Raw genomic sequence first — 144,179 nt, forward strand, 5'->3', positions numbered from 1 at the left:
TGGTTTTATCTTTTGGAAAGCATATGCTAAATAACTTGATTTAGCACTATTCCTTGGTCTTAATCTCTCTTGTAAAAGGGTAGACACTGCCTCAATCATCAGAGGCAAGACCCCCTTCATTCCATATCATAATGGCTACCAAGGATTCTCCATCAATGCGCTTTAAAGGTCATGGTTTTCACACATGGCAAACCCGCATCAAGTTAATGCTCATGAAGAAGGGGCTCTTCAACATAGTAAATGGGAATGAGAAGAAGCCAAGGACTCTTGCTGATGTTCCTTGTTGGGAAGTAAGAGATGAAAAAGCTCGTTCCATCATCACATTGGAGCTTGATGACACTTACATTCATCATGTGGATGGATGCGAAACTTCCAAGGAAGTTTGGGACCAACTCACAACTCTATTTGGGGCTCGATCTAAAAGTTCAAAGTTTGGTTTGCTCATTGAATTTTTTAAGCTAGAAATGAAGTCTGGCACATCCCTAGCCTCACATTTGAACTACATGAAAGGCCTATTAACACAACTTGCAGGAATAGGTCTTAAGATGGATGAAGATGTCTCCATTGGTGTATTACTTAAATCTTTACCTGAAGAATATGACCATGTGGTCACAACCTTGACCAATATGCCAATATCAAAGCTTGTGGACATTGAAGCATCTCTTCTTGAGGAGGAGAGAAAACTAAAGACCAAGCAAATGGAGTCTCCATCATCATCAACCTTGTCTACTGAAAATGCTTATTATGCAGGATCTAGTAGGTATGGCAAGAACAAAGGCAACTACAACAAGGGCTACAACAACAACAATCTCATTTGTGACTTTTGTCACAAACCTGGTCATGTAGAGAAGAATTGTTTTGCCAAGAAGAAGATGCAACGAGTCTACATCATGGAAGAAGTGCAGCAGGAAGAAGACCAAGAAGAAGAAAAAGATGAAGACAAGGGCCACCATCATGAGGCCCTATCTATGATTAGATCAAATCATTTATTCTAAAGTGCTAAAAGCAAGGGCATGCCCTATACACATGGGTGTCCTCTTCACTCATACATGTAGCCACGTCTTGTCACACTCTTCTAAAGTCGTCCCATACCTCTTTTGTACGCATGACTAAAGCCTCTGAGTTCACATTGGCATAACCTATGTATGGCATTGCTAGTCAGACCACGCTCATGCATGCTATCACTAAGCATTGGGTGGTTAATTAGGCTCATGAGAGTCAGCATGGCCAACTGCATCATTGAGTGGATTCAGTGTTTGAGGAGGGGTGTTAAAAATATGGCAAACACCTTCACTAAAATGATGTGTAGGGCACATACCTTGTAACTAGCACTATGCACTAAAGTCATAGATTATGGGCAAATGGATACAAAGGTTATTATGCAACCTTACCATGATGTAAAAGAGTCATTTAGAAGCTCAACATCAGCCAAAGGGGTCGTGATCTCTTGATTAGGTAGCATTGGTGTGATTAGCAAGATTCTAGGGTTGGTGGTCACTTTTAGGTGCTTGAATCTAGGAGGGAAGGTGGAGATGATTTAGATGATGATTAACACCTAATCTTGAGCTTAATCCTCATGTACTTCAGCCTATATAAAGAGGCTCTCATCTATTGAAATCAACACATATTTGCCCCTCACTTATGTTGTCATTATGCTAATTACTTCTTGATTAGTAGCTTAACTTCATCTTCTTCATTTCTATTCAACTATGCAATGGAGCTAGTGTTTGATCCTCCTTAGGATGGTTTTTTTAACAGCGCTTTCATGAACTACCACGTTACTTTTTATGTGGAGAATGTCTTTGTTTGATTTCATGTGCATGTGAATAATGGAATTATTATAGAAAGAAACAAAATTACATGCTAGGGTAAACATTGATTTCCTCAACACTTAATATATATTTATAGTTATTTAGTCACTCATATTTGTGTCAATAATACTTAAAAAATGTTTATGATTACATATGAACAAGAAAATTTGAATGAATACTTTATTTGAAGCTATTAGGACACCCCTCTTATCAAGGTAGACAAGTCATCACAGATCTTAGCCAGTTGCAAACACACAAGATAGATAGACAAAAAGTATGTGCATGTGCCAACTATCAAGAGTATACAAAAAGCACTAGGGTGTGTAAAGAGACATAAGATGTACTTTAATTTGTTGCAGAGCCCCCAAGTTCCAAAGCTAGAATATCACAAAGGCTAAAGATGAAAGCAAGTGACAACTTTCTCTAAAAGTGATTAAGATTAGGAGAATATATAGACTCGATTTTCCCCCTTAAGGGCTTTCTCTCTCATCCAAGAATCTAGGATAAGTGATTAAAAATGTTAAAATAGTCCCATTCTCTCTCCTCTTTTAGAATCAAGAAGATCCCTTTATATTGTTTTATAAGAAATTCACCTATTAATTTATTGTAATATTGTCCCATGTCCAAAGTTAGGACTACCTGTCGTCAAAATTCTCAAATTTGAAATAATAATATTCTATTTAATCTAAAAATGTGACGCATGAAAGATGTGACTCTCTTAAATACTCACATGTAAGATGTGACACTCTTAAATACCCACATGACTTTTTAACTTCTCACATGTAAGATGTGACTCTCTTAAATACTCACATGTAAGATGTGACACTCTTAAATACCCACATGACTTTTTAACTTCTAAATCGATTAAATTAGGATACATTTACGTTTTTCAAGATGGGAGAAGTTAAAAAATGGGATAACTTGATGTAGACCAGATTTTTTATTTTTTTAAACCCATGCCTACCTCAACGCTCTAAGAGTGTGGCTTTTTATTTTTTACATTTTTCGTTGAGTTTACATGGGTTTATGATTTTTTTCTTCATTTAGAGTCTTCTCTATATTTTTAGAATAAGAGAAATAGGGTTTTTAGTTTAGGGCAATGCTAGTATGCTCTGATGAGGTATTGCTTTAGTTTTATCACTTCCCTCCTTTATACCGAGAAAATTGAAATCTTTTTTTTGTTTTCTTTAGTATCTATGCTCATGTCGATGTCTAGTCAATACAGGGCACTTACATGGTTCGAGACCACCTAATCAGCTCTAGAGACGACGTGAGACTAATATAGCTGCACCCAATGTGATAAGCCAACGTGCAATTGTTGTTGAGCTACCGTCTACCTAAGCATGGTGAGATTGAGCATGAGCAAGAAGGCTAGATCCTCTAGCATCTAGATTCCAGACAACCTATCACATCTAGATAGGAATAACTTAACCACAACAGAGATAGAGATGAATAGATGAAAGCAACAATCAAATGAGACCCAATCCATTCCTAAATATCACAATACAATGCCTTTGAAGAACTTTTCCCATGAACTGCCCTCTCAAGTCTCTTGTGACCCTATTCAGTACTCTTCCTCTCCTTAGAGCGTGAGTAGACTTAACAGTATATCTAGGTAGTGATGCACCCTCTTCTATAGTCTCAACCGGGTAGTGATGCACCCTCTTCTATAGTCTCAACCGGGTAGACTCGACTCACTCTCAATCCTTTGTCCCCTAATTAGGACTAATGCCCCTCTTTCCATTACAACCACGGGTACTAGAGGGGTACTATCCGTTCATCAAGAAGGTGATACAAGTTTGTTACAAAACAAGAAGACGCAGTTTGTTGCACAACAGTTAGTCCAACAGCAATTTGGGTGGCCAACGAGATGGTTGGCAGCCAACACTTGGCGATCATAGTGGACAATGTGCCAGCAGAGCGAAGCTTGCATTTGACATTTGAAACAAATTGTTCCTAAATTATAACTTGGTCTGGATTCCTTATGGCTTATTCCAGGCATCTTGTTTTGGTAACTCCTCCATGGTAATGCCCCCTGAGATGAACTTGATAGGGCAATTGGTGGCATACCGAGGCTCATAGGTTCTCTTCCTGCTGTTGCTTACCCACGCATGCCCAATTCCAATCCTTTCATCAGCTTTTTAGAATTGCACCTCGATGGGTCTTATGTTCGGATGCCTCGCCCTTGCCCTGTGCATTACTTTCATTGCCATTCATGCGGTGAAGGCAGGAGGCTCTTCCTGTTCGGGGGTGATGAGGTATTCTTGGAAGACTATCTATTTTGGTTCCTTGGGCCTTCTCTTCCCACCCGAAACCCACACCCATAAGGTGGTGTTCCTATAGGTTCATGCTTTAGTGTCTCCCTTTGCTTGTCTGGTATTGCTTGTCTGGTAGTTGACTCCATTTTGCAAGGGGATTTAGTAGGGTTGCTATTTGAATGAGCTATTGCCACCTCACCCAGATCCGTGAGTCATAAGAGATCACTACTTCTGTGTACCGCTCTAGATTTGAGGGACGGGCTTCTTCCTTGTGTCTTGATGCACTCACATGTGAGCTACATGCCCTTGCCTTTCGGCCTTTGACTCTTCCAACTGGTTCATGAATTTCATAATCTCCTCCTAGTTGGAAGGCCTCACGGCACTTGTTTGTCAGGCTGTCTGGATTAAAGTCTTCATACAATTTAGGGAAGTGTCCTTCTAGATGCCCATGCTATGTTGTCCTAGCTCTTCTTGGACCCTTTTTTGCCCTTGTTCCTTATCCCTTTTTTCCCCTTTGGCCTAGCCTTAGAAGTCTTATCTCATCTTCTCCTTGGTCTTGATTTCCTTGGCATACCCATTCCTCATGGCATCAAGTTGATCTTGTCTCTTCGAGAGGTCCGCATGTGCTGTCTCGTCAAGGCAATGTTTAGCTTGTTGACGGTAATTTTTCCTCCTTTTTCTCTTGTATTCTTGGCAAGGGTTGTAGATTCTATCTCCTTCTTGAGGGTGTTTATAGTCAACCCATCCTCCCTCTATTGTTCTTTAAGCTCCTCCATTAGGGGTTTTAGTTCTTTAAGCTCCTCCATTAGGGGTTTTAGTTCTTCAATTTGCACTTTAAGTATAGCCTCATGATTCTCCTTCTCCTCCAACTTCTTTGTTGCAGCCCACACATGCTTCTTTAAATCATTGTTGGGGATTAGTTCCATTGATGACCCCTTGTATATAACAAGCTCCCTCCCCTTCTCGTTTGGTGGCACGCAGCTATCTTCTTCCCATCTCTTTTCACGAGTGTGAAACTATGACTTCCACCTCATTTCTTAGCTGGTCAATCTCCTTTTGTAGCTGCATTTCTTTGCTAGCACTATCCCCATAGGCCCCGGCCTTATTGCCTTCTTGGGTGGGTGCTCCTACTAGAGCTGGTCTTGGTTTTGTTATTTATAGCCTCCTTCCAGATTATTGTCTTGTTTGTGGTAGGGGATCATCTGTCTATCGAGGCTCGCATTGCTGCTGAAAACATCTTTAAATAATCCCCCCACACCTCCTTTAGATCTTTAATGGCCTGCCCTTCCCACTGCTCTATCTTTTCAGCTTCAAGCTCATACACTTATGGAAATTCATTGGCGTCCAGGCCAACCAACCTTTTTTCTTCCTTGACCAAATCTACTTTGTCTCTATCGGCTTTGGCGTGCACTTCTTTAATGATTCTAATATGTTCTTCTCTAATTAAGGCAACCTCACCTTTTGTTACGGTCTGTCTCTCCCTGGCCCTATTGAGATCCCCTTGCAAATGCATAACCTTATGCTCCGTCCTTGCTATGGCCTCTTTCATCCTTTCCATACCCCCCTTAAACTCCTTGTTGGTCTTCTATAGGTCTCCAATATGGAGTTGATTCTCTCCTAGATGGTATGCCTCCATTCTCTTGTTGACTTTTCACCATCTGGATGATGGAATCCTTTTCCTTTACAGTAGCCTGTAGTTTTATTATCTCTTTCAAGCCATCAGTCTCTCATGAATTTCTATATAGTTGAGGGCTCCCTATACCCATTCTGTGCCTATGTTTTCCGGAAAGCTCACAGCACTAGCACGGATGTCTGTCTACACTTACTCCAGTTGCATGCTTTTGATTGTTAGTGCTTTCTACTTCTATTTCATCACGTGTGCCAGGATGGACTTGCCAATCCTTACCCTGTTTGGAGGCTTGTCCTTGCGGCTTCTTAGCTAGTAGATGTTGATGGTTTGAGATAATGAGAGCTAATTAGGGTTTGCCTCTCTACACTTGGGTCTATCTCCTCTATCTTTTCATAGTATCAGAGCCTGGTGCTCTCTATTAGGGTTTTGTGAGTGAGTGAACAAGAGGGAAAAATTGGGTTTTTGGAGCTTTCCATTAAGCTGTGGAGAAAAAGAAGTTGTGGAGCACACCAAATCAAGAAGATCTAAAAGCTAATGCCCATTGGTGAGTGGTACTATCCTTCTTGAGTGGATTGCAAGAAATTTGAACAAGATTAGAGCCAAGACTTGGATACCCCATGCAAGAGAAGATAGTTTGAGCTTTCCAATAAAGCTTGGGAAGTAAGAGGTTTATGTGATGTATTTGACACCACACACAGTGGCATTCTTCAAAATCTCACCCGTGTTTGCACTCAGCTTGTCATTTTGATCCAATGGTACAAAAATTCAAGCATGTAATGTGGAGCAATGGTTAGCCCAAGCATTGCTTTCTCTTCAAGAGGAAGTTGCAACTTACGTGGTGGACCTCATGCATGATGGTCAGTGATTAGCCATCCATGCCCACCAGAATATCATTCTCAAGCCCTCAGATGTATACCTTATTCATAGGATTCATAACAATAGTGATGCATTTAACCTTAACCATGACATGGTTTGAAGAGCTATGATAATGCTCGTCTATTGTTTTGTTTTTTCATGTTTTTGTTGAGTTGTACTTGATACAATGTATCGAATTTGTTTTTTCGTGTCTTTGTTGAGTTGTACTCAATAAGTTGTACTTGATACAATGTACCGGATTCAGAATTACTATAAAGCTTTTTTATTTCAATATTCTGTCCTAATGTCAGTGTATATTCTTATACATGGTGTATAGTGATCATAATGAGCTAAAATTTGTTATGTGCATAGATCATGTGGCTTACATCATGAGCATACATATGCATGTGCAGGTGCTATTTTATACAATAATATTTGTTTTCGAGAAAAACTTGATGCATCGTGTGTAGTGATCAAAATGGGTTGGAATTTGTTCTATGCATAGATTATGGACAACTTACATAGCCATGATAAGATATTAGCCCCATCAGAGGCCTCTAGGGCCGCTCCTGTAGGGCTGCTGTAGGCTCACATGTGGAGGCCTATTTTTTTAAAAAGTAGGCCTCCGCATGCGAGTCTTTGGATAGGTTCCCCATATGCCTCTAATGACACTGATATTTTTTTAGGAGGTGGTATATAATACATGCATGCACACAAATTTTGAGCTCATTTTGATCAGGGAAATATTTTTAAAAAAATAAAAAAAATTTAAATTTATGAATTAGGGCAACTCCTTTAAAAAACAAATTCCATCTAAAAGTATGGAAGTAACTCTCATTTCACCTAGCCTGTAGTTTTATTATCTCTTTCAAGCCATCAGTCTCATGAATTTCTATATATAGTTGAGGGCTCCCTATACCCATTCTGTGCCTATGTTTTTCGAAAAGCTCACAGCACTGGCACGGATGTCTGTCTACACTTACTCAAGTTGCATGCTTTTGATTGTTACTGCTTTCTACTTCTATTCCATCACGTGTGCCAGGATGGACTTGCCAATCCTTACCCTGTTTGGAAGCTTATCCTTGGGGCTTCTTAGCTAGTAGATGTTGATGGTTTGAGATAATGAGAGCTAATTAGGGTTTGCCTCTCTACACTTGGGTCTATCTCCTCTATCTTTTCATAGTATCAGAGCCTGGTGCTCTCTATTAGGGTTTTGTGAGTGAGTGAACAAGAGGTTTTTGGATCTTTCAATTAAGCTGTGGAGAAAAAGAAGTTGTGGAGCACACCAAATCAAGAAGATCTAAAAGCTAATGCCCATTGGTGAGTGGTACTATCCTTCTTGAGTGGATTGCAAGAAATTTGAACAAGATTAGAGCCAAGACTTGGCTACCCCATGCAAGAGAAGATAGTTTGAGCTTTCTAGTAAATCTTGGAAGTACGAGGTGTATGTGATGTATTTGACACCAAAGATGTATTAGCAATTGGATGTGGAGCAAGATCAACTTCAAAACTTGCAATATATGAGATTTGGAGCAGGGTGGGACAATATAATCAGCAAGTCTATGCACAATGTGCAAACATGAAGAATATTTTTTCTAACCCAAGTGAAGAGATTGATGATGCAATTGCAAAGGTCCTAAGAAAAGGTATAGTGAAGTCTGCATTGGAAAACCCCAAGTTAAAAACCATTGTTGAAGATGCTATAAGAGTATGCTTGAAGGAGGTAAGTAATACCTTCACAGCTACAGATCCTCAAGGCATATGTGACAAGGTAGGGGTTAGCTCTAGATGGTATCAGAGCAATGTGGAGTTGATAAACCGAGAAGCAAGAACTATCAAAACTTTATGAGTTACCACAATGAAAGATTGAAATTGTGTGTTGAAATTCGTATAAGTTGATATTCAGAATAGAAATTCATAAATTGGGAATTGGGTCTTTAGATGAAAGTACCGCAGGTGTGTGGAATCCCTGACTTGCTTGAGGCCTAGATATAATGGCGTTTACCTTATCACACCAAGGGCTAGGAAAACCCGTATATACCATGGGTATAGCTGCAGCTCTATAATACTGACAATATATACGAGTGAATCTAAGACCTTGAAGTTATGAGCAGAAATGCTATCCTAGATGATGATTTTTTCGAATGCTGGTGGTTGATATGATTTTAGAATTCTGGTTGAAATTTGATGAATTGATTTGGATTGAAGAGCGGTTCTCTCTACCGTGCAATATAGTGCTCATAGAGTACTACCGATCAACAAATGTGCTGAGAAACACAATGTCAATCCGAGGACTCGACCCAATTAGTGCATGAAGGCTTATCCCTTGCAGGAGAGCTCACATACACGAACCACCACTTGACGATTCAACCATTCAACACCTCAATCAATCTCTCAATCCCTTAAACCCACTACACTAATCAAGAGAACAAGCAATGCATGGCAATCTCTTGATCCCATTCAAACATTGATTAAATCTTAGCTTTCCCTAATGCCAGCAAACCCATAAGCGTGCATCTACTAACCCACAAGCTCAAGCAAGCATAGAATGTAACATTCACAAACCCACCATGTAGGATAAAGAAAGGCTGAATTCAAGAATGAAGAGAGGGGGAAAGCCTTTCCAACAAGGCATAGCATCATTTTTCATTGTAAAAAAAACAAAAATTAGAAAACCATTAAATGGAATAAAGGAAAAGTAGGATTTCTAGCTTACATGAAATTTTGTGAGCTTTCCTTTGGCTTGATGGTTTGAGGGATCTACTCTTGTTTGTGGCCACCAATTCTTTTGAAGAGGAAATGGTCAAAAACTAATGAATTGTCAATAAATTCACTGTTTTTGACTCTGGGGAGAAGTAGAGTAACAGTGCATAAAACACTATTAACCATTTACAAAGGGGGAGGCTTCGTTTATAGAAAAAAGTGAGCCTCTAACCAAGCAAACTGATTCTAGAATTTTCCAGATAAGTTTGGTCAATTTTTGACCATTTCTAGGTCAATTTAGCTTACTTTTTGGATCTAGTTGAAGTAGGAGAGAGGAGAGATGAAAATATCTCATTATTTGTGAGTTTAAAACTCAACCACACATGTGAAATAGGTACCTCCTTCATGAGGGGAATTCCCCCACACTGAGGTGTCAAAAATGTATCATTTCTTCTAAATATCTTTTCTTTTTTAACTAATAATAACCTTGTCCTTAGTCAACTCTTCATATTATGTGAGTATTTACTCATTTTTGGGGGGATTTCTTTTTATTCTTCAATTTATCTCCTCCCTACATTTGGATTAATCTAATTGGTCCATAGGAACTTTAATTCAAAAATTTCAAAAAATCTGGACCCTTAGGCTAAGGTCCTTTTTACCTGATTTCAATTTATTCCAATTGCACATTGCAAAGTTCTTTTTGAATATCTGTTTCAGGGGAAACCATTTTAGACACTAGGAGGATTTTTATATCCAAAAATATCTCAATTTTTAATTACCTTCCTCTAGACATTTTCTCTCTCTAGGCCAAAATAAGGTAAAACAGGATCTTTCTTTTTAAGATCAGAAGGGGAGGTTTTTACACCTGCACACCTCAAAAGCTGGAGGGAGGAATCTTACATGGGCAGCAGAGGGTGTCGGGGGTACTCGTGCCATGGGAGTACTGGGGGTTTATATAAGAACTCGTACAAGGTATGGGTGCAGCAAAAGGGCGAGCAAAGTGGGGTGAAAAGGATGGTGTATAGTGAAAGTACGCCGGCCTGTGGCTGCATGAGCATTGGGAAAGGGATGGTACCTGTGTAGAGCAAAAGCTAAGGTACACATTACCTTCCGGGTAAGTTCCGCGTAAGTGTTAGCATGGGCGTCCACGTTTCAGCCAGTGTGGACTGTATGTTGTAGTTGCCCATTGGTCTTTACGCAGCTATTGTATGGGCGCCCAAGTATGTGAACGCCATCTTTTCGGAGTGAGAATCCCTAATTTTGGACGTTGGCCTCGATATGTGTGTCGGAGCGTTCGACGGGTGCAAAACAAAATTTGGGAAAAAATGTCTGGGATGCTTCCCTGGTCGTGTGGGTGCAGACCATTCGTCAATCGAACACCATGATGTGCATTTATTAAGGTTTAAAGTTTACCATATTTTAACTGAAAAAAAAATTGCGTTTAGGCTTAATCTAGTGTCCATTTTGAGTACTATAAAACCCTATATTAGGATAAAATCACACGCAGATTCCAAATTTGGACTCATAATTTTAGAATCAAAGTGTAAATAGCTTGATTTTTAAAATTGGTGATTTTTATAAAAGACCATAAATTCATCTATCAAATGGGCATATATTATTATTGAAGATGGGCGTGTTACATCCTTCCCCCCTTAAGGGAATCGATATGTCCTCATCCCGTCATGAATTCGGTGTATTCTTTTAAGTGTATAGCTTCATCTTCCCAAGTTGCTGCCTCTTCAGGGTAATCTTTCCACTGTACTAGGTGTTCTACAAGAGTTCTATGGGGAGTTCCCTTTCTCTAGAATCTATGATCCTACTAGGGTAATCTTTCCACTGTACTAGGTGTTCTACAAGAGTTCTATTGGGGAGTTCCCTTTCTCTAGAATCTATGATCCTACTAGGGTGCAATTCAAGGACTCCTTGAGTTGGGATTACAACTTTCTCATCATCAAGAATATGATCGAGACTGGGTACATAAGGCTTTAACAAAACTTACATGAAATACATTGTGGACCTTAATATGGAATGGAAGCTAGCTTATAGGCACTTCTACCTAGACATTTGATGACTGTATAGAGTCCACAGTATCTTGGGCTGAGCTTCTTACATTTCCAAGTGATAGAGAGCTACGCTTGGAGCGCACTCGTAGAAGAGCTTTGTCTCCTTCCTTGAAGATACTTTCAGACCTCCTTGTGTCAGCATAATGCTTTTGTCAATCTTGAGTAGCTTTAATATCTCTATGAATAGCCTTGGTCAGCTCTTTCATCTCCTAGAGCATTTTTCTAGAGTCTTCAACTCTTAAGGTTGGATCAGAGAAATTGAGAGGGGATAAGCATTCTTGCCCATAGAGTGCTTTGAATTAGTGACATTCCTATGCTCTGATAATAATAAGATGTATTATATTAAAATTCTACGAGAGGAAGGTATTGAATCCATCTTCTTGGATCCCGGCCACAATATGATCTAAGAATATATTCAAGTATTTGGTTGACTCTCTGAGTCTGGCCATCGGTCTCTGGATGATAAGCTGTACTAAAACAACGTTGAGTACCGAAGGCCTGAAATAAGGACTACCATAACTTTGAAGTGAAGTCAGAATCCCGATCTGATTATCCTCTTCGATAGACCATGAAGCTTGAAGATCTCCTTGATGAATAACCAGGCAACATCAGAAGCTTTGAAGGTTTTCTCTGCTGGTATAAGATGAGCTACTTTGGTAAAAAAGTCCACCACCACTAGAATGGAATCATATCCTCCTTATACAGTGGGGAAACTTGTGACAATATCCATACTAATGCATTCCCACTTCATTTGGAGGATATTCAAGGGTTGAAGCTTCCCAGGCATTTTGACTCTTTCAGCTTTGATCCTTTAAAATGGGAAACACTGCTTCAAGTACCGAAGGACATCATTTTTCAAGCCCACCCAATGATAGCTCCTTCTTACAACATTCAAGGTTTTTGCGTAGCCTAGGTGCCTTGTAATAGCGAGGCTATCATGGTCTTTGTGGAGAATTAACTTCTTTCGGGAAGGATCCTTAGGAATACATAGCCTGTGAATAAAGTAGAGGCACTCATCATGGGTTGAGCAACCTTTAGCTAGAGTTTTCTCTATTTTTGAGGCTCCACCTTTGTAAGATCCCTATCCCCATCGCGCAACAATTTTAGGGGTGCTAGCAGTGGAAATAGCACTTCTTGCACGGGGTAGGATCCCACACTCGGGGCCTCGCCCCCACGGATATCCGGACAAGAGACTAATCCATCGGTTTTTCCAAAACCGAACCCAAAAAAACTTCCTTTGCCCTGAAAGCATGGGCAATTCCACCACGATAACTTTTCCCTAACGTAGTCAAAAACCTTAACTAACTGAGCTCATCTGACCGAACCCGTAAGTCCCATAGTCAAATCAGGGAAAAAGACTGTACTTGGATCATAGAGACCAACACTTTTTTCCTCATTGAGAGGCACAGCCGTTGATTCTTTTCCATAGAACAATTTTTGTCCGGGATTTACTTCATCTATCGAACTAGACAGAAATTGAGTCTCGATTTACGGATCCATCAATCCAGCCTAACCCCATCCAGTCCCATGGGTTAGCCAACCACCCAACCTTTCTAGTGATGGGATCCAATTATGAATTTAGTTAGGTTTTGTCTCGGGTACCATGGAAAAGAGTTCCCAGGCCCCCTAGCTAGATTTTCAAGCAAATTTAACTCCACTCATACCACTTACACACCCAATATGAAATTACCTTTTTCCTAGATTCAAATGTATTTAATTCAGTCATTTAATGAAAACATAGTGATACTGATCATAAACTTCCAAGTATTCGGTTTAATCTTAATTTCCAATCATTCCTTCATCTGAGTATCTATGACATCATTGGCAATCAAAACGCTCACCGCCTGTTCACTCATCAGGGGCCTTTTTGATAGTTCCTAGCTCATAGTACCTGGGCAGATAATCACTTATAAAAATCAAGATGGAATCCTTGTTGAAGATAAGCAAGATCAACCAACAGATCCATATAAGAGAGCTATGGAATCATCAGTTGAGGACCAGCAAGGTCAATCAACCAGATCCATACTCGGTTTCATAAAACAACTCTTACTCCTTGTTCCAATATCTTCCACCACGCACGTCATTAGGGGAAGGTTGAGATCTATAGGGGCCCTTTAAGCTGCCATATTATGATTTTAATGACTTTTTGTTAAAATGTTAAGTTTCTTTGACTTTAGATACTTTCTTATTCTTCAAATGGCTAGAAGTTTGAATTTCAAAGTTTCTCGCACCAAAATTGAATTTAAAATTGAGTGGGAAAAACCATATCATGTGACATATCTATGGAAAGAGCTCACCGAGTAGATTCTGGATCCCTAATCTTCGATAAATTTTGAGCTCATATGTAGAAGTTATGGATGTCCAAAATTTCAAAAACTTCCCCCGTCCCCACTTTTTGGGAATGAAAAGTACAAAAAGGCATCTTCTAGAGAATGTTTTGACCTCCTTTAATCAACCAACATTTTTGTATACATGGCATCACATGATTGGCCCTTTTCCTTAATAACCTTTTAATCACATGGCATCTTAAAGGGCCCCTATAGACCTTAACCTTCCCCTAATGTGTGGGTATCTTCGACGAGCCCGAGCACCGTATGGTCAGCACCCTCTAGGATCCTTCGCAGGTCACCTAGCGCTTCACTCATAGGCCGCTTCCTTGGTCCCTCATCCATCATACTAGAAGCTCACCATTTAAATCGACGAGGCTGGTCAAGACCTCGGTCGACCTTGCTACGCGAGACGTCCTCCATTGACTCTCCGTCCCTCAGCAGTTGCGACTTTATCAGTTAGGTCTCCATCCATAACCTTAATCACAAGACGGTCAAAATGCTTCCCCAGCATTCTTGACATAAAAGAGTCATTTACAAACTTGTCACAAATACAGTTTCTATATTGAACTCTCGTCTTTCCACATTATCCCTCATCAGTCCACATTACTTATTCCACATTCCATTCATATATGTACTCATTCTCATCCAATCACATCATTTTCCATCTCATCACCTCAGATTCATTCACATCACATATCATATATTCACATCCCAATTCACGTCATCACATCTCATCCATTCACTCATATCGACGACACATCATTTCACATACACATTCGCATTCATTATTCTACATACACAACCATATTCGTACATTCACATCATACATCTAATTTCACATCCGCATTCATACGTACACATCCATATCCACATCCATACATCCACATCCACATTCATACATCCATATCCACATCCACATCCATACATCCATTTCCACATCCACATCCACATACATACATCCACATCCACATCTACATCCATACATCCACATCCACATCTACATCCATACATCCATTTTCACATCCTCATTCATACATCCACATCCATACATCCACATCCACATTGATACATCCATATCCACATCCACATCCATACATCTATTTCCACATCCACATCCACATACATACATCCACATCCACATCCACATACATACATCCACATCCACATATACATCCATACATCCATCTTCACATCCTCATTCATACATCCACATCCACATCCACATCCACATCCACATTCTCAAAGATAGTGAAAGAAGTCAGGGGATTCTTGGGATTGACTGGTTGGTATAGAATTTTTATACCAAAGTATGCTCTCATAGCTTACCCCCTGACTAATCTTCTCAAGAAGAATACCCCATTTCAATGGTCTGCGAGGTGTGAGAGTGCTTTTGATAAGGTGAAGACTGCCTTGGTAACCATTCCTGTTTTGAATTTGCCAAATTTCTCCTTACACTTTGAGGTAGTAACAAATGACAATGGTTTTACCCTGGGAGGTGCACTCATGCAGGAAGGTCATGCAGTGGTCTATGAATCCCGAAAACTCAAAACACATGAGAGGAATTATGCTATCCATGACCTGGAACTACTTTCAGTAGTCTATGCCCTGAAGTTGTGGAGACATTACCTAATGGGTCAAAGATTCACTTTGATAATAGATCATCAGAGCTTTAAGTGGATCTTCACTCAGAAGGATCTCAACATGCGCCAAAGAAGGTGGATGCAGACCCTGTAGAAATTTTATTTTGAAATCAAGTACCGCCTAGGCAAAGAAAATGTGGTAGTAGATGCCCTCAATAGAAAAGCCTCCTTACTTGCCCTAAGAGGTGCACTCATGCAGGAAGGTCATGCAGTGGCCTATGAATCCCGAAAACTCAAAACGCATGAGAGGAATTATGTTGTCCACCACGACCTGGAACTACTTTCAGTAGTCTATGCCCTGAAGTTGTGGAGACATTACCTACTGGGTCAAAGATTCACTTTGATGACAGATCATCAGAGCTTAAAGTGGATCTTCACTCAGAAGGATCTCAACATGCACCAAAGAAGGTGGATTCAAACCCTATAGGAATCTGATTTTGAAATCAAGTACCGACTAGGCAAAGAAAATGTGGTAATAGATGCCCTCACTAGAAAATCCTCCTTGCTTGCAATTCTTGTAGTGTCAAATCCTTTGATTAATGAAGCAAGAGAGAGAAGATCATGCAGGATAGATTCTTTGGCCCTATTCCTACCCTACTTATGTAGGAAAGCAAAACTCCACAGGAGTTGAACTGAGTTCAAGGGTACAGCCTAGATGATGGAATTATGTATTATAATCATAGGCTATGCATTCCCAATGATGTGAGGACTAAGGGTCAAATTCTGAATGAAGCCCATGACAGCCTTACTGCAGGACATCCAGGTTTCATCAAGACCTACATGTCTGTAAAGAAAAGCTTTTTTTGTCCTGGTCTAAAAAAGGATGTACTTAATCATGTACGTTAATGTCTGACATGTCAGAAAGTCAAAGCCGAGAGAGTAAAAATGCATGGGAAGTTACATCCATAAGACATCCCCCAGATGAAGTGGGAATGTATCAGTATGGACTTTATTACTAGATTACCTTCAGTGCAATCAGGTTACAACTCCATCTTCGTGGTAGTTGATAGATTATCCAAAGTTGCCCATCTGATTCCAGTAAAAGAAACCTACACTACAGTGGTGGATGTGGCCACAATGTTCCTCAAGGAAATCTTTAGATTGCATGGCCTACCTAGGAGAATAGTAAGTGATCAATATCCCAAGTTCACGTCAAGATTCTGGACTACGTTTTTCGAAGCAGTAGGAACTTTCTTGGATCTCAGCACAGCTTACCACCTTGAGACCGACGGTCAAACAGAAAGGGTAAACCACGTAATCAAAGATATACTTCGGTCATGCTGTGTGGCAGGGAACCCAAGAAGTGGCTAAGCTATCTGCACCTAGTCGAGTTCGCTTACAATGCTTCTTATCACTAAAGTATCAGGATGAGCCCTTTCAAAGCTCTGTATGGATAAGATTGCTTAACTCTATTAACTTGGTCCGACCCATTGATTAGGGTCGAGATGTCCAGAGAGATGCTTGACCACATGGAGTAGTAGATGTCTAGAGAGATGCTTGACCAAATGGAGTAGTAGATGTAGTCAATTCGCAAACATATAAAAGCTGCCGAGGATAGACAGAAGCAGTATGCAGATAAGAAGAGGACAGATAGAAAATTCGAAGAAGCAGATATGGTCTTCATTCGAGTACGCCCCAAAAGAAGTTCTCTATCTCTTAGGAAGTACAAGAAGTTCTCCCCCAGGTATTGTGGGCCATATCTAATTACAAAGGAAGAAGGTGACTTAGCCTATGAGCTTCTTTTGCCTCCTCATCTCAAAGTACATAATGTATTTCATGTTAGCCTACTTACAAAGTATGTACCAAGCCCGAATCATGTGCTTGATGAGAGATGAAATCTTAACTTCTTTACCCCAAGGGCAGATTGTGAACTCCAACCTAAAGAAATCCTCGATGTTCAAGAGAAGGTTCTTAGGAATAAAATTCTGAGAGAATTATTGGTCAAATGGAAGTTCTATCCTTTTGAAGAGATGCCACCTGGGAGAGAAAGAAGCCAAACTGTTAACGGGATTATCCCCAATTTGCGAGACTAGGACATCTTGCGTTTTTTAAGTGGGAGAGTGTAAGATTCCTCCCCAGCCCTCAAGATGTCGACTGTCTTCCCCTGTAATCAATCTCCTTTTCAGAATAATAAAAGATCCATTGTGGCCTAGAGAGAGAAAATATTCTAGAGAGAGGTAACTCAATTTTTAGATATCTTTGGATGGAAAAATATCCTTTCTTGTTAAAATAAATTCCCCCAAAACAGAAGTTCAAAAAGAATTTCCTAAGGTGCATTAGAAATAAATTACAATCTGCTAAAAAGACCTTAGCCTAAGGGTCCAGATTTTTTAAAAATTTTAGATTAAGCTTCTGAGGGGCCAATCAGATTAATCCAAATGTAGGGAGGAGATAAATTGAAGAAATAAAGAAAAACCCCCCAAAAATTAGTAAATACTCATATAAGATGAACAGTGGACTAAGGACCAAAGGAAATACTAAAAAAATGAATTTTTGACACCTCAGAGTGGGGATTCTCCCTCATGAAGGAGGCACCTATTTCACATGTGTGGTGGAGTTTTAAACTCTCAAACAATGAGATATTTCATCTCTTCTCTCTCCTAATTCAAGTCTAGCTCCAAAAAGTAAGCTAAACTGACCCAAATATGGTAAAAAATTGAGCAAACTGATCTGGAAAATTCTAGAACTAGTTTGCTTGGTTAATGGCTCACTTTTTACTATAAATAGAAGCCTCCCCCTTTGTAGAAGCTTAATAGTTATTATGCACTGTTACTCTACTCCTCCCCAGAGCCAAAAACAATGAATTCACTTGATAATTCACTTGTTTTTTACTAATTCCTCTACATAGAATTGGTGGCCACTCTTGATCCAAACAAGAGTAGAACCCTCAATCCCTCAAGCCAAAGGAAAGCTCCCAAAACTCCATGTAAGTTAGAAATTCTACTTTTTCAATTCTATTCTATGGTGTTCTGATTTCTTGTTTTTTTTAAATGTGAAATTGGATGTTATGCCTTGATGGAAAGGCTTCCCCCTTCTCTTCATTGTGAATTCAACCCTTATTTATCCAAGATGTGTAATCAAATAAATAGACACTACTACATATTAGCCTAATATCGGGGCTTGTACCGGCGCTATTTAACGGGGTCTAAAAAAGCCTCGTCATCGGTATAAGCGCCGGTATAAGCGCCGGTATCGCAACGTCGGTATACCTGTCGGGTACTAATACCGGCGCAGATAACGGCACCTATACCGACGCTAACCGGGGGTAATATCGACGCTTAAACCGGCCGTTATACCGACTCATATACCGACGGATAAACCGGCCTCTATACCGAATTATATACCGAAGTGTAAACCGGCATCTATACCTATGTATATACCGACGCTGATACCAGGGCAAATACCGACGCTGTAGCAGAAATTTTTTTTTGGGCAGAATAGTGCTGCCTGGCTGTTGCCTAGCTGCCTGCAATGAGCAGGATCAACAACAGCAAACAGACAGCACCATTCTGTCTACAATAGAGCACAAAAACAACCGTGCTCGTTTGCATATTTTCCTGATATCGACAAACAAGAAATTAAATTAAACATTAATACTCAAGAATGTTTTGATCATATTTCATTAGTTTGAAGGTCATCTTACATCATGGTAATGCCTCCCAATTGACGGTCTCTCCTTCTTCTTCAAGCATCTCAAACAAGGCCACAAGGCCATGTTTGTGAGCGTACTTCTCCTCTCGCCTGCTTGGTGGGCGATTCATGGCCAACTCCTGCACACACGATTAACAATTATAACTTTTAAAAAATCAACATTTAGCCCACATACATACATTTAAATAAATAAAATTGCTACAAACACTTACGAATTCATGGCGCATGGTTTCGTAACCACCACTCCCGAGATGAGAAGCCCCTACTGTTTGCAGTCTTGCCCTTGCCGCCTCTCTTTGTTGTTTAAACCTGTCTGGTGTCTCGGTGAGCTCCTGAGCAATGGCTGCCCACTCCCTGTCATCTAGCCAAACAGGTTTCTCCTTCCCCTCTCTGAATGCGTCCCTCGCCTCTGACCTACGATGCCCCATCAAAATGCGAGCTGTATACTGTATCCACTCATTAGAGACGACATTCATAGGGTCAGATGGCTGGAACTCTTGCTTTATCTTTGTGTTTATATAATTTTTCTTTCCCTTGTCTTGCTGATCCCATTTAGTCATGACAGAGTCATGAAACTGTATAGTGCACAATTGTCGAATGCGTGTCTTCATTGCCTTCCCTGCACTATCCATTATTGGTGCCCCATCCCTAATTGTGTAAATCTTGCTGTTGTCATGGTCATGTGCACCCCAGGGAGTGGAAGGTGACCCTATGGGTGTGCTATCAACAGATGAGAGCGAAGGACGACGCTCACGTGGTGGTGGTGTCACAGCATCTGTGGCACTACCACCACAACAACCTCCCCCTGAAGACCTACTACGTGAGCGCCGTCTATGTGAAGACGTGGTAGATCGAGCTGTAACAGAATGATTGGAAAGTGCCTGAGAACCTTTACCGGGACAGCTTCCCCCTGAACATCTTCTCTATATCTGTTAGAGCCACAATGGGGACATTCTTGCAAATGCTCATATTCATGGCGGAAGAGGCAACAATCATTGCGACAAGCATGAATATTATTGTAATCCATGCCTATGGATTTCAATAACTTCTTCGCATCTGCACGAGATGGAGGCATCTCGTTGCCAGGGGGCAATATTTGATCTTTCAAAAGCCTGCAAGTATGGCAATATCTGATCGTTACTATTAAGATTTTCTCAAATACAAGTTGATAATTTAACATTTCAACAGTAGGTGTAATCTCCAAAAAAAGACCTTACTTGAATAGTTCAGTGACACTTGTATTAGACCATCCAAAAACTGACTGCAAATTTAGCATCGTAAGAGATGCACGCAATACAGATATGTTGGCACCATTGTATAATGGAAGGCGTTCAAGTTTACGCATGGCCTCTTCCTCTGGTTCATAATTTGACCGTTGAGAATGTCGTGGTTGATGATCTTCATGTTCATGCTCCTCGAAGAGAGCTTCTTGTTGCTCAATGAAGGCATCCAACATTTCTTCCATTGGACCTTCTTCCATTTCCTGACCTTCTTCCATTCCCTCGGGTGCTGTTAATTGAGCTCCATCTGTCACTCCCTCCTGCGATATCCTCATCCTTTGTTGGGGACGAGAATTCACAGGCGCAATGTTATCAAGATGCGTCTGCACACTTGCTTGGTTGTACGATTGAAACCGTAAATTTTGCAAGCGCTCCATTGGAAATATTCCAGCGTCATGAACATGCTCATTGCAAATCCTTCGTTTTCGAAAGATTTGGTACTTACATCGCATACATGGACACGCTATTCTCTCTTCAAGATTGAGAGGCTCCATCTAGCAGGATAACATGTATATGCAGCTCGTTAAACACAAATCAGCTTATCTCCTCTCCATACAAAATTAAATAGAATTTGCACAAGGATGGAGAGAGAAGCTATCTCTATTCATAAATAGCTGTTTATATATAAAGGCCTTATGCAATAATCTAAATGCATATTATAAGTATAAGCTTGCATAATAAGGCTGCAAGACTTATGCATAAGCTCTATGCATAAGCCTTATGCATAAGTCTTATGCATAAGCTCTATGCATAAGCCATATGCATAAGTCTTATGCACACGCTCTATGCATAAGTCTTATGCATAAACCCTAGGATTGAATTACGGTTTTGTAAATTCCGCCAGAGTCTCCTTTGTAATTGGAACCAAATCTCAATTGAAAATGCAACTTCTTAAAACTTGTACGCAATACTCTTTGCATCCCACAATGTCATGAAAGATCATATGCATTTGCAATGTCATGAAAGATCATATGACAGAAAAGGGGCCCCATTGCCCAAATGCATCCACAAAGTCGATGGTGAGGATTGTTGAGGACGCGCGTTGAAGCTTGCCGATCTCCCGGCCAAGCTCTTCTCACCCCTTCACCGAGTTTTCCTCCAAGGTGAAGGTTGAGGCCATTTCTTCACACCGGTGTACCTAATCCCCCTTCGTACCGCTTTACCAAGCAATCACGGCACAAAGAGTTCAAGCCATTCTCCCCTTGGCCTCTCCAACCAATGCCAAGGTACCCTCACACATTGCTAGATTCTATAGAAACTTGAAGTGGTTGCAATGGTGAGTGTAGGTACAAAATGATGTGGATAATATCAAATGATAGAACAAGTTTGTTGGCTTACAAGCATTGAGCATGACTCATGCCCTTTTACAATTTAGAACTCAGCAATAAAGCATGGACTCATGCCTCAATCCATCATCCAAAAGCTCCATTGGAAATTAACAATTCACAATGCCCTCACCATGGCATTTGCATAAGCATTTGTTAACCACAATCAAGGCATTTGCAATTGCATTTTAACAATCCCTTTCATATAAGCCATATGCATAAGTCTACCTGCGTACGCTCTATGCATAAGCTATATGCATAAGTCATATGCATAAGCCTTATGCATACGCTCTATGCATAAGTCTTATGCATACGCTCTATGCAAGACTTATGCATAAGCTCTATGCATAAGCTCTATGCTATATGCCTTATGCACTATTATGCTAACCCTTAATCCCTTTCACATAAGCCTTATGCACACGCTCTATGCATAAGCCTTATGCACACGCTCTATGCATAAGCCTTATGCATAAGCTCTATGCATAAGCCATATGCATAAGTCTACCTGCGTACGCTCTATGCATAAGCCATATGCATAAGTCATATGCATAAGCCTTATGCATACGCTCTATGCATAAGTCTTATGCATACGCTCTATGCAAGACTTATGCATAAGCTCTATGCATAAGCTCTATGCTATATGCCTTATGCACTATTATGCTAACCCTTAATCCCTTTCACATAAGCCTTATGCACACGCTCTATGCAATTACGCTCTATGCATAAGCCTTATGCACACGCTCTATGCGTAAGCCTTATGCATAAGCTCTATGCATAAGCCATATGCATAAGTCTTATGCGTACGCTCTATGCATAAGCCATATGCATAAACTCTATGCATAAGTCATATGCATAAGTCTTATGCATACGCTCTATGCATAAGTCTCTTGCATACGCTCTATGCAAGACTTATGCATAAGCTCTATGCATAAGCTCTATGCTATATGCCTTATGCACTATGCTAACCCTTAATCCCATCACCCAATGGTGTAATAAACATGATCTTGTTTTACGTACATGGATAATAGAGATTGCAAGCTTATTATAGGTTTTATGCATAGATATTAAATTAATCCTATGTGTTGTAAGCTTACAAGAACCCAAAACTAACCCTAAACCATAAAACAAGGATGCAAAAATTCATATGAAATAGCATAAACAAGAAAAATCAAAAGAGGATCTACCTCTTTTTTGCAAAGCTGAAGGAGAGCTCGAGGATTGGTGAAAGATTGGTGAGGTGAAAGAGCTGCAAAATAAAATATTAAACAAACTAATTAGTAAATTAAACACAAGAAAAAGAACTAATACAAAACCCTAAAATCTCTATGCATGCATTAGGAGATCTATGCATACATAGAGAGCTCTAGATCTCAACATGCATAGAGAGCCAAAAAAAACACAAAACCCTAAATGTCTTAATTTTTCAATTAAAAACTAAAAGCAATTGCAATAACATGTTAGGAGAAGGAGAAGAGGAGAAAAGAAGAATGAAGGAGAAAAGAGGAGAGAGGAAAAAAGAGGAGAGAGAGGGAAAGAGAAGAGGGAGAGAAATTACCTCTTTCGCTTGATTACTTGCGCACTCTCTGCGAAAAACCAGAAAATAGGCTCTCGGCTGTGAAAAACTTACGAGCGCCGGTATATGCGACGGAATATGTGTCGGAATATTCGTCGGTATATGCTACGGAATATGCGTCGGTATTGGCGTCGGAATAAGCGTCGGTATAGGCGTCGGTATACGCGACGGGAAATGAAAATTTAAAAAAACCCCGCCATACTTGTCTCCTCCAACATGACGACGGACATACCGACGTTCGACATTTGCGTCGGTATTTTGGCGTCGGTATGTCCTCAACCTCTTGTAGTGAGAGTTCAACTTTTCATATTGTTTACTCCTAAAAAAATGAGAACTCATTAGATTAGAGTGCTAAATTCATCTTGGGGTAAATTCTAAGCAGATTTAGAATGTAAAAAATGAAAAATGATTAGCCATAAAAAGGAGGTTATGGCAAAATTTTCTTAAATTTTGAGGAAATAAGTTTTATCTTTATGTTATTTAAAAAGAGTAATCCCCTCCGTTTGTGTATTCTAAAAGTGTTATTTTCATTCTATGCATAGAAAGATGTATATTGGAAATATTTTTATTATAAAAGTGTTATTTTCATTAGATTTAAATTCTATGCATAGAAAGATGCATATTAGAAATATTTTTATTATAAAAGTGTTATTGTCATATGCATAGAAAGATGCATATGGGAAATATTTTTATTATAAAAGTGTTATTTTCATTAGATTTAATTTCTATGCATGGAAAGATGCATAAAAGAATTTTTTATTATAAAAGGGTTACTTTCATCAATATTGATTTTTGTGCATAAAGTGATGCATAAAACAATTTTTTTATTATAGAAGTGTTACTTTCACCAATATTGATTTTTATGCATAAAGTGATGCATAAAAGAATTTTTTTATTATAAAAGTGTTACTTTCATCAAAATTGATTTTATGCATAAAAGAATTTTTTCTATTTTAAAAGTGTTACTTTCACCAATATTGATTTTTATGCATAAAATGATGCGTAAAAAAAAATTTTATTATTATAAAAGTGTTACTTTCATCAAAATTGATTTTATGCATAAAATGATGCGTAAAAGAATTTTTTATTATTATAAAAGTGTTACTTTCATCAAAATTGATTTTTTGCATAAAATGATGCATAAAAGATTCTTTTTTATTATAAAAGTGTTACTTTCATCAAAATTGATTTTATGCATAAATAATTTTTATATCAAAATTAGGGTTCTCTTTAATTCTATGTTTAATTTCCAAGAATAATTGATAAATGAATAAGTAAATACTCTGTGAAAGAAAAAAAATCTATCGTTTCATATTCACTTGGATGGTAATGAAAAAACTTAGAAAAAACTATCAAAGTTAGAATTTTAGATAAATGATTAAATTATTCTTCATAGGAATTCGTGAGGATTAGTTTAGAAATCAGTTAAGCAAATATTCAATGAATGAAATTCAAAAAAATAGTAATTGAAATATCACCCCCTTTTGAGAAAGATGGTTTAGAAAGAACCTTACCAGACTCAAATCCTGAATCAGACTATGACCAAGACCAAACTCCTTCGTTAGTTTGAAGGAAAGACGATGTGACCAGTTCAAGAAAAATACACTCAAATCACCCACCGAATCTGAAACTAAGTTGAGACCCTTTGATTTTGATCTGAGGATCAAGGTTACAGAATTCAAGAAATTCTATTTGGAATTCAGACCTGCGATCTAGAAGTCTTGGATATACGGATTTAAGATATACTCATTGTATTCAAAAGGAGATCAAAATTGAAAACTTGCATAGAAACCCTGTTTTCTTAAAGGACTGTCTTACGCCAGAATGCTGGAGGAAGCATTTGGTATATGTGTTTTTCTAAGGGAAGTTCGGTTGTTGCAATAGCTGGCGGGGAGTGTTTGAAGGATGGCTCACGCGGCAAAAACCTACCTGGGTCTTGACCAGCGGTGGTATGGTGAAAAATGGTGTGCTTCCAGTACGATGAGCAAGGGCCAACAAAGCGGTCCGAAATTCCATCTTTGGATACCAGAAAGCCCAAGTATTCAACATGGTTGGCAGAGAAAGTGCATTTGCTCTTTTTTGCAAAGAGTTGGTGCTTCCTTAGAATCTCAAGAACTTTTCGGACATGAGCTTCATGGTCAGCTAGATTCTTTGAGTAAATCAGAATATCATCAAAGAAAACAAGAACAAAATCATCCAAGTATTCCCTGAGAATGTCCTGCATTAGGCGATTGAATGTAGCTGGGGCATTTGTCAATCCAAACGGCATGACAGTGAATTCATAATGCCCATAGCGAGTATTGATGGCTGTCTTCGTCGGGATATCTTGATCATTAATCCTGATCTCGTAATACCCTGATTTGAGATCTATCTTTGTGAAGATCTGGGCTCCATTTAGCCTGTCCAAAAGCTCATCATGTGTGGGGATAGGATATTTATTCTTAACTATTAGATTTGTCCTTTCTCTTCCTCCACTTCTTCAGCAACACCATATTAGTGAATTTGGGAATTTCCCAATTCCCATTTTTGAATACTTAAAAAAGGGGACATGGATAACATGTTTGTAAGTTTCTCAAAACCCTATCATATGACCTATCGTTGGAAAGCGCTCAAAAAATGGAATCTAAAGAGCTATGAAGCGCTCATTTCGGATTAGTGGTGTTCAAGTTATGGTTAATCCAAACTTTTGACCACGTGTCCCAAATTTGTGGGAAATTCCCATATTCCCCAATATGGTGTTCAGCAATAGTGACAGCTTTGACTGTTGCAGTCAGAGGCAGAACTCTCTCTCTTTGATTGTTCCAATTTTGGGAGGGAGTTCAAATTCTGGGTCTTCCTTGGCCCATAGAAGGAGATGGTGCTCAAATCCCTGACATCCACCAAAGCATCTGTTCTCGCTTCGAAGCTCTGCCCTTTGCATTCTTGAGAGAGCCGGAGTTCCTGAGAATGTACTTCGAGGGAAAGGTCTTCATTTCTGAAGCTTCCCATCTCCACATTCTGGTTGCGACCCTGGTATCTCTTTGGAGGTGGAAGGTTAGAAGAACTTCCCGATGTCTGAAATCTTTTGAAGGATGAGGGAGCTGGCTTTGGCGGGACTTTTACAATGAAAGCTTTGGCAAAGTCCTTCACCATTCTGACAGCTTCTGCCATGGACACTGGCTTGGCATTCTTGACCAGTGTGTCTAAGGGTTCGTTCATTCCTCAAATGAACCTGGCCATGAGTTGCTCTTCATCCAGAGGTGGTGAATATTTGAGTAGAAGAGTGAATGGTTGGTGATATTCTTCAATGGTTTTGCTCCCCTGTTTTAGTTATAAAAATTCATTCATTTTGGTTTCTAAAAACCCAAGGGGACAAAATCTCTTCCTCAAATAGGTTTTAAGGTCATTCCAGGACTGAGTATTTCTATCTAGATGGTTGGTATCACAATGGTTCCTCCATGCCACCCTGGCTATTTCCACTATTTTCAGCCTGGCAAGAGCCATTTTTCTTCTCTCATTGTAGCTTGTGACGTCAAAATATTCTTCCATAGCTTCCACACCCATTTCTCCACAGCCTCGCCCAGGTTCTCCCCTTCTCCTTTGAAGGGTCCTGGCTATACTCTGTGAAGAACCTTGCAAACGTCGGGGTCAATTTCTTCATCTTCAAAGAGAGGGTCTGGCTGACGGCCACGATTTCCTCGTCTCATGATTCTACCAAAAATGATATATTATTAAATTTTTATTTTGATATCGTCCATGAGATCCTAAGACTTAAGAGGTTCGAAAAACAATTTCTTAAACAAGATAAATGATCTTATGGAGATCTATGACATATGTCCGGTAAAAGATTTTTCTTTATCAGTTCGTCCATAAACAATCATTTATACTACAGGGAATTTTTCTCCTAAAAATATTTCTTTATTTATATAAAAGTTGCAATATGTACATAAAGTAGCTCGGCTCCAGAAATCAAAATCTTCTCGAGATGCATAAGATAGCCGTATTAGGCCATAGCCATGCCCTGTTTTACAAACGTTCCCTTACTACCAAGGGAGCTACTATCTTCTTAGGAATAAAGCGACTATGGAGTCTATAGATTTGGTAGGAAAGTCTTAAATTTTGAGGCCTAGAGTGATATAAAATGACACCATGTATCACGTTCAGCTTCATCAAAATCATGGCCAATGAGAGATTCTACCTCAGCATCGCACGCTCGTCGCAAGAGGCATGGACATACTGCCCTCTCTGCAAACCACTTGTGCTCCCATCTCTCCACTGGGTAGGAAAATATAGATCCTCAAAATGGCATGCGAGTCTTTCTCGGCTTGTTCGAGTTGTAGCGGAAGAGATGAGATGCTCGAAGGCGAACACAATCATGTCTTGTGACTGGGGGTGAGGTCGGGAACACCAGATAAGTATGGAACTTCCATCTATAAAAACAATTTCCTTGATTAAAATTTCTTCATCCAATGAAGCTTATGGAATGAAAACACAATATGAAAATGATTTTTTTGAGTTTTTATTTTTATCAATTCCTGATAAGAATTTGCTTATCCTTATTAGCTTTCAACAAAGCTCTGATACTAGCTATGAGATCCCCCCTTCGGGGCTCCGATGGCGGTAGAAGCGATGTCGGCCTCGTGCGTGGGGTGGGGATCCACACACTCGGGGCCTCGCCCGCGGATGTCCAAACGAGAGGCTAGTCCGCAGATGTCCGGATGAGAGGCTAGCCCGGGCGGCTCCTCCGAAACCAGGCCTCAAAAGACTCCCCTTGCCCAGAAGGCACGGGCAATTCCTTTGGATAAGCTTTCTATCTCCGAATTGGACAACATAGTGGAGAAGCTTGGAGAATTCAATCGAATCAAGTGGCAACTTGAAGAGTTTGGTACATTGGTAAGCAATCCGGTCCACAAGCTACTTGGTAAATTGCCTTCTTCTTTTGAATCGTTCAAAGATAACATCTTTCTTTGAGTTCCTTTCCCTTCCTCTCAAGAGACTATGGGTCTTCTTCATGATAAGTGCCTTACTCGCAAGCAAAACAAAAAGGACTCGGCTTTTGTAAGCCAAGGCAAGGGCAAAGGCAAAGGCAAGGGGAATGATCAACGACGCAAAGGCTCTAGTTTCAATGCTAAAGATTCTTCAACCAAAGGCGACAAGGACAAATCAAAGGATTCTTCCAAGGAGTGCACTTTCTGTGGTCGTACTGGCCATACGAAGGATCGTTGTTTTGCTAAGATGGCGGCATCCAAGAAGGTAAAAGCTGAACTTGAATCCAAATCTAAGGGTTCTTCTACATTAACATCTTCTCACGACAAAAGCAAAGACAAGACGGAAGACGGTAACGCCAAGATTGCATATGTTGCTATGTCTTCTACTTCTTCATGCAACACATCACTTGTGGTAATCAAAGATCTTGATACGCATACTGCGGATGAGTGGATTGTCGACAGTGGTGCTACCTCTCACATGACGAATAGTTCTTCCTTATTGCAAAACTATAAGTCTATCTCGTCATCACAGTACACATTGGTGATGCTTTGTCTCTCCCTGTGATTGGTATTGGTGATGTTTCTTTTGGAGATGCTATCTTACATGATGTTTTGCATGCGCCTAAGATGTCTGCCAAATTATTTTCTATCTCTAAGTCTACTTCTAAGGTCTTGGGGTTTACTTTGATGATGAAGTGATTGCATTGATAGACACTCACTTTCTTGTGTGGCACATGGTTATCAAAATGCTAGGCTTTATCATATAAGCTCTTTTACAGCACAGTTGCCACCACATGAGTCTCATCTTCATCAATTATTTGCTTCTCCTAAAGCACTTGTTTCTAATGAAGATAGTGATCTAGGGCATTTCCACTTTGGCCATGTTCCTCTTGCTACTTTGCAACATCTTGTCTCACATGACATGGTTACAGGTCTACCAAAGCTTCAGAAACCTCTCCATCATATTTGTTCTTCTTGTGCTCAAGGAAAGCAACATCGGGCTTCTTTTCCAGAGGAGGCTACTCATAGGGCCACACGCATACTTGAGCTTATTCATGGTGATCTTGTAGGACCTATGGAAGTACAATCGCTTGGTGGATCCAAGTATTATATGCTTCTTGTGGTCATTTTGTTTGTCATTGGATTTTTGAAGGTCGCATTCAGCTTGAGTATTGTCCTACCAAAGATAATGTTGGTGATTTGTGTACTAAGCCTCTTCCTTGACCTACCTTGGATTATCTTCTTTAGCGCGTTGGCATTGGGCCTCCCATCTGGACCTGAAGAGGAGGTGTTGGATAGGTGTCATCTCCAGATGGTGTCACTCTAGTGGCACACTCTTTAGCCTCTAGGCATTTTTGGGATTTATAGCATTCATTTCCATTTTTCCCTATTTACAATTTTTTGGGTGGAGGAACTTTCCTATATATATGAGGCATTGTAGTTCATTTCTAATCAAGTTGGCTAGTGGTTCATTGATGAGTTCTTGAGTACATTGTCTCTTCTCTCATCTCTTCTTTCTCACATGGGAAGCTTTCAATTAAATGATTTTTTCTTGAAATCAAGTTTTCTTGATTCATAATGCTTAAATGGTTTAATACTAATCTTTATGCTTAACTATAGTGTTTTTATTAGAAAATCTCTCTTTCTTGGAAAGATTAATCATCTTTATGGTTAGATCCTTGTTAGAAGGATGGTTCTTAAAAATAAACTCATTATCTTAAACAAAACTCTTGGCTTGACAAGCTAGAGAAAAAGGTTAGGTATTTTTATGATTTTAATCTAGTTAAAAATTATGACTAAATTCTTTAAGCTTGTTTATGATTTAGAAAAATCCTATAAACTCATTTTAAAGTTGAAAAAGTGTAATGCTAACATTTTATATAAGAATTCTCCTATAGAAATGATGAATGGATGTTTTAAATTAAGAGAATTAATCCTAATTATGCTAAGTATGCATAATAAAAATTTTAGTTTAAAAGAGGAGTTCCTACTATCACATTTCAATTATGTGTATTCATTTAAGTTAGAAAAATGAACATTCTCAGTAATTGCAGCGAAGCTATGGCAAAATTTTCTAGAAAAAAGAAAAATCTTTTTTTATGCATAAATTTAATAAAACAAAAAGAGGAATTCCCATCATATTCTAGGCATAGATATTTTATGCTAAAAGAATGATTTTTCTTACATTTAAGAAAAATACTTTTATAGTATTTATGCGTAATTGCTTAAATAGAGAAAAGAGAAATTTTTGTTATATTTATCTTTATATATGTACATGCATAAATAAATTTTATGCTAAAAGTAAAATTTTGAGTATTATTCAATAGTCAGAAAAATAAAGAAGGTTATGCATAACTTTTATAGAATCATTCAACTTATGAGCATTACGGAATGATTCATTTAGATAAATGGATTGGTGTTTATACTAAAAGAGAAAATATGGGTATAATTGATTTTGTAGATCCCATGAATCTTTTATTCAAAAAGAAGAATATTTAGTGTATTTTATTTTGAGAAATTTGAGAAAGAATGTAAAAAATATTGAATGGATGTGAATAAATGTGAATGGATATAGGAATAATGTGAATGGATGTGAATAGATATAGGAATGATGTAAATGGATGTGATTGGATATAAGAATGATGTGAATGGATATAGGAATGATGTGAATGGATGTGAATAAATGTAGGAATGATAAGAATGGATATGAATCAAAGTAGGAATGATGAGAATGGATATGAATGGATGTGAATGAATGTAGGAATGATGAGAATGGATATGAATGGATGTGAATGAATGTAGGAATGATGAAAATGGATGTGAATGGATGTAGGAATGATGTGAATGGTTAGGAATGGATGTAGGAATGATGTGAATTAATCTACAGCCTTTGCTGGTACACCATCCTTTCGTCCTTGCTTTGCGCAGCGGCCGTACCCGTACCCCACAGTTATATAAACCCTCGGGGTGCTCCATGGGCAACATGCATTTCTGCCTAGCATATGCTCTGTTGTGCCGCCGTCTATATCACAGTCTGTCCCTGTGTAGTGTACTTGCTGTAGTACAGTCACCCCTTGCAGCCACCCCTCTCACACCCTCTCATTTGCCACTTTTCAGATAAGGCAATTTTCCTCTATCCCCCTCTTGCTATAGGAGGCAGTGTCCTTAACTCTTCTCCCCCCCCTCCATGTGAAGAGACTTACAGCAACCCTCAGCCCTTCTCCCCTTTAGCAAAACGTTTTTGTGTTAAGGACATCTCACAAATCCCCCCCATTTGCGTGGACTTTAGTAAGAGGTTTCAGCCTTAAGAGAGGGTTCATGCGCCGTGATCTTTTTCTCATACGGTGAGCAAACGATTTTAGAATTGAGATTTGATTGGAGTGTTTCGACCATGATAGCGAGCCCTACAAGACGACGTCCAAGATGGCCCCTTCCCAGAAACATAAGAATATTACCTCGAGAGGAGTGCGCAACAATGAGATTAGAGAAGATGCTCCCGCCACGATGCGGCCCCAACCCTCCCTTTACAAGCTCCTCAAGGAAATGGTGGCTAGGTTAGCTTGGTTATCTTTTAAAGAAGAGCTTTTTTTTTCAATATTAGTGTTAATAAATGTGTATCTTTTCCTTTTAAAATAATGACATGAAATTGTATGAAGTTACGAATTGAGTGATGCTGTATCAATGAATTGCATTATAGAAATTGTTATCTTTAAAGAGTGCAAGTTTTTCCTGGCTTCGACTCTAACTCCGTTCCGTGCTTGTGTAGCCGAGCGGCGTCATTAGCAAAGCCCGAAAATGGCCCAAGGTATCCCTCATACCATTGGGAGAATAAGGTTCGCCGATTGAGGCGAGAGATTATGATGCTGCCTAATTCTGAGGGCCCAGGCTAGTGCGGAGAATAAGCCCACCCTAGTGTGTAGACATCCCTCTGAGGGGTGGGAGGATCGAGCGATGGAGCTTGAGAGGGTGACAGGCCGGCTTGAGTCCTCGCCAGTGTGGTTGACGAGGACAATGAGGAGTATGGTCCCGTAGGGTTTTGCCCAGCATGTAGAGGCTGGAAGGCTGAATTCTAGATCATCGGCAGTATAAAGGAAAAGAATAAGAGAGCCAGTTTGGCTTGTATGAAATTGATTCATGTATAAACTTTTTTATAAATCTTGTCTTTTGCATTATTGTAGTGTGGAAAAAGGCTAATTAATTAAGGAACATGTTTATTTATGTCAAACAGTGTGGTAGGATTAATTAGAAAACAAATTGATGCGTGAGTAGGGTGGGAAAAGTGGGAGGATGGAATGCCCCGACGGCACCATCCTACGGATGGCGGGTGGACCCGATTAGTCGGGTAGCTTTACAACAGATTAAGTGAAAGCCCTACGCTAGATAAATAGGTTCTTGGGCAACTCTATTCTAGAAGACTAGGCCAGCAGCTGTGCCTTGCATGGATGAGGAAAAAAGCATTGCCTCTAGAAACCAAGTCTAGTAGTTGCCCAATTTATAATCAATTACCCTATGGGTGATTTGATTTTTAGAAGATCACGCTCCCCCTGCGGGATAGGACTATGTCTTACCTATGAATCGTATCCTTGAATCTCTACATGGTCAAGGTGTCGATAAATAGGAAATTTTCTCCAAGTTAAGACTTAGTGGACTATCTTAAGTGTTTCCCCTATTTTAGAAGGGGGGAACCTTACAATAGTGTTTTATGCACTGTTACTCTACTCCTCCCTAGAGCCAAAAACAGTGAATCTATTGATAATTCATTAGTTTTTGATCATTTCCTCTTCAAAAGAATTAGTGGCCACTCTTGTTGCAAAGAAGAGTAGATCCCTCAAACCATCAAGCCAAAGGAAACCTCACAAAAATTCATGTAAGCTAGAAATCCTACTTTTTCTTTATTCTATTTAATGGTTTTCTAATTTTTATTTTCTTTAAAATGAAAAATGATGCTATGCCTTGGAAACACTTTCCCCCTCTCTTCATTCTTGAATTCAACCTTTCTTTATCCTAGATGTGTAATCAAATTGTTAGAATTAAACTTTTTCATATTGTTTCTCTTTGAAAAGTGGAATTTGATTAGATTAGAATGCTTTAAATCATTTGGGATAATTTCTAAGTAACTTGAGAATGAAATATTTTGAAAAATGGTCAGCCATACAAAGGAGGTTATGGTAAAATTTTCTTAAATTTTGTGAAATAAGTTTTATATTTTATTATTCAAAAAGAGTAATCCCCATCGCTTGTGTATTCTAAAAGTGTTATTTTTACTCTATGCATAGAAAAATACATATTAGAAATATTTTTATAATAAAAGTGTTATTTTTATTAGAATTAATTTCTATGCATAGAAAGGTGCATATTGGGAATATTTTGATTATAAAAGTGTTACTTTCATAAGAATTGATTTTTTGCATAAATAGATGCATAAAAGATTTTTTTAATTATAAAAGTGTTACTTTCATTAAAATTAAATTTATGCATAAATAGATGTATAAAAGATTTTTTTTATATAAAAGCGTTACTTTCATCAAATTTTGATTTTATGCATAGAAAGATGCATAAAGAAATTTGTTTTTATTTGAAAAGAGTTATTCCCATCAATTTTGATTTTATGCATAGAAAGATACATAAATAAATTTATTTTTATTTCAAAAGAGTTATTCTCATCAATTTTGATTTTATGCATAGAAAGATGCATAAAGAAAATTTTTTTTATTTCAAAAGAGTTATTCTCATCAATTTTGATTTTATTCATAGAAAGATGTATAAAGATTTTTTTTATTATTTCAAAAGAGTTATTCTCCTTAAAATTGAATTTATGCATAAATAGATACATAAACAGATTTTTATAAAAGTGTTATTTTTCACTGAATATGTTCTTATGCATAAATAGATGCGTAAAGAATCTTTATATCAAAAATAATAATTCTCTTACATTCTATAAATAGATGTGATATGAAGGAGATAGATGAGAATGAATAGACGATGGATGTGATGAGAATAGAAGTGATGAGAATGAAAGGTAAATAGATGTGATGATATGTGATGCGAATCAGATAGATGGGAAAGAATGGGTGGATGGATGTGATGAGAATACAAGTGATGAGAATGAGAGGTAAATAGATGTGATGATATGTGATGCGAATCAGATAGATGGGATTGAATGGATAGATGGATGCGATGAGAAAATGCAATGATAATAGGAGTGACGAGAATTTGAAGTGAATAGATGTGATGAGGTGTAATGCGAATCATATAGATAGGAAAGAATGGATGAATGGATGTGATGAGAAAAGAAGTGATGAGAATGAAAGGTAAATAGATGTGATGATATGTGATGCGAATCAGATAAATGTGAATGAATAGATGAGATGTGATGTCATGTGAATCAGGATGTAAATGAATGATATAGGATGTGAATGAATGTGATAACATGTGAATCAGGATTGAATCGAGATGTGATAACATGTGAATCCAGATGTGAGTAAACAATAAGAGACGTGAATGAATGTGTTAGCATGTGAATCGGGATGTGAATGAATGAGATGTGATGTGAAATGGATGTGATAAGATGATGTAAACTGGATAAATGTTAATGTATGTAAAGTGATGAGATGTATGGGTAGATGCAAGTAGATGTGATCTAATGAGGATAAATAAGGAAATAAGCGATGAGATAGAAAAAGATATGATTGGATGAGAATGGGAATACTTATAAAATGAATGTGGATTGATATGTGGGTAATGTGGATTGATGTGGATGGATGAGTGGATAATGTGGATTGATGTGGATTGATGTGGATGGATGTATGGATGATGTGGATTGATGTGTGGATAATGTGGATTGACGTGAATAGATGTATGGATGATGTGGATTGATGTGTGGGTAATGTGGATTGATGTGGATGGATGAGTGGATAATGTGGATTGATGTGGATGGATGTATGGATGATGTGGATTGATGTGTGGGTAATGTGGATTGACGTGAATGGATGTATGGATGATGTGGATTGATGTGTGGGCAATGTGGATTGATGTGGATGGATGAGTGGATAATGTGGATTGATGTGGATGGATGTATGGATGATGTGGATTGATGTGTGGGTAATGTGGATTGATGTGGATGGATGAGTGGATAATGTGGATTGATGTGGATGGATGTATGGATGATGTGGATTGATGTGTGGGTAATGTGACGTGAATGGATGTATGGATGATGTGGATTGATGTGTGGGTAATGTGGATTGATGTGGATGGATGAGTGGATAATGTGGATTGATGTGGATGGATGTATGAATGATATGGATTGATATGGATGCATGTATGGATGATGTGGATTGACGTGTGGATTAATGTGGATGGATGTATGGAAGATGTGGATGGATGTGTGGATAATGTGGATTGATGTGGATGGATGTATGGATGATGTAGATTGGTGTGGATGATGTAGATGGATGTATGGATGATGTGGATTGTTGTGTGGATGACGCAATTGGATGTGATTTGATGTGGGATTGATGTGATGTGATAGGGATCGATGAAGAAAAACAAAATTGTGGGAAGATGAGAAAAGATGGGGACTAATGTGAAAGGATGTGGATTGATAAGAAAAGATGGAAATATTGTTGGTGCTATATTTGTATGTGAAATCTGTTTTTAAATGACTGTTTTATGTCAAGAATGCTGGGGAAGCATTTCGATCGTCTTGTGAATGAGATCATAGAGACCTATCTGTTAAAGTTGCAACTGCTGGACGGAGAGTCAATAGAGGACATCTCGCGTAGCAAGGTCGGCCGAGGTCTTGACCAGCCTTGGTTTAATTCAAATGGTAAGCTTTTGGTACAGTGGATGAGGGACCAAGGAAGCGACCTATGAGGGAAGCGCTAGGTTACCTGCAAAGGATCCTAGAGGGTGCTGACCATATGATGCTCGGGCTCTGGGTTGCCGAAGATACCCACATGTACGTCGGGGAGGATATTGGAACAAGGAGTAAGTTGTTTTCTGAATTCGGGCATGGATCTGGTTGGTTGACTTGGTTGATCTTGCTGATCTTCAATGGAGATTTCTTTTTGATATGTGAATATATTGCCAGTTATTATGAGCTAGGAAGAACTATAAAAAAGGCCCCTAAGTGAACAGGTGGTGAGCATTCTGGTTGCCAATGATGCCATAGGTACACCAATGAAGGAATGATTGGAAATAAGGATTCAATCGGAGATTTTGAGGATTGTGACACTGGTTTCATTAAATGATTGTTTTAAAGAAAGCTGATGCTGAGAAAAAGGTAATTTCATATTGGGTGTGTAAGTGGTGTGACTAGTTTTAAGTTTGCATGAATATCCGGCTAGGGGACCTGGGAACTCTTTTCCCTGGTACCCGGGACAAAACGTAACCAAATTCTTAATTGGAACCCATCACTACAGTGGTTGGGTAGTTGGCTAACCCATGGGGCTAGATGGGGTTAGGCTGGACTCATGGATCCTTAAATTGAGACTCAATTCTGTTATGGTACGATAGATGAAGTAAATCCCGGACAAAAATTGTTATATGGAAAAGAATCAACGGCTGTGCCTCTCAATGAGGAAAAAGGTGTTGGTCTCTACGATCCAAGTGAATTCTTTTCCCTGATCTGACTTGGGACTTATGGGTTCGATCAGATCAGTTCAGTTAGTTAAGGCTTTTGACTACGTTAGAAAAAAATTATCTTGGAGAAATCACCCGTGCTTTTCAGGCAAGGGAAGTTTTTCTAGGATCGGTTTTGGAAGAACCGATGGATTAGTCTCTTGTCTGGATATCCGTGGGTGAGGCCCCGAGTGTGAGACCCTGCCCCGTGCAAAAAGTGTTACTTCCGCTGCTAGAACCCCTGAATTCGTTGCGCGGTGGGGATAGGGATCTCACAGCTGGTATCAGAGCGAATTGGCTAATGAGGATCAACCGAGAAGCCAAAAATGTCAAAAATTTATGAAGAAGCAATAAAAGGTTGTAATTGTGTGAAAAAATAATACAAATTGATACTCAAACTGAAATTCGTAAATTGGTAATTGGGTCTTCAGATGGAAGTACCGCAGTTGTATGGAATCCCTGACTTGCTTGAGGCCTAGACATGATGGTATTTACCTTATAGTTCCAAGGACCGTGACTACCTGTATATAGCGAGGACCGTGACTACCCGTATATAGCGAGGATATAACTGCAGCTCTTTATTGGCAATATATACGAGTAAATCTAAGACGTGAAAATATAAGCATTAATACTATCCAAATGATGACTTTGAATGTGGTTGATATGATTTTAAATTCTGGTTAAGAAATGATGAGTTGATTTGGATTTTGATTGAAAAATGAAGATTCCTGAATTTTGGTTGAAATGTAATAAACTAAGCAAAACCATAATGAGGATGAATGGGACAAGTCCCTGTGATGATGTTCATAGCTCGAATGACGTTAATGACTTCAACAAATCACTATGAGATTAGTGGATTGTGCTGGCAGATTGCTGCTGTTAACACTTGACCCAGTGGATCAAGTTAAGGGATGTCAAATTAAAAATCTGTATAGTTGAAAATTTCCATGAAAAGGACTATTCAGATAGAAAACTCGGTCTAATGGACCATTATTGTGATAAGGATTTGAATGATACGATTTGAGTGAATTATTATCTGATGATGAGTTTTATGTAAGGGATCTTTATCCCACGATTCTGTTGGGTTCACTGGACTATAAGGAAACCCAGAATTAGTTGAATCTTAAGGAAAAGAGTTCTCCTCTAATTTTGCGAGATGAGGACATCTCACGTTTTTTAAGTGGGGTAGGATGTAAGATTCTTGCCTCCGACTTTTGAGGTGTGCAGGTGTAAAAACCTCCCCTTCTGATCTTATAATTATTCCCCTCTCTGAAATAAAAGAAATATCCTGTTTACCTTGTTTTGGCCTAGAGAGAGAAAATGTCTAGAGGGAGATAATTCAAAATTAAGATATTTTTTGATATAAAAATCCTCCTAGTGTCTAAAATGGTTTCCCTTAAAACAGATATTCAAAAAGAAATTGCCAATGTGCAATTGAAATAAATTGAAATCAGGTAAAAAGGACCTTAGCCTAAGGGTCCAGATTTTCTGAAATTTTTGAATTAAGGTTCCTATGGACAATTAGATTAATCCAAATGTAGGGAGGAGATAAATTGAAGAATAAAAGGAAATCCCCCTGAAAATGAGTAAATACTCACATAAGATGAAGAGTTGACTAAGGACAAGGTTATTAGTTAAAAAAGAAGAGATATTTAGAAGAAATGATGCATTTTTGACACCTCAGTGTGGGGGAATTTCCCTCATGAAGGAGGCACCTATTTCACATTTGTGGTTTTAAACTCACAAATAATGAGATATTTTCATCTCTCCTCTCTCCTGCTTCAACTAGATCCAAAAAGTAAGCTAAACTGGCCTAAAAATGGTCAAAAATTAGCCAAACTGATCTGAAAAATTATAGAATCAATTTTCTTGGTTAGAGGCTCACTTTTTCCTATAAATGAAGCCTCCTCCTTTGTAAATGGTTAATAGTGTTTTATGCACTGTTACTCTACTCCTCCCCAGAGCCAAAAACAGTGAATTTATTGATAATTCATTAGTTTTTAGTAGATCCCTCAAACCATCAAGCCAAAGGAAAGCTCACAAAAATTCATGTAAGCTAGAAATCCTACTTTTTCTTTATTCCATTTAATGGTTTTCTAATTTTTGTTTTCTTTAAAATGAAAAATGATGCTATGCCTTGAAAGGCTTTCCCCCTCTCTTCATTCTTGAATTCAACCTTTCTTTATCCTAGATGTGTAATCAAATTGTTAGAATTAAACTTTTCATAGATGTGTAATCAAATTGTTAGAATTAAACTTTTCATATTGTTTCTCTTTAAAAAGTGGAATTTGATTAGTTTAGAATGCTTTAAACCATTTGGGATAATTTCTAAGTAACTCCAGAATGAAAAAAATTAAAAAATGGTCAGTCATACAAAGGAGTTTATGGCAAAATTTTCTTAAATTTTGTGAAATAAGTTTTATCTTTTATTATTGAAAAAAAGTAATCCCCATCACTTGTGTATTCTGAAAGTGTTACTTTTTTTCTATGCATAGAAAAGTGCATATATTAGAAATATTTTTATAATAAAAGTGTTATTTTCATTAGAATTAATTTCTATGCATAGAAAGATGCATATTGGGAATATTTTGATTATAAAAGTGTTACTTTCATCAAAATTGATTTTTATGCATAAATAGATCTATAAAAGAATTTTTTTAATCATAAAAGTGTTAATTTCATTAAAATTGAATTTATGCAAAAAAAGATGCATAAAAGTTTTTTTTTTATAAAAGCGTTACTTTCATCAAATTTTTATTTTATGCATAGAAAGATCCATAAAGAAATTTATTTTTATTTCAAAAGAGTTATTCCCATCAATTTTGATTTTATGCATAGGAATATGCATAAATAAATTTATTTTTATTTCAAAAGAGTTAATCTCATCAATTTGGATTTTATGCATAGAAAGATGCATAAAGAAATTTATTTTTATTTCAAAGATGCGATGTAAACTGGATAAATGTTAATGTATGTAAAGTGATGAGATGTATGGGTAGATGCAAGTAGATGTGATCTGATGATGATAAATGAGGAAATAAGTGATGGGATAGAAAAAGATATGATTAGATGAGAATGGGAATACTTATAAAATGAATGTGGATTGATGTGTGGGTAATGTGGATTGATGTGGATGGATGAGTGGATAATGTGGATTGATGTGGATGGATGTATGGATGATGTTGATTGATATGGATTGACGTGAATGGATGTATGGATGATGTGGATTGATGTGTGGGTAATGTGGATTGATGTGGATGGATGAGTGGATAATGTGGATTGATGTGTGGGTAATGTGGATTGACGTGAATGGATGTATGGATGATGTGGATTGATGTGTGGGTGATGTGGATTGATGTGGATGGATGAGTGGATAATGTGGATTGATGTGGATTGATGTGGATGGATGTATGGATGATGTGGATTAATGTGTGGGTAATTTGAATTGACGTGAATGGATGTACGGATGATGTGGATTGATGTGTGGATAATGTACATGGATGTATGGATGATTTGGATTGATGTGTGGGTAATGTGGATTGAGGTGAATGGATGTATGGATGATGTGGATTGATGTGTGGGTAATGTGGATTGATGTGGATGGATGAGTGGATAATGTGGATTGATGTGGATTGATGTAGATGGATGCATGGATGATGTGGATTGACGTGTGGATTGATGTGGATGGATGTATGGAAGATGTGGATGGATGTGTGGATAATGTGGATTGATGTGGATGGATGTATGGATGATGTGGATTGGTGTGGATGGATGTGGATGGATGTATGGATAATGTGGATTGATGTGTGGATAACGCGATTGGATGTGATTTGATGTGGGAATGATGTGATGTGATAGGGATCGATAAAGAAAAAACAAATTGTGGGAAGATGAGAAAGATGGGGACTAACTTGAAAGGATGTGGAGTGATGAGAAAAGATGGAAATATTGTTGGAACTGTATTTGTATGTGAAAGCTGTTTTTCTATGACTGTTTCATGTCAAGAATGCTGGGGAAGCATTTTGACCGTCTTGTGAATGAGGTCGTGGAGACTTATCTGTTAAAGTTGCAACTGCTGCTGTGTGACAGAGTCAACGGAGGACATCTCGTGTAGCAAGGTCGGCCGAGGTCTTGACCAGCCTCGGTTTGATTCAAATGGTGAGCTTCCGGTATAGTGGATGAGGGACCAAGAAAGCAGCCTATGAGAGAAGCGCTAGGTGGCCTGCGAAGGATCCTAGAGGGTGCTGACCATACGGTGCTTGGGCTGGGTCGCCGAAGATACCCACATGTACGTTGGGGAAGATATTGGAACAAGGAGTAGGAGTTGTTTTCTGAATTCAAGCATGGATCTAGTTGGTTGACCTTGCAGGTCCTCAAAACGGATGAGTCCATGGCTCTTTTATATGGATCCATTGGTTGATGCTGCTGATCGTCAATGGAGATTCCATTTTAATATGTGAATATATTACCGGTTACTATGAGCTAGGAACTTTCGAAAAGGCCCCCAAGTGAACAGGTGGTGAGCGTTCTGGTTGCCAATGATGCCATAGGTACACCGATGAAGGAATGATTGGAAATAAGGATTCAACCGGAGATTTTGAGGATTGTGATTAGTAACACAATGGTTTCATTAAATGACTGTTTTAAAGATAACTGATGCTGAGAAAAAGGCAATTTCTTATTGGGTGTGTAAGTGGTTTTTAAGTTTGCATGAATATCTGGCTCGGGGGCCTGGGAACTCTTTTCCCTGGTACCCGTGACAAAACCTAGCCAAATTGTTAATTGGATCCCATCACTACAGTGGTTGGGTAGCTGGCTATCCCATGGGATTGGATGGGGTTAGGCTGGACTGATGGATCCTTATTGAAACTCAATTCTGTTATGGTACGATAGATGAAGTAAATCTCGGACAAAAATTGTTCTATGGAAAAGAATCAACGGTTGTGCCTCTCAATGAGGAAAAAAGCGTTGGTCTCTACGATCCAAGTGAAATCTTCTCGCTGATCTGACTTGGGACTTATGGGTTTGGTCAGATTAGTTTAGAATTAAGGCTTTTGACTACATTAGAGAAAAGTTATCTTGGAGGAATCGTTCGTGCTTTCCAGGCAAGGGAAGTTTTTGCGAGATCGGTTTTGGAAGAACCGATGGATTAGTCTCTTGTCCGGATATCCGTTTGGTGGGCGAGGCCCCAAGTGTGAGACCCTGCCCCGTGCAAGAAGTTCTACTTCCGCCTGCTAGAACCCATGAATTCGTTGCGCGGTGGGGATAGGGATCTCACACCTCAACTAAGGACAATGGGCCAAAGAAGAACAAGTTTGGCTTGACTCCCGAGCTCTGATTTTATATTCACGTGATCACAAAATTTTTTTTGTTAATAACATGTGTGAACATGTTATTAACATGTTCACATGTTAACATGTTCACAAAAAAGCCGGTGGCAAGCGACCTGGTAACCGGGAAAAATCCCGTCGGGCTTTTGCATACCCCGACGGGCCCGCCGGGCTTTTGCTTTGCCCGGCGGGTCCCGGAGGGGTCGTCACATATCCCGGCGGGCTACATTTTTCTATATATATGGGCCCGGGGGGCCCTTTGGGATTTCATTGCTGACAGCATACACAGGTAATGAAAACTTGTGTGTGTGTGTGTGTGTGTGTATGTGGGTGTGTTCGTGCGGGCAGCCGCCCATTGTCGCAATGTGCGGCAGGATGTGGGTGGTCCGCCACACGAGGGATGTGTGTGTGGGTGAGTTCGTGCAGGCAGCCGCCCATTGTCGCAATGCGCGGTAGGATTTGGGTGGCCCGCCACACGACTCGTGTGTGTGTGTAAGGCCTTTCTTCGGAATGGTGCTTACCCTGGGGCACTTAGTCGAACGCGGCTAGTCTGTGTCCTATGGTAAGTATGGCACGCCGTAGCGGTACTAGTCGGTAACGCGGCAAGCATAGTATCGTTATGGCGATGTCACCTTCCCTTCCCTTCCCTTTGTCAAATGCGGACATATGGTCGGTAACGCGGCCAGTGTATGTTCGTATCCTATTGGTATTCCCATAGAATCGAGCGGCATTTTGTCGTTAACACGGCAAGTTGGTGTCGTCCGCTAGTGCATAAAATGTTTTTTGCATATTGTGGCATTTGATCGTTAACGCAGTCAAAAAAGTGTCGTAAATTTGCTTGCGTATTTTGGCATATGATCGTTAACGCGGTCGAATAAATATCGTAAATTTGTTTGATTTGACTTGTATTGTTTTTATTGTGTTTGATCCATGCGATACTTGGTTGCTAACGTGGCATTAGTATTTCATGGATCAAAGTTTACGTTATATTGTCTAAACGTTTTATTTTATAATATCGTGATTCGTAACTCAAAAAATATGAATCTCTCTCTTCTTACCCCCCTCTCTCTTTCATATTTTTCGTAACTCGAAAAATATGAATCTCTCTCTTCTTACCCCCCTCTCTCTTTCATGATACACTTCACAACTCTTTCTCTATCTCTCTCATGATTCACTTCACAACACGATAGATGTGTAGATAATGATTTTTTTTTATTTCTCTTAAAATATACATAATTTTTAATAATTTCTTTTTTCTCCCTCTATTTACTAAAAAATTAAAACAAAACATTATTTTTCTCTTTAGGAACTCACAAAAACATTAAAAATATCATTTAATGTTTCTTCTCTCTATCTGTCACTCACAACTCTCTCTTCCTCTCCTCTCTCTCTCTCTCTCTCATGATACACTTCACAATTCTCTCTCTCTCTCTCTCGCAATGATACACTTCACAACTCTTTCTCTCTCTCTCTCATGATACACTTCACATCTCTCTCTATCACGATAGGTATGTAGATGAGGAGTGCTTTAGGATTACAAAACATTATTTTTCTCTCTTTAGGAACTCACAAAACTATAAAAAATGTCATTTAATTTTTCCTCTCTCTATCTGTCACACCTCTCTCTCTTCCTCCCCCTCTCTCTCTCTCTCATTCGATAATGTATTGCATGATGTTGAGTTCAAGAATGTTGTCTGATACATTCTGTTTTTGTTTGATCATTGATAAGTAATGATACACTTATTGCTGTTTTCTCACGTTTGATGATGTATTGGATGATGTTGAGTTCATTAAAATTATTTGATATTCCGTTTTTGTATGAACATTGACGATATTGATATACTTGTTGCTGTTCTCTCACGTTTGCTTGATGTTTATTTCAGTAATGTTTGATATTCTGTTTTTTTGTGTTAAGTGAGATTTGCTAGATTTACGAAGACGATCAACATGCTTTCTCCCGAAGAGCGCAAAATTGTTCTGCGAGCAATTCGCGTTGAAGCGGTCATCACGGTATCACAATGTACTGATGATGTCGTCAAAAAGATCAACGAGTCTGAGATACTCATGCGAGATCTCATAGACCAAATATGGGAAAATGCACAGCGTCGGCTTCGAAGCGGAGGCAACGCTGAGCTGCTAGATAGACAGAAGATAGCAGATTTCAACCATCAGCACATAACACGAACCATTTTGGGGAGCATGCGAGTAACATGCAATGATCTTAGAGATGCTGCCCCGCCTGAAGCCAACATGCAACGTCTACAGTTATGGGACGTTGTATGGAGTGAGTAAAGAGCCAAGAGCAAGCGCATGAAGGCGTTGGATGCAGAGTCCCTCCCCAAAAGAGTGCGAATTGCCCAGGATGTCGCTGCAACGTCCAGTCAGGCAGATGCAAGTGGTACAGGTGTCATTAATCGTACCATCTACAATTCTATGTGCACACATCTTATTGGCATCCCGCACGAAGCTCTTCACGAAGGACGAACAATAGGCTCCGGTGTGTTTGGAACAGTAAAAGAGTATGCAATTAAAGGTATATCATTTTTACCGGAGCACATCACTTTTTGCGGAAAGCATTACAAAGGAGAAGGCAGCGCGAAGTTCGAGAGCTTCCAGGTAGAGCAGGGTATGCAAGTGCTACATCCAATGATTGTCCGATGCATTGCCTTTACAAAAGAGGCTCCTTGGATCACGATTTTCCCGTACTATAATGGCGGCGCTCTTGGTGATACTCTTCTGAAGGTTCCCTTCAGATTCAGTGAGTTCACCAGAGCCATTTTTCGTTTGGATCGAGGATGGAGACAACCCCCGCCTGATAATATCCCTTTAGGTCATCTAGAACTTTCAAAAATAAAAGAGGTAGTAATAAACATGCCACATATTATGCATGCCCTGGTGGAAGGTGTAGCGGCAGCGCATATGGCAGGTATTGTACATACCGACCTACATCCTTTTAATGTAGTGTTGGATTATACAAAAGAGCTAAAGCCACGCATAGGCATTATCGATTGGGGGTTGCTGCTGAGAGCGCCCAAAAAACGGGTGTCTCTCAATTTTGTTTTTGAAGCAGACAAGAACCCGGAGAAGGTGGCACAGGCAGTCTCCTACGCAGACAGAGAGCGAAATAAACGGCCGTGGATAGCCCCAGAGCTTTATGATCCATTTTTGGCAGATGCATACACTCCTGCATCTGATGTTTTTGCCTTGGGATATTTATTACAAACTTTATATGACTTTTGGAAGAAAGTGCAAGAGTTGTGGATGGATAATAGTTCCCATGACAAAGTTACCATGGATACTATTATTCATAGAGTCAAAAATTGGATGTTTCTGCCTAATCGCGATGAGCGAAAATCAATTTTGCAAGTAGTTGAATTTTTTAGATCACTAAATACTGACCCTACGAGGGCACAACGTCCTCTTGTAGAGCTATTGGTGGCATTCACCCCAACTTTGTAATGATACAGTATCAAGAGATGAAGTTTCAGGAATTTGAAAATTTGATGTGTCCAATGTTTCAAAATTTTGTTTCTCTCTTCAAAATTTGATGTGTCCAATGTTTCAAAATTTTGTTTCTCTCTTCATTGAGTCTTTGCAATATCTCTCTCCTCTTGTGGTGTTTAAGTTTATGTTTTCTCTTCAAAATTTGATGTGCGAGCGATGTTTGAAGTGTTTTTGGAGTCAAGTGGATATTTCTCATCGAGTCTTTGCAATACATATCTCCTCTCGTTGTGTTTGACTTCAAGATTTTGAGAGTAATGGTCAATTTATCTTACGTTGATCTTTACAGTTCATTAAAATCCTAAAGTCGTTTACGTTCATGCAGATATGGAGCAGGCGCAAGCGAACGAGCATCAGGAGTTAGCCAAGAAGGCATACGAGCGAATGAAGGCCCTTGCACATGGCCTGACAGCCCGCGAAGCTACAAGAACAGCGTGCAGGTTATCGAAATGGACAAATCCAACTTATGCCCAACGGAAAGACATAAACAAACACGTAACCACAGAGATGATAAAGGAAATATGGCCATGTCCAGATGGCGAGATTAAGAAGGGAAGATGGAAGATTTCTCGTTGCACTCACAATGATATCAAAACTAATGCCGAGGTGTACGGTCGTCCTCTCCACAACGCCGACGCTCTACTCTATTTTGCTAAAATGCTATATGCTCACTTTATCCTGGAAACTCCAGTGGACTTCGCCTCCAGAGAGTCCACTGTCAACACCCACGACATACGTGAAGAGACAGTGACATTCACAAGAGAAGAACTTGCTCTCATGGTGGAGGGCGCCGGACTGGAGTTAAACCAGGTCAAAGAAAGCTTAGGGGCACAGCTAGCAGAGAAGGAGAAAGAAGCTGACCGATTAACTCAAGCGTCAACTCCTCCCCCGGCCAATAGAGGGATTCAAGAGCAGCTAACAAAGATCAGCCAAGATGTGCAGAGTATCTCTTCACGTATTGCTCCTGTGCGCCAAGGAAACCACATCTCTCATTTTTTGATACATCCTGATCTTGTGGGAGTTTCTTGTTCGGCATGGCTAGCGAATATAAACCACCAGGACCTTTAGATGCAACTCCTAGTGCAATTCGCAATTTATTTCAAGATGAGAGCTAAGAAAAACAAATTCTACTTTTGTATTGATAATTTCTCCAAATATGATCATTTGTACAAGTACTTTTTATTAAATTAATGAAGTGATTTCTTCCTCTATGTCAGTATCTTGCTCCAAAATTCTTTCACCGTTTACTCTCTCGTCTGCTAAATTAAGCTCATCTAAGTCAATGTCTAAATTGTCTTCTATCTCAAGGGTGGTGCACAACGTACGTCCAACATCAAAGTTCTCGTCTACTACATCTTCACAATTGTACATCCATCTGGGCATATCTTCTTCATACTCGTCGCTTTCGATGTCTCACAAGATCTTTTCATTGCAGTACATGTAAACAAGTTTATCTGCTCGATCTGCAAGAAGTCGATTGCGAATAGTACTATGAATATATTTATACATGCTCCAGTTTCTTTCTGAGCCTGAGTTTTGAAGAGCACTGACTTAGAACCTTCATCGCAAGGTTGCGCAATAAAGCATAATGCTCACCACCATTCATCATCCACCACTTCCATGCAGGTTGCTCTTTAGCCATTTGTTGAACAAGGGAGTTGGAAAATAAACCCTCTTTCAACCGAAATGAGGTCATCTCCTTTATGCACTGTACACGATCATCATCATTATTATAGAAAGTGTTTACCACTTTATAAAAATCTTGCACCACCTCAACGTTGGACATCAAATCCATATTCCAATATTCAGGATCTAACATGTAAGCAGCACTGTGCAGTGGTGAATGCGCTCCAATCCATCTAGCATGAAAGTACTTCAACAGAACTTTTCTTTGTCTACTGGAGAATGGTACACGCCATTGCTTTTCCACCACTGAATGCTCTAATTTCTCAGGACACTCCAAACTCTGCTGGACAGTCCACCATTGCATCCATGCTTTTCCGAGATTAGGCGCTCTTTGATCAAGGCTTCGTACAGCATACATAATAGGCATCATTACATGGTATGCATCCATCACACTGTTCCACCAACTTCTTCTCGTAAGCGCTCCCTTCAAGACTTTGATTTTCTCTTTCACTTTTTCAAGTTGAGTGTTCTCCCAGTCATGAAATGCCATGCATGTAAATGTTTCACAAACTGCATCTTTATTTCTAAGAAGAGACTCAAAAGTGTAAAAGTGAGTGCAAAACCTAGTCTCCGCTGGAAGCTTTAACATAACTGACATGCGAGGTCGAAACATATCCAAAACTCTCTGTCTCTTGAGCATGAATTTCACAAGCTGGCGAGCAGTGTCGACGATTGAGGCAAACCATTTGGTATCATCAGATTTATACCAATCTTTTAATACAAGATTCAAACTATGAGTATTACAGCCTACCGGAAAAATATGTGGATATTGTCGCTGTAGGATTCTGGATGCATTTTTACAATTTTTTGCATTTTCCATGACGACTTGGACTACATTTTTGGCACCCACTTCCTCTATCTCACAGAGCTAATGACTTGAGCAATGTAAGCCCCAGTTTTGATTGAACCAGCTGAATCCACGGCACGGATGAAAGTCTCACCTCTAGGTGAAATAACCATTACATTAATTAATGGTTTTCTTTGCACATTAGACCATCCATCACTTACTATACTACATCCAGAAAGCTCTATATTGCTAAGAATTATTCTTTGTACACGTTCTTTTACCTGCACATAACATTTCTCTAATAGATCATTTCGCATAACATGGTACGTAGGCGGTGAAAACCCTGGTCCAAACTCACCAATTTTCTTCCATGCTCTCTTCCAATGCTCACTGTCCACCATCATCATAGTACTCCCAGAAAAGTAAATCGCTTCAGTAAGGACGAGTTGTGCATCATCGAGTCGACCTTGACGTAGGCTTTCTTGCAATGAAGTTTGACGCATGGGTATATTTCCTACGTCAAAGTTTTGCTTGCAAGAAGATGCACTGGGTAGATTACTTTCTGGCTGCATATTGCCATTCGGGGTACAAGTAGGCGATGTAGCGGGAGTTTGATGATTAGAACAACAGTGTTCTTGCTGCCTTGATACATTAATGGTAGGAGTGTCATGTTTTCTTGAATCTTTCTTTTGAATTTCTTCTCTTATGCGTTTGGCCACTATAGGTGCAGAGGGGTGGGTACATGACTTTTTCTTCGGTCCGCCTAAAAAGTGTTCTCTTAGTCGAGGCGCCCCACCTGATTTTACTGCATGGCATAGCTTACACTCCCAATCTATGAATCGATCACCAACGTTAATTGCATATTGCCACTCTATCCCAGGTGCCTTTTTTTTCCTGCTATTTGAAATTTGGACTCTATTGGAGGTATCACTGGATCCAACATTGTCCTCCATCTCAACAAATAACCTATTCAACCAAGCATATAACAATGAATACACAAATGAAAAAACAACAAATCACTCACGTATAACAAAACATACATCTGCAGACAAAGTACTTCGAAACTATCTTGACAAATACAAAAGATCATCACATAACACAAAACTATTTCAAACTATCTTGCAAGGTCTTACTACAAAACTACTTCGAAACTATCATGCACATTGCACCCCCAATGAAGGATGCCTTTTGTACCCAATTAAGGATACTTTACACAATCAAAGATCTATGCTTGCCCAATACTCTAGTATAGGACAATAGACCTTCTCTAACATTCACAAAAAAAATCAAAGATCTATGCTTGCCCAATACTCTAGTATAGGACAATAGACCCTTGTCTACTCTAAACTATATCAAGTATCAAGAACCAATACAAGCCCCTAAGCAGGACTCTTGGCTCCATCAAACCATTCATAAAGCAGAATGAGGTAGATTATGTACGTGGCTCAAATGCAAAGCTGAATGACTCCAAATTTGTCTCTAAATCTCCGCAAGTATTAGCTACGAACCACACCCTGCCCCCAGTTCAAAGAACTAAGGACGAGTGGCCCAATAGCCTTAGGAGTGCCTACAAGGAAAGACGACAGCCCCTAAAATAAGGACGTTCTTCCCAAGAGGACACTTCTAGCAACTCGAGAGCTCTACAAGTACTTTGAGGAGAGATATCACGCCCCCAAAACAAGGACTATCTTCCCAAAAGTTGTACGATGGGTATCGGGCAGTGTTTATATACAGAATAATACCCCGCCAGTGTTTTTTGTTTTTCCCGGCGGGCCCGCCGAGCTTCTATCATTCCCGACGGGCCCGCCGAGAAAACTCTATATCCCGGCGGGCCCGCCGGGAATGATAGAAGCCCGGAGGTGTTACTGGAATAGTGGGTTCCGGCAGGTCATTTCTCAGGTCATGTGAATATACAATGTGATCACAAGTTTTAATATGTTAACAATAGGTTTTGTTAACGTGATCACGAAATTGTGAAGACGTTAATGAAATCCCTGCTCCCGAGCAAAGGGAGCAATATGCAAAAGAGGGGAAACGCTTTTCTTGTGGTAGTAAAGAGCACATGTTTAGGCAATGCTCTACAAGCAAAAGTAAGAGGATAAGCAACGTAAGGTCAATGTGCATGCCGTTCTCGATGTGTAAGATAGCATTGAGCATGATGGCAAAGAGAGGGTGGTATGCAAATCTTGGGGTCAAATCAAGGATCAGCTTGCCTTGTTTATGTTTGATGATTGTGTGACGGATAATTCTATCTCCACAACGATGGCAGCTGCTTTGGGCATAGAGATTTTGGACACGGGACCCTAGATTGAGGCAGAGGCTACTTTTGTTGGCAAAGAGGTGTATGTTACTCCTCTTATTGGGAAGTTGCGCATACATATACAGGGTTATTTGGATCATGAGCACTTCTTGATTGCTCCTCTTAATAGATGTGATGTATTGCTTGGTAAGCCTTGGCATCATAGGCTTGAGCCCCACAAGAGTACAAAACAAACATGATTACTTTTATGTATAAAGGCCATATGCATGTCATTGATGCTGGCAAAGAAGGGGATTCCATCCCCGTTGTATCACACATCCAGATTAAGAAGGCAATGAAAAAGAGTCTTTCTGCGTACTTGGTTTTTGTTCATGATAGGATTGAACAAAGTAATGTGAATGTGGATTTATTGACTCAAGATAGGCTAAATTTTCTTAATGCATATAAAGATTGTTTCGCCGATGCATTGCGAGGAGAGCTACCTTCCGAGATGCCTGAGAATCATCGCATAGATCTTGTGCCGTCAGGTAGTTCCCTACCTAATAAACCCATATATCGTGTGAGTGCCGCACAACAAGAGGAAATCATGAAGCAGGTTAATGAGCTTTTGGAGAAGGGTTTAGTTCAGCCAAGCTCCTCACTTTTTTGCTCTCCCATGCTTCTTGTGCAAAAGAAAGATGGCTCATTCTGTATGTGCATGGATTACGGAGATCTAAACAAGCTCACCATCAACAATAGATTTTGGATTCCGTGCATAGATTATTTCTTGGATAAACTTGATGGCTCAACTTGTTTTAGTCGCATTGATTTTGAAGGGTGGTTATCACCAAATTCGTGTGGTACCCCAGGATGTCCATAAGACCGCATTTAGGACAGATTTTGGATTGTATGAGTTTTTGGTGATGCCTTTTGGCCTTACCAATGTCCCGGCAACATTTAACCATATAATGGACATAATATTTTGAGCCCATCGTAAATTTACAAGTGTGTTCTTTGATGACATCTTGGTTTTCTACAAGAATGAGCAGGAACATAGGATTCACTAGGCCACAGTGTTTGCAAAAGCATAAACTCTTCATAAATGCCAAAAAAGTGAGTTCTTTCTCTCAGAAATACACTATTTGGGGCACATTGTATCCAAACAGGGTGTGAGAATGCATCCTGCTAAGGTTGAAACCATTCGGAATTGGCCAAAGCTACATACTGTGCATGAGATCCATAGCTTCCTTGGATTATGTTCGTATTACAGGAGGGTCATAAGGCATTTTGCCAAGATTTCCTCGCCATTACATGAGCTTACAAAGAAGAAAGCCACAGGATGAGTAGGATGCCTTCTACCAACTCAAGGATGCTATCATATGTGGGCCTATATTGATTATTCCAGATTTGCAAATACCATTCAGGATGGAATGTGATGCTTGTGGGAATTGCATAGGGGCTATACTAAATCAAGAAGGTCATGCAGTGGCCTATGAAAGCCATAGATATCATGATGCAGAGACCCATGTGGACATTTATGAAAAACAACTCTTGGCTATAATTCATTCCTTGAAAATATGGAAAGCTTTCCAAGAAATACCTTGTGACGTATAAAAATTATTTACCCATTGATGCAAAGTGGGTAGATGAGGATTACTTTGTTGATTACATGCAGCTTTTGGAGGCATCTCTTGAGGCTTTTCTGTTGAGGTCAACTGTTTAGAAGCTGGGGGTGATGTCACCATTTGGCTACCCATTTGGTCCATCTCCATTTCTGGTGCCACTTCTATGGGACCGTCACTCCTTAGAGCGGCCAAATTTGTGCCATGTTCACATGAGGCTAGGTCGGACCCTTGTGTCTCATGTGAAAGGGCCAATCACTTTGTGTCACATGGATGATGGGAACTAGTTTTGTGCCACCCGTGTGTGACTAGGATCATGCCATATGGATGGGAGCCTATATCATGCCACCCGTGTATGACCAGGATGGTATCTTGTCTTCCATGGGATTGTCACTCCATGGGATTGTCACTCCATGGAAGGACCGCGGTGTTTGTACTATGTAATGCCTATGGGACTGTCACTCCATGATGGCAAGGCCAAGATTTTCACATTTTGTCATGCCAATTTTGTGCCCGACTAGAATGTTTTGTACAAGTTTCATGAAAGGGAGAGTTCGTTCATAACATGTGCACATGCATTCATCTTTGTATGCTAGATTTATTTTCGCATGATTTATTTTTGTGTGACTGCTTGTTATGTCATGCCAGTGCACTAGACGACGCGGACACCCTCTAGTGTACCGTGGGTGTCTGTCTTCTAACATATTTTATTGCATGTGAACAGGTGGTAAGTTTGACATATTTATTTAAATGTTGACATTCTAACCTTTGTATTTATAAGGCTATATGTTCACACTCATCAAAACTATTAACCATAGGTACTAATAAGTGTGGGTGCCCACAAATCATTTAAAGAAAGTCATGTACTTGTCATGTGAATGAACTACATGCAAGGAGGTTGGGAGGGGAGGGCACGTAATGAGTGAAGGCGTGGAAAGGTGACAACTATCTTCGTCGATTGCTCTCTCTCTCTCTTCAAAGGTGGCGAGCAAGCAAACCCGACTGCACTTCTCTCTCTTTAAAGGTGGCCAGTAGCAAACCCGACTGCTCTCTCTCTCTCTCTTTGAAGGATTGCAGCAAAAGACCTGACTGTATCCTTCTCTCTCTTCAAAGGAGCTACAACCAGGACCCGACATCACTAGCTCTCTCTCTCTCTCTCTCTCTCTCTCTCTTTCTCAAACCTTGTGCAACATCGATTATAGCTCTGTACAACATGGATTCTCTCTCTCTCTCTCTCTCTCTCTTTCTCAACCCTTGTGCAACATGGATTATAGCTCTGTACATCATGTACGTGCCGATCTGAATTGAACCAGCCTGTAGGCTCCACCATACAACTTCACATGGAAATGGCAAATAATTCATTCATGTTGTAAAAATCCAGGTTTTCTCCTCTTTTATCTAATAAGATTTTTGTATAAATCAAATGTGTTTATTTAGTTTTGCAGAATTTCTTTTACAAATGTTTCTTTTCTCTCTCACTCTTGGAGTCTATAAGAACCAATTGTCCCTGATCGTGCTCTTAAGTTTTGAGAGCCAAAGCGAAGGTCGGTGGTTGGGCTTGGGAATTTGGTAGCAATGCTTCATTTGGAGAACCAAGTTTTCTCTTCTCCATGGTGAATCGCCTTGCTAGGTGTTAGTACGGGCATGCCTACTGGTGTACGGTCCCGAAAAACCAGTGTAGTGCAGGTGTTTAGCCTAGTGAAGGTGGGAGACTGGCTGTGACATGGTCTTCATCTACATCATCACCGATAACATCTATAGTATTTGGCACATTGGTATTCACTCCATGTATGGAGGAGTCTCGCTTATGAGCCCTTGAAACTTGTAATCATCAAATACTTCAAGAAATACATATTGTGTTGAGGGGGGGTATTGGCCCTTTCCAGCCATAGTGGTGGTGTCAAGTTGTGTCTTGTTATTTTTAGATTTTGTGACTGATCGTGATGTACATTAATTGTCAAGTTTAAGTGATCTAAATTTGTGCATTTGTTTTCCGATTGTGGTTGGTGGTCTCCAGTGATGAGGAGCAGTTTCAGATTACACTAAATGGCAAGTGGAAAAGAGAAAACAACCAGCCTCTACAGTGCTTCTTGCCACAACTGTACCACCCCCTCCACCTCCACCCTCAACCACCAATGCTATTCAACTTTTGCCCACTTTGAATGCAGTACCCGCAGTGGTATTTGATCATAAGGAGGAGGGCGGAGTTGAGGAGCGCTAGAAAGGTCTTATCAGAGCTTATGGCACAGCAAAGGGGAAACAGTTTGTTGTTCTCTTTGACATGGGCAATTCAAAAGATGCCATCTCTCAGTTGGTGACCAAGTTGCAATGTGCCCTTATGCCATATCATTTGGACGTGGACTATTTCTCAAAAAGCTCAACAGTTTGCCTTCATAGTTTAGAAGACCCAGTTTCAGAGGGACCTCATTATTGTCTCACCCCTTCTCAAGTGCGACATGATCCCTGGGATTTAGTGGTTCCGCCAGTATGCGCCCATTTTTGATTGGAAGCAGGACACCTTCACAATCGTCGAAGGTTTGCTACTATCATTCACGGTGGGGATCATAGTATTCAAGGTATTCCACTTATTTCCCATCTTCAAGTCAGTAGAGCTATCAAAAAGGGAGTTGAGTGTGCTCGCCAATGACAGATTGCGACATCCACCGTAACTCCATTAGAACCCCAGATGACCGGCCTCCTCCAATAGTTTCAAGACATCATGTTGAGGGATGATCTTCCACCAAGACCCCCACCCTCTCATCATGACCATCATATCGAATTGGTACCTAGAGCTAAGCCATCCAGTAAGTTTTCGTATGGTCTTTCCAAGGCATTGGTTTGGAGACGCAACTAGCACAGTTGCTGAGGTCGGGTTTCATCAAGCCTTCTTCCTCTCCATTTACCGCACCTATCCTGTTTGTGCAAAAGAAAGATAAGACTGCACATCTTTGTGTGGATTACTGAGCCTTGAACAAGTTGACAATCAAGAATGCCAAGGATAGAGTACATTCTTGAAAGGCTCAACGGTGCTCAGTACTTTACAAAGATTCACCTCAAAAGTAGCTATCATTAAGTTAGGATTTTCGAGGCCAATATTCCAACCGCCTTCCAAATAGAATGAGGGCATTATGTGTTTGTGGTCATGCCTTTTGGTGTGACCAATGCACCAGTGACATTCAACAAGGTGATGTCATGAGTCTTTGCTATACTCATCGTCGATATATGTCTGTTCATTTTTTTGGACGACATTCTTATCTTTTTTGCTAGTGCGTAGAGCAGCACGTGAAGGATGTGCAGAAGGTCTTGCAGCTTTTGCGAGACAATGAACTCTACATAAATGCAAAGAAGAGCATATTTGGAGTTCAAGAAGTCTAGTACCTGGGATATGTGATCGGTTCCATAGGCATTCGCCTCGGTTCTGAAAAGATAAAGGCAATCCTCGATTGGGACATCCAAAGACAGCCCAAGAGATACATTCATTTATGGGTTTGTGCCAAGCATATAGCTCGCATACGGATTGAAGACATAGTATATGGATTGTCCAAAATTTGGCACTCCTTACAATATGACCCTTTATTCAAAACTGGGTCATTACACCATTCAGGATGGTTGGCTCTTTTACAAGGGTCGACTATGTGTTCTTAGGGAGAAAAGACCGACACTCCTCCATGATTCCCATGATTCACTTGGCGGTCATCTCGCAGAATTAATAGTACCTTGGAGAAGTTAGAAAGATTGTTTTATTGGCCGAACATGCACAGGGATGTGTACAATTATGTTTCTCAGTGTCCCATATGTCAAAAAGTGAAAGTACCCCATACCAAACAAGCGGGGTTGCTGCAGCCATTGCATGTTCCTGAGGGTCCGTTTCATGACATTTCGATGGGTTTTGTTGGACCCCTTTCCACATTACTGGATCTCGGAATACTTAGTGTATGATGACATTTGAGAGGCTCAATAAATTTTGTATGCTCATACCTTGCAAACAGACGGCCACAACATAAGATATAGCCCGACTCTTTCTCCAACATTGGTACTCAGTTTGTGGTTTGCCCACGGACCATTAATTTAGATCGAGACCCAAAGTTTACATCACTTCTGGTGGCGAGCTCTTTTCGACAACTTTGGTACCAAATTGCAATTGTCAAAGTGCATTCCATCCCCAGACCGATGGCCAAACAAAGATTTACAATCAGTTAGCTTTTAATGTGCGGCTAAGGAAAAATTAAGCTCCTAATTTGATAAACTATTGGAACATTGTTTACTCAAAATAAAATTTAGGCTTGAAATTAACACTAGTTTGGTACCAAAACAGGACACTTGAGTGTCCTTTTTTGGGGGTTGCGAAAAAAAATCAAACTCCTAATGTAGGCTTTAAAAACCAAAATGCTTCATTGGACATGTAGAACATAACCCTATGCTTATGTAAAAAATGCTAAACATATAAAATGCCTTTTTATTTGGAAGTACATAAGCAACAAAGTAGCATATGTCTTGAAAATGAACATTTTTCAGGATTTTTCAAGATTTTTCCAAATATGCAAGCATCATTCTCTCAAAAAAAAATTCCAATGATATCAATAGCATTTTTCCCAAGATATTTTGATAGCATACATCAGTCCAAGGAGGTAGAAGTTCACCAAAAAAATCATTTTCCTTTCCTAGAATTTTTTCCAAAAAAGTTGTATAAAATCAGCAAAAGTAACGCGTATTATCAAAACTCAATCACGCCACTAAAAAAAATTGTAGCACTATCAATGAGAATGTTGATTATTGGTTTTCATGCTTGAGATGAGATAAATAAGCCATAATTTGATGTGTATGACACTAACTTATCCTCCACTTAAGTAGGTTCTTATTGCCTAGTTCTAAAAAAACTATAAAAAACAAAAATACAAAATTTGATCATCTTTTTTCAAAAACTAATCATAACTATGCTTGCACAAGTAGTCTACACCTATAGTTACAACAAATAATGCACTTACACAGCTTTTTCCTTTGATGAAAATCAACATTAGGCTCATAATTAGACATTTTACGTATTAAAAACAGGTTGCGCAAAAGGCCATGTATGAGAAGAGGCCCAAAAAGGGGCTCTAAAGTTTTGGAAAATTCAAAACAAAGTAGTATTTACCCTATATAACATGGGTGCACCTCAAGTTTTACATTATTAGCTTGCATATGGAAGGAGAAAAATTCATGCTCCACCTGTATAAAAAACATCATTTCAATATTAGTGAGTCAAAAATTTATCCAATAATTATCGTTTGATGATTCCAAGATTTAGTTTACATCATGGGCTTTCCATCAAGCCAAGTTTCATGATCAAACTATGTCCCTTCTAAAAGTTATGTACAACTTACTACTATTTTGAAAACAGCAAAAATCATGCATTTTATCAGCATGCGTCTAAGAAAATCAAAATATTGCCTTGCAAAAGCTAAGAAAAGTGCAATTTAAAAAATCTCAAAATTTTGTTGGGTCTTGAGGAACATCTGTGGATGTTAAGCATTTCAAAACTCTTAATAGATTGCCCACAAAAATTCAAGAAAAATGCTAACTTTCAGGACACTTTAGTGTCCAATTACAGAACTAGTGTTAAAGTTATTCCAGGAATGCGTCATAAATGCGATACTAGCAATCCTTTTTGGGACCGTCGCAATAGCAAACAATAAGATTGATAAACTATCAGTAAGATGATTCTTTACTAGGGAAAGTTAGTTGGTTGGGGGATCCACCCCACCAGGGTAGGTACATTCATTCCCGGTGCCATTTTGCCGGTGTCGCTACCATAACAGTCAAAGTGGGAGCTTCATCTCCCATTGTTATGGGCGATTCTCAATGACACTCACTCATCCAGTGTTGGCAGAACTCCGTACGAGGCCACCTTTGGTTGAAGATTTTCTTGTCTTCCTCACACAAGGATCGTCTCTCCTTCCTTGGAAGCCAACAAGACGACAAACTTTTTCCGCCATCATTGAGTCCGTCAAAGAACGTCTTACCAAAGCTTAGGAGGCTTACACACCAAACATGCAAACAAGTTACGGAGAGACATCAATTTCAAAGAAGGTGAATGGGTTGATTTAAGGATCATGAAGCAAAGACTCAAGCAAGTGGGCAAGCGTTGTCCAAAGTTGTCATTCAAAAGTTTTGGTCCTTTTCCCACCATTAAGAAGATAAGCGACATCACCATGTAACTCAGATTGCCAGATAGTTGGGCAATGCATAGTGTCTTCCACGTCTCTTGGTTAAAGCCTTATATTGGATCTTTATTGCAGAATGTTCCAGAAGAGTTGCAGCTAGAAATGGTTGATGAATCAGAAGTGATTGAGCTTGAGCAGATCCTTCTACATCGCTAGAAGCTATGAGAATATACAGCACAAAGATGAAGACAAAATCTGAACTCTGCTTTATATACATAAGAAAATCCCAAAAACTGAATACAATGACGTGTGGAGGCTAGGGGCCATTTTATATGGCCCCTATGATCCAGTCAGCCAGCCCAAAAAGCAGTCGACAGTAGCTATAGGCTCACGACCTGCTCCCACCTCCAGTCCACCTGCAAACCTCTATCGGCCAGCACTCAGGGAAGGTCAGGGAGAGGCAGAGACAGTCGGCCAGCATACAAAACGCTCAAACCAGGAGTTAGCCAGTGTCTCCATCATCTAAGAGCCACAGAATAGCCTCCTACACCTTAGAAAAAATAGGGAAAATATGGAGAGTAGGGAAAAATGAGAAAACACCTAATCTGGGCGGGCAGACCCACAGTAGAGGCCATGGTGTCTCTCAGCTCCTAGATGTGGAACCAACCCCAAGGAGCTAGAGTGCCGCCGGAGCAAAGTCTGAGATAGAGACTTCGTGAAGAGGGCAGGGCCACCGTACTGTCCTCTATCAAATAGAACTCTAACAAGATGTCATCAGCAAAACGATCTTTTCATGAACAACATGCCTCTGGATGACCGTGGGTTCCACCAGTGGAAACCCAATCCTGCCAAGTAACCTATGCAACCTCACCACCTCACAAGCAGCACCATAAGCATCCCAGTACTTTGCCCCTATTGACGATAAGGCAATAGATGGTTGCCTCTTACTACTCCATAAAACTGCTCCTGAGCCAAGGGAAAAACTATAGCCTAATGTCAAGGTCCTCATGTCTAGCTCTCCTACCCAATCTAAGTCATCTGACTCCATCCGTGGAGTTTGACTCCATCCATCAATCCCCCTCCTGTGTAAAAGAGTCCAAGATCCTTCGCATGCTGCAGAAACCACAAGATACGTAATCCTACCTCCCAAAGAGTCCTCCTCTACAAACATGAGCTCAATAGCCTCATCAAGAAGCTCGTCCAATCTGGTAATCATCAACCAACTCAATGAACCATTCTGCTTTCGAGTCAGAGAGGCGCCATATTGCTCACAAGGATCAACAATTGTTATGGTGGGATGCCAAGTCTTGAAAACCTGCTGAAGACCACTCAAGGCCTTCGTAAACTTGTACACCACCCCCTCTGATTCTGGAACCACAAACCCTAGAGAATGTGCAACATCCACCTCCTTCTGCAAGTAATCAACTACCACCTATCGCTTGGCTTTCCAATAGGTCCCCGTGGAAAGAGCTTCCTCAACTATAGGAATTTCTTTGTCCCAATTGCTATGAGACATCAAAGCATATGTTACCTGTAAAGTTTCCTCTAGCTAATGAACACAAGAACTACCAACATCTGTACTAGAAAGTTCTCAAGTACTGCCATCAACTGGCAAGCTATCCACCATTTGGTCCAGGAAAGCCTTCACCTACAGCGTATCCAAACTAAAGTGGCCATTGTGAGATTCCTCCCCAGCCCCTCAAGATGTCCAATTTCTTCCCCTATAATTAATCCCCTTTTTAGAATAAATAAAGATCTTATTTCTACCTATTTCGGCCTAGAGAGAGAAAATATTCTAGAGAGAGATAATTTAGTTTTTAGATATATTTAGATGGAAAAATATCCCTTCTTATTAAAATAAATTCCCTCGAAATATAAGTTTAAAAAGAAATTCCTAAGGTGCATTAGAAATAAATTATAATGCGCACAATTAAAGAGCTTAACCGCATAAGGGTCCAGATTTTCTAAAAATTTTGGATTAAGGTTCTTATGGACCAATAAGATTAATCCAAATATAGGGAGAAGATAAATTGAAGAATAAAAGAAAAACCTCCCAAAAATGAGTAAATGCTCACATAAGATGAAGAGTGGACTAAGGACCAAAGAAAACAATTAAAAATTTGAATTTTGACACCTCGGAGTGGGGATCTCCCCTAATGAAGGAGGCACCTTTTTTCTCATCATTATCCCCAATTTTTAATCAATAAAATGAGATATTTCATCTTTCCTCTATCCTATTTAAAAACTAAATCCAAAAAGTAAGTTGAATTTGGCCCAAAAATGGTCAAAAATTCACCAAACTGATCTAGAAAATTTTAGAATCAATTTGCTTGGTTAGAGGCTCAATTTTTCCTATAAATAGAAGCCTCCCCCTTTGTAAAAGCTTAATGGTGTTTATGCACTGTTACTCTACTCCTATCGTGAGCCATCTACATTGAATTTCTTAATAATTCAATTGTTTTTGGCATAATCCTCTCCAAAGTGAATTGGTGGCCACTCTTGCTTTCAAACAAGAGTAGAACCCTCAATCCCTCAAGCCAAAGGAAAGCTTACAAGCTTCATGTAAGCTAATTTTCTTACTTATTTATAAATTTTTAAATCTATGGTTTTCTTTATTTTTTTGTTTTATAGTTGATTGAATTAAATTCAAATGCTATGCCTTTGAGGATAAGGCCACCCCCTTCTCTTCTTTACATTCTAGCCTTTCTTAATCCTAGAAAGATTAACTAAGGGATTAATTAAACTCCTCTTATTGTTTACTCTCTTGAATTTAGAAAATTGGGTAGATTAGATTTCTATGAATCTAATTTGGGTTAATTTAGATTAAAAATAGAATGTTTTTATGTTATTCGAAAAGAGTAATTCCCACCATTTTTGCATCTAAAAGAAATATTCTAATTACTCCATGTACATATTCATCTATATATATGCATGGATATCACTATTATTTAATTATTAAATTGATTTTTATGCATAGAAAGATGCATAAAGGAATTTTTTTTAAATTACAAAAGTGTTATTCTCATTAAATTTGATTTATATGCATAGAAAGATGCATAATGTAAATTTTTTTAATTATAAAAGTGTCACTCCATTAAATTTAATTTTTATTTTTAATTATTAAAGTGTTATTCTCATTAAATTTTATTTTTATCCATAGAAAGATGCATATAGGATTTTTTATTATAAAAGTGTTCTGCTCATTAAATTTGATTTTTATGCATAGAAAGATGCATAAAGAAAATTTTTTATTATAAAAGTGTTATTCACATTAAATTTGATTTTTATGCATAGAAAGATGCATCAAGGAAAATTTTGTATAAAAATGTTATTCTCATTAAATTTGATTGTTATGCACATAAGAAAGATGCATAAAGGAATTTTTTTAATTATAAAAATGTTATTCTCATTAAATTTGATTTTTTATGCATAGAAAGATGCATAAAGAAATTCTCTTTATTTTAAAAAGGGTTATTCCTATTAAGTTTGATTTTGTGCATAAATAGATGCATAAAAGGTTTTTTTTTTAAAGTGTTATTCCCATTGAGGTTGATTTTTATGATAAATAGATGCATAATGAATTTTTATATCAAAATTAGAATTCTCTTAAATTCTATGAGTATTTTGATAAATGAAAAATTAAATAGTCTAAGAGAGAAATTTCTATCGTTTTTTATTTACACGGATTGTAAAAAGAAAATTCAAGAAATCTATGAAGATCGAAATATTCAGATAAATGATGAATTTATTCCTCATTGGAATTCGTAACAAATTTAGAAATCAGTTAAGTGAATATTTAGAGAAAGAAATTCAATAAAATAGTAACTAAATTATCAAACCTTTTCGAGAAAGATAGTTCAGGAAAAATCTTATCCGACTCAAACCTTAAATCAGACTATGACCAAGACCAAACTCTTTCGTCAGTTTTGAGGAAAGAAGATATGACCAGTTTAGAAAAATACACTCAAAACTCCCGCCAAGTCTGAAACTAAGTTGAGACCCTTCAGATTGATCTGTGGATTAAGGTTACAAAATTTGAGGAATTCTGGTATGAAATTCAGAACTCTATTCAAAATTTTTGTTGATACGGATTCAAGAAATACTCATTGTATTCAAAAGAAAATAAAACTAAAAACTTGCAAAGGACTGTCTTACGCCAGAATGCTGCGAGAATGCTGAAGGGAGCATTGGGTATATGTTTTTTTAAAGGGAATTTTGGGTACAACAGGTAGCGGGGAGTGTTCAAAGGATGCCTCACGTGGCAAAGCCAGCCCAGGTCTTGACCAGCCTCAATATAGCTGGTTTTGGAGCAAATTTGATGCATTTGAGTGATTGAAAATCACTGGTTTTGAAGCTCTCACAAAACAGAGAAAAAGAGGTCAACTTTTGATGAAATTTACCCTAGTTTTTTACAAAAATCATACCATTGATGGGTTGTACACTTGCATTGGAGTGTTAGGCAACATTATACATCATCAATTGATACTTAAATCATTCCAAATACCCTCAAGAGCAGGTGGCGCAACTTCTACAGAGAAACAGAGCAGTTTTTCATTGATTTTTGATAAGTGGAGGCCAAATTCCACTTGGTTGGTTGATGAACTTCAAAATTGGCTTACTAACACACAAACCCAAGGAGGAGGCTACATGATTTGTCGGAGCAATTATGCCTTATGGAGCAATTATGCCTTATGGAGCTAGAAATGAGCTGATTAAACAGGCTGTCTACTTTGTTTAGTGAAACAGAGTGTGATTAATCTACTAATTACTCTCTCACCTTAAATAGTTGGTCTGATTCCTTTTACATGGAGTTAGTGGACATAATTGATAAGCTAATGAATGATTGGTCTCTCAATTTGGACAAGGATTGAAGAAATTAGAGCAATTCTACTACTAGCTTTTCTGGTTTTTTTGGTTTTTCTCAAAACAAAGAAGGGGGTTTGACAAAATTGGTATGTACACACCTTGGATGGTGTTGATACTCAGCAATAAGCTTGTTTAGGTGTCAATGCAAGTTATCCACACTTGATTGAACCACTACATTGCAATTTGGAGCCTTGGAAAGCGTATCAAAGCAGGGTATCTTGGACTGTGTAAACCAGTTCATTTTGGATGCATATAGTTTGATTTTCTACATCAAAATTGAGGTTTGTTGACTACTTTGGAGAATCTAGAACACTCATTAGAGTGTGGTTGAGCTAAGGAAGGCTCGTTTACAGATTTGGAAGTGTGCAGAAGGTGCATTTACATTGAGCAAATATATCGGATAATCCAGTACAAATTATGGGTGAAAAATTGGATAGGAAGAAATTCCAGGCATGGAAGTATAGGATCAAAAGTTTTCTGAAGGTAAAAGGTTTTTGGAATCTTATTATAAGTGCGGAGCCAGAGTCGGAACTACCCTGACAACCTACACAGCAGTAGGTTATAGCTCATAAGCAATGGTAAGAAAGAGCATACAAAGTGTTGCATTATTTGTCTATATGTATTTAGGATGCTATACTCATACATATACATGATTCTAAGACTCCCAAGGATGCATGGGATACATTGGTAAAGCTGTTTGATAATACAGACACGAGTGCTCGCAAGTCTCAGTTGCGACTATAGATTCATAATGTGAAACGGAATAGAAGGAGCATTCATGATTATGTACAAGAGATAAAGAAGTATGCAGATGCATTGGCAACAATCATTGCCCCCATGCCTGATGATGATTTGGTAGACATTACCTTGCGTGGTCTTGGCAAGGAGTATAAGTCTTTTGATACATCCATCTCGGTTCGGAGTATAGGTTTACCAGACTTTGATGAGTTGGTTTCACTCTTGCTTGTTGAGGAAATCAAACTCAGTGACTCCTTTCATGATGCATCTACTAGCCATGATGATAATGGCAGAAATCAGGCTTTTTACTCACAAAGAGGATTTAGAGGCAGGGGGAGATTTGCATCACGTGGCCGTGGTAATGGTCATGGATGGCAGGATAGGTCACCACAACAGAATTTTTAGCCTACATATGGTGCTAGAGGTGGTCGTGGATATACACCTTAGAGAGGCAAAGGTAATCCTCGTGGTAGAGGACGTTGGCAAGGTCAACAAACATCTATGCAAGATGTGGAATGCCATTACTGTGGGAAATCTGGTCATATGGCACATGATTGTTTTCGCAAACAAAATGATTTGAGAGCGGGTAGAGCACAACATGGTGGACATTATGCACAACATGGTGGAAATTATGCATCAAGCAGTAATGATGGCAGCGCAAATCACTTGTTTTCCATGAAACATGTTGTGGGACCTATGATGACAAATGCTGAAAATGATGACACTTGGTATATGCACTCTGGAGCATCAAACCATATGACTTGTCACATGGTGAATGGTTTGAGCATATGAAGCCTATGGATGTGAAAGGCTATATGGAGACAGGAGATGATACCCAGCATGCCATTACACATGTTGGAAGTGTACCATTGGTTATGCACAATGGTGAAACAAAATCTATGTCAGATGTATGGTATGTGCCTTCTATTATAAAAAGTGCCTTCTATTACAAAAATTTTGGCCTTAGTTGTTGGTCAAATGGTGGAACATGGATTACAGGTTCGTTTCAACGAGCATGGTTGCTTCGTTGAGGATTTCAAAAATGGATGTAGAGTCATTGCCAAAGGCAAGAAAGAAGGCAGGTTATTTAAGCTGGATGTTGGGATTCCTGAGTTGAAATTAGCCATGTTCTCTAAAAGCCAAAATGTGGTACAGGACATTGACATGTGGCATAAGAGAATTGGACATGTGAATATACAAAGGTTAAAGAACATGCAGGCAAGAGGCATTGTTAGTGGGCTGCCTAGATTCAAGTATGATGGGAATATGCATGTTTGTGAATCCTGTCAGTTTGGAAAGCAGGCGAGGTTGCGGTTTCCTAGAGAAGGCCACATGAGTAGCAGGCCACTTGAGATAGTACATAGCGATGTATGGGGTCCTGCACAAAACTCATCTATTAAAGGCAATTTATATTAGGTGACATTCGTTGATGATTTCAGCAAAATGACATGGATTTGATTTCTCAGAGAGAAAAGTGAAGTGTTGGGAAAGTTTATGGACTTCAAATCTTTTGCAGAGAAGCAATATGGCTCTTGGATAAAATGTTTGAGGACAGATGGAGGTGGTGAATACACCTCACATGCTTTTGAGAAATTCTTGAGAAAGCATGGCATAAAAAGACAGTTAACTTGCAGGTATACACCTCAGCAAAATGGTGTTGCTCTACTGAGAGGAAGAATAGAGTCATTTGTGAAGTGGCCAGGGCGATGCTTAATGAAAAGAGCATGCCAGACTATTATTGGGCAGAAGCATGTGCCACTGCAGTGTATATACTTAATAAGACACCCACAACAGCCATACATGGAAGTACGCCAGAGATGTGGCTTACAAGTTTTAGGCCAGACATTGGACACCTCAAAGTGTTTGGATGCATAGCTTATGTACATGTGCCTCACGACGAGAGAAGGAGGAAATTGGATCCTAAGGCAGAGAAATGTGTGTTTGTTGGATATGCACATGATCGTAAGGCATACAAATGTTACAATCCACAAACTAGGTAAGTGGTTATCTCATGAGATGTGGTGTTTGATGAACTTGCTAGTTGGTACAAAGCAAAGGATGAGGGTGTCATTGATTCACTTGATGCTGATGTGCATGTGAACTTGCCACAAGCAAGTTCTAGTTCTACTTCTATGTCTGGGCCAACAGAGTCTGAGAGTAGCACTATACGTCCATGGTCAGGATGCTTGAGGCATGAGAGTGTGAGCACTGGGAGTAGTGCTATGGATAAAGGGAAAAAGAAAGTTGAAGGAATTGGAATTACAGGATATGAGCCGTCAAGTTCAGAGAGTTTGGATGAGGAATTCGGCATACCTGTTTTACGCACACCTGGTGCAAGGCAGGATAGATATGTGCCACCACATGCTAGAGTGACAGTGTTCAGAGTGATCTGCATGCATTGGGGAGATCCCAAAGGGTCAGTTGACAAGTTGACATATCGTGATTTTGCTATGCATTATGCATATATGACCTCTGTGGGGTGAAGCATGTGGAACCTACATGCTATACAGAAGCTATTGGAAAGCATGTATGGGAGAAGGCAATGGATGTTGAGATGGACACATTGGTTCATAATGAAACATGGGATTTGGTTGCATTACCCCACAGGACAAAAATGTTATTGGTTGCAAATGGGTTTACAAAGTGAAATGCAAGTCAGATGGTTCCGTTGAACACCATAAAGCAAGATTGGTAGCTAAGGGTTATGTACAAACCCAAGACTTGAACTATGATGAAACATTTAGTCCAATGGCAAAGATGGAAACAGTGAGAGCAGTCATTGCTATGCCTGCAGCAAATGGTTGGGAAATGCATCAAATGGATGTGAAAAATGCATTTCTAAATGGTGATCTACAAGAAGAAGTGTATATGGCACAGCCAGAAGGATATGTACACCCAAAGTATCCCACTCATGTATGCAGATTGAAGAAGGCATTATATGGTTTGAAGCAAGCACCTCGTGCTTGGAGTGATAAGATGAGTAGATATCTTATCTCCCTTGGATTCAAGGTTTCTACAACAGATTCTTCACTCTATGTGAAGAAAACAGATCATGGGATTGTCTTACTTGTCATCTATGTGGATGACTTGATTATCACAGGAGATCATGGTACAGATGTGATGCATGTCAAGAAAGCATTGAGCGGGCAGTTTGACATGAAAGATTTGGGTGAATTGAGATACTTTCTTGGCATTGAAGTGATCAAAGACCATGCAGGTACATGGTTAGTGCAATGCCAATATGCATTGGATATGTTTGCAAAATATGGAATGACAGGGTGTAAGCCAATGAGTACACCTTTGGAGAAGAATGTGAAGCTACGGGTTGATTTTGGTGAGGAGTTGGATGATCCATCTATGTATAGAAAGATGGTTGGTAGTCTCATTTACATGACTATCACACGCCCAGATTTGAGTTATGTTGTTGGGCTAGTAAGCCAATTTATGCAGAGCCCCAAAAAACCTCATTTGGATGCAGTGAGATGCATTATGCGATATGTAAAGACCACTGCACATTATGGTCTTCTTTATGAGCATGGTAAAGGCTTGGATATACATGGCTACACAGACGCAGATTGGGCAGGTAGCTCAAATGACAGGAGGTCTACTAGTGGTTATGCCTTTACACTTGGAAGTGCCATGGTGAGTTGGAGTAGCAAGAAGCAACCTACTATTACTTTATCCAGTACACAGAGGCTGAATACAAGGGTGCAGCCATTGCTACATGTGAAGGAATATGGTTAAAGAATATCTTGGTTGATTTGGGTGAGCCTATTGATGGCAAAGTTGTCATTCATTATTGTGACAACATGAGCAGTATACAGTTGGCCAAGAATGCAGTGTTTCATACGCAGACCAAACACATAGAGTTCCATTATCACTTTGTCAGAGAGAAAGTGCTAGATGGTATTGTGGATCTACAGTATGTGAAGACTGAAGAGTAGGTGGCTGACATCTTTACAAAGCCACTTAGCAGAGGGAGAAGTTTGAGTACTTCCGTAATATGTTGGGATTAAGTGGGATGATCTTGAGGGGAAGTGTTGAGAGCTTTGATAGCCCAAGCTCATCTACATCTTCATCTATGGTAGTACATCATGAGCTTGAGAGGGGCTGTTGAGATTCAGGCTCGATGTCAGTGTGTGCCAGCTGTGCTATGTGCTGGCATGTTAGGTAGCAGCATGTGTGAGACATAAATGACTGTGTCCAGCTGGTCATAGTGTGTGGACATTAGCTAGGGTTAGATGTGTGTGGACACAACTCATAGTGGGTCTTGTGTATTATGGATTATGGCTTTATGCATTATGTGAGAAGGGAGATGGCTTCCCTCTATGGTTAGGGTTTGCTCATGTGTGTGTGTCTCCTCTCCCTCTACCTAATTTTAATGATGGGCCAGATGGGGTTAGGCTGGAATCAGTGGAATTTTAATAATTAAATTGAGATAATAGGATTACGCTTAGAATTTGAGTAGTTAAATAAAACCCTGAAGAATTTCTCAAATGAGTAGATCAATAGTTGTGCCTGATTTCGGTTAAGAAAAAAGCATCGATTTCCTCAGATGATTAGATCAACGCCTGTGCCTGATTTTGGTTAGGAAAAAGTGTTTATTTCTTCAAATTAAGTCAGTGATAGTTTTCCTTCTATCTGGTTTAATCAGGTGAAGGATAGTTTAGTCTCTTGACCCCGTTAGAAATCGCCCCCGTTTTTTTATTAAAAAAGTGTTATTCTCATTAAATTTGATTTTTATGCATAGAAAGATGCATAAAGGAAATTTTTTTATTATAAAATTGTTATTCTCATTAAATTTGATTTTTATGCATAAAAAGATGCATAAAGGAGTTTTTTTTAATTATAAAAATGTTATTCTCATTAAATTTGATTTTTATGCATAGAAAGATGCATAAAGGAAATGTTTTTATTATAAAAGTGTTATTCTCATTAAATTTGATTTCTATGCATATAGAAAGATGCATAAAGAAATTCTCTTTATTTTAAAAAGGGTTATTCCTAATAAATTTGATTTTGTGCATAAATAGATGAATAAAAGGATTTTTTGTAAAGTGTTATTCCTATTGAAGTTGATTTTTTTGCATAAATAGATGTATAAAGAATTTTTATATCAAAATTAGAATTCTCTTAAATTCTATGAGTATTTTGATAAATGAATAATTAAATACTCCAAGAGAGAAGTTTCTATTATTATATATTCACACAAATTGTTAAAAAAAATTTCACGAAAACTATCGAGATCAAAATATTCAGATAAATGATTAATTTATTCCTTATTGGAATTCGTAACAAATTTAGAAATCAATTAAGTGAATATTCAAAGAAAGAAATAGTAAAATAGTAACTGAATTATCAAACCTTTTTGAGAAAGATAGTTCAAGAAAAATCTTATTCAACTCGAACCTTGAATCAGACTATGACAAAGACTAAACTCTTTCGTCAGTTTCGAGGAAAGAAGATGTGACCAGTTTAGAAAAATACACTCAAAACTCCCGCCAATTCTAAAACTAAGTTGAGACCCTTTGGATTGATCTCTGGATTAAGGTTACAGAATTCGAGGAATTCTGGTATGAAATTCATAATTTCATTCAAGAAGTTTTGGGGATATTGATTCAAGAAATACTCATTGTATTCAAAAGAAAATCAAACTGAAAACTTGCATAGAAACCTTGTTTTCTTAAAGGACTGTCTTACGCCAGAATGTTGGAGGGAGAATTTGGTATATGTTTTTTTAAGGGAAGTTCGAGTGCAACAACTGGTAGGGAGTGTTCAAAGGTTGGCTCTCACACGGCAAAACCTGCCCAGGTCATCTTAACCAGCCTCGATATATGGTTGAAAATGGTGCGCTTCTGGTACGATGGACGAGGGTAGACAAAGCAATCCCTGAGTGAGTGAGGTGCCAAGACACCTAAGGAGAATCCTGGAGGGCTCTAACCAGGCGCGATGCACAGGCTCGGAGTGCCTAGGACACCCATGCATATGTTGTGGAAAATATGTATGATGGACAAAATGATTATTGTAATCTGTTACTGTATCTTGTTGTTGCTGACCAGTTGGTCTCAATGGAGAGTGCAAAGTGATACTATTTTTTGAAAACAAGGGACTGGATGGAAATTTTGAGTTATGATATCTATAACCAATACTTGTTTGTCAATGGATTATTTTATATGTTAAAGTTTGAAAGAGGACTGTGTGTGTATCTGTATTCGAAAGCAAAAGTTAAGAAAGGCATTCAATTATGGGTGGGTGAGCCCCTCTGCCATTAGGAACTATCTCCAACTTGCCCTCACTGTGAACTGGGATAGTGGATGTATCCCCAATAAGAATGTGACTAGAATACCTGTAAAGATCCTGTAAAGCCGAACGAGAAGGAGTCATGTTCCTGGAAGCACCACTGTCTAGAATCCACTCCTGAGTATCCATAGGTGAAGAGTCCTCCAACCTCCTCCCTACTCGAAGAAAATGAAACATCGGTGTCCATCACCTCCAAGTCCACAAACAAAAGTTGGAGTCTTCACGGTTGCTCGCTGAGGATTCTGCACCCTTCAAGGTTCTCTGCTTGGGACATTGCCTCCAATAGTGGCCTTTCTCGACCACAATCATTACAGGTCCTCTCTGCCTTCAGTGTCTCGTGGTTTAAGTCAGACATCTTCTCAGAAGACTTCTCTGATGAAGCCTTCCTTTTTCCCTTATTGTTATGGCCTTTCGACCATTGGCCAGTTTAAGGCCTCCGAACCTCCGCCCTATGGAGGGTTCGTGAATCTTTCCTCGTGGTCCAATACCATGGGCACAAGCTCCTCCCAGCAGGTGATAGTGCTGAGCCTGCCACCACTGGTAATCAAAGAAGAGTAAAATGCTGAGTACTAAGAGGGCAAATGTGATAGCAATGTGAAGGCCATATCCTCCGATGATATCTCTTTCCTAGCCTGGAGAACTTCCTCTTGAAGAGCCTACAGCTTGTTGATGTGCTCCTGCATCATCCAGGACTTTGCAAGATTTATCACCCGCATCTGTACTTCCTAGGAGATCCTCTTCATGGGCGATACCCTGTTGTAAAGAGAAGTCAAATGCTGTTTCACCCAACTATAGGGAGGAGATAGATAGAAGAATAAAAGAAAAATCCCCCAAAAATGAGTAAATACTCACATAAGATAAAGAGTTGACTAAGGACAAGGTTAATAGTTAAAAAAGAGAGATATTTAGGTGAAATGATGCATTTTTGACACCTCAGTATGGGGGAGTTTCCCTCATGAAGGAGGCACCTATTTCACTTGCTTGATTGAGTTTCAAACTCCCAAATAATGAGATATTTTAATCTCTCCTCTCTCCTGTTTCAACTAGATCCAAAAAGTGAGCCAAACTAACCTAAAAATGGTCAAAAATTGACCAAACTCATCTGGAAAATTCTAGAATCAGTTTGCTTGGTTAGAGGCTCACTTTTTCCTATAAATAGAAGCCCTTCCCTTTGTTAAAACTCAATAGTGTTTTTGCATTATTACCCTGCCTCTCCCAAGTGCCAAAAACAATGAATTTTACTCATAATTCATTAGTTTTTGACCTTCCCTCTTCCAAAAGATTGGTGGCCACTCTTGTTTCCAAACAAGAGCAGAACCCTCAAACCATCAAGCCAACGGAAAGCTCTTAAATTATCAATGTAAGTTGGAGATTCTTCTCTTTTCCATTCTTTTATGGTTTTCATGGTTTTTTTATGATTTTTGTCTTCTCTAAATGATGTTATGCCTCATTGCAAAAGGCATTCCCCTCTCTTCTCTAGTAAATCCAACCATTCTTTATCCTAGGTGAATGATTAATGAATAAAATCAAGTTTTTCATAATGTTTCTCTTAATTAAGTAGAAAAAATGCTACTTTAGAATGATTTAAATACTCTTGATGCATTTCTAATTAATTTTAGAGACTTAAAATTGAAAAATGGTCAACCATACAAAGGAGGTTATGGTGAAATTTTTAAAAAATTTGGAAATAAGTATTATCTTTCATTACTCTAAAAGAGTAATCCTTATGATTTCTATATTCTAAAGTTTCATTTTCATGCATAGAAGATGCATTTTGATTATTTGTATAAAAGAAATTTAGTTTTAATATAAAAGTATTACTTTCATTATTATTGATTTTTATGCATAAAAGTATGCATAAAAGATTTTTTTTTTAATTATAAAAGTGTTACTTATATCATATTTGATTTTTATGCTTAAAAGTGTGCATAAAAGATTATTTTTTTATTATAAAAGTGTTACTTTTATCATGTTTGATTTTCATGCATAAAAGTATGCACAAAAGATTTTTTTTAATTATAAAAGTGTTACTTTTATCATATTTGATTTTCATGCATAAAAGTATGCACAAAAGATTATTTTTTTATTATAAAAGTGTTACTTTTATCATAGATGATTTTTATGCATAAATGGGTGCATAAAAGATATATTTTTATATTAAAAGTGTGATTTTCATCATAAATGAATTGTATGCATAAAAGATATTTTTTTATATTAAAAGTGTGATTTCCATCATAAATGATTTTATGCTTAAATTAGATGCATAAAAGAAATTCTTTTATATTAAAAGAGTGATTTTCATCATAAAAGATTGTATGCACAAACATATGCATAAAAGATATTTTTATATTAAAAGTGTGATTTTCATCATAAATGATTTTATGCATAAATAGGATGCATAAGAAAAATTCTTTTATTCTAAAAGTATAATTCCTACTAAATTGATTTTATGCATAGAAAGATGCATAAAGAAATCTATTTTTTTAGTTCAAAAGAGTTATTCTCATCAATTTTGATTCTATGCATAGAAAGATGCATAAAGAAATCTATTTTTAGTTCAAAAGAGTTATTTTCATCAATTTTGATTTTATGCATGAGAAGATATATAAAAGACTGAATTATAATTCAAAAGTGTCATTCTCATTTAAATGAATTTATGCATAGGAAGATGCATAAAAGACTTATTTTTATTTCGAAAGTGTTATTCTCCTTAAAATAAAATTTATGCATAAATAGATGCGTAAAGAAATTTTATATCAAAAAAAAGAATTCTCTTGTATTCTATAAATAGATAAGAGGATGTGAAATGAATCAAATAGATGAAAATGAACGAGGAATAGATGGAGATGTATGCATGTGAAAGAATGGACGTAGTATATGTATGTGAAAGAAATGATGTGGATGTATGTGGATGTGGATGTGGATGTATGTGGATGTGGATGTATGTGAATGTGGATGTGGATGTGTGGATGTGGATGTGGATATGGATGTAGATATGGAATGTGGATGTGGATGTATGAACGTGAATGTGGATGTGTGAATGTGGATATGGATGTGGATATGGATGTATATGAATGTGAATGTGGATGTGTGAATGTGGATATGGATGTAGATATGGAATGTGGATGTGGATGTATGAACGTGAATGTAGATGTGTGAATGTGGATATGGATGTATGTGAATGTGAATGTGGATGTGTGAATGTGGATATGGATGTAGATATGGAATGTGGATGTGGATGTGGATGTATGAATGTGGATATGGATGTGGATATAGATGTATGTGAATGTGAATGTGGATGTGTGAATGTGGATATGGATGTAGATATGGAATGTGGATATGGATGTATGAATGTGGAATGTGGATATGGATGTATGGATGTGAATGTGAATGGATGTATGAATGTGGATGTGGATGTGGATGTATGAATGTGGAATGTGGATATAGATGTATGAATGTGGAATGTGGATATGGATGTATGGATGTGAATGTGAATGTGGATGTATGAATGTAGATGTGGATATGGATGTATGAATGTGGATGTGGATGTGGATATGGATGTGGATGTGGATGTATGAATGTGGATGTGAAAATGGATGTATGGATGTGGATGTGAATGTAGATGTATGAATGTGGATGTGTATGTGGAATAATGAATGCAAATATGAATGTGAATGGATATGAAGTCGATATGAGCGAACGAATGAGATGAGATGTCATGTGAAAGGCCCCTGAATGAACAGGTGGTGAGCCTTTTGGTTGCCAATGATGCCATAGATACTCCGATGAAGGAATGATTGGAAATTAAGATTCAACTGGATACTTGGAAGTTTATGATCAGTAACACTATGATTTCATTAATTGACTGAATTAAATACATTTGAATCTAGGAAAAAGGCAATTTCATATTGGGTGTGTAAGTGGTGTGACTGGAGTTAAATTTGCTTGAAAATCCGGCTAGGGGGCCTCGAAACTCTTTTCCCTGGTACCCGAGACAAAACCTAACCAAATTCCTAATTGGATCCCATCACTATAGTGGTTGGGCGGTTGGCTAACCCATGGGACTGGGGATGGGGTTAGGCTGGACTGATGGATCCCGTAAATCGAGACTCAATTTCTGTTTAGTTCGATAGATGAAGTAAATCCCAGACAAAAATTGTTTTATGGAAAACAACGGCTGTGCCTCTCAATGAGGAAAAAAGCGTTGGTCTCTATGATCCAAGTGCAATCTGTCCTTTGATCTGACTATGAAACTTACGAGTTCGGTCAGATGAGCTCAGTTAGTTAAGGCTTTTGACTACGTTAGGGAAAAGTTATCCTGGTGGAATCGCCTGTGCTTTTTGGGCAAGAGAAGTTTTTCCGAGTTCGGTTTGGAAGAATCGAGGAATTAGTCCTGTCCGGATATCCGTGGGGCGAGGCCCCGAGTGTGGGACCCTGGCCCACGCAAGATGTGCTACTTCCGCTGCTAGCACCCCAAATCCATTGCACGGTGGGAACAGGGATCTTACAGTTGGTATCAAAGCCAATTTGGCTAATGAGGATCAATCGAGAAGCCAAATATGTCAAAAATTTATCAAGAAGCACTAAAAGAAGGTTGTAATTGTGTGATAAAATTCATACAATTTGATATTCAAACTGAAATTTGTAAATTGGTAATTGGGTCTTCAGATAAAATTACCGCAATTATATGGAATCCCTGACTTGCTTGAGGCCTAGACATGATGGTATTTACCTTATAGTTCCAAGAACCATGACTACCCGTATATACCGAGGGTATAACTACAGCTCTTTACTGGCAGTATATACGAGTAAATCTAAGACTTGAAATTATAAGCATTAATGCTATCCAGATAATGAATTCGAATGTGGTTGATATGATTTTTAAATTCTGGTTGAGAACTGATGAGTTGATTTGGATTCTGATTGAAAAATAATGATCCCTGAAATTTGGTTAAAAAGTAACAAGCTGAGCGAAACCGTAATGAGAATGAATGGGATGAGTCCTTGTGATGATGTTCTTAACTGGAATCATGTTAATGACTTCAGCCAATCACTATGAGATTAGTGGATTATGCTGGCAGATTGCTACTGTTAACTTTTGTCCAGTGGATCAAGTGAAGGGTTGATAAATTAAAAATCAAAAAAATTGAAACCCCCATGGAGGACTGTTCAGTTGTAAAAAAATTCAGTCCAATGGACCATTATTGTGTTAAAGATATGAATGAGATATTCTGAATGAATTGTTAAGTGATAATGCGTTCTATATGAGTATCTTTATCCCTTGACTCTATGGGGAGCCGACCTATTTAGAGAACCCCGGAATCAATTGAATCAAAAATCGGATTGAATCATAAATAAAGAGACTTAACAAGAATTTTCCTATTGATAGGAACATGGATCGAGGTCATCGTGGTAGAAATATTCACCCTCAACTCGATGAAGAAGAGCTCGACCTGGATGTTCGTAAAACTCTACATAGTTCGTAGCCTAGACCTTTCAAGGGTGAAGGGGAAAACTTGGGCGAGACTGTGGAGAAGTGGATCGAATCGATGGAAGAATACTTCGATGTCACCGGTTACAATAATGAGAAGAGCAAAATGGCTCTTGCAAGGCTGAAGATAGTGGAGACAGCTAGAGTGGCATGGAGAAACCACTACGAGACAAACCGACTCGAGACCGAAATACCCAAACCTAGACTGATCTCAAGGCTTACCTCAAAAAGAGGTTTTGTCCCCCTGGGCCAGGCTTTCTTGAAATTAAGATGAATGAGTTCTTGGAACTAAAGCAGGAAAACCAATCAATTAAAGAGTACCATCAGGCTTTTGCCCTTCTCCTTAAATATTCCCCTCAATTGGATAAAGAGCAACTAATGGCCAAGTTCATTCAGGGAATGAATGAGCCATTGGATACTTTAGTCAAGAATGCCAAACCTATCTCAATGGCCGAAGCAGTAAGAATGGCGAAGGATTTTGCCAAAGCCTTTGATGTCAATGTCCCGCCAAAGCCAGCACCATCACCTTTCAAAAGGTTTTTATTCCGAGAAGGTGATTCCAACCTTCCTCCGCCTAAGAGATATCAGGGTCAAACCCAGGATATGGGAAGTTCCAGAATGAAAGAAATGTCCTTTTCCCGAGACTCAATTCCCTGAATTTCAACTTTAGAAGTTCCACCCTTGAACAAGAGAGTGAAATGCTATAACTATCAAGGATTTGGACATCGCAATATGGATTGCCCAACTCCTTTTGGATCAAGGTTTTCAGGGTAGGAAAATCAGGGGTCAAGATTCCATACTCCAGCCCCTTCCTTCAAGAGTAATCAGGATTCTATCCGCCAAAATCAGGGAAATCCCAGAGGTAGACCCTCTATCCAACCTGCAGTTTCAATCCAAAGTAATGCAAGATCTCCACCTCAGAATAGGGGAAGTCAAAGAGAGTTACTCCCAAATCGACCGTCCACTTCCAAGGCAGCAACGCTGGAAGTGATTGAAGAAGAAGATGATGATGAAAGAGATCATACTCTACCTTGGAGATGAGGACATCTCCCGTTTTATGTAAGATTCTTTCCCCAGCCTCTCAGGATGTCCAGTATATTTCCCTGTAATCAAATCCCTCCTCAGAAATATAGAAGATCTTGTTCCTACCAGTTTTGGCCTAGAGAGAGAAAATATTCTAGAAAGAGAATATTTAGATTTTAAATATTTTGGATATAAAAATACCTCATCTTATTAAAATAAGTTCCCTTGAAACAGAAATTCAAAAAGATTTTCAGAAGGTGCATTAGAAATTAAGTATAATCTGTTCAAGAGGCATTATCCTAGGGGTGAAGATTTTTTCGAAAATTTAAATTAAGGTTCCTATGGACCAATAAGATTCATCCAAATGTAGGGAGGAGATAAATAGAAGAATAAAAGAAAAATCCCCCAAAAATGAGTAAATACTCACATAAGATGAAGAGTTGACTAATAAGGACAAGGTTAATAGTTTAAAAAAGAGAGATATTTAGGTGAAATGATGCATTTTTGACACCTCAGTATGGGGGAATTCCCCTCATGAAGGAGGCACCTATTTCACATGCTTTAATGAGTTTTAAACTCCCAAATAATGAGATATTTTAATCTCTCCTCTCTCCTGTTTCAACTAGATCCAAAAAGTGAGCAAATAAAAATGGTCAAAAAATGACCAAACTGATTTGGAAAATTCTAGAATCAGTTTGTTGGGTTAGAGGCTCACTTTTTACTATAAATAGAAGCCCTTCCCTTTGTTGAAACTCAATAGTGTTTTTGCACTGCTACCCTGCCTCTCCGAAGTGCCAAAAACAATGAATTTTACTCATAATTCATTAGTTTTTGACCTTCCCTCTTCCAAAAGATTGGTGGCCACTCTTGTTTCCAAACAAGAGTAGAACCCTCAAACCATCAAGCCAAAGGAAAGCTCTTAAATTATCAATGTAAGTTGGAGATTCTTCTCTTTTCCATTCTTTTATGGTTTTTATGGTTTTTTATGATTTTTGTCTTCTCTAAATGATGTTATGCCTTATTGCAAAAGGCATTCCCCTCTCTTCTCTAGTAAATCTAACTAGATGTGGATGTGGATGTGGATGTGGATGTGAAAATGGATGTATGGATGTAGATGTATGAATGTGGATGTGTATGTGGAATAATGAATGCAAATATGAATGTGAATGGATATGAAGTCGATATGAGCGAACAAATGAGATGAGATGTCATGTGAATCAAAATGTGAATGAATAATATAAGATCTGAACGAATGAGATGTAATGAGAAATGGAAGTGATGAGACGTAATGAGAAATGGAATGAGATGTAATGAGAAATGGAAGTGACGAGACATAATGTAACTTAAGAAAGATAGGAATGGATGTTATGCGAAGTGAATGAATGTGATGTGGTGGGATGGAAAATGATGTATTTGGTCAAGAATGGATACACATATGATTTGGATTTGGATTAACTAATGTGGATTGATGTGGAACAATCTGGAAAGATGTGAGTTCGTTATTGAAACTATATTTGTGAACTTTTTGCAAATGACTGTTTTATGTCAAAGATGTTGGGGAAGCATTTAGACTGTCTTGAGTATGTGGTCGTGGAGATCTACTTGATAAAGTTGCAACTGCTGACGGAGAGTCAACGGAGGACGTCTCTCGCGTAGCAAGGTTGCCAAGGTCTTGACCAGCCTCGGTTCGATTTAAATGGTGAGCTTCCGGTACGGTGGATGAGGGACCAAGGAAGCGGCCTATGAGTGAAGCGCTAGGTGACCTGCGAAGGATCCTAGAGGGTGCTGACCATATGGTGCTCGGGCTCTGGGTCACCCAAGATACCCACACGTGCGTCATGGAAGATATTTGAACAAGGAGTAAGAGTTGTTTTCTGAAACCGAGTATGGATCTAGTTGATTGACCTTGTGCTAGTCCTCAACTGATGATGAGTCCATAGCTCTCTTATATGGATCTGTTGGTTGATCTTGCTGATCTTCAACAAGGATTCCATCTTGATTTTTATAAGCGATTATCTACCGGGTACTATGAGCTAGGAACTATAGAAAAGACCCTGAATGAACAGGTGGTGAGCGTTCTGGTTGCCAATGATGCCATAGATACTCCGATGAAGGAATAATTGGAAATTAAGATTCAACCGGATACTTGGAAGTTTATGATCAGTAACACTATGATTTTATTAAATGACTGAATTAAATACATTTGAATCTAGGAAAAAGGCAAATTCATATTGGGTGTGTAAGTGGTGTGACTGGAGTTCAATTTTCTTGAAAATCTGGCTAGGGGGCCTAGGAACTCTTTTCCCTGGTACCCGGGACAAAACCTAACCAAATTCCTAATTGGATCCCATCACTACAGTGGTTGGTGGGCGATTGGCTAACCCCTGGGACTGGATGGGGTTAGGCTGGACTGATGGATCCCGTAAATCGAGACTCAATTTCTGTTTAGTTCGATGGATGAAGTAAATCCCGGACAAAAATTGTTCTATGGAAAACAATCAACGACTGTGCCTCTTAATGAGGAAAAAAGCGTTGGTCTCTATGATCCAAGTGCAATCTGTCCTTTGATCTGACTATGAAACTTACGAGTTCGGTCAGATGAGCTCAGTTAGTTAAGGCTTTTGACTACGTTAGGGAAAAGTTATCCTGGTGGAATCGCCCGTGCTTTCCGGGCAAGAGAAGTTTTTCCGAGTTCGGTTTGGAAGAATCGAGGAATAATTAGTCCTGTACGGATATCCGTGGGCGAGTGTGAGACCCTGCCCCGTGCAAGATGTGCTACTTTCGCCTGCTAGCACCCCGAATCCATTGTGCGGTGGGGACAGGGATCTTACATTTGTCGTATGTCGTGCATCTATGCAGCTATCTTTGAGAGTAATACACTGGCCCGAGACTAAGGGAGGGTGTGCTGCAAACTCCTGAAGAGACTGAGCTTCAATGCCTTGGGCTGAGAGCACAAGTAAGCTGAAAGTATGCACACGCACAGGCCTAACCATACATGCTTGACTTCTGAAGATTGTCTTCTAATTTTCTGACTCAATTAGGGGTTGAATTTGCTCTTGCCTTTTTCTATGCCCTAGGGGTCATGGTCGGCTGCTTGTTGTAGAGACTGTCGGCTTGTAGATTATGCTTACGATTGCTTCATTTGGCATTAAATGTTTTTAATTCCTAGTCGGCTCGCATAAAAGGCTAACGACTGGCATTAAATGCCAGTCGATTGTAGCAAATTGCTCACGACTAACATTTAATGCTAGTCGGCTGGTCGACTGGAACACTATATTCGTGAGTTTGGGAATTTCCGAACTCCCATTTTTTGAATACTAAAAAGGTGGGACCTGGATAACATGCCTATAAGTTTTTCAAAACCATATCATGTAACCTATTGTTGGAAAGCGCTTGGAAAATGGAATCTAGTGAGCTATAGAGCGCTCAATTTGGAGTAATGGTGTTCAAGTTATGATTAATCCAAAGATTTGACCACGTGTCCCAAACTTATGGAAAATTCCCATATTCCCCAATATGGTGTTCTGGTTGCTTGACCTGGCCTAAAACCTGCATAGGCCATAAGACCTATTGCCTTGTCTTCAAAGATGGCTAGGGAGTTGGCTCACTCCCTTGCAAGGCTGGCCCACCTTAGGGGCTGCCTTTGTAAGATTCCTCCCTCCAGCTTTTGAGGTGTAAAGAGAGAAAATGTCTAGGGAGAGGTAATCAAAAATTGAGATATCTTCGGATATAAGAATCCTCCTAGTGTCTAAAATGGGTTCCCTTGAAATAGAAGTTCAAAATGAACTTTCCAATGTGCATTAGGAATCAATTAAAAAAATGATATAAGGGACCTTAGCCTAAGGGTATACATTTTCAAAAAAATTTGGATTATGGTCCAATTAAGGTTCCTATGGACTAATAGGATTAATCCAAGTGTTGGGATGAGATAAATCCAAAGAATAAAAGAAAATACCCAAAAAATGAGTAAATGCTCACATAAGATGAAGAGTTGAATGAGTACAAAGTTTATTAGTTAAAAATTAAGAGATATTACCAAAAAAATGAGATATTTTAGAGAAATGATGATTTTTTGACACCTTGGTAAGGAAGGGGAGACTCTTGAGGTAGGCGCCTGATTCACACATGTGGATGAGTTTTTAATTTAAAAAAAAAGTGATATTTTTTAATCTCTCCTCTCTCCTGGATCAAACTGGATCAAAATGGGAGCTAAACTGGTCCAAATCTTGTCCAAATTTAGCCAAACTAAAGTTGGAAAATTCTAGAACTAGTGGCCTCCCTCACCTATAAGTAGACCCTCATTCTTTTGTATTCTCATCTGTGAACTATACCATGCTAGTATTACATTAAAATAATGATATTTTCTATTATCCCTTAAAAATCCTCCACTTTTGGAGAACTTGGACCTTCTCTCTCTCTTCAACAACTCTTGGAGCTTCTTTCTCTCTTCAACAACTCTTGGAGCTTTCTTCTCAACATACTAAACTAATTGATTGGCTAGGGGATTCCTTCTAAGATAAAGAAGCAAGCCAAATCTAGAGGTAAGGCTCGAAGAGAGCTCGCCTGGTCTACTCAATGACTATGACTGCTGACTTGCATTATGTGCAACAACGTTTCCACTTACATCTGCCCTAATAGCATACTAGCTACTGATCTTATCAAATACAACATCCCTTCTTACTCTCAATTCATGTGTAGCAAAATTATAGCATTTGTATCCTTTTGCTCAAGAGAATACCTAATAAAAACACATTTTATGCCTCCATATTAGTATACAACTCATATGGCATATGCAATAAATCCAAAAACTTTTAAGTGAGACAAATCAGGTTTCTTGTTGCCAATAAACTTATTCTTTGGCATTACATCATGTATGGCTACAATAGGAGTCAAGTTCATGATATAAATTGCTATAGACACAGCCTCAACCCAATAGCTATGCAGTATATTCTTCTTTGCCATCTATGCTTGTGCTATTCTCTGTAATGTGCCTATTTTTCTGCTCATCAGCAACTCCATTTTTCTACATAGTGTATCTACATGTAAAGTGTCCATAAATGCCATTCTTTCTCTACTAAGAATTCAGAGAACTCATTGGAGAAATATTCTCCCCCTCCATCTGACCTTAGGCACTTCACATGATTTCCTATATGTGTTTCAGAGCCATCACTCTAAAATTCTGAAAAATGAGTGAACACTTCACTATTCTCCTTCATGAAATACACTCACACTTTCCTGCTGGTGTGGTCATCAATGAATGTTATATAATACGTGCAACCACCCATAGACATAGTCTTCATAGGACTCCATACATCTGAATGCATAACATCCAATACATTCTTGCTCACATTTCTATCATGTGAAAATACATGCTTCGTTTGCTATCCAAATTGACATGCTTCAGATACTTTTTGCATACCTTCAACCTTAAATTTAGGCAGCCCTATTACAATTTCTTTAGTCTGCATAGACTTCATTCTTTGTACACATTTACATGCCCAATTCTCTTATGCCAAATGTATATATCTACAACAACTCCTGAATCATTTTCAAACATTGTAGCACTCACTTCTTCAGGCATATTTACATTCAATGTAAACATTCTACCCACTCTGTTACCTTTTGCAAACCAACTTGCACTTATCTTTAAAGTCTTCTACATAAGAGCCATCATGGTTAAAGCAGATTTGCAAACCCTGCTCAATCATCTGGCCAACAAAAACTAGATTCTTTGTAATATTAGGAACATGAAGTACATCTGCAAGGTACTTCAACCTTACCATCCTGCATAGACAATGACACATCTCCAACATGAGCAATCGAATGAGCAGTGTCATCCCCTGTTTCAACCCCTGTTTCAACAAAACCTAGTCTTTCAATACTCTTCATTTCCTTGAAGCACTCACCACCATGACTTGTCATGTGGTTTGAAGCACCTGAATCAACATACCATATATCATCCTTACATGCTGTTACATCATTTCCAAACATAGCATTAACCACATCTTGCATAACAAGCAACCTCTCATTATCCTCATTATTTCTTCTAGAGGATGCATAGTTGTTTTGCTACACTTTTCCATTTCGCATTTCACTCTATTTTTTATAGCAATTAGCATGTACATGTCTAGGCTTACCACAATAAAATCAGCCTCGTGCATCATTATACTGCCTTTGCCAATTAACACTATGGGATCCCACTGCCCCCTCTGCGCACTGGATTCCCGATTGCTGGCAGCAGCAGCGGAAGCAGCTCCCTCTTGCGCAGGGCAGGGTTTCCCACTCAAGGCCTTGCCCTCGAATGTCTGGGCACAAGACTAAGCTAGTGGTCATTCCGAAAATCAAAACTGGGAAAATTTTCCATGCCCGAAAAACGGGGACGATTCCACCATTTTGAATTTCTTAACGAATTTTTCTAACGAGGTCAAGATACTGAACTAACCTTCATCTGAATAAACGAGATAGAAGGGAAACTATTACAGACTTAACTTGAAGGAATCAACGCTTTTTTCCTAATTGAATCACGCACAACCGTTGATCTATTCATTTGAGAAGTCTTCAGGTTATTATTTAACTATTTGAGTTCTAAGCGTATTCCTATTGATCAATTTTATTATTAAAACTCTATTGATTCTAGCCTACGGCCCATGGGCTAGCCACTGCCCAACCAGTGGAATTGGTAGAACCAGACAAGTACTCACCCATCCATAATTGAATGCCTTTCTTAACTTTTGCTTTAGAATACAAATTCACACACTCCTCTTTAAACTTTAATTTATAAAACAATCCATTGACAAACATAGTTACACATGTCATAACTCAAAATTTCCATTCAATCCTTGTTTCTCACAAAACAGTATCACTCTGGACTCTCCATTGTTTGAGACCAGCAGGCGAGATCCAGTAACAGATTAGAATAATTTTCTTGTCATCATACATATATGTATCTTCCACGACATACGCATGGGTGTCCTAAGCACTGCGAGCCCGTGCATCGCCTGGTCAGAACCCTTTAGGATCCTCCTTAGGTGTCCTAGCACTTCACTTAGGGACCGATTCGTCGGCCCTCGCCCATTTTGTACGACGGAAGCATACCATTTTACACCATACCCAGGCTGGTCAAGACTTGGGCAAGTTTTTGCCGTGTGAGTCGTCCTTTGAACACTCCCCACCGCCAGCTGTTGTAACCGAACTTCCCTTAGAAAACACATATACCAAATGCTCCCTCCAGCATTCTAGCATAAGACATTCCTTTAAGAAAACAAGGTTTCTATGCAAGTTTTCAGTTTTGATCTTCTTTTGAATACAATGAGCATTTTTTAATTCGGTATCCCAAGACTTCTAGATCACAGGTCTGGATTCCCGAGTAGATTTCCTTGAATTTTGAATTCTTGATCCTCAGATCAAAATCAAAGGTCTCAACTTAGTTTGAGATTCGGTGGGTGATTTTAGTGCAAATTACTGAACTTGGTCACATCGTCTTTTCTTGAAACTGACGAAGGAGTTACGTCTAGATTTAGGGTTTGAGTCTGGAAAGGTTCTCCCTGAACTATCTTTCTCGAAGGGTAATATTTCAATTACTACTTTACTGAATTTCATTCATTGAGTATTTTGCTTAACTGAATTCAAAACTAAACATGTATTCCTACGAGGTATAAATTAATCATTTATCTAGAATTCTGACTTCGATAGATCTTTTGAATTTTCTCATTACCATCCTAGAGAATATGAAACATTAGAATTTTCCTTCACAGAGTATTTACTTATTCATTTACCAATATTCATGGGATTTAAACAATGATTAAAGAGAACTTTCATTTTGATTTAAATGTATGCATCTATTTATGCATAAAATCAATATTGATGAAAGTAACACTTTTATAATAAAAAAAATCCTTTATGCATCTATGTATGCATAAAAATCAATATTGATGAAAGTAACACTTTTATAATAAAAAAATTCTTTTATGCATCTATTTATGCATAAAAATCAATATTGATGAAAGTAACACTTTTATAATAAAAAATTTTATTTATGCATAAAAATCAATATTGATGAAAGTAATTTTTTTATAATAAAAAAATTCCTTTATGCATCTTTTTATGCATAAAAATCCATTTTGATGAAAGTAACACTTTTATAATAAATAAATTCTTTTATGCATCTATTTATGCATAAAAATCAATATTGATGAAAGTAACACTTTTATAATAATAAAAAATCTTTTATGCATCTATTTATGCATAAAAATCAATATTGGTGAAAGTAACACTTTTATAATAAAAAAGTTCTTTTATGCATCATTTTATGCATAAAATCAATATTGATGAAAGTAACACTTTTATAAAAAAAAAAAAAATTATGCATCATTTTATGCATAAAAATCAATATTGGTGAAAGTAACACTTTTATAATAAAAAAATTCTTTTATGCATCTATTTATGCATAAACAATATTGATGAAAGTAACACTTTTATAATAAAAAAAATAAGCAATATGTATATGCATAGAATTTAAATTTAATGAAAATCACTCTTTTATAATAAAAAAATAATCAATATGCACCTTTCTATGCATAGAATTTAAATTTAATGAATATCACTCTTTTATAGTAAAAAATAATCAATATGCATCTTCTTATGCATATAATTTAAATCTAATGAAAATCACTCTTTTATAATAATAAAAATAATCAATATGCATCTTTCTATGCATAGAATTTAATTTTAATAGAAAAAAAACTTTTATAATAAAAATATTTCTACTATGCATTTTTCTATGCATTTTTCTATGCCTAGAATGAAAATAACACTCTTAGAATACACAAACGATGGGGATTACTCTTTTTGAATAATAAAAGATAAAACTTATTTCACAAAATTTAAGAAAATTTTGCCATAACCTCCTTTGTATGGCTAACCATTTTAAAATTTTTCTTAACCTTAAATTACTTAAAAATTATCCCCAAATGGTTTAAATCATTCTAAACTAATCAAATTTCACTTTTAAAATAGAAATAATATAAAAAGTTTAATTCTAACAATTTGATTACTTAACTAGGATAAAGAAAGGCTGAATTTAAGAATGAAGAGAGGGGGAAAGCCTTTCCAACAAGGCATAGCATCAATTTATCATTTTAAAGATAACAAAAATTCAAAAATCATTAAAAGAATAAAGAAAAAGTAGGATTTCTAACTTACATGAATTTTTAGGAGCTTTCCTTTGGCTTGATGGTTTAAGGGATCTACTCTTGTTTGCAACAAGAGTGGCCACCAATTCTTTAGAAGAGGGAATGGTCAAAAACTAATGGGAAATTCACAGTTTTTGGCTCTTGGGAGGAGTAGAGTAACAGTGCATAGAACACTATTAAGCTTTAACAAAAGAGGAGGCTTCTATTTATAGGAAAAAGTGAGCTTCTAACCAAGCAAACTGATTCTAGAATTTTCCAGATCAGTTTGGTCAATTTTTGACCATTTTTGGGTCAGTTTAGCTTACTTTTTGGAACTAGACTTGAATTAGGAGAGAGGAGAGATAAAATATCTCAATTTTTGGAAATTTAAAACTCCACCACACATGTGAAATAGGCACCTCCTTCATGAGGGGGAATCCCCACTCTGAGGTGTCAAAAATTTATTTTTTTTGGTATTTCCTTTGGTCCTTAGTCCACTCTTCATCTTATGTGAGTGTTTACTCATTTTCGGGGGGATTTTCTTTATTTCTTCTATTTATCTCCTCCACACATTTGGATGAATCTGATTGGCCCCTGAAAACCTTAATTTAAAATTTTCAAAAATTGGACCCTAGGATAAGGCCTTTTGAACAGATTATAATTGATTTCTAATGCACCTTCTGAAAATCTTTTTGAACTTCTGTTTCAATGGAATTTATTTTAATAAGAAAAGATATTTTTCCATCCAAAAATATCTAAAATTTGACTAGTCTCTCTCTAGAATATTTTCTCTCTCTAAACCAAAATAGGTAGAAACAAGATCTTTTATATATCTAAAGAGGGATTTGATTACAGGGGAAGATACTAGACATCTTGAGAGGCTGGGGAGGAATCTTACAAACACAATCTCTTTGACTCTCCGTGCCTCTAAACTGGCCTCTTTCACATGTGTGCTATTGTTGTGAATCTTGGGACTATTATTGTTTTGCTGACCATAATTCTGATTACCTTTTTGGCCACCACCTTGGCCACATCCCTAACCTCTACCTAAACTTGTGTAGAAGGCCTGCTGCTTTGAACTATATTTGTTTTGTGAAGACTGTTGATCTTTACCCAAATTCTTCTCTTCAATGATGATCAGCATTGACACCGAGTCTGTGAAGTTGGGAATGTTGTTCCGAGTTTGAATGGGCATCTTGAATGCCTTGTATTGTGGACTGAGACCACATACACACTTCTACCTTATCATCATCAATAGAAACACCAATTGATGCAATGGATTCCATAATGCTCTTGATCTTCAAGGTATAATCATTCACAAACATATTTTTCTTCTCCACAATATGAAGCTCATTCTTCAACTAAATCTTTCGTGCCTTGGTGTTGGTTTCATACAGCTTCACCAAGGTTTCCCATGCCTCCTTAGGTGACTTGGCATCCTGTATATGCCAATAATGGTGTCCTATATACTGATAGAAAGCCAATACATGACTGTCCTTACTTCTTGATTCCAATCCTTGAATTCTTTTATATCTATAGTAGTTGGATTAATCTCTATTATCTCTGGTGTCTCCTCATAGTCACCTTCAATGTAGTCCCAGTAACCTTTTTCTATTAGGAAATTTGTCAATCTAAACCTCTAAGCATGGAAGTTGTTCTTGTCAAGATTTTTTGAAATCTGGTTTAGTCCATCATTCGACATCTTGTCTGCAACACAAATTTACCAAAAAACAGCACTCTTGTTTGACCAGATTGACTAGTCTATAGTACCACTTGCAGAGAATACAATAGGCTAGTCAATCTAGTACAACTATAGAATATCTGGAGAAAATATGTCGGTGCCAGCTACCAAACCCACCAGTTATGTAAATGTCAAATGATCATGCAGGTGCCTCGTGAGTATCAGCTCTCATGTTGATCTATACATCTCAATACTATGCATAGAGCTTTATGGATAAGATTAATTTGCCTATACATACAACCCAAACCAAATACATGCATAAGAGTCATTTTCTTGAATCATAAAACATTCCTAAATAGATATTCATAAAGGCCTTATTCATAAAGCTCTATGCATGAAGATATATGCATAAAGCTCTACGCATAGAGCCTTATGCATAAAGCCTACACATAGAGCCTTATGTATAGAGAATATGTATAGAGTCTTTTGCATAAATCTCTATGCATAGAGTCTACACATAGAGCCTTATGCATAAAGCCTATGCATAGAGCCTTATGCAAAGAGCATTATGCATATAGCCTATGCAAAGAGCCTTTTTCATAGATGCCTACACATAGAGCCTTATGTATATAGCCTATGCAAAGAGCCGTATGCATAGAGTCTTATGCATAGAGCCCTATGCAAAGAGCCCTATGCATAGGCTTTATGCATAGAGCTTTCAAGAGATTATGCATAAAGGTAAATCTAAGCTAAACCTAAACCTAGTGCCCAAGGGTGCAGTAAGGAAAAAACTTGCATAAGCAATTAAAAGAAGAAGAGAGCTTACCTTTTTTTGTTGTGAAGTCGAAAGAGAGGATTAGTGCAAGATTTACAAAAAAAAAAGACGCAACAAAATAAGAATGCTCTAACATAAGAATGCTTAAAGCTTAAACAAAAGAGGCAACACGTGATATTAGAACTTTATTAAGACCTTCTAGAATATTACTGAAACAAGGAGGGTGGACAGTGCCCCCCTTTGGATCGTAGATTTTGAGGACTTTCCACATGCTCCCTACTATTAAATCCAAAGGTAACTTATCTTTTTTACAAGAGAAGAATAGTGAAAAGATCTAGGGCTCCTCCTCCACTATACCCACCTACTTGTGGGATAACCACTCTTAACTTGACTTAACCACCATTTTAGATGACCTACATTAATGCCCCATATCTCTATGCATAAGCTCTATGCATGACTTATGTGCATAAGTTCTATGCATAAGACTTATGTGCATAATATCTAGGCATAGATCCTTATGCATAAAGCTCTACGTATAGAGGATTATGCATAAGTCTTATGTATAAGCTCTATGCATAAGCCTTATACATAAGGCTTATGTATATGCTCTATGCATGACTTATGCATAAATCTTGCATATTAAGGCTTATGCATAAGCTTTAAGCATAATCTATAAGCCTTATGCACGATGATAAACCCTAAACCCGGCTCCCAAGGGTGCAATAAACATGAGCTTGCATTAAATGACTACATGAATAAGAGAGCTTACCTCGATAATGTGAAGCCGAAGGAGGGGATGATAATGCAAGACCTATAAAACATAGCTTGAAAAAAAGTTATTTAGTAACACATTTATTAGAAATTCTCTATGCATGATCTATAAGTTAAAAATAAAGCATGGATAAGCTTGAACCAAACAACACATGATGAAGATAGAAAATATGTGGAGAGAGAGACATTAACAAAAAGCTTATTGATTTCTTAAGCTAAAAGCAAGACTTACAAAGTGCCTTCCTCTTCTCACGCTATATGAGAGAGAGTTGATCCCTTTATAGCTTCTAGGCTAGGGTTTGGTACACTAGACTTATCTCAACATGAGATGATTTGCTACACACACACACACACATCCCTTATCTCTAATATGAGAATATAATTTCAACACCCCCCCTTAGTGATAACCATGGGACACGGGAAGGAATTGGACATACCGATACACCAAAAACAAAGAGAAAGATTTTATAACAAAGGCTTGTACAAGAATTGGCTTGTGAGTTACAATATGTGCTAATTAAAGATGTGGTTCCTAGGACTTAGAAATGTCCTAGAGTCAATGAATTTTTACACCTTATTGATGATGTAGCTCCACTCTTTATGCTTGATCCTTCATATCTTTCAAATTTGACCACTCTCACACAATGGCCAATGCAAGGTTGCCACCCTTGCGTATGTGGTTTACAATATGACTTATGCTCTTGAGCATACCAAGCCTCCTCCTTCTAAACATGATGGAAACACCTCCTCCTTTAGCAACAATGAGGATAAAAGACCTCCTCCACGGGAAATCAGGGCCTTTGTGTGAGTATGGAAATGAGGCAAGTTTCCAAGGGAATCGGTTTGGGTGGGTCTTACCACCACTTCCTTTCTTATAGATTTGGCAAAGGGAAGCATGTACTCCACCAATACAACTATAGATCATGTTCATGTTGTTGAAATAACACCCCAATGGATGTGAGATCTTATTAATGCTGAAAATGTGGTTGAGGAATAACTTCAGGACATTATCATGAGATCTTGTGGCTCAATGAGGTGAGAGCATGGCTTACAATTATGCCTATGCCTCTTACATAGAGATGGCCAAGAGATGCTCAAGGGAGGGAAGTTTTTTTGGGTTCGTTTCAGAGGAACCATCTGGGGACAAGGCCCCGAGTTTGGATACGTACCCTGTGTGTGAGAGGCTGACGCTGCTTCTGCCACCAGCACCCTCAGAGGGGGCACCGCAGAGGGGGCAAGGGTCTCACAAATGGGGAACGCTGAATTTTCAGCAGTAGCAAGGTGCATAGCCCTACCAACACATAGTAGGCATAAGGAAGAGCTTGAAGATGAACTGGGTATATGGGAAAATAGCCTCTGTTCTTATGCACATGAGGGGCAAGAGTTTCAGTAGATCGAGGTGAAGGCAATGATGAGCTTTCAAGTCAACAAGGAGATAGAGATCAACATGAAGTAAATGTCACAAGAGAGGCAAAAAATGAAGACATTATAAAAATTTCAGATTAGATAACATGCTTAAAATTTTGTAGCAGGCTCTTTTTTCACCAATCTTTATTTAATTGAAATCTTAATATTTTTGCAAACTGTGATTTTTTTGTCTAGCAGTCTAGTGTGAAAAGGCCAAAATTAAAATTTTAACTCTATAAATAGCCAAAGGTGCCTTCTTTCTCATTTTCATGTGATAGAAACCAAGCACGAGGTCACACTATCTCTTTGCATTCACATGGCTACCCACTTTGACAACTTTTATGAGTTCCTCTCATTACCCCATGGGCAGGCAAGAGCGAGATTATGAGATGCAGATTGCATACATGGAGCAACACTTGGCTCCCCACTCCATCTCCTTTCCCCATGGCCCCAATGATCGATGGGTGCCTGTTGAGCTGCTTAAGTACATTCACCAATAAGCTTGCCCCTACATCCAGTGCCTTGAATGCTTCATCGACATTTACAACCCCATAAAAAGAGCTTACTATAGCTTTAATAAGCAGAAGGTGAAGAGGTTGGGGGAGGGAAATTCAGGAACTAGGTTCCTCTCGTGGCTTGCCACTTTTGCATTCCATCAGCGGGACGATGAGGATTCGGATGAGGAGGTAGAGATGCCTACATTTTTGCAGTTGGCACGGTATTTGAGGGATGACAAGGAAGTGAAGGTACTAGGGATGAGTGCTGGTGTGGAAGAGTAGCTTGCATCAGAGCACTTTCCAGAGGGTGCACAATCTGCAGTTGAATAACCCGCGAGCCATCTTCCCCACATGAGGAGAGCAAGGTGCTGCCAGAGCTTGAGATCAATCTCTTGAGCACCATTGTGGTGGAAGGTGAAGAATACTTATTTCTTCATGACCTTGAAAAGGCAGCTGGCTTGAGAATGGATGAATGCTTGGGCATTATATGCACGCGATGTGAGGTGGACCTTAATACGTCATTAGGAACTCAATGGAGTCTTCTTGGGCCCTTTAATTTGCCATGAGGTTATGGAAATGTTTAACTTTTTGACAAATAGGAGCCCGCCATGTAAGCAAAAACCATTGGTTTGTAAGAGAGGTGTAAGAGTGGTCAAAGGGTGCACTTTTTTCCCCAAAAAGGGGGGGGGGGCAATTTTACAATTTTTGGACCTCCATAACTTCTACATACAAGCTCCGATCTGAGCGGAGATTACAGATCCGTGATCTACGCATCAAGAGCTTTCCATAGATATGTTACATGATATGGTTTTATCCGCTAGATTTTAAATTCCATTTTCCCCCCTAAATTCAAACTCGAATAAAGTAGCCGTTTTGAAGCTTCAAATTAGAAAACGTTTCTTCTTAAGAGAAAAGGTTTGACTCCCTTAAACTGCCAAATAAAAGGGCCCAAGAAGACTCCATTGAGTTCCTAATGTCCAGCCTCGGTCCTCACCTTGATAGTGTCATATTACCCCTTGGGGAATCTATCGCATAGACAGTTGCTTTGGTCAAGGAAACTATGGTTGAGACCGCAGAGCAAGCCCTAGTTCCCAGAGGAGGAATTCACAACCTTACAAGACAAGCTAGAGGCTGAAAAGGATACCCTTACTGCTGGAGTGATGGAGGAGACCAAAGCACCTAAAAAGGAAACTATGGTTGAGACCGCAGAGCAAGCCCTAGTTCCCAGAGGAGGAATTCACAACCTTACAAGACAAGCTAGAGGCTGAAAAGGATACCCTTACTGCTGGAGTGATGGAGGAGACCAAAGCACCTAAAAAGGATGAGGCTAAGTCCTCGATTGACCTCTCCGCCCAACTAGCACTTTGGCAAAAGAAGACATGATCAAGAGGTAATAATTAACCTTTTTACAACTTAGAAACATTTGTAATTATGTATAGGAAAATATTTTGATTTTTCCTTTGATTGCAGAGGGTGGTTGAAATTGATGCATTTGCTGTCTGGGAGAGGTGACGATAGAGCAGAGACTAAGCCAAGGTCCATGGACATGATGTTGCATTGGCGCACTTTCTTGGTCGGCTTCCTGTGGATGGCATCACCATTATCCATAGGGACTACACCCCTCAATTTGCCTTCACTCTCTTCTTTTTTGAAAGCCCTCTCTAAGGTTCTCTGTGTAGCCTCTATGGCATATAGAGCACCATATGTATAGTTAGTTCTGATTAAAAAATCCCTTGCCTCTTCAATGTTTTTTGTTCTCAATTTAGGGGTAAGCTTCTTGCTCGTATAGGTAAGGCAAAAGCATAGGCACAGAGGATCCTTAAGAAATAGCCCAATCACTCCTCGAGCACACTTTGCCCAAATAACAAGAGATGGAAGCTCAATATTGTAAGAAAGCTTTTGTAAAGATGATGTATCACTTCTGTAAGATTCCTCCCTCCATCTTTTGAGGTGTGCAGGTGAAAGAATCTCCCTTTTTGATCTTATAATTATTCCCTTCTCTAAAATAAAAGAAATATCCTGTTTTACCTTGTTTTGGCCTAGAGAGAGAAAATGTCTAGAGGGAGGTAATTCAAAATTGAGATATTTTTGGATATAAAAATCCTCCTAGTGTCTAAAATGGTTTCCCTTAAAACAAAAATTCAAAAATACCTTTCCAATGTGCAATTGGAATTAATTGAAAATAGGTATAAAGGACCTTAGCCTAAGGGTCCAAATTTTTTAAAAAAATTAGATTATGGTCCAATAAAGGTTCCTATGGACTAATAAGATTAATCCAAATGTAGGGAGGAGATAAATTAAAGAACAAAAGAAAAACCCCTCCAAAAATGAGTAAATGCTCACATAAGATGAAGAGTGGACTAAGGACCAAAGAAAACAATCAAAAAACTGAATTTTGACACCTCAGTGTGGGTATCTCCCCTCATGAAGTAGGCACCTGTTTCTCATCATTACCCCCAATTTTTAACCAATAAAATGAGATATTTTCATCTCTCCTCTCTCCTATTTCAAAACTAGATCCAAAAAGTAAGCTGAAAACTGACCAAATTGATCTGAAAAATTCTAGAATCAGTTTGCTTGGTTAGAGGCTCACTTTTTCCTATAAATAGAAGCCTCCTCCTTTGTAAAAGCTTAATGGTGTTTATGCATTGTTACTCTACTCTTGTCTTGAGCCATATACATTGAATTTTTTAATAATTCAATTGTTTTTGGCCTAATCGTCTCCAAAATGAACTGGTGTGGCCACTCTTGCTTCAAACAAGAGTAGAACCCTCAATCTCTCAAGCCAAATGAGAGCTTACAGGCTCCATGTAAGCTAATTTTCTTGCTTTGTTTATTGAAAAATCTATGGTTTTCTTGATTTTTATGTTTTGCAAATGTTTGAATTAAATTCAAATGCTATGCCTTTGATAAAAAGGCCACCCCCTTCTCTTCTTTACATTCCAACCTTTCTCAATCCTAGAAAGATTAACTAAGTGATTAATTAAACTCTTCTTATTGTTTACTCTCATGAATTTAGAAAATTGTGTAGATTAGAGTTCTATAATTCTAATTTGGGTTAACTAAGTTAAATAAAGAAAGATAAAAATGAGAAATGGCTAGCCATACAAAGGAGGTTATGGTAAAATTTTCTAGAATTTTGTAAAAAAGAAGTTTATTTTTATGTTATTTCAAAAGAGTAATTCCCACCATTTTTGCATCTAAAAGAAATATTCTAATTACTCCATGTACATATTCACCTATGAATATGCATGGATATCATTGATATTAATTACTAAAATTTATTTCTATGCATAGAAAGATGCATTAAGGAAAAAACATTTATTACAAGAAATTGTTTTTAATTACAAAAGTGTTATTCTTATTAAATTTGATTTCTCTGCGTAGAGAGATGCATAGAGGATTTTTTTTGAATTACAAAAGTGTTATTCTTATTAAATTTGATTTCTTTGCATAGAAAGATGCGTAAAGGAATTTTTTTTATTACAAAAGTGTTATTCCTATTAAATTTGATTTTTATGCATAGAAAGATGCATAAAGAAATTTGTTTCTTACAAAAGTGTTATTTTTATTAAATTTGAATTTTTATGCATAGAAATATGCATAAAGGAATTTTTTTATTATAAAAGTGTTACTCTTTTAAAAATTGATTTTTATGCATAAAGAAATTCTTTTTATTTTAAAAGTGTTATTCCTATTAATTTTGATTTTATGCATAAATAGATGCATAAAAGGATTTTTTAAAATAAAACTGTTATTCCCATTGAAGTTGATTTTTATGCATAAATAAATGCATAAAGCATTTTTATATCAAAATTAGAATTCTATTAAATTCTATATTTAAATTCTATGAGTATTTGATAAATAAGTAATTAAATACTCAAAGAGAGAAATTTCTATCGTTTTATATTCACACGGATTATAAAAAGAAAATTCAAGAAATCTATCGAGGTCGAAATATTCTGATAAATGATTAATTTATTCCTCATTGGAATTTGTAACTAATTTAGAAATCAGTTAAGTGAAGATTCAAAGAAAGAAATTCAGTAAAAAAGTAATTGAATTATCAAACCTTTTCGAGAAAGATAGTTCGGGAACAATCTTATCCAACTCGAACCTTGAATCGCACTATGACCAAGACCAAACTCTTTCAAAACTCCCGCCAAATCTGAAACTAAGTTTGAGACCCTTCAATTTGATTTCTGGATCAAGGTTATAGAATTCGAGGAATTCTAGTATGAAATTCAGAATTTTGATCAACAAGTTTTAGGGATACTGAAACACTCCTTGTATTCAAAAGAAAATCAAACTGAAAACTTGTATAGAAACCTTATTTTATTTAAGGAATGTCTTACACCAGAATACTGGAGGGGACAGAGGGGTCTCACAACTCATCTCCGAGCCACTAGACTCTCAACAAGAGAATGCCCTATAGAAATATCAGGCATACCAAGGGACTCAACCACTTTCTCTTTACCTTTATATGATAACATGTGAATCAGATAGATGTGAATGAAAGGATGGATGTGGATGTGTATGTGATGAAAATGGATGTGAATGTGTATATGAAGAATGGATCTCGATGTGTATGTGAAGAATGGATGTGGATGTGTATGTGATGAAAATGGATGTGAATGTGTATGTGAAGAATGGATGTGGATGTGTATGTGAAGAATGGATCTGGATGTGTTTGAAGAATGGATGTGGATGTGGATATGTATGTGAAGAATGGATGTGGATGTGTGTGAAGAATGGATGTGGATGTGTATGTGATGAAGATGGATGTGAATATGTATATGAAGAATGTATGTGGATGTGTATGGGATGAAAATGGACGTGAATGCGTATGTGAAGAATGGATGTGAATGTGTATGTGACGAGGATGGATGTGGATGTGTATGTGATTAGAATGGATGTGGATGTGTATGTGAAAAACAGTGTTAATTTTGAGCCTGCACCGCTGCAAATTCGCATTGTTCTGGCATAGCTTCCCTAGTCCTCCAGGAGAAATTTTGATGCATTGGATGACAAACAATGTATTTTCACACATGATTAAAGGTGTTTTTATCTTGTAAATTTCCATAATCAATGTACTCAACTTCATAATGCATCAGAAATAATCCTGAGTGGGTGAGGGAGCAGTGCCAGAACAATGCGAATTTTGAGCCTGCACCGCCGCCGCTGTAGAGCCTAAATTTGCACTGTTCTGGCATAGCTTTCCCAATCCTCTAGGATCAATTTTGGTGCATTGGATGATAAACAATGTATTTTTACACATGATTAAAGGTGTTTTTATCTTGTAAACTATTGTTTCTCACAATTAGTGTACTCAACTTCAATATAAATGCATCAATGTACTCAACTTCATTATAAATGCATCAGAAATGATGCATCACAATTAGTGTACTCAACTTCATTATAAATGCATCAGAAATGATCCTTCATTATAAATGTACTCAACTTCATTATAAATGCATCAGAAATGATCCTTCATTATAAATGTACTCAACTTCATTATAAATGCATCAGAAATTATCCTTCATTATAAATGTACTCAACTTCATTATAAATGCATCAGAAATGATCCTTCATTATAAATGCATTTATAATGATCCTTCATTATAAATGTACTCAACTTCATTATAAATGCATCAGAAATGATCCTGAGTGGCTAGGGCAGAAGTGCTAGAACAGTGTAAATTTTTGCAGAGGCCAAATTCGCAGTGTTCTGGCACAGCTTCCTCAATCCTCCACTAGAAGCATTTCTGATGCCTTGGGTGACAAACTGGCACATGATAGACACTCCATGTTAAACAAACATGATGACACCGAGACATTGTAAGAGAAACTTAAAATTTAAATTATCAGAAGGTTACAAATGAAAGTCAGAAAGGCTTACAAAGGGGGGTTTGAAACAAAAGAGTTGCTTCAAAAAGCAGGGTAACATCTAAGATCTCTAGATCGTGTCTCGCTCTCCTTGAATACGCCAAGCTAGTTGCATGTCCTTGGCATAAATCGTAATCCTCTGTGCATGCATCGCAAGGAGGTTAGTGTCTTCAAAAAGCCCAACACAAGATAAGCCTCGGCGACTTCTTTGTGTGTAAGATTCCTCCCTCCAGCTTTTGAGGTGTAAAGGTGTAAGAACCTCCCCTTTTGTTCTTGTAATTATTCCCCTCTCTTAAATAGAAGAAAGATCTTGTTTTACGCTGTTTTGGCCTAGAGAGAGATAATCTAAAATTGAGATATCTTTGGATATAAAAATCCTCTTAGAGTCTAAAACGGATTCCCCTGAAACAGAAGTTCAAAATGAACTTTGTAATGTGCATTAGGAATTAATTGAAAATGGTATAAGGGACCTTAGCCTAAGGGTCTACATTTTCAGACATTTTTGGATTATGGTCCAATTAAGGTTCCAATGGGCCAATTGGATTAATCCAACTGTTGGAATTAGATAAATCCAAAGAATAAAAGAAAATACCAAAAAATGAGTAAATGCTCACATAAGATAAAGTGTTGACTCAGTACAAGGTTTATTAGTTAAAAATTATGAGATATTACTAAAAAAATGAGATATTTTAGAATAATGATGCATTTTTAACACCTTGGTAAGGAGAGGGAGACTCTTGAGGTAGGCACCTATTTCACATGTGTGGAAGGATTTTTAATTCAAAAAAATTGTGATATTTTTATCTCTCTTCTCTCCTCGATCAAACCAAATCAAAAAGGGAGCCAAACTGATCCAAATCTTGTCCAAACTGAGTCAAGCTGAACTTGGAAAATTCTAGAACCCACTTGGACTTGGTCAGAGGCCTCCCTCATCTATAATTAGACCCTTAGTCTTTTGTAAAAAAATATTGGAGCTCTATTATGCGCCAGTATTATATTAAAATAATCGTATTTTTCATTATCCTTTAAATTTTCCTCTCTCTTGAGAGCTTGGAGCTCTCTCTCTCTCTCTCTCTCTATAATAACTCTTTGAGTTGCTCTTCTCCTCTTGGTGGACCAATTGATTGGTCGGGATATTCAGTGTGCTAATAGAGAATCAAGCCAAACTTAGAGGTAAAATCAAATTTTATGGTTTTTTCCAATTTATCTCAATGACTCTCTTCTTCTCAACCCCTCTCAGGCTTGAGAAGTTTTCTAAAAAATTATTTTAAGTCAAATCAAGCTTTCCCTTAAAATCTTACTGCTTAATTAAAAGAAAGTTAATCTTTATGCTTAATTTTAATGATTTCTTTAAGTTAATATCTCTCTCTCAAAGAATAGCCATCTTTATGACTAAATCCCTTGAAAAAGGATGCTTCTCAATGATAGTCTCTTAATTCAAAGCTAAACTCTAGGCTTGATAAGCTAGAGATTAAGAAAATGGTATTTTTATGATTTTGTGTTAATAAATATTGGTTATTTCTTTTAAGTAGTTAAAAACTACTTTGATTGATTCTAAATGAGAAATAGATTATCCTATCAATTTGAGAAAAGAGAAATATTAGAATTAGCTTAATCTAGTGGGATAACCATAATTAAGTTTATGATTATGATTAAAATTATGATTTAAATTCATAATTTTATTCTAAGCATAAAAGAGAAACTACTATCATATTTCCATCACAAGTTTTTATTCTTTAGAAAAATTTGAGAATTATCAATAAAAACAGTGAAGCTATGGTAAAATTTTTAGAAAACAATACATATCTTATTTTTATGCATAATGCTAAAAGAGGACTTCCTACCATATTCTAGGATTGGGCATCCTATGCGAAAAAGAATGATTTTCATCATATTCATGAGAAATAATTTTGTAATTATGCATAATTAATTAATTATGAGAAAAGAGTAAATTTTTTGTAAGTTTATTTTTATGCAAAAAGAGGAATTCCCATGATATTTGAGATCCAAGTAATTAAATGGTAAAAGAGGAATTTTTCGGTAAATTTTTTGTTATGCAAAAAGAGAAATTTCCATGGATAATTAAGATCCAAGAAATTAAATGGTAAAAAAGAAATTTTCGCGGCATAATTCAAATTATGAGTATTTATCAAAAGTGGAATTTCGAGCATTATTAATTGGGAAATATGGGTAGAATTGATTTTTGTAAATCCCATGAATCTTTTACTCAAAAAGAAGAATATTGAATATATATCACTTGAGAAATTTGAGAAAGAATATGAAAATATCCACATCGAGAAAAAGTACCTTTAACTAGGCCAAGGAATTTCCACATACTTAGAAAAGTCCCATTGGTATCGAAAGTAGAAAACAATAATAAATGTGAATGTGATGTGATACGATGTGAGTGGGTGTGATGAGATGTGATGTGATGTAAATAGATGTGGATGTGAATGTGATGAGATGTGAATAAGATGTGATAATATGTGAAAGGATGTGATGTGATGTAAATAGATGTGAATGAGATGTGATGTGAATGAATGGATGGACGTGGATAGATGTGCATGTGAAATGGATGGATGGATGTGGATACATGTGCATGTGAATGAATGGATGGATGGATGTGAATGTGAATGAATGGATGGATGTGGATAGATATGTATGTGAATGAATGGATGGATGTGGATGGATGTGAATGTGAATGAATGGATGAATGTGATGAGATGTGAATGGATGAATGTGATGAGATGTGAATGGATGAATGTGAATGGATGCAATGAGATATGGATAGATGTGGATGTGATGTAATAATGTGGATGGAATGAATGAGATGTGATGTGGATAGATGTGGACGTGATGTAATGTGGATGAAATGAATGTGATGTGATATGGATGGAATGAATGTGATGTGATAAGGATAGATGTGGATGGAATATATGTGATGTGATGTGGATGCAATGAATGTGATGGATGTGATGAGATGTGAATGGATGTGATGAGATGTGAATGGATGTGATGTGATGTGAATATGATATGATGAGATGTAAATGAATGTGAATGTGATGTGATGAGACGTGAATGGATGAATGTGAATGTGATGTGATGAGACGTGAATGGATGAGATGTGAATGGATGAGACGTGATGTGATGAGATGTGAATGGATGAGATGTGATGTGATGAGATGTGGATCTGAATGAATATAAATGGATGTGATGTAATGTGAATGGATGGATGAGATGTAAGGTGGATGAATGTGATGTGATGTGAATCTAGGTAGATGTGAATGGATGATATGTGATGTGAATGGATGAGATGTGATGTGAATGGGATCGGGGTAGATGTGATGTGGATATGGGTAGATGTAAATGGATGTGATGTGGATCAGGGTAGATGTGAATGGATGAGATGTGATGTGGATATGGGTAGATGTGAATGAGAAATGAATAATTAAATACTCTAAGAGAGTAAATTCTATTGTTTTATATTCACACGGTTTATAAAAAGAAAATTCAAGAAATCTAACGAAGTGGAAATATTCAGATAAATGATTAATTTATTCCTCGTCAAAATTCGTAATTAATTTAGAAATCACTTAAGTGAATATTCAATGAATGATATTTAGTAAATTAGTAACTGAATTATCAATCCTTTTTGAGAAAGATAGTTCTGGAAAAATCTTATCAGACTCGAACCACTATGATGAAGACCAAACTCTTTCATCAGTTTGGAGGAAAGAAGATGTGACCAGTTCAAGAAAGTACTCTCTAATCTCCCGCCAAACCTGAAACTAAGACCAGGTTTGGCATGGATCATCAAAAACCAACAAATTCTCATTAGGCCAATGCCTCAATTTATAGGGTTTACATCCAAGCATCCAATCTCACTGATTTCTCCTTGATTCACTCCACCTCTTTTGCTTGATTCTCTCCACCTCTCCCAGAATATATCCACACCTCGTAAATCTCCTCATGCTACCCTTTATTCTCTCCCAGTAGATTCCTCTCACCTTTTCATAGGTTCTCTCACATTTATAGATTCTCTTTTACAGCCTCTAGCAGCCAAGGGCTTGTTCCCGCACACACCCTATTCACTTGTATAGTTACAGATTCTCTTTTAAGGCCTCTAGCAGCCAAGGGCTTGTTCCCACACACACCCTATTCACTCTCACATTTATAGATTCTCTTTTACAGCCTCTAGCAGCCAAGGGCTTGTTCCCCGCACACACCCTATTCACTTCTATATTTCAACATGCTGACCGGGCTCTGGGTCGCTGAAGATACCCACAGGTGCGTCAGGGAAGATATTAGAACAAGGAGTAAGAATTGTTTTCTGAATTTGGGCATGGATCTGGTTGATTAACCTTGTTGATCCTCAAACGGATGAGTCCATGGTTCTTTTATATGGATCTGTTGGTTGATCTTGTTGATCTTCAACGGAGATTTCATTTTGATTTTTATAAGTGAATATATTGCTGGGTACTATGAGCTAGGAACTATCGGCCCCTGAGTGGATAGGTGGTGAGCGTTCTGGTTGCCAATGATGCCATAGGTACACCGATGAAGGAAAAATTAGAAATTAGGATTCAACTGGATAATTTGGGATAATTATGATCAGTGATACTATAGTTTCATTAAAGATTGTTTTAAAGACAACTGAATCTGTGAAAAAAGCAATTTCATATTGGGTGTGTAGGTGATGTGACTAGTTTTAAGTTTGCATGAATATCCGACTAGGGGGACCTGGGAACTCTTTTCCATAGTACCCAGGACAAAACCTAACCAAATTCTTAAATGGATCCCATCACTACAGCGGTTGGGTGTATGGCTAAACCACGGGACTAGATAGCTGGACTGATGGATCCCTAAAATGAGATTCAATTCTTCTATGGTACAATAGATGAAGTAAATTCCATATAAAAATTATTCTATGGAAAACAATCAACGGCTCTGCCTTTCTCAATGAGGAAAAAAAGTGTTGGTCTCTATGATCCAAGTGTAAGCCTTTTCCTTGATCTGACTATGGGACTTACGAGTTTGGTTGGATCAGTTCAGTTAGTTAAGGCTCTTGACTACATTAAAGTAAAAATATCCTGGAGGAATCACCCGTGCTTTTCGGGCGAGGGAACAGGTTCAATTTTGGAAGAACCGAGGAGTTAGTCTCTTGTCCGGATATACATGGGCGAGGCCTCGAGTGAGGGACCTTGCCCTGTGCAAGAAGTTCTACTTCCGCTACTAGCACCCCTTAGTTCATTGCACGGACGGGACAAGGATCTTTCAACTAGTATCAAAGAAAATTGGCTAAATTGGATCTTTCAACAAGTATCAAAGCAAATTAGCTAAAGTGGATCAACCGAGAAACCAAAAATGTCAAAAATTTATGAAGTAGCAGTAAAAGGTTGTAATTGTGTGATGAAATTCATACAAATTGATATTCAAAATGAAGATTCATAAATAGGTAATTGCCTCTTCAAATGGAAGTACCGCAATTGTATGGAATCCCTCACTTGCTTGAGGCCTAAACATGATGGTATTTACCTTAAAATTCCAAGAAGTATGAGACTACCCGTATATACCGAGGGTATAACTACAGCTCTTTACTGGCAGTATATACGAGTAAATCTAAGACTTGAAATTATAAGCAAAAATGATTTCCACATGATGAATTCGAATGTGGTTGATATGATTTTAAAATTTTGGTTGAGAATTGATGATTTGATTTGGATTCTGATTGAAAAATGATGATTCTTGAATTTTGGTTGATAAGCGATAAGCTGAACAAAACCACAATGAGGATGAATGGGACGAGTTCCTGTGATGATGTTCGTAACTGGAATAACGATAATGATTTCAGCAAATCACTATGAGATTAGTGGATTGTGCTGACAGATTGCTACTGTTAACACTTGACCCAGTGGATCAAGTAAAGGGATAACAAATTAAAAACCTCTATAATTAAAATTCCCATGGAGGAATGTTCAGATAAAAGTTTCAGTCTAATGGACCATTATTGTGTTAAGGATATGAATGATATGATCTGAATGAATTAATGTCTGATGATGAGTTCTATATAAGGGATATTTATCCCAGGATTCTGTTGGGTTCACCAGACTATAAGGAACCCCAGAATCAGTTGGATCTTAAGGGAAAGAGTTGTCCTTTAGTTTGCGAGATCAGGACATCTCGTGTATTTTAAGTGGGATAGAATGTAAGATTCCTCCCTCCAGCGTTTAAGGTGTAAGTGTAAGAACCTACCCTTCTGATCTTATAATTATTTCCCTCTCTGAAATAAAAGAAAGATCTTGTTTTACCCTGTTTTGGCCTAGAGAGAGAAAATATCTAGAGGGAGGTAATTCAAAATTGAGATATTTTTGGGTATAAAAATCCTCCTAGTGTCTAAAATGGTTTCCCCTGAAACAAAAATTCAAAAAGAACTTTCCAATGTGCAATTGGAATTAATTGAAAATAGGTATAAAGGACTTGAGCCTAAGGGTCGAGATTTTTAGAAATTTTTGGATTATGGTCCAATTAAGGTTCCTATGGACCAATAAGATTAATCCAGATATAGGGAGGAGATAGATTGAAGAATAAAAGAAAAACTCCCCCAAAAATGAGTAAATGATCACATAAGATGAAGAGTGGACTAAGGACCAAAGAAAACAATTAAAAAACTGAATTTTGACACCTCAGTGTGGGGATCTTCCCTCATTAGGCACCTTTCTCTCATCATTACCCCCAATTTTTAATCAATAAAATGAGATATTTTTATCTCTCCTCTCTCCTTTTTCAACTAGATCCAAAAAGTAAGCTGAACTGACCCAAAAATGGTAAAAAATTGACCAAAGTGATCTAGAAAATTCTAGATTCAGTTTGCTTGGTCAGAGGCTCACTTTTTCCTATAAATAGAAGCCTCCCCCTTTGTAAAAGCTTAATGGTGTTTATGCACTGTTACTCTACTCTCGTGCCGTGAGCCATCTACATTGAATTTTTTAATGATTCAATTGTTTTTGGCCTAATCCTCTCCAAAAGGAATTTGTGGCCACTCTTGCTTCAAACAAGAGTAGAACCCTCAATCTCTCAAGCCAAAGGAGAGCTTACAAGCTCCATGTAAGCTATTTTTCTTACTTTGTTTAATGAAAAATCTATGATTTTCTTGATTTTTATGTTTTGCAAATGTTTGAATTAAATTCAAATGCTATGCCTTTGATAAAAACGCCACCCCCTTCTCTTCTTTACATTCCAACCTTTGTCAATCCTAGAAAGATTAACTAAGTGATTAATTAAACTCTTCTTATTGTTTACTCTCTTGAATTTAGAAAATTATGTAGATCAGAGTTTTATAAGTCTAATTTGGGTTAATTAAGTTAAATAAAGAAAGATAAAAATGAGAAATGGTCAGCCATACAAATGAGGTTATGGCAAAATTCTCCAAAATTTTGTAAAAAAGAAAGTTTATTTTCATGTTATTCCAAAAGAGTGATTTCCACCATTTTTGCATCTAAAAGAAATATTCTAATTACTCCATGTACATATTCACCTATGAATATGCATGGATATCATTGATATTAATTATTAAAATTTATTTCTATGCTTGGAAAGATGCATAAAGGAAATTCTTTTAATTACAAGGAAATTTTTTGAGTTACAAAAGTGTTATTCTTATTAAATTTGATTTCTATACATAGAAAGATGCATAAAAGAATTTTTTTAAATTACAAAAGTGTTATTCTTATTAAATTTGATTTCTATACATAGAAAGCTGCATAAAGGAGTTTTTTTATTACAAAAGTGTTATTCTTTTTAAATTTGATTTTTTATGCATAGAAAGATGCATAAAGAATTTTTTTTTATTAAAAAAGTGTTATTCTTATTTAATTTGAATTTTTATGCATAGAAAGATGAATAAAGGAATTTTTTATTATATAAGCATTATTCTTATAAAAATTGATTTTTATGCATAAACAAATTCTTTTTTATTTTTAAAGTGTTTTTTCTATTAAATTTGATTTTATGCATAAATGGATGCATAAAGAATTTTTATATCAAAATTAGAATTCTCTTAAATTCTATGTTTAAATTCTCTAAGTATTTGATAAAATGAATAATTAAATACTCTAAGAGAGAAATTTCTATCGTTTTATATTCACATGGATTGTAAAAAGAAAATTCATGAAATCTATCGAGATCGAAATATTCAGATAAATGATTAATTTATTTCTCATTGAAATTCGTAACTAATTTAGAAATCAATTAAGCGAATATTCAAAAAAAGAAATTGAGTAAAAAAGTAACTGAATTATCAAACCTTTTCGAGAAAGATAGTTCAGGAAAAATCTTATCCGACTGGAACCTTGAATCAGACTATGACCAAGACCAAACTCTTTCGTCAGTTTCGAGGAAAGAAGGAGTGACCAATTTAGAAAAATACACTCAAATCTCTCGCCAAATCTGAAACTAAGTTTCAGACCATTTGAATTAATCTATGGATCAAGGTTATAGAATTCAAGGAATTCTGGTATGAAATTCAGAATTCCGATAAAGAAGTTTTGGGGATACTGATTCAAGAAATACTCCTTGTATTCAAAAGAAAATCAAACTGAAAACTTACATAGAAACCCTGTTTTCTTAAAGGACTGTCTTACGCCAGAATACTGGAGGGGGCAGAGGGGTCTCAGAGCTCATCTTCGAGAGCCACTAGACTCTCCATCAACCAGAGAATGCCCTATAGAAATATTAGGCATACCAAGGGGCTCAACCACTTTCTCTTTACCTTTATGTGATGACATGTGAATCAGATAGATGTGAATAAATGGATGGATGTGGATGTGTATGTGATGAAAATGGATGTGAATGTGTATATGAATAATGGATATAGATGTGTATGTGAAGAATGGATGTGGATGTGTATGTGATGAAAATGGATGTGAATGTGTATGTGAAGAATGGATGTGGATTTATACGTGAAGAATGGATGTGGATGTGTACGTGATGAAAAATGGATGTGAATGTGTGTATGAAGAATGGATGTGGATGTGTATGTAATGAAAATGGATGTGGATGTGTATGTGAAGAATGGATGTGGATGTGTATGTGATGAGAATGGATGTGAACGTGCACGTGAAGAATAGATGTGGATGTGTATGTGAAGAATGGATGTGGATGTGTATGTGAAGAATGGATGTGGATGTGTATGTGATGAAAATAAATGTGAATGTGTATATGAAGAATGGATGTGAATGTGTATGTGAAGAATGGATGTGGATGTGTATGTGAAAGAATGTGATGTGATGTAAAGAGATGTGATGTGACATGAATATATGTGGATATGAAGTGATAGATATGAATATATGGATAGATGTGGTAGTCGTACTTGTGAACGATTGGATGGATGTGGATGAATGAGATGAGATGTGGATGAATGAGATATGATGTGGATAGAATGAGATGAGATGTATATGAATGAGATATGATGTGGATGAATGAGATGAGATGTGTATGAATGAGATATGATGTGGATGAATGAGATAAGTATGAATGAGATATGATGTGGATAGAAGTGATGTGATATAATGTGGATAGAATGTATATGATGGGATGGTGATAAGAATGAATGTGATGGACGTGAATAGATGTAATGTGATGTGATGTGAATAGATGTAACGTAATGTGATGTAATGTGAATAGATGTAATGTGATGTGATGTGAATCGGGATGTGAGTGAATGAGATGTGATGCGATGTGAATCGGGATGTGAGTGAATGAGATGTGATGTAAATTGGGATAGATATGAATGGATGTGAGTGAACGAGATGTGATGTAAATTGGGATGGATGATATGTGATATGAATGAATATGATGTGATGAGATGTGGATATGGATATGGGTAGATGTGAGTGGATGAGATCTGATGCGGATAAATGAGGAAAGATGTGATGAGATGGAAAATGATGTGATGAGAATGGGAATACATATGAAATAAATGAGGATTGCTGTGGAAAAATGTGGAAAGATGAGAGTTCGTTATAGAAACTATATTTATGACCTGTTTTTAAATGACTGTCATAAATATAGAAATTATATTTATGACCTGTTTTTAAATGACTATTTTATGTCAAGAATACTGGGGAAGCATTTTGACCGTCTTGTGAATGAGGTCATGGAAGCCTAACTGATAAAGTTGCAACAGCTGTGAAACGGAGAGTCAACGGAGGACGTGTCGCATGTAGTAAGGTCGATCGAGCTCTTGACCAGCCTCGGTTTGATGGCTTCCGGTATGGTGGATGAGGGACCAAGGAAGCAGCCTATGAGTGAAGCGCTAAGTGACCTGCGCAGGATCCTAGAGGGTGCTGACCATACAGTGCTCGGGCTCTGGGTCGCCAAAGATACCCACACGTGCGTCGGGGAAGATATTCGAACAAGGAGTAAGAGTTGGTTTGTGAATTCGGGCATAGATCTGGTTTATTGACCCTACTGGTCCTCCTCAACAGATGAGTCCATGGTTCTTTTATATGGATCTGCTGGTTGATCTTGCTGATCTTCAATGGAGATTCCATTTTGATTTTTATAAATGAATATATTGCCTAGGAACTATCGAAAAGGCCCCTGAGTGGACAGGTGGTGAGCGTTCTGGTTGCCAATGATGCCATAGGTACACTGATAAAGGAAAATTTAAAAATTAGGATTCAATCGGATAATTTTGGAGGATTATGATCAGTAATACTATAATTTCATTAAAGATTGTTTTAAAGACGGTTGAATCTGTGAAAAAGGCAATTCAATATTGGGTGTGTAAGGGGTGTGACTAGTTTTAAGTTTGCATGAATATTCGGCTAGGGGGCCTGGGAGCTCTCTTCCCTGGTACCTGAGAAAAAACCTAACCAAATTCTTAAATGGAGTGGTTGGGCAGTTGGCTAACCCACGGTACTAGATGGGGTTAGGTTGGATTGATGGATTACTAAAATGAGACTCGATTCTGTTATGGTACGATAGATGAAGTAAATTCCGGATAAAATTTGTTCTATGGAAAAGAATCAACGACTGTGCCTCTCAATGAGGAAGAAAGCGTTGGTCTCTATGATCCAAGTGCAAGCCTTTTCCTTTATGTGACTATGGGACTTATGGGTTCGGTCAGATCAGTTCAGTTAGTTAAGGCTCTTGACTACGTTAGAGTAAAAATATCCTAGAGGAATCGCCCGTCTTTTCGGGTTTGGTTTTGGAAGAATCGAGGGATTAGCCTCTTGTCTGGATATACATGGGCGAGGCCCGAGTGAGGGACCCTGCCCCGTGAAGAAGTGCTACTTCCGTTGCTACCACCCTTGAATTCGTTATGCGGAGGGGACAAGGATCTTTCAACTTCTTATTATGAATATAATACAATTTTTGCAAACTTAAATTTTCATCAAGTATATGATTGTTTTGTCTAGTTTGTACCATCAATTTTGTAAGATTCCTCCCCAGCCTTCGAGGTATACAGGAGTAAGAATCTCCCTTTCTGATCTTATAATTATTCCCTCTCTAAAATAAAAGAAAGTTCTGTTTAACAAAGGAAGACCCTTTTCCTAGAATACTTCTCAAGAGTCCCACCTGTTTTAAGGATTCAGAACAATGAGTTCAGAAGTGAGAATCGATGTTTTGGATATCAAGGTTTTGGTCTTCATTCGAGTACGGCCCAAAAGAAGTTCTTTATCTCTTGGGGAGTATATGAAGTTATCCCCCAGATATTGTGAGCCTTATATCTGAATTCAATGAAAGTAGGTGACTTAGCCTACAAGCTTCTTTTATCTCTTCATCTCAAAATTCTTAATGCCTTCTATAGAAAAATGTGTCAAACCCAAATCATGGAAAGACGGTAAAACTTCAGTGGCAAGTTACCGTTGGCTTCTAAGTTACGCTAGCTCCTTCCTTTATATAAGTCGTAACTTTTACTTGTCGCTCACAGTAATCTTACTTCCATCGATCTCCTTTCTTTCTTAATCTCCTTCATGGCTTGGCAACAAGAACTAGTTTTATCCCTAATGATTTCTCACCTTCAAGACGCAAGGGAGTCTGTGAAGAAAGATTTTATAGAGCAGTATGAGCGCTCACTTTTTCCTCACCTAGGAACTTCTGTAGCGCAGACCAAATGGCAGACCTATCAAAACATAACTAGGGTAACACCCTGGGGTCAGCAGCACTTTCGTAACAATGTCCGCTTGGCCATGGTTATTGAAGCCTTGGGTTTGGGTCCTCGATACTACTGCGTCATGAGATCAAGGCATCTTGGGTTTTCTGAGCGGGTCTTCTTACTGACGTGTTTTCTTCCTCATGAGAAGATATGTCTTTATCCCGTTTTTGGCTTGCCTCTCAGAGGTCCTTTTGTTAGATCACCTCATACCACTGAGATAGGTGCGGCAATAACCAGCAGAATCATTCCCATAGATGAGTTACCCTATACTTGTGCAGCTTGTGAGGACTGCTGTTGTGACCATATGATGGACGGGCTTATGGAAGTGTAAAGAGTTTCTCTATCTTTACTGTATAAGTTCCGAGAATGAATAAAGTTTAAATCTTGTTCTTATTTTGAATCTTGCTCTCTTTAAGACTTTTCTTGGTGGTTAATCATGATTAAAATTTTTCTCTAAGTCTCATATTCGTGCATCTTGCAAAATTATTCCAAGTTGCGAGATGAGGACATCTCGCGTTTTTTTAAGTGGGGTAGAATGTAAGATTCCTCCCCCAGCCCCTTTTTGATGTCTAGTATATTTCCCTGTAATCAATTCCTTTTCTGAAATATAAGAGATCTTGTTTGTGGCTGTTTTAACCTAGAGAGAGAAAATATTCTAGAGAGAGAATATTCAGATTTTGAATATTTTTGGATAGAAAAATATCTCTTATAATTCAGATGAGTTCCCCTGAAACAAAAATTTAAAAAGAATTTTCCAATGTGCAATTGGAATTAATTGGAAATAGGTATAAAGAACCTTAGCCTAAGGGTCTAGATTTTCAGAAATCTTTAGACTATGGTCCAATTAAGGTTCCTATGGGCCAATAGCATCAATCCATGTGTAGGAAGGAGATAAATCCAAATTGTAAAAAGAAAATACCCAAAATGAGTAAATGCTCACATGAGGTGAAGAGTTGAAAATGTACAAGGTTTATTAGTAAAAAAACTATGAGCAATATTAAAATGATTCCATTATGACACCTATGTAAGGAAGGGGGAGTTCTTTAAAGGAGGTGCATATTTCACATAAGATGAAGAGTTGAAAATGTACAAGGTTTATTAGTAAAAAACTATGAGCAATATTAAAATGATTCCATTATGACACATATGTAAGGAAGGGGAGTTCTTTAAAGGAGGTGCATATTTCCCTTAAATGATTTTATTATGACACATATGTAAGGAAGGGGAGTCCCTTAAATGCTCACATAAGATGAAGAGTTGAAAATGTACAAGGTTTATTAGTTTAAAAAACACATATGTAAGGAAGGGGAGTTCTTTAAAGGAGGTGCATATTTCACATAAGATGAAGAGTTGAAAATGTACAAGGTTTATTAGTAAAAAAAAAACTATGACACATATGTAAGGAAGGAGAGCTCTTTAAAGGAGGTGCATATTTCACATGCTTGAATGAGTTTTAAACTCATAAAAATTGAGATATTTTATCTCTCCTCTCTCCTAATTCAAGTCTAGTTCCAAAAAGTTAGCTTAACTGACCTAAAAATGGTCAAAAAGTGACCAAACTAACTTGGAAAATTCTAGAATCAGTTTGTTTGGTTAGGAGCTCAAATTTTCCTATAAATAGAAGCCTTTCCTTGTTGAAAAAAAATATAGAGTCTTATGCCTTGTTACTCTACTCCACCTAAGCCAAATTAGATAGAGTCTTATGCCTTGTTACTCTACTCCACCTAAGCCAAATTAGATAGATTCTTATGCCTTGTTACTCTACTCCACCTAAGCCAAATTAGATAGTGTCTTATGCTTTGTTACTCTACTCCATCTAAGCCAAAATATATAGTGTCTTATGCTATGTTACTCCACCTAAGCCAAGAACTGTGAATTCTTTAATAATTCACTAGTTTTTGACACTTCTCTCTTTCTTCAATCCCCATTGGTGGCTCCATCAACATACTAAACCAATTGATTGGTTGGGGGCCTCTACCGTGAATAAAGAATCAAGCAAATCATAAGGTAAGTATATTGAATTTTGATCTTTTCTATGATTTCTCAATGATTCTCTCTTCTCAACCCCTCTCAAGCTTGAGAAGTTTAATTGGTATGGTTTTTTTAAATGCTATTGAAGTTAATTGGTGAATAGTAGTGAAGAGTTACATAATTTAATAAATGCTATAGAAGTTAATTCCCACTTATATTTAAATTCTAATGGTTTTTATAATTTCTCTCTCTCACTCAAGAAATGGTCATACTCATGACCCATTCTCAATCCAAATGAAGCTTTTCATAAAGCTTTTCCTTAATCCAAGATTAAGCTATTCTTGAGGCCAAATTAATGGCTTTTGCTATGCTTTTAGTTTATGCACATTGATGATTCAATCCATTATTATGGATTGATGACCCAATTAGAGACCATTCTAATTGTTTTCTTAATGATCCAATTAGAGACCATTATGGATTGATGATCCAATTAGAGACCATTCTAATTGTTTTCTTAATGATCCAATTAGAGACCATTATGGATTGATGATCCAATTAGAGACCATTCTAATTGTTTTCTTAATGATCCAATTAGAGACCATTATGGATTGATGATCCAATTAGAGACCATTCTAATTGTTTTCTTAATGATCCAATTAGAGACCATTATGGATTGATGATCCAATTAGAGACCATTCTAATTATTTCTTTAATAATGAGCTTTATCCCTTAGAAAAAAAATTGAGATTTATCAGTCATAGTAGCGGAGCTATGGCAAAATTTTTATAGAAATTACGTATAAAATAAATTCATTCAAAGCATAAAAAGAGGACTTCCTACCATATTCTAGGAACTATCATCCTAGATTAATTAAAAGAATTTTATTATGCATGGAGATGTGGATGTTTGCATGTAGATGTAGATGTATAGATGTAGATGTGGATGTGGAGGTGGATGGATGCATGTAGATGTAGATGTATAGATGTAGATGTGAATGGAGATGTGGATGTATGCATGTAGATGTAGATGTATAGATGTGGATGTGGATGTATACATGTAGATGTAGATGTATAGATACGGATGTGGATGTGGAGGTGGATGTATACATGTAGATGTAGATGTATAGATGTAGATGTGGATGTGGAGGTAGATGGATGCATGTAGATGTAGATGTATAGATGTAGATGGGAATGGAGATATGGATGTATGCATGTAGATGTAGATGTATAGATGTAGATGTGGATGTGGAGGTGGATGGATGCATGTAGATGTAGATGTATAGATGTAGATGTGAATGGAGATGTGGATGTATGCATGTAGATGTAGATGTATGGAGGTGAATGTGAATGTGGATGTGGATGTATGCATAGAGATGTAGATGTATGCATGTAGATGTGAATGTACGCATATAGATGTGGATGTATGGATGTGAATATACGATATGCGATGTGAGGGAATCTGAAGTGATGAGATAGAAATGATGTGATGGGATGAGTATACATATAAATGGAATATGGAATAAGTAATGTAGATTGATGAAGGATAATGTGGAAAAATGAAAGTTAAAATAGAAATTGTGTTGTAAACTGTTTGTAAATACTGTTTGTAAATGCTGTTTGTAAATGATTGTTTTATGTCAAGAATGCTGGGGGGGAGCATTTTGACCGTCTTGTGATTAAAGTCGTGATGGTAAAGTTGCAACTGCTGACGGGGAGTCAATGAAGGACGTCTCGCGTAGCAAGGTCGGCCGAGGTCTTGACCAGCCTCGGTGCGATTAAAATGGTGAGCTTCCGGTACGGTGGATGAGGGGCCAAGGAAGCGGCCTATGCGTGAAGCGCTAGGTTACCTGCGAAGGATCCTAGAGGGTGCTGACCATACGGTGCTCGGGCTCTGGGTTGCCTAGGATACCCACGCGTGCGTCGAGGAAGATATTGGAACAGAGTTAGAGTTGTTTTCTGAAATCGGGCATGGATCTGGTTGATTGACCTTGCTGGTCTTCAATGGATGAGTCCATGGCTCTTTATATGGATCTGTTGGTTGATCTTGCTGATCTTCAACGAGAGTCCATCTTGATAAGTGATTATATTACCGAGTATTATGGGCTAGGGATTAGGAAACGGCCCCTGAGTGGACAGGTGGTGAGCGTCCTAGTTACCAATGATGCCATAGATACTCTGATGAAGGAATGATGGGAAAATTGAGAATCAACTGGATAAATTGGAAGATGGTGATCAGTGATACTATGGTTTTATTAAAGGATTGTTTTAAACTGGTTGAATCTGTGAAAAGGCAATCTCATATTGGGTGTGTGAGTGGTGTGACTAGTTTTATTTTGCATGAACATCCAGCTAGGGGGCCTTGGAACTCTTTTCCTTGGTACCCGGGACAAAACCTAACCAAATTCTTAATTGGACCCCATCACTATAGTGGTTGGGCGGTTGGCTAACCCATGGGATTGGATGGGGTTAGGCTGGACTGATGGATCCGTAAATCGAGACTCAAACTTTTGTTTTTACGATAGATAAAATAAATCTCGGACAGTAACTGTTCTATGGATAGGAATCAACGGCTGTGCCTCTTGAATGGGGAAAAAAGCGTTGATCCCAATGATCCAAGTGCAAGTTCTTCCTTAATCTGACCATGTATCTTATAGATGCAATTGGATCAGCTCGATCAGAAATGTTCTTGACTACGTTAGATAAAAAAAATATCCTGGTGGAATCGCCCGTGCTTTCCGGTAAAGGAAGTTTTTCCAGGTTCGGTTTTGGAACAACCGACGGATTAGTCTCTTATCCAGATATCCGTGGGTGAGGCCTCGAATGTGGGACCCCTATCCCGCACGAGAAGTGCTACTTCCGCTGCTAGTATCCCGAATCTGTTGCTCGGTGGGAACAGGGATCTCACAGTTGGTATCAGAGCATTTGGTTAATAAAGATCAACTGAGAAGACAAATATGTCAAAAATTTATCAAGAAGCACAAAAAGGTTGTAATTGTGTGATATAATTCATACAATTTGATATTCAAACTGAAATTCGTAATTTGGTAATTGGGTCTTCAGATGGAAGTACCGCAATTATATAGAATCCCTGACTTGCTTGAGGCCTAGGCATGATGGTATTTACCTTATAATTCCAAGAGCCACGACTACCCGTATATACCGAGAGTATACTGCAGCTCTTTACTGACAGTATATACGAGTAAATCTAAGACTTGAAATTATAAGCGTTAATGCTATCCAGATGATGAATTCGAATGTGGTTGATATGATTTTTAATTTTGTTTGAGAATTGATGAATTGAATTGGATTCTGATTGAAAATTCTGATTGAAAAATGATGATTTCTGAAATTAGTTGAAATATAAAAATCTGAACAAAACCACAATGAGGATGAATGGGACGAGTCCCAGTGATGATATTCATAACTGGAATGATGATAATGAATTCAGCAAATCACTATGAGATTAGTGGGTTGTGCTGTCAAATTGTTACTATTAACACTTGATCAGTAGATCAAGTTAAGGGATGACAAATTGAGGACTTGCTTGACTGAAATTCCCGTGGAGGAATGTTCAGAAGGAAATTTTTTGATCTAATGGACCATTATCATGTTAAAGATATGAATGATATGATCTGAATATTAATGATGAGTTCTATATAAGGGATATTTATCCCAGTGTTCTGCTGGGTTGACCAGAATATAAGGAACCCCAAAATAAAATTGGATGTTAAGAAAAAGAGTTGTCCTCTACCTTGCAAGATGAGGACATCTCGCACTTTTTAAGTGGGGTAGAATGTAAGATTCCTCCCCAGCCTTCGAGGTATACAGGAGTAAGAATCTCCCTTTCTGATCTTATAATTATTCCCTCTCTAAAATAAAAGAAAGTTCTGTTTAACAAAGGAAGACCCTTTTCCTAGAATACTTCTCAAGAGTCCCACCTGTTTTAAGGATTCAGAACAATGAGTTCAGAAGTGAGAATCGATGTTTTGGATATCAAGGTTTTGGTCTTCATTCGAGTACGGCCCAAAAGAAGTTCTTTATCTCTTGGGGAGTATATGAAGTTATCCCCCAGATATTGTGAGCCTTATATCTGAATTCAATGAAAGTAGGTGACTTAGCCTACAAGCTTCTTTTATCTCTTCATCTCAAAATTCTTAATGCCTTCTATAGAAAAATGTGTCAAACCCAAATCATGGAAAGACGGTAAAACTTCAGTGGCAAGTTACCGTTGGCTTCTAAGTTACGCTAGCTCCTTCCTTTATATAAGTCGTAACTTTTACTTGTCGCTCACAGTAATCTTACTTCCATCGATCTCCTTTCTTTCTTAATCTCCTTCATGGCTTGGCAACAAGAACTAGTTTTATCCCTAATGATTTCTCACCTTCAAGACGCAAGGGAGTCTGTGAAGAAAGATTTTATAGAGCAGTATGAGCGCTCACTTTTTCCTCACCTAGGAACTTCTGTAGCGCAGACCAAATGGCGGACCTATCAAAACATAACTAGGGTAACACCCTGGGGTCAGCAGCACTTTCGTAACAATGTCCGCTTGGCCATGGTTATTGAAGCCTTGGGTTTGGGTCCTCGATACTACTGCGTCATGAGATCAAGGCATCTTGGGTTTTCTGAGCGGGTCTTCTTACTGACGTGTTTTCTTCCTCATGAGAAGATATGCCTTTATCCCGTTTTTGGCTTGCCTCTCAGAGGTCCTTTTGTTAGATCACCTCATACCACTGAGATAGGTGCGGCAATAACCAGCTGAATCATTCCCATAGATGAGTTACCCTATACTTGTGCAGCTTGTGAGGACTGCTTTTGTGACCATATGATGGACGGGCTTATGGAAGTGTAAAGAGTTTCTCTATCTTTACTGTATAAGTTCCGAGAATGAATAAAGTTTAAATCTTGTTCTTATTTTGAATCTTGCTCTCTTTAAGACTTTTCTTGGTGGTTAATCATGATTAAATTTTTTCTCTAAGTCTCATATTCGTGCATCTTGCAAAATTATTCCAAGTTGCGAGATGAGGACATCTCACGTTTTTTAAGTGGGGTAGAATGTAAGATTCCTCCCCCAGCCCCATTTGATGTCTAGTATATTTCCCTGTAATCAATTCCTTTTCTGAAATATAAGAGATCTTGTTTGTGGCTGTTTTAACCTAGAGAGAGAAAATATTCTAGAGAGAGAATATTCAGATTTTGAATATTTTTGGATAGAAAAATATCTCTTATAATTCAGATGAGTTCCCCTGAAACAAAAATTTAAAAAGAATTTTCCAATGTGCAATTGGAATTAATTGGAAATAGGTATAAAGAACCTTAGCCTAAGGGTCTAGATTTTCAGAAATCTTTAGACTATGGTCCAATTAAGGTTCCTATGGGCCAATAGCATCAATCCATGTGTAGGGAGGAGATAAATCCAAATTGTAAAAAGAAAATACCCAAAAATGAGTAAATGCTCACATGAGGTGAAGAGTTGAAAATGTACAAGGTTTATTAGTAAAAAAACTATGAGCAATATTAAAATGATTCCATTATGACACCTATGTAAGGAAGGGGGAGTTCTTTAAAGGAGGTGCATATTTCACATAAGATGAAGAGTTGAAAATGTACAAGGTTTATTAGTAAAAAACTATGAGCAATATTAAAATGATTCCATTATGACACATATGTAAGGAAGGGGAGTTCTTTAAAGGAGGTGCATATTTCCCTTAAATGATTTTATTATGACACATATGTAAGGAAGGGGAGTCCCTTAAATGCTCACATAAGATGAAGAGTTGAAAATGTACAAGGTTTATTAGTTTAAAAAACACATATGTAAGGAAGGGGAGTTCTTTAAAGGAGGTGCATATTTCACATAAGATGAAGAGTTGAAAATGTACAAGGTTTATTAGTAAAAAAAAAACTATGACACATATGTAAGGAAGGAGAGCTCTTTAAAGGAGGTGCATATTTCACATGCTTGAATGAGTTTTAAACTCATAAAAATTGAGATATTTTATCTCTCCTCTCTCCTAATTCAAGTCTAGTTCCAAAAAGTTAGCTTAACTGACCTAAAAATGGTCAAAAAGTGACCAAACTGACTTGGAAAATTCTAGAATCAGTTTGTTTGGTTAGGAGCTCAAATTTTCCTATAAATAGAAGCCTTCCCTTGTTGAAAAAAAATATAGAGTCTTATGCCTTGTTACTCTACTCCACCTAAGCCAAATTAGATAGAGTCTTATGCCTTGTTACTCTACTCCACCTAAGCCAAATTAGATAGATTCTTATGCCTTGTTACTCTACTCCACCTAAGCCAAATTAGATAGTGTCTTATGCTTTGTTACTCTACTCCATCTAAGCCAAAATATATAGTGTCTTATGCTATGTTACTCCACCTAAGCCAAGAACTGTGAATTCTTTAATAATTCACTAGTTTTTGACACTTCTCTCTTTCTTCAATCCCCATTGGTGGCTCCATCAACATACTAAACCAATTGATTGGTTGGGGGCCTCTACCGTGAATAAAGAATCAAGCAAATCATAAGGTAAGTATATTGAATTTTGATCTTTTCTATGATTTCTCAATGATTCTCTCTTCTCAACCCCTCTCAAGCTTGAGAAGTTTAATTGGTATGGTTTTTTTAAATGCTATTGAAGTTAATTGGTGAATAGTAGTGAAGAGTTACATAATTTAATAAATGCTATAGAAGTTAATTCCCACTTATATTTAAATTCTAATGGTTTTTATAATTTCTCTCTCTCACTCAAGAAATGGTCATACTCATGACCCATTCTCAATCCAAATGAAGCTTTTCATAAAGCTTTTCCTTAATCCAAGATTAAGCTATTCTTGAGGCCAAATTAATGGCTTTTGCTATGCTTTTAGTTTATGCACATTGATGATTCAATCCATTATTATGGATTGATGACCCAATTAGAGACCATTCTAATTGTTTTCTTAATGATCCAATTAGAGACCATTATGGATTGATGATCCAATTAGAGACCATTCTAATTGTTTTCTTAATGATCCAATTAGAGACCATTATGGATTGATGATCCAATTAGAGACCATTCTAATTGTTTTCTTAATGATCCAATTAGAGACCATTATGGATTGATGATCCAATTAGAGACCATTCTAATTGTTTTCTTAATGATCCAATTAGAGACCATTATGGATTGATGATCCAATTAGAGACCATTCTAATTATTTCTTTAATAATGAGCTTTATCCCTTAGAAAAAAAATTGAGATTTATCAGTCATAGTAGCGGAGCTATGGCAAAATTTTTATAGAAATTACGTATAAAATAAATTCATTCAAAGCATAAAAAGAGGACTTCCTACCATATTCTAGGAACTATCATCCTAGATTAATTAAAAGAATTTTATTATGCATGGAGATGTGGATGTTTGCATGTAGATGTAGATGTATAGATGTAGATGTGGATGTGGAGGTGGATGGATGCATGTAGATGTAGATGTATAGATGTAGATGTGAATGGAGATGTGGATGTATGCATGTAGATGTAGATGTATAGATGTGGATGTGGATGTATACATGTAGATGTAGATGTATAGATACGGATGTGGATGTGGAGGTGGATGTATACATGTAGATGTAGATGTATAGATGTAGATGTGGATGTGGAGGTAGATGGATGCATGTAGATGTAGATGTATAGATGTAGATGGGAATGGAGATATGGATGTATGCATGTAGATGTAGATGTATAGATGTAGATGTGGATGTGGAGGTGGATGGATGCATGTAGATGTAGATGTATAGATGTAGATGTGAATGGAGATGTGGATGTATGCATGTAGATGTAGATGTATGGAGGTGAATGTGAATGTGGATGTGGATGTATGCATAGAGATGTAGATGTATGCATGTAGATGTGAATGTACGCATATAGATGTGGATGTATGGATGTGAATATACGATATGCGATGTGAGGGAATCTGAAGTGATGAGATAGAAATGATGTGATGGGATGAGTATACATATAAATGGAATATGGAATAAGTAATGTAGATTGATGAAGGATAATGTGGAAAAATGAAAGTTAAAATAGAAATTGTGTTGTAAACTGTTTGTAAATACTGTTTGTAAATGCTGTTTGTAAATGATTGTTTTATGTCAAGAATGCTGGGGGGAGCATTTTGACCGTCTTGTGATTAAAGTCGTGATGGTAAAGTTGCAACTGCTGACGGGGAGTCAATGAAGGACGTCTCGCGTAGCAAGGTCGGCCGAGGTCTTGACCAGCCTCGGTGCGATTAAAATGGTGAGCTTCCGGTACGGTGGATGAGGGGCCAAGGAAGCGGCCTATGCGTGAAGCACTAGGTTACCTGCGAAGGATCCTAGAGGGTGCTGACCATACGGTGCTCGGGCTCTGGGTTGCCTAGGATACCCACGCGTGCGTCGAGGAAGATATTGGAACAGAGTTAGAGTTGTTTTCTGAAATCGGGCATGGATCTGGTTGATTGACCTTGCTGGTCTTCAATGGATGAGTCCATGGCTCTTTATATGGATCTGTTGGTTGATCTTGCTGATCTTCAACGAGAGTCCATCTTGATAAGTGATTATATTACCGAGTATTATGGGCTAGGGATTAGGAAACGGCCCCTGAGTGGACAGGTGGTGAGCGTCCTAGTTACCAATGATGCCATAGATACTCTGATGAAGGAATGATGGGAAAATTGAGAATCAACTGGATAAATTGGAAGATGGTGATCAGTGATACTATGGTTTTATTAAAGGATTGTTTTAAACTGGTTGAATCTGTGAAAAGGCAATCTCATATTGGGTGTGTGAGTGGTGTGACTAGTTTTATTTTGCATGAACATCCAGCTAGGGGGCCTTGGAACTCTTTTCCTTGGTACCCGGGACAAAACCTAACCAAATTCTTAATTGGACCCCATCACTATAGTGGTTGGGCGGTTGGCTAACCCATGGGATTGGATGGGGTTAGGCTGGACTGATGGATCCGTAAATCGAGACTCAAACTTTTGTTTTTACGATAGATAAAATAAATCTCGGACAGTAACTGTTCTATGGATAGGAATCAACGGCTGTGCCTCTTGAATGGGGAAAAAAGCGTTGATCCCAATGATCCAAGTGCAAGTTCTTCCTTAATCTGACCATGTATCTTATAGATGCAATTGGATCAGCTCGATCAGAAATGTTCTTGACTACGTTAGAGAAAAAAATTATCCTGGTGGAATCGCCCGTGCTTTCCGGTAAAGGAAGTTTTTCCGGGTTCGGTTTTGGAACAACCGACGGATTAGTCTCTTATCCGGATATCCGTGGGTGAGGCCTCGAATGTGGGACCCCTATCCCGCACGAGAAGTGCTACTTCCGCTGCTAGTATCCCGAATCTGTTGCTCGGTGGGAACAGGGATCTTACAAATTTTTTTGTAAATGCATCAGAAATTACCCTGGGGGCCTAGGGGAGCAGTGCCAGAACAGTGCTAATTTTGAGCTTGCACCGCTTGTGTAGAGCCCAAATTCACACTGTTTTGGCACAGCTTCCCCAACCCTTCAGGAGCAATTCTGATGCATTGGATGACAAATAATGTATTCTTACACATGATTAAAGGTGTTTTAATCTTGTAAATTATTGTTTTTTCATAATCAATGTACTCAACTGCATCAGAAATAATCCTGAGTGGCTGGGGGAGCAGTGCCAAAACAGTGTGAATTTTGAGCCTGCACCATCGCTCTGCAGAGCCTAAATTCACACTATTCTGGCATAGCTTCCCCAGTCCTCCAGGAGAAATTCTGATGCATTGGATGACAAACAATGTATTTTCACACATGATTAAAGGTGTTTTTATCTTGTAAATTACTTTTTTCCATAATCAATGTACTCAACTTCGTTATAAATGCATTAGAAACAATCCTGAGTGGCTGGGGGAGCAGTGCCAGAATAGTACATAAGATTGAATTATGTATCAATTTCTTAAAAATTTTACCATAGCTCTACTGCTATTACTCTTCCTTGGATTCTTTATGTCTTCTTGGTTATTCAGATGCTGACTAGGCAAGTTCTCACTTGTCTATGCGATCTACAAGTGGAAAGTGTTTCTTTGTTAATGGTTGCTTAATTTCTTGGGCTAGCAAGAAACAGCATTATGTTGCAGTCTCTACAATCGAATTTGAGTATGTAGCTGCATCTTTAGCAGCTCGTGAATTGGTATGGCTTCGTCAAATCACTTGCTGATCTTGGACATCCATTATTGTCAAGTACTCCACTTAGATGTGACAATCAAAGTGCTAGTAGTCTTGCCAAGGATTATGTTCAACATAGCAAATCTTGATGTGGGTCTAATGCTTTGTCTCATGAGTCATAGCTATATACTTGGTGGAGCTTATAAGATATGGGAGTATTTACTGAATGAGCATTGACTAGACCAAACGTTTTAATAATATTGTATTTTAATTGACGTGAAGAAACAAGACACATTTCTAGCGATAGCGCTGAACTTGAATACCAAGACAAGAGTGAATCTCACCAAGATGTGAGAAAGAGATCAATTTTGATATACCAAGAACGTGATGCTTGGTTTAAACCATAAAGAGCATGATAAAGATGACACACAAAATGTTCCTTGATAGGAATTGAAAATCCTTCTAGTTGTTCAGTATAAATCTCTTCTTTGAGATCACCATTAAGAAAAGTAGTTTTCACACCATCTAATGAATCTCTAAATCAAAATGAGTAGCAAATGACAAAAGGACACATATGCTAGTGATGCAAACAATAGGGGAAAATGTATCATAATAATCAACACATGCAACATGTGAGTATCCTTTTGCAAACCAAATGAGCTTTGAACTTATCAAAAGATCCATCAGCATTTGTATTTGTTTTATATACCCATTTGCACCACTTGATAGGAACACGATCCGAATGCAAATCAATAAGAACCCATGTTCCTTTGGAAATCAAAGAATCGTATTCGGCTTGCATAGCCTCGTGTCAGTGATCCTTTTGTGGAGAAGAGATAGCTTATGTATAAGTTTCCGTATCTTCATGAACATTCATAGTATCATCAAAACTGTCATCATAGATATGATTTAAACCATTTTCAATATCAATGGGAAGATCAATGTATATATCATATCAAGATTATCACTAGAATCCTTGGTAGGGTCTTCAGAATCCTTCATAGGAGAAGAAGGATGCACAACATCTTGAGAGAAACAATGATTATCAACAAACAGAAAAGGAAAAGTAGTAAGGATTGTGTATCATCAGAATCCTTACTAGACCATCCCATCGAACGTTCATTGAATATATATCATCACAAAACTGATGTGATGAATTTCTGAGAAGTAGGATCATAAAATTTGTATCCTTTAGAATTATTAGAATATCCAATAAATATAACTTTCAAACCATGAGGATTCAACTTTTGGCATGTGAATATAAGCAATGCATCCAAAGGTGTAAAAATGTGATACAGAATGAATTTTCCCTATCCAAATTGTAATGGGAATCTTACCAGCAGGTGCAGTTTGGGAAGAGGATTTTGAACAAAGACTGCTGTATGAACTGCTTCAGCCCAAAAGCTCCTATATAATTCAAAATGAATAAGCATACATCTCATAGCATTAAGGATGGCTCGATTCTTACGCTCTACAATGCCATTTTATTGAGGAGAATATGGAACAATGAACTCATGAGATGAATTCCTTGTGTAATACAATAGTCATCGAAGAGATTTGAAATATATTCTTCACTGTTTTGTCACTAGGGAGAGTCTTGATAGAGTGACTAGTATGAAGTTCAACTACTCTATGATATTGTTTGAATATGGATAAGGCTTCAAACTTATGCCTCAAGAGAACAACATATGTGAAATGAGAGAAATCATCAATGAAGGTAATGAAATAACGATAGTGAGATTTTGAGGGAGAAAAAGGTCCATAAATATTTGTATGAATGAGATCTAAAAGGGCATGTGAATGTGTAGAGGTAGAGATATGAAAAGGTTGTTGATGATGCTTGCCACCAAGAGCACAATACTCACAGATGCCCATATGAAGACGAGCTTTAAGATCCATACCTCTAACGAGATCACGCCGATGAATATCAAGAAGATTTGAAAATCCAAATGGACAAACTGATGATGCCATAACTTGCAATCAAGATCTCCTCCTAGAGTAGTAACAACATTTACAACATCATCATTCAAAGAGAGCTCAAACAGATTATCACGTCGAGGAGCTATTGCGATAGTATGCCCATCCTTCTCAATTTGACACTTTGTATGATCAAAACTAATAAAAAGACCGAGATCAACAAGCCGAGAAACAGAAAGAAGATCCCTTTAAAGATCTGGAACATGCAAAACTCCTCGCAATATTCTGGTAAAGGAAATGGTGCCAAGATATAGATCACCAACATCCATGACTTGACAAGTAGTGTCATATCAAAAGATATAGCAATTTCTTAATTGGAAGATCATGTTAATTATGAAGCCATTGAGATTGGTAAGTCATATTACCAGTAGCACCAGAATCAACAATAAAAAGAGAACCATCCCGAACAAGAAGTACTCTTCTAGGAGAGATATCTTGATGAACACGATTTACCTCCTGATGATTATCTTCATCTCATCACTACTTGTATGTTGAGCAGCATATGCACGATTGCGATCTTAATCATATCGAATTTTGAAACAACGCTGAGATGGATGATCTATACGACCACAATAGTCACAAGGAGTACGATTTTTGGAGGAATTCAAATGAGGCTGCTTGGTGGTAATGCCATGTTCCTCATCATATTGACGTGCCCAACAATTAGAGATAGTATGACTATTCACAATAGGAACAATGTTTATTGGGATAGGAAGGTTGAGAAGAATTGACACCTTGGTAAGAGAAACCACCACGAGTAACACGTGAAAACAAATTCTTACTGAGTAATACAAGCCGTTTTAGAATCTGTAGCTTCTTGTGTACTCAAAAGAGTGTCATAATTCTTTGTACGACATTCATATCGTTAAGAATATTCAACAAGAGAAATACAAGCAATGTCAAAATCAAGGCCATTCTCCTTGTTAGACAGAATAGTGACAATATTATCATATGAATGATCCTTGACCGTTATGAAGAAGATGTGTAACCAACTTATGTCGTGCAATAGGAGCACCAGTAGAAACAACTTGATCGATGATATCTTAGAAGGATTCAATATACGAAGTCATAGGAGTACCGATTTTGTATTGTAAATTGTTCATGAGATTATGAAGATAAAGAATTTCTATAACAGATTTCTTCTCAAAAGTAGTAAGAAGATACTACCATATATCATGAGAAGTAGGAATATTGAATACATCAAGCATAAAAGAATCATGAAGAGCAAATAAGATATACCAAACAAGCAGCTTTATCATGATGGATCCAATTCAAGTAATCAATTTGCCATTTCTCAAAAATAGGACCAATAGTAATAAGAGCGTTATCGTGCTCTACATCAACAATATCAGACAGACAAGAATTCCCAAAATAATATAAAAAATATCAGCACCTTTAAGTATCAACATCATCTTGGCCTTCCAATCCTTGGCCTTGAAATAGGGGAACAAATCGTTTTGAGACCAGATGGAAAACCATTAACGAGAATAGAAGCTGCCATCTCAGATTGAGAGAATATGTATTAAAAGAGATCACATAATTTGTAGACCATGAAACGAGAACATAAACAAGGAGGACCCTGAAAGTTATATGAGATACGTACACAAAAAGCGAGTGGCATGAGCTCGCCAAATATAGAATGTGACTTACGAGTTAGGAAAAGCAAGTGGTGTAAGGTTTCTCCTCAGTCCCTAAAGAATGTATAAGTTCTCTTCTTAGTCCTCTATAATCATCCCCTATTCCAGAATGTAAGAAAACATTGTTTTTCTTTGTTTTTGGCCTAGAGAGAGAAAATATTCTAGAGAGAGATAATACAGTTTTGAGATATTTTTGGATATAAAGTTATCCCTTTTATTTAAGATGAATTCTCCTAAAACAGAAGTTTAAAAAGAGTTTTCTAATATGCATTAGAAATTAATTGAATATGTGCATTAGACACCTTAGCCTAAGGGTACCCATTTTTAGAAAATTATGGATTAAGGTTCAAAGAGTGTTCTAAAGGGCCAATGGGGTTAATGCAAGTGTTGGAATAAGGAAAATGCAAGAATAAAATAAAATCAACCAAAAATGAGTAAATTCGCACATAAGATGAAGAGTTGACTAGTACAAGCACTTAATAATAAAAAATGAGTAAATTCGAACATAAGATGAAGAGTTGACTAGTACAAGCACTTAATAAAAAAAATGAGGATTTATTGGTTTAAAAAATGAAATTTCGACACCTCAGGAGGGTGAGTGGAGCTCATGAAGGAGGCACCTAGAATCTCATCATTTCTCCCAATTTTTAATTCAAAAAAATGAGATATTTTATCTCTCCTCTCTCCTCTTTCAAACTAGATTAGAAAAGTGGGCCTAACTAGTCCAAAACTTGTTCTTATTGGATCAAACTGAAGCTGGAAGCCTCTAGATCCCAGTTGGACTTAGTTGGCAGCCTCCCTCTCCTATAAATAGAACCCCATTCCTTTGTATTTTTATCTTAGTGTATTTACATGCTAGTGTAACTTTCAATTTAGTGTAATTCTATTATCCCTCTACCTTGCCTCTCCATTGTGAAGCTTTGGAGCTTCACTAATCCTCTTCTTCTCTTGGAGATTACCCTCTTCTTCTTGGTGGCCAAGCTTCTTCTTTGAGGGCTTCACGTCTCCCTAAAGAATCAAGCCAAAAACCAAGAGGGTAAGCATAAAACAATGATGTTTTACTCTCTTCTTGAATGGTAATCTTCTTCCCAACCTCTCTACATGCTTGGGAAGCATTTTAATCCATGGTTTCTTCTTAAAACCATGCCCTTATTGATTTATGTTGTTTAAATGCATTAATGTTAATCTCTTATGCTTAAATGTAATGTTTTTTATTTATAAATCTATCTTTTTGAAAAAATACTCACCTATATGGTTAAATCCTTCTTGGAAGGAAAGATCTTAGTTCTAATCTCATTTTCTTATCCAAAACTCTAGGCCTAACAAGCTAGAGATGGAGATTAAAGATTTTTATGATTTTTAATCTACTTAAAAATGAGGTTAATTCATTTAAGCTTGTTTTTATGTTAAGAAAATTCATATTTATTCATTTTAAGATGAAAGAGAGCTTAGGATAACATTCATGTAATTTTTTTCATATGGAAGTCATATTGGGTATTATTTTTAATGAACAAGATGCTTAAATGCAATTACGCTTATATTTATGCTTAGGTTTAGGCATAAAGAATTTTTATATTAAAAGAGGAAGTCTCACCATATTTTTATGTAATTATGTTTATGCATAGTTTTAAGAATGCAAAAAGAGGAATTTTCATCATATTGTATGCATAAACATTTTAAATGCTAAAAGAAGGATTTTAGTTACATTTTTGAATATACATTTATAGTATGTATGCATAAATGTCTAAATGGTAAAAAGAGAAATTTTTTATATATTTTAAAATAGGTATATTCATGGTATGTATATACATGGGTATATTTCTATGTGTTGGAATTAGGGTTACAGGAATGCACACAAAGCTTGGAGAAGAAGAAGCAAGAATGCACACAACACACAGTGTATTAGATTGTGTCAATGTACAAAGATGAGTTAGCCCTAGAATAATGGGCGTATATACAAGCCGGGGGAAAAAACCTCCTAAAGAGGGAAAAAGTGTCCCGACAGTCCTAAGTGTGTTCACACACATCACTGCCTATATATATGGCAACCGTCTGAGCCACACACACTCAACCGTAGCTGTGAAAGCTGCCCTGTACTCAACTTCACAACTAGAAGTGGCCACAGTAGGTTGCTTCTTGCTCAACCAAGACATGCATGAGCTACCGAGCATGAAACAAAAACCACTTGTGGAAACTCTTGTGTCATAGCAACCAGCCCAATCTGAGTCCGAAAAAGCATGTAAATCTAGCGGCAACGATCCCCCCTTGGGATAAAAGAGCCCAAGATGTATAGTACCACTCAAGTAGCAAAAGATGCATTTAACTACCTTTTAATGCTGAGACCTTAGGCTATGCCTAAACCTCCTCACCTGTGAGACTACAAACTGAATGTCCGGCCTCGTAATGCATACATAAATGAGGCAACGAACAGCTGTCTGATAGAGTCTGACATCAAAGTGATCTCCAGCATCATGAAGACTCAACTTCAAACCTATCTCCATTGGAGTAGCAATAGGCTTGCAGTCTTCAAGGCCAATAGGCTTGCAGTCTTCAAGGCCAAATCTCTGCAACAATATCTCAATATACTTTGTCTGACACAAAGTAATACCTCCATCACACTGTTTAAATTGTATCCCCAAATAATGATGCAAATGCCCCAAATCTGATATCTCAAAAGAGGCATTCAAACCAGCCTTAAAATCAGCAATATGACTCTCATTTGGTCCTGTGAGCAGTATGTCATTGACATAGAGAGCAATGATTAGATGTACATCATCCACATGTTTAATATACAAAGTGCTTTCTATTGGACTATTCTAAAAACCATGTGCAGTCAAATATGCATGTATCTTTTCATACCAAGCTCGTGGAGATTGCTTTAAACCATATAAAGCCTTTTTCAACCTGCACACTTTGTTTTCTTGCCCTCTTTGAACAAAACCACGAGGCTGCAATACATACACCTCCTCATGCAAATCTCCATTCAAGAATGTAGTCTTTATATCCAATTGATGTACATTCCAACCATTATGAGCTGCCAATGCACAAATGCTACGAATGGTAGTCATACGACAAGTGGGAGCAAGGTCTCATTAAAATCAATGCCCTTTGCATAACCCTTTGCAACAACAAGTCTAGCCTTACAACGATCAACACTGCCATCTGGCTTTCGTTTCAACTTAAAAACGCTTTATTGTGTCAACAACAAACCTTGCATGATAGGGCAGATTACCTATCACCTTGGGGGGGTCACTCACAAAAAAATGTAAATATCACGTGCGTTCAACAGAAGCATATTTTTAATTTATGAAACTTACAGAAATATATTTACATAAGGGTATGATTTAAAATTTTTTCAAAAAAAATTTAAAGATTCATAAAGAAAAGGGGATATTATATGGATAAAAAAATTCACAGATAAGGGATTTAAAATATAGGCCTTGAACGCATGCGATAGGGGTATTCTACATATAGTGACCCCCCCGAGCCTATCACTGCTAGTTGTCGTTAGTGGGGCTGATGGAGTTTGACTTTACTATATTAGTGAGAAGTTCTATAACACATATTGGAGCAGATCAAATGTCACGAATACCTAATGGAGAACCTACCACTAGAGTTAATGATGATGAACTACTAGATACTGAACTGTTTAAGTTAGATCTAGTTCCTAAATGGAGTGAAAATATCTTGCCTTTGGATTTCGACATGACAACCTATTAAACAAGAATAAGATGCAATAGCTCTCATTAAGATAGCATCACCTTACCAATTGTGATAGTAGATCAACATTATAATCTAGGAAAGGATCATGTTCTTAGATGTTGTCTCAAGGAGGATGAGTTCCTACCATTCTTGAAGAGGCTCAAAGTGAACATTTTACGAGTGAAGTAACTGCTCATAAGATCTTGCAAAATGAGTTTGGTGATATGCCATAGAATGCTAATACTTGAACATTGCTCATGGATAAGATAAGATGCCTTTGGTTTTGATCATTATGCAACATCCTTTTGAAAAATGGAGAATATCATTGTTTAGACCCATTAGCGCATTGCACATCAGGCACAAGCTAGATATATACTTGTTCCCATCGACTATTTCGCTAAGTGGGATTCAAAAAAAGCCACATTGAAGGTGGATGCTTGTAGAACTACTAGATTCTTATATGAGCATGTTATCTAAAGATTTAGGTATCCCCTAGAGTTGGGCGATAAAGACTCCCATTTCACCTTCACACATAACCATTGCCTAAGCCCTTTTAGAGATTCATACTAGACTCAAGCGCCTACACACAGCTCAAAGGAATTGGGGGAATTTAGTGTAGAACGGCAGTGGCAACGCGATTTACAGGCGCCAAAATATTTTGGGAAAAAGCTCCATGCGATGTACTCGCTTCAATTTGGTCTAATTCCAACTAGTCTTGGGGGTTTTCAAGCATGCCCTACAAGCTGGTGAAGTTAGAATTTGATTTGATCAAGCCTAAAGTGAGATCCAAGCTCTTCATCAAATCTGTAGAGGTGACTTTGTTAAAATAGAGATTAAGCATTCAATGTTTGGTCAGATCTTGTGCTTCTTGGCTTAATCCTCTACAATACTAATTGCTATTGATGGCCTTGAAAGGATTTGAGCTCATTTGAACTCTAAGGCCTCAGATCTCGGCTCCCCGCATACTCTATTTTCTACACACAAAATAGAGGATTAATTTGCTAATCAGTGTTAATCACTGTATTTTGGTGTAATTGAGGGTTCAAATTAACCATTAGGTATCTGATACAGATCCTTATAACTTCATATTGCAATTCGGAGATGGTTTGATACTCCAACCATTCCGTACAAATTGGTTACCCTTGATTTAATGTAATTTTTGGTGATTTTATGCTGATAAATATGTTGTAATCATCTCCTAAACACCAAATTGAGTTGTAAAAAGGGTAGACACTGCCCTTGAATCTTGAAATTGGATCAAGAGGTAAGACCCCCTTCACATCATCATGAGTACAGCACAAGAGATAGCCAAATTTAATGGGGAGCAGTTTTACACATGGCAGACAACATGGCAGACAAAAACCATGTATCTGCTCATGAGGAAACATCTGTGGGGGCTAGTTGAGGGAAGAGATGAATGCCCAAAGGTGAGAGGAAAAAATGAGTGGAAGAGAAGGAATGAAAAATCATTGGGACTTATTGCACTGAGTTTAAATGATGAAACCATTCATCACATCATAGGGATACAATGGGCAAAAGATACATGGGATGAACTCAAAAAATTATTTGGCACACAAGCTAGAAATTCAAAGATAAATCTGTTAATTCAATTCTACAAATTGGATATGAAGGAAAGTGAACCGTTAATCACACACTTGAACAAATATAAAACCATTAAGAAACAACTGGCAGCTATTGGCAAAAAGGTAGAAGATGATGAGGCACTAGCAGTGCTTCTGAAGAGTGTGGACAAAGGTGAATATGAAAATATTGTAGCAACACTAAAGAATGTACCTGAATTAAAGCTACACGAGATAGAAGGATTTCTACTAGAGCAAGAGAGCAGAGGCAAAGAGAAGAAATGGCTTGGCTCAACAGCAGGAGAAGAAAAAGCATTCTTCACCCGAGGAGGATTCTCTCGAGGACGAGGACGAGGAAGAGGCAGAGTAGGAGGAAGGACCTTCACTTGCAACAACTGTGGAAAGCCAGGACACATGCCAAGAGAAGACTGCTATAGCAAACGGAGTGGAGAAGGAACGACATCAACAAACTTCATGGAGGCTCCTAAGGAAGTGGAGTCGGATCATCTTTTCTAAGAGAGAGAGAGAGAGAGAGAGAGAGAGAGAGAGAGAGAGAGAGAGAGAGAGAAACCCCACAACCCAATTTAACCTGCCCCAACAAAGTAAAACCAACTCTAAGCCACCGATGATGTAGGCCATGTGGTAGATGCATGTGTGAGCACTTTAGTCAAGGTCACGGGCACTTATAATAGCCTTGGATACATAGAGAGAGAGTGTGTCAAGGACTATGAGTTTAGGGACTTGACGCACTGGTCACGGACAAGTAAGAGGGAAACTTGGTATAGGGTCTAGGTGTGCTAGGAGTATTCACTTGAGGGGAGGTGTTGAAACATACAAGTGAATAGGGTGTGTGCGGAAATAGGGTGTTGAAATATACAAGTGAATAGGGTGTGTGAGGGAACAAGCCCTTGGCTAGAGGCTATAAAAGAGAATCTGTAAATGTGAGAGAACGTGTGAAAAGGTGAGAAGAATCTACTGGGAGAGAATAAAGGGTAGCATGAGGAGATTTAGGAGGTGTGGAGATATTCTGCGAGAGGTGGAGAGAATCAAGCAAAATAGGTGGAGTGAATCAAAAAGAAATCAGTGGGATTAGATGCTTGGATGTAAACTCTATAAATTGAGGCATTGGCCTAATGAGAACTTGCTGGTTTTTTATTATCCATGCCTACAGTAAGGTATCAGTTAATTGCTCACTAATCACATCTTAATTATCATCTAATCTCTTTGTTAATGATGTTGATTCTAGAATTTGATCCACCATAGCTCATCATATTGCTGTAATTTTAACAAAATCACATTACTATGATTGGATTGGGAGCATCACAAATTACTCTCATATAAAATGTGGGTGAAGGTCAATAAACTAGAGCTTGAGTAGACTATAGCCAAAGTAAAAATTGTGTATGCAAGAACAATAAGAGCCTTGGGAAGTCTAAAAGTTAATATTTCTACCAAGAATAACCCTTGGCCATGTAAGGTTTTTGTAAAGCCTACAAGTGACTTCTTCAAAGGAGCTTGGAAGAGGAGTCGTTGCTTGGACGAAATTGGATTTCAACAATGGGTTGTGATGTAGATTGGAAGAAAATGGCAGCATGCTTGTCATGGGGAGGATTCAAGTACACATTACCATTGTGGAGTCCTTTAGGCTCAAGGATGGATTTGAATACTGAAGAATCAACGCCACCAAGGAAGATATTATGTCTTCTTGCTCTAGAAACACCACATGTTAGCCAAAGAAAGGAAGACAATATGTCAAACAAAGGAAGAACTGCCTCTCCATATTGAACTCCCAAAATCCAAAAGGCTATTGTTCAAAAATATTGGGTCCCCGAATGATTGCTTAAGGCATAAGGATATTATGAAGGAAACATGAAGATCTATGTACTAAATAGAGGGGCCATGAAGGCAAGTCAAAAGTACACAAACCTCACCATCGAATACCAAAACCCATTACTACTACACCAAAGGCAATTGGAAAAACTAGGACCGGGCAGATAAAGACAAAATGCGTTCCTATCAAGAAATCAGAGCCAATCACAAAGAAGTTGTGGGTGCCAAAATAGGACCAAGTTGAAATTTAGACCCCGCTAATCTTGGCCAAGGGAATGAGGTTCTAAGGGAATGATGATGCAATTAGGTCGTAAGATAGTTCGGGCTGCCATTAAAGATCAAGAGTCCAAGAAGGAGAGAAATAATTGCAATTGCTTGGTACTTGACTTATATGATTCTTTCTTTTGGAAAGATTTGGGGTTTATTAGTCGAGGATACTAATTCTATGAGTTTCTTGCTGAGCTCTGTAGTAGAAATTGGTCATTACCACATTCATCTTAACTAGGCATGTGCTGCATTGACTTTTTTTTTTCTCTTTAATGGTAGGTAGCAGTTTGGAAGTGGTTAAGAACTCTAGTGGAAGGAACTTTTCTCCCTTATTCCTGGGTTATAATGACCATAATAGTCTCGATTTTCATGATGAGCCTGGGGAGGGTTTTCAAATCATTGCCTTTAAAAAAATGAAAAAAAAGCAAAAAAAAAAGAAAAAAAATTCAAATGTATGTATGTGGTATATGTGGTCTATCGCCTTAATGGTTCTTGGTAGGTGAGAAGAGTCATGCTGGCAGGGTTGTCAGTACTCTAAACCGATGCCTTGGGCTGTTTTGGGATAGCCATCGCCATGTGAGCTTGGTAGGTTCTTGGAGTCAACCTAGCCGGGTGGCAAGGTCTGAGGATCGCAGCTTAGTTTCATATGGGGTGGTTGCCATTGTGGTGTGCATTTGGTTTTATAAAAAAAATAAAAAAAATCAAAAGAGAAAAAAATTAAAACGAGAAAGGCATGGTTCTGATATAAGGGAATTTCAATCAGGTAATGACTTCCATGGTTAGTTGTGCTATTATTGTCTTTATGAAATATGGAAGTGAGTGGAAGGTAGTTTTCCTAGAGTTTTGTAGTTATGGATGGGTTGTTTTCTACTTATTAAAGTGGAAATATTATAGACATAGTGAGGATGTTGTGGTAGTTGTTAATTTTTACTGTTTTTGGGATTTGATGTTTGCTTAATAAACCTTTTTGGTTTATCTATTGGTTAGTGTTATATAAGTCTTGTAGTGGTGTTTGCAACTTGGATTTTCATTCACTCATTTATGTGTGCTGATGTGAAAGTGTTACAAGTTTGTTTTTTGTTTTTGTTTGTTTGTTGGTACGGTGTAATTCTAGTGTATGGTTGGTGGTTGTTTCAGAGTGATGAAGTGGAGATGTGATGCTAGGTAGTGATGGTGAAGAAGTTAAGTGTGGGGGAAGCTGTGAAGTGAAGTTGCTGTTGTGTTCGCGAGGACGCTCACATTTGAGTGTGGGGGGAATGATGACCCCTGGATCGAAGCCATTTTAGCAATTTTTAGGGTTTAAATAGGGTCAATTGTGGTTATTTTAGGTGCATTTCCATGGTATTTGAAAGCATATGTGTGTGGAATATCATGGTATTTGCATGCATCATGATTGTCGATGCTATCCATTGGTGTAAGTACATTGCATGGGTATGGTGACGATTAACATTGTATTGTACATAAAGAGGAGATTGTATGTAAGAGTGAAGAGAGAAGAGAGAGATCGAGGGGAAGAGAACGAGGGTTAGTATGATGAGTTTCGAACTCAAGCTTTGAGGATGGTTAGGTGGGAACGCAAGTTTGGAGACCTTAATGTGGTTACAAATGAAAAGTTTCAAATAAAAAAATGGAAGGGTGGGTAGTTTTAGCACCCGTTGGTACCCGTCACCCTCTTGAGAGCATATAAAAGAGAGAGAGAGAGAGAGCGCTTCTCTCTCTGGCAAACGAGCAAGAACAGGAGGAGGAGGAGGAGGAGGTAAGCCTGCTTATTTGTTTGTTGTTAATGTGTGTGTGTGAACTCTGTACATAAAGAGAGAGAGAGAGGCGTAAGCATAGAGAGAGAGAGGTATAGGCTACAGGCATAGGAGGGCTTGCGTAGGTGCAGGACTATTTGGAGGCTGCGTAGCGAGGGGGTGTGGCAATGGTTGCAGGTGTAAGCAACGTAGGCAATTAGAGAGAGAGAGAGAGAGGCGACTGTGATTTAGGGGAAGCGCCACCTTTGGCAAGGGGGTTGTGTGTCGTTCCAGGCCTGCACACACAATGGAGAGAAGCAGGTGAGGGCGTGATGGCTATGCGTACATGGGAAGAGAAAGAGAGAGAGAGAGGAATAGAAGTGTGTGTGTGTGTAGTGCATGGCAGCATGAGAAGTGAGAGAGATGAGAGTATGTGTGAGTGGTGTGTGCTCTGCCCGCATATACAAGAGTAGTAGAAAGAGAGAGAAAGTGGCGCACTAGTGATCTGATGTACTGCAAAGGTAGCAAAGAGAGAGAACCGGGTGCATCTAAGAGAAGCGTGTGGGCAGCGTGTGTAAGCAAGGGTAGAAGAGAAGAGAGAGAGAGAGGGAACATAGTGATCTGAGCACTACAGAGCCATTAGAAGAGAAGAGGAAAGCGTAGCTTTGTGGGCAGTCCAGCCAAGAGGAGAAGCACCAGGGAGAGGTTGCAACGTCCTTTGTAGAAAGTGAGGAGAAAGAGAGAGAAGGAGGGCAGTCGCTTTGCCTTTTGTGTGCATGAATGTAGGTAAAAGGGAGAGATAAGGGAAGGAAGCCTTCTGCTTGTGGGTAGCACTGCTTAAGTAGAGAGAGAGAGAGAGAACTATGGTTGTTAGTGGCTGGTCACTTGTAGGAGTAAAAAAATAGATAGAAACGTGGCTCTGCAAATGTCTATAATGCAAGAAAGGAGGTAGTGTGGCTGCGCTATGTGTGTACATGCAAAATAGGAAAGAGAGTGAAAGAGATTTGATCACTTTGACATGGTGCATACTTAAAAGTAAAAGCATGAGAGTGTGAGAGAATGTATTAGATTGTGTGCATTATGCTTGTGTTTGTGTTTCACGAGGAGGAAGAGAAAGAAAGAAGAAGAAGAAGAGAGTTCACGAGAATAGTGAGTAGAGAGAGAGAAGAAAGAAAGAAAGAGTTTTGAAGTGTGAAAGAGAGAGAGTGAAGAGTGGAGTGAAGTGAAGATTAGCCAAATGTTGAATGCAGTGATGCTGTTTTGCAGATTGACTGAAACTTGGAAGTGTTGGAAATATTGGTTCTTTTTCATTAAATTCTTGGAAACAATTTACACAAAATCATTTTGACATTAAATTTCTTTATTCAATTTAGAATGGTGAAGTTGTGTCTTGATGATCTGTTGGGTCATAGTAGTTTGTTCTTTTCCATTTGTGTGTCTGTGTGGGTGTGTGTAAATAAAACATTATAAATTATTTCATACAAAAAGATGCCTTTTCGGTGTGTGTTTCTAGGATTTAGGCTGTGTGTGGTTGTTATTTAGGACGCATTCACTGTTTTAGTGGGTATTTAGTGCGTTGGACTAGAGAGTAGGAAGGCCAGTCAGCATGATTGACCGTAAATCCTCCCATGATTATGACACAGTACCTAGCACCTTGGGATTACATTCCATCAGGATGTTGAAATTACAGCAATGTGATGAGCTATGGTGGATCAAATACTAGAATCAACATCATTAACAAAGTAATTAGTAAATAATTAAGATGTAATTAGTGAGTAATTAGCAAATAGCTTAATGTAGGCATGGATAATCAAAAACCAGCAAATTCTCATTAGGCCAATGCCTCAATTTATAGAGTTTACATCCAAGCATCTAATCCCATTCTCCTTGATTCACTCCACCTCTTTTGCTTGATTCTCTCCACCTCTCCCAGAATATCTCCACACTTCCTAAATCTTCTCATGCTACCCTTTATTCTCTCCCAGTAGATTCTTCTCACCTTTTCACAGGTTCTCTCACATTTACAGATTCTCTTTTATAGCCTCTTGCCAAGGGCTTGTTCCCGCACACACCCTATTCACTTGTATATTTCAACACCTCCCCTCAAGTGAATACTCTCTAGCACACCTTGACCCTATACCAAGTTTCTCTCTTACTTGATAGTCCGCGAGACCAATGTCTAACACACCTCCCCTCAAGTGAACTTAGCACACCTGGACCCTGTACCAAGTTTCTCTGATAGTCCGAGACCAGTGCCTCAAGTCCCTAAACTCATAGTCCTTGACACTCTCTCTCTCTCTATGTTTCCAAGGCTTACTACAAGTGCTCACGACCTTGACTAAAGTGCTCACACATACATCTACCATGTGGCCTACATCATCGGTGGCTCAGAGGTGGTTTTACTTTGTTGGGGCAGGTTACATTGGGTTGTGGGGTCTCTCTCTCTCTCTCTCTCTCTCTCTCTCTCTCTCTCTCTCTCTCTCTCTCTCAAAGATTTTCACATGGCTCCTCACTCTTTGGAGCCTCACATCTTCTCTTGTCTTCAGTCTTCTTGTCGTGTGGCAGCTTCTCTTCACGCGTCCATGTCTTCCTCTTCTTTCAATCTTCCTGTGGTAGCTTCTCTTCTTGTGTCCATGTCTTCCTTCAATGCATCCTTTAGATCTTCTTGGTGTGGATCCTCTTCCTGGAAAGAGATGTTCTTCTTCTTTCATGGCTAGGGCCATGAGCTTGTCCGTCAGGTCTTCTTGCTCCATGTAAGCAACATTTTTAAATGTTTTGTTGACAGTTCTTTTGGGCTTTTGATGTTTATCTTGTGTCATTATGCAATGCAAACCCAAATCTATGCGGGAGGTCTTACCTCTTGCCTTATTTTGGATAAGGGCAGTGTCTGATCCCATTTTTACACTGATGTAATGTACCCAATACATAATGCGTATAGCATTCACTCTTATGCACATTTCCAAATGCAACTCTGGCTATGAATAATCTTGAATTTGAGTGAGATTTACAGGCATTTACCAAGGGTTAAATATAAAATGATGATTATCACAAATTTATCAACATAATTTTTCCAGAAATTACATAAAATCAAGGGTAACCAATTTGTACGGAATGGTTAGAGTATCAAACCAACTCTGAATTGAAATCTGAAGTTATAAGGATCTGTATCAGATACCAAATGGTTAATTTGAACCCTTAATTGCACCAAAATATAGTGATTAGCATTGATTAATTCACTGATTAGTAAATTAATCCTCTTTTGTGTGTGTAGAAAACAGATTATGCAGGGAGTCCAGATCTGGTGCCTTAGACTTCAAATGAGCTCAAATGCTTTCAAGGCCATCAATAGCAATGAGTCTAGTAGAGGATTAAGCCAATAAACACAAGATTTGACCAGATATTGAATGCTTAATCTATCATATTCATGGGAAATAAATTTTTAGTATTTATGCATAAATATTTAATTAAGAGAAAAGAGAAATTTTTGGTAAATTTATTTTTATGCAAAAAGAGGAATTCCCATGATATTCGAGATCCAAACAGTTAAATGTAAAAAGAGAAAATTTTGGCATAATTCAAATTATGAGCATTAATCAAAAGTGAAATTTTGAGTATTATTATTTTTATTAAAAATATGGGTAGAATTGATTTTTGTAAATCCCATGAATCTTTTATTCAAAAAGAAGAATATTAAATATATCTTAATTCAGAAATTTGAGAAAGAATGTGAAAATATCCATCGAGAAAACTTGGATAATTCTTATTCAGAAAAGGGAATCTAAAATCCCTGAGAGGAGGATCGAGGATCCAATGAGTAAACGAAAGTTTAGAATTAGTTCTCATTAATGAAGCATATGAAATGAAAATTTAATACGTAAATGCTCTTTCTAAGTTTTTACTATTCAATTCTGATAAGGTTTATTTTCTCTTTTTTAAACCTTTAACAACACACAGAATACTTAGATCTAATGGGATCGAGCAAAAGTATCTTTAACTAGGTCAAGCACTTGGCAAAACTTAAAAAAGTCCTATCAGTATCGAAAGTAGAGAAACTGTACTAAAGGTGCATGTGATAAGATGTGATGTGGATCTTGATAGATGTAGATGGATGTAATGAGATATGATGTGGATCTGAATGAATGGATATGTGATGTGGATCTGAAAGAATGTAAATGGATGCGATGTGATGAGATGAGATGTGAATGTGATGTGATAAGATGTGAATGTGATGTGATAAGATGTGAATGTGATGTGATGAGGTGTGAATGTGATGTGATGAGATGTGAGTGTGATATGATGAGATGTGAGTGGATGTGATGTGATGTAAATGGATGCGATGTGATGAGATGAGATGTGGATGTGATGAGATAAGATGTGAATGTGATGTGATGAGATGTGAGTGGATGTGATGTGATGTAAATGGATGTGGATGTGAATGTGATGATATGTGAATGGATGTGAATGTGAATGAGATGTGATGATGTGTGAATGGATGTGATGTGATGGAAATCGATGAGAATGAGATGTGATGATATGTGAATGGGTGTGATGAGATGTGATGATATGTGATTGGATGTGATGTGATGTAAATGGATGACCTCGGATGAGATGTGAATGGATGTGATGAGATGTGAATGATATGTGACTCGATGTGATGTGATGTAAATGGATGAGAATGAGATGTGAATGAATGTGATGTGATGTAAATGGATGTGAATGGGAGTGATGAGATGCAAATAGATGTGATGAGATGTGAGTGGATGTGATGAGATGTGAGTGGATGTGATGAGATGTTAATAAATGGATGGATGTGAATGAATGTGATGAGATGTGAATGGATGAGATGTGATGTGATAGATGTGAATGTGAATGAGTGGATGGATGTGAATGAATGTGATGAGATGTGATGTGATAGATGTGAATGTGAATGAATGGATGGATGTGGATGAATGTGATGAGATGTGGATGAATGTGATGAGATGTGAATGGGTGTGATGAGATGTGAATGGATGCGATGAGATGTGAATGTGATGTGATGATATCTGAATGGATGTGGTGAGATGTGATGTGATGATATCTGAATGGATGTGGTGAGATGTGAATGTGATGTGATGAGATGTGAATGGATGAGATCTGATGTCGATTTAGTTAGATATGGATGGATGAGATATGATGTGGATAGATGAGATGTGATGTGATGGGGATCTGGGTAGATGTGAATGGATGTGAAGTGATGTAAATAGATGTGAACGTGATGTAATGATATGTGGATGTGATGTGGATCTGAATGAATGTAGATGGATGTGATGTGATATGAATGGATGAGATGTGATGTGGATATGTTGTGACGTGGATAGATGTGATGTGGACTTGGATGAGATATGATGTGGATGGATGTGACGTGATGTGATGAGGATAGATGTGATGAGATGTAATATGATGTGATTGGATGAGATATGATGTGGATGGATGTGACGTGATGTGATGAGGATAGATGTGGATAGATGTGATGAGATGTAATATGATGTGATTGGATGAAGGATGATGGGAATACATATGACTGAATGTGGTATAAGCAATGTGAATTGATGTAGAAGAATGTGGAATAACGAGATGTGATATAATGTGATTGGATGAGAATGGATGAAGGATGATGGGAATACATATGACTGGATGTGGTATAAGCAATGTGAATTGATGTAGAAGAATGTGGAATAACGAGAAATGATGTGGACTATGTGGAAAGATGAGATGTAATATGATGTGATTGGATGAGAATGGATGAAGGATGTGATTGGATGAGAATGGATGAGAATGGATGAAGGATGATGGGAATACATATGACTGGATGTGGTATAAGCAATGTGAATTGATGTAGAAGAATGTGGAATAACAAGAAATGATGTAGACGATGTGGAAAGATGAGAGTTCGTTAGATTTGTATTATGAAACTTGTTTTTAAAAGATTGTTTTATGAAACTTGTTCGTTATAGAATTGTATTATGAAACTTGTTTTTAAAAGATTGTTTTATGAAACTTGTTCAATGAAACTTGTTCGTTAGAATTGTATTATGAAACTTGTTTTATGTCAAGAATGCTGGGTAAGCATTTTGACCACCTTGTGAATAAGGTTGTGGAGACCTACGTGATAAAGTTGCAATAGTCAATGGAGGACGTCTTGTGTAGCAAGCTCGACCGAGGTCTTGACAAGCATCCGTTTAATTTAAATGGTGAGCTTCCGGTACAGTGGATGAGGGACCAAGGAAGCGGCCTATGAGTGAAGCGCTAGGTGACCTGCGAAGAAGGAGCCTAGAGGGTGCTGACCATATGGTGCTCGGGATCTGGGTCCCTGAAGATACCCACGCGTACGTCGGGGAAGAAAATGGAACAAGGAGTTAGAGTTGTTTTCTGAACTCGGGCTTGGACCTGGTTGAGTGGCCTTGCTGGTCCTCAGCAGATGAGTCCATGGCTCTTTTATATGGATCTGTTGGTTGATCTTGCTCATCTTCAAAGGAGAGTCTATCTAGATTTTTCTTATGTGATTATATTTCCGGGTACTATGAGCTAGGAACTATTGAAAAGGCCCCTGAGTGAACAGGTGGTGAGCGTTTTGGTTGCCAATGATGCCATAGGTACACCTATGAAGAAATTATTGGAAATTAGAATTCAAGCTAGATATTTTGGAGGTTTATGATTAGTGATACTATGGTTTCATCAAAAGATTATTTTAACAACAGCTGAATCTGTGAAACGGGCAATTTCATATTGGGTGTGTAAGTGGTGTGACTATATTAAAGTTTGCTTGAAGTGCCAGCTAGGGGCCCTGTTTCACAGCTGAATCTATGAAACAGGCAATTTCATATTGGGTGTATAATTCATAGCCCACTCGTGAACTAGCTTAACACTCCTCATAAAAGGTATACCCAATATAAAAATGTATAAATTTTCATGTCTAGTAAAGCTCATGACCGCAAATGTATAACAAGAGAAGAATAAGAAGACTTTCATCTTCACATTTTGCAAAACCCCCTGTGAGATCCCTCTGCCCCCTCCGCGCACCGGACTCCCGGTAACTGACCAGCGGAAGCAGCCCCCTCATGCGCGGGGCAAGGTTTCTCACTTGGGGCCTCGCCCATGAATGTCCGGGCACGAGACTAGGCTGGTGGTCACTCCGAAATCCGAAACCAGGAAAATTTTCCATGCCCAAAAAGCGGGGACGATTCCACCTTTTTGAATTTTCTTAATGAATTTTTCTAACGAGATAAACTCTAAACTATCCTTCACCTGAATAAACCAAATAGAAGGAAACTATCACTGATATAATTTGATCATCTTAGTAATTTCAACGCTTTTTTCCTAATCAAGATCAGGCACAGTCGTTGATCCACTCAATTGAGAAATTTATCAGGGAATTAAGTAGCTACTCGAATCCTAGCGTAATCCTAAGATTTTTCAGTTTAATTATTAAAACTCTACTGATTATAGCCTAACCCCATCCGACCTAGGGGTTAGCCACCACCCTACCATTGGAATCAGTAGAACCAAATAAGTACTCACCCACCCATAATTGAAATGCCTTTCTTAACTTTAGCTTTAGAAAATAGATACGCACACACTCCTCTTTAAACTTTAATATAAAAAAAATAATCAAACAGATATGATCATAGATTTCATAACTCAAAATTTCCATTCAATCCCTTGTTTCACAAAAACAGTACCACTCTGGACTCTCCATTGGGACCAGCTGGTCAGCAAGAGATCCAATAATAGATTACAATAATCATTTCATCAACATACATATATATATCTTCCTCGACATACGTATGGGTGTCCTAAGCACTGTGAGCCCGTGCATCGCCTCGTCAGAACCCTCCAAGATCCTCCTTAGGTGTTGTGGTACTTCACTCAGGGACCGCTTCATTGGCCCTCGTCCATCATACCGGGAAGCACACCATTTTTCACCATACCCAGGCTAGTCAAGATTTGGGCAGGTTTTTGCCGCGTGAGCTGTCCCTCGAATACTCCCCGCCCCTGTTTGCGACTGAACTTCCCTTAGATAAACATATATGTCAAATGCTCCCTCCAGCATTCTGACGTAAGACAGTCCTTTAAGAAAACAGGGTTTCTATGCCAGTTTTCAGTTTTGATTTTGTTTGAAAACCATGAATAATCTTAAATCCGTATCCCAATACTTCTAGATCCAGGTCTGAATTCCAAACAGAATTCCTCGAATTCTGTTAACTTGATCCTCAGATCAAAATCAAAAGTCTTAACTTAGTTCCAGATTCGGTGGGAGATTTGAGTACATTTTTCGTGAACTGGGCACATCGGCATTGATTGAAATTGACGAAGGAATTAGGTCTTGGTCAATAGTCTGAAATCAGAGTTTGGGTCTGGAAAGGTTCTTCCTAAACTATCTTTCTTGAAAGGTACTATTTCAATTTCTCTTTTTCTAAATTTCGTTCGACGAATATTTTCTTACAGATTTCTAAGCTAATCATGAATTCATAGAAGGAATAAAATAATCATTTATCTTGATCTCCGACTTCGATAGTTTATTTGAATTTTCTCATTCCCATCTTAGTGATATGAAACGGTAGAATTTCCTCTCACATATTATCTCCTTATTTATTTTTCCAATTTTTATGAAAATTAACAAAGGATTAAGGAGAAACCTTATTTAATTATAAAGATTCTATATGCATCTAATTGTGCATAAAATCCAATTTTGATGAAAGTCACACTTTTATAATCATAAAAATCATTTATGATGAAAATCACTCTTTTAATATATAAAAATATATATTTTATGCATATGTTTATGCATAAAAATCATTTATGATGAAAATCACACTTTAATATAAAAAATATATCTTTTAGCACCCATTTATGCATAAAAATCATTTATGATGAAAATCACACTTTTAATAAAAAAATATCTTTTATGCATATGTTTATGCATAAAAATCATTTATGATGAAAATCACACTTTTATTATAAAAAAATATCTTTTATGCACCCATTTATGCATAAAAATCATTTATGATGAAAATCACACTTTTAATATATAAAAAATATCTTTTATGCATATGTTTATGCATAAAAATATTTTATGATGAAAATCACACTTTTAATATTAAAAAATATCTTTTATGCATAACAATAATTTATGATAAAAATCACACTTTTAGTATAAAAAATATATCTTTTATGCATCCATTTATGCATAAAAATCAATAATTATAAAAGTAACACTTTTATAATAAAACAATATTCTTTTATGCATACTTTTATGCATAGAAATCAATAATGATAAAAGTAACACTTTTATAATTAAAAAAATATTCTTTTATGCATAGAAATCAATAAAGATAAAAGTAACACTTTAATAATAAAAAAATATTTTTTATGCATACTTTTATGCATAGAAATCAATAATGATAAAAGTAATACTTTTATAAAAAAAATATTCTTTTATGCATACTTTTATGCATAGAAATCAATAATGATAAAAGTAACACTTTTATAATAAAACATTATTCTTTTATGCATAGAAATCAATAATGATAAAAAAACACTTTTATAATTAAAAAATATTCTTTTATACATAGAAATCAATAATGATAAAAGTAACACTTTTATAATAAAAACAAATCTTCTTTTATGCATAGAATTCAATAATGATAAAAGTAACACTTTTATAATTAAAAAATATTCTTTTATGCATACTTTTATGCATAAAAATCAATATAATGAAAGTAGCTCTTTTATAATAAATATACATAGAATTTAATTCTATTAAAAATCATTCTTTTATAAAAATTAATCAATATGCATCTTTCTGTGCGTGAATGATAATGATACTTTTAGATTACTCTAACAATGGGGATTACTCTTTTTTATTAATAAAAGAAAAAAATTATTTCAAAAAATTTCAAAAAATTTCACCATAACCTCCTTTGTATGGCTGACCATTTTTCAATTTTTAACTCTCTAAAACTAATTAGAAGTTCACCAAGAGTATTTAAATCATTCTAATGTAAATATTTTCTACTTATTTAAGAGAAACATTATGAAAAACTTGATTTTATCCAATAATCAATCATCTAGGATAAAGAATGGTTGGATTTACTAAAGAAGAGAAGGGAATGCCTTTTTTCAATGAGGCATAACATCATTTCATTTTAGAGAAGACAAAAATCATAAAAAACCATAAAAGAAAAAGAAAAGAGAAGAATCTCCAACTTACATAGATAATTTGAGAGCTTTCCTTTGGCTTGATGGTTTGAGGGTTCTACTCTTGTTGCCACCAATCTTTAGAAGAGGGAAGGTCAAAAAACTAATGAATTATGAGTAAATTCACAGTTTTCTTGCTCTTGGGAGAAGTAGGGTAACAGTGGAAAAATAGTATTAAGCTTCAACAAAGAGGAAGGCTTCTATTTATAGGAAAAAGTGAGCTAACCAAGCCAACTGATTCAAGAATTTTCCAGATCAATTTGGTCAATTTTTGACCATTTTTGGGTCAGTTTAGTCCACTTTTTGGATTTAGT

This window comes from Cibotium barometz, chromosome 3, assembly GCF_041138505.1.
Source record: "Cibotium barometz isolate CiBa-2024 chromosome 3, ASM4113850v1, whole genome shotgun sequence".
NCBI lineage: Eukaryota > Viridiplantae > Streptophyta > Polypodiopsida > Cyatheales > Cibotiaceae > Cibotium > Cibotium barometz.